Source organism: Sander lucioperca, chromosome 4 (assembly GCF_008315115.2).
Source record: "Sander lucioperca isolate FBNREF2018 chromosome 4, SLUC_FBN_1.2, whole genome shotgun sequence".
Classification (NCBI taxonomy): Eukaryota; Metazoa; Chordata; class Actinopteri; order Perciformes; family Percidae; genus Sander; species Sander lucioperca.
In genome coordinates this window covers 31,895,083-32,039,261 of record NC_050176.1, presented here as the reverse complement: position 1 = coordinate 32,039,261, position 144,179 = coordinate 31,895,083, and the positions used below count along the sequence as shown (strand labels likewise).

General features: G+C 39.9%; 7 protein-coding genes and 2 long non-coding RNA genes across 15 annotated transcripts; 7 read left to right on the top strand and 2 right to left on the bottom strand.

Moving 5' to 3' along the window:
- The first annotated feature begins 9,702 nt into the window (after positions 1-9,702).
- On the top strand, positions 9,703-20,934 carry psip1a (PC4 and SFRS1 interacting protein 1a). 4 transcript variants are annotated; one of them, XM_036000071.1, is made up of 17 exons: positions 9,703-9,908; positions 10,386-10,483; positions 10,662-10,738; positions 11,415-11,553; positions 11,905-11,994; positions 12,349-12,453; positions 13,616-13,675; positions 13,767-13,827; positions 14,525-14,621; positions 14,866-15,040; positions 15,144-15,223; positions 15,549-15,604; positions 16,863-16,933; positions 17,653-17,754; positions 17,865-18,066; positions 19,937-20,027; positions 20,255-20,934. In XM_036000071.1, the coding sequence occupies exons 1-17, from the start codon at positions 9,836-9,838 to the stop codon at positions 20,283-20,285; spliced, it is 1,608 nt and encodes a 535-aa protein (XP_035855964.1). In that variant the 5' UTR covers positions 9,703-9,835; the 3' UTR covers positions 20,286-20,934. The 4 variants fall into 4 exon arrangements, with proteins under 4 accessions (XP_035855964.1, XP_035855966.1, XP_031132741.2 ...); XM_031276881.2 differs by having other exon boundaries at positions 9,804-9,915; positions 10,394-10,483; XM_036000072.1 differs by lacking the exon at positions 9,703-9,908 and adding an exon at positions 9,923-9,992 and having other exon boundaries at positions 10,394-10,483.
- A 758-nt stretch (positions 20,935-21,692) lies between these two features.
- Positions 21,693-26,595, bottom strand: snapc3 (small nuclear RNA activating complex, polypeptide 3). Its single transcript, XM_031276882.2, has 9 exons — positions 26,329-26,595; positions 25,822-25,905; positions 25,410-25,488; positions 25,217-25,321; positions 24,970-25,119; positions 24,704-24,786; positions 23,586-23,744; positions 22,090-22,197; positions 21,693-22,006 (listed from the first exon to the last, which is right to left on the bottom strand). The coding sequence occupies exons 1-9, from the start codon at positions 26,559-26,561 to the stop codon at positions 21,859-21,861; spliced, it is 1,149 nt and encodes a 382-aa protein (XP_031132742.1). The 5' UTR covers positions 26,562-26,595; the 3' UTR covers positions 21,693-21,858.
- Positions 26,596-32,083: 5,488 nt separating this feature from the next.
- LOC116034399 (tetratricopeptide repeat protein 39B-like) lies at positions 32,084-39,055 on the top strand. The gene is made up of 18 exons (XM_031277092.2): positions 32,084-32,313; positions 32,637-32,668; positions 33,144-33,248; positions 33,749-33,880; positions 34,092-34,168; positions 35,693-35,822; positions 35,940-36,045; positions 36,203-36,268; positions 36,382-36,490; positions 36,603-36,670; positions 36,783-36,842; positions 36,962-37,123; positions 37,210-37,301; positions 37,388-37,508; positions 37,598-37,709; positions 37,802-37,919; positions 38,551-38,667; positions 38,879-39,055. The coding sequence occupies exons 1-18, from the start codon at positions 32,281-32,283 to the stop codon at positions 38,991-38,993; spliced, it is 1,755 nt and encodes a 584-aa protein (XP_031132952.1). The 5' UTR covers positions 32,084-32,280; the 3' UTR covers positions 38,994-39,055.
- A 4,592-nt stretch (positions 39,056-43,647) lies between these two features.
- On the top strand, positions 43,648-44,212 carry LOC116034400. Of its 2 annotated transcripts, XR_004101075.2 has the most exons (4): positions 43,655-43,701; positions 43,764-43,895; positions 44,025-44,057; positions 44,183-44,212. It is a non-coding gene; the product is annotated as an uncharacterized LOC116034400 (long non-coding RNA). The 2 variants fall into 2 exon arrangements; XR_004897018.1 differs by having other exon boundaries at positions 43,648-43,895.
- Positions 44,213-44,283: 71 nt separating this feature from the next.
- On the top strand, positions 44,284-44,873 carry LOC116034371. The gene is made up of 3 exons (XR_004101066.1): positions 44,284-44,371; positions 44,445-44,647; positions 44,794-44,873. It is a non-coding gene; the product is annotated as an uncharacterized LOC116034371 (long non-coding RNA).
- A 1,465-nt stretch (positions 44,874-46,338) lies between these two features.
- dnajb14 (DnaJ heat shock protein family (Hsp40) member B14) lies at positions 46,339-53,983 on the top strand. The gene is made up of 8 exons (XM_031276742.2): positions 46,339-46,604; positions 48,547-48,712; positions 50,419-50,564; positions 51,505-51,705; positions 52,048-52,133; positions 52,311-52,420; positions 52,811-52,983; positions 53,078-53,983. Exons 1-8 carry the CDS (start codon positions 46,463-46,465, stop codon positions 53,200-53,202), a joined length of 1,149 nt encoding a protein of 382 aa, XP_031132602.1. The 5' UTR covers positions 46,339-46,462; the 3' UTR covers positions 53,203-53,983.
- A 213-nt stretch (positions 53,984-54,196) lies between these two features.
- Positions 54,197-59,779, top strand: pla2g12a (phospholipase A2, group XIIA). The gene is made up of 4 exons (XM_031276748.2): positions 54,197-54,574; positions 55,131-55,207; positions 56,418-56,583; positions 58,669-59,779. The coding sequence occupies exons 1-4, from the start codon at positions 54,361-54,363 to the stop codon at positions 58,785-58,787; spliced, it is 576 nt and encodes a 191-aa protein (XP_031132608.1). The 5' UTR covers positions 54,197-54,360; the 3' UTR covers positions 58,788-59,779.
- Positions 59,780-69,696: 9,917 nt separating this feature from the next.
- LOC116034197 (caspase-6) lies at positions 69,697-75,227 on the top strand. Of its 3 annotated transcripts, XM_031276745.2 has the most exons (8): positions 69,697-69,815; positions 70,124-70,165; positions 71,079-71,121; positions 71,228-71,377; positions 71,493-71,569; positions 71,765-71,940; positions 72,062-72,212; positions 73,422-75,227. In XM_031276745.2, exons 1-8 carry the CDS (start codon positions 69,785-69,787, stop codon positions 73,655-73,657), a joined length of 906 nt encoding a protein of 301 aa, XP_031132605.1. In that variant the 5' UTR covers positions 69,697-69,784; the 3' UTR covers positions 73,658-75,227. The 3 variants fall into 3 exon arrangements, with proteins under 3 accessions (XP_031132605.1, XP_031132606.1, XP_031132607.1); XM_031276746.2 differs by lacking the exon at positions 69,697-69,815 and having other exon boundaries at positions 70,131-70,165; positions 71,079-71,113; positions 71,220-71,377; XM_031276747.2 differs by lacking the exons at positions 69,697-69,815; positions 70,124-70,165 and having other exon boundaries at positions 71,075-71,113; positions 71,217-71,377.
- Positions 75,228-75,372: 145 nt separating this feature from the next.
- On the bottom strand, positions 75,373-98,634 carry LOC116034196 (mitochondrial calcium uniporter dominant negative subunit beta). The gene is made up of 9 exons (XM_031276743.2): positions 98,129-98,634; positions 83,250-83,319; positions 82,900-83,067; positions 80,043-80,147; positions 79,743-79,900; positions 79,363-79,566; positions 78,529-78,645; positions 75,944-76,055; positions 75,373-75,569 (listed from the first exon to the last, which is right to left on the bottom strand). Exons 1-8 carry the CDS (start codon positions 98,234-98,236, stop codon positions 75,978-75,980), a joined length of 1,008 nt encoding a protein of 335 aa, XP_031132603.1. The 5' UTR covers positions 98,237-98,634; the 3' UTR covers positions 75,373-75,569; positions 75,944-75,977.
- Positions 98,635-144,179: the final 45,545 nt, after the last annotated feature.

The window sequence follows — 144,179 nt, the reverse complement described above, 5'->3', positions numbered from 1 at the left end:
ATGCAGCCTCACAGTTTTTTAAAATGTCCTTTATCAACACACTTAGAATACAGTAGATAAAGACATCGTGAAATAAGTTAATAAGCTGAGTAATGGCAGAAGAAACACTCTATCACAAACTTAGAGTAACATAGTTAAGTGATATTGGGTGATGTGACAGCAAGCAGTTTCTTAATTTGTAACAGAGCAACAGCATCCCACTGGAGTCCTCTTTCTCATCACTTGTCGAATATCAGCCCAATATTCATTCACTTTGTAGCTCCTGAGAAAAATATATCTGGGTCACTCTGGCTTTTGGATGTTCGACTTTCTTCACCAGATTTATTTGGCTCTCTGCCATTTCATGCAGGGCAGGTATCATACATTTGGCTTGTGTGAGCTTGTTTGCTGGAACAGGTTCCCACAATTTATATGGAGGGTTTGTTGAAAGCCATTGGAATTGAAACACACAGACTAGTAAACTAAAACAAAAAGGTGTAGTGAGTAAAACTAGGGGCAACGTAACAAGCTGTGAATGCAATATTGACATATTTTCACCTCAGAAAGTAGTTCTGTGATCGTGTTAGTTAACTGCCTATTTACACATCCGGCAGATATGGAACAACATTATGATTTATTTGAAGTTTTTGGTCTCTTGCAAACATTTGGCTTTTTAGCAGCTAAATGCTTCACAATGTTCACTAGCTAGAGTCGCTAACTTCATCTGGTCTCATTTGGGGCAAGGCAGGTAGCATGCAGTGGGTTTATCAAAAATAAATATTGGCCATCAGGGGGTACTGTAACTCCACTGGCATCAAAAAGAAGTCTGAATTCTATGAGAAAAATTACCCTACTTCTCAGTTGATTTTTCTTTTTAAGTCTTGTTTTAAGTCTTCTTCATTATAGCATGACGTTGATTTTGTAAATTATTGTCCCGTGTACAGTAGAATAGGCAATAAAGCAGGGTATGCTTTAAGGCTTACTACCTTGGGATTGACAAGTCGCTGCCACGATGCCTTGCATAGTGTCCTTGGCTTGTCTGACAGATCACCCCCCCCCCACCCCCCACCCCATTTAAATTAAGAATACTATTGTGCTCAGCATCCATCTTTCTCCTTATCACGCTTTTACTGACATGGCTCTTTTATAGTAACTCTCTAATGTATTAGAGATGTAGCTGTCATTATTTAGCTGTCTGATTTGATGCTCTGCATGCTCTTCTTCCCTTTCTGGTCTAGAGCCTTGTGGTAGGGCGTCATTTTAAATAGAATGATTAGAATCAGTATACTGTATTTTACACTGGTAAAACGCACAAAGACAGCTGAACACTAGTGCAGCCAGTTTGTCACCTTACTTCCTGGTTTGCTCCCGTCATAACTACTGCTGCCACAAAGGGCAGCGCCACTTTAAATGTAAATATAGGTCGTAACTGCACAAACAACCTATGGGGGCGTTTCTCGGGGAAGGACAGTCTCTTTAATATTAATCATCTCTCTTTTTGTATTTAACGTCACATGACACAAAGTGTAGTTATACAGTATGTGATGTTATTCTGTATATGTTAAGGGGTTTAACACTTTCAATTACTTTAATATTTTTTCGTTGTTGGAAATTCACACGTTGAAATCGATGTTGAAAATTCCCAAGTTGAAATTGAAAATCAATGTTGAAATTTATGTTGAAATTTCGCAAGTTGAAATTGTTGAGGAACCCAAATTCATCCATCACAATCACTCCTGTGTGGCATACCTTAGGCAGGGTTTGAAGACGCATCTCCTGGGTGTAAGTCTGCGTCATTCCACACTGGACCGTCTCCAGGGATGAGAAAGAAGAAACATCACCTTCATCAACCTGCAAAGAACCAAAGTTTGTTTTTTCCTTCTGTTGTTAAAACCTCTTAAACATGCAGATAATCCAATAAAAACATCTTAAATGTGCAGATAATCCTTAAAAAAAAAAAAACATTGACACTTACTAAAACATAAGTGATAACCATTCAAAACCCTTTAATATAGTGTAATACATTTATCTAAATATATATGGCTTACGTGCAGTTTAGTGTCCCAAATTATTTTCCAAAAACTGAGTGTCCCAAATGATGAGGGTCTAATTTGAGACAGGTTAAATTTAGGGTTAGTTAGGGTAGCACAGGTGGTTTAGCAGGTTCATAATTAATTAAGGACATTGTCTGGGGAATTTGGGACACTAAACTGCACATATACCAATATATATATATATATATATATATATATATATATATATACATATATTTATTTATTTGACCTGAAACCTCTTTCACAGATGTTAACTGACTCTGTGAAGTTTAACCTTAATTGAAATATTGAGATGACCTTTTAGAGTCCTAAGAGCTTAGTTGAACGTGAAAGTGCTCCACAGTCTGAAGGTTCTGAATTCAAATCCCAATTTTGTCATTTGATTTTCTATTTCATAAAGGATTCTCTTATTGTGAAAAGCCTGTGCCTGAACTCATTAAAATGTCTCAGAAGAGGAATTCACTCCCAACATGTTTCTGTCTTCTTTTAGGACGAAGAGTTAAACACATTTAATCAACTCACCAAACAGGATGTGACTCATAACTCAGCTAAAACATCTCAGAGGAGTTTGAACTTGCTGATGGAGGCCACACTGATGTTTTTAACTCGGTCTCATGCGATATACGTACCTCTGGCCACGTTTTTGCAGCGCCACAAACACGTACTGTCAGCTAGCCTATATTCCGCCAGAGTTTTGAGAAACAAATGTCCACTGGAGGTGCTCAAGAGAAGAACTGTAATGTGTCTGAAATGGGTTATACTTATGCCATACTGTAGCCCCAATAGAGCAGAACTTTGCACTGCTTTTACCCAGTAGCAATTTTGAAGTCCATCCCTCTACTTTTTGCAAAAACAGCAAAACTTCTTAAACCATCTCCTCACAGTTTTTTTTGTTTCAATTGACACCAAACGTAGGGAACTTAATCTCCAAACAGTTCTCCACAAATTTAGTATTCAGATTTTTGATATGTCAATAATTGAGCCCACAGTACATTAAAACATTATACTGCATACAGTAGTTTTCAAATTCTAGAATTTCTTCCAAACAAAAAAAATCAACAACATTCGAAGATCACTGTAGATTTAGTGTGCAAAAAGTGAATTTAAAAAAGTGTTTGAATTGTGTCCTCATCTACGCCATTGCAGTCAATAGCATCTTTAAACGTCAGTTTGTCATTTATTGATTTTTATGAAAATAAATTACAGGCATCTCTATGTTGTCTTGACCAAATACCCACATTTTTTGAAATTTCTAGTGAGAAATGAATTTTTGACAGTAGTTTAAAATTCTGCATTGTCATTCAATCCTGTCTATTAGATGTTGTGAGGCCACTTGTATCATCCCCCAGATTATAGCTCACTGAGATCATATCCTGTTTAAGGTCTCAAAGGTTCTGAGTTTGAGTTCCTGGTGTTTTGTTATTTAATGAGTCAACCCGGGTTGACTCAAAAAAATTAATTACAGGCATCTTTATGTTGTCCGGAAAAAGAACAAATTCTAAGAATTTACTAGTGATTCTTTCATTTTTTACAGTATTTTAATATCCTGCATTTGCATTGCAATTCCATTGACTCGGATCGGCTTGATCAATTAAATTACAGACCTTACTAGAGAAAGTACACAAATTTTCAGATTGTTGCTTATGAGTAATACAATTCTGACCATCTTTTTTTTTCTTTTTTTTTTCGGGGGGGGGCTTTTCCCTTTATTAGTTAGCGACAGTGGATAGACAGGAAAGGTGGGAGAGAGATGGGGGATGGCACACAGCAAAGGGCTGCAGGTCGGACTCAAACCCGGGCCGCTGCAAAGGACTCAGCCTACATGGGGCGCACGCTCTTACTGGATGAGCTAGAGGTCGCCCCAATTCTGACCATCTTAGCTGTCGAAGCTACAGGTGTGTCATCACCTGGTCAATAGCTACCTGAGATCAGCATTTGCTTTGAGATCCAAAAGTTGTGAGTTTGAGCCCCCAGTGTTACAAGTTAACCATCTTATACCTAATCAGCCATTGTGCTTTGGACACCTTGCCCGCATGTTTTAGATGTGTCTCTGCATCAACACACCTGATTCAAATTAACAATCAGTTCACCTGTCTGAAATGATCAGCTCCTTAGTTTGTGTACTCTGTACTGTGGCTTTATTCTGTGGGGATTGGAGACACAGGTTTCTTAGAGGAGCTGTAGCTTAACAAGGTTGAAACTAGTTTTCAGAGTGAGAGGTTCGTAGTTCAAATCTCCTATGCACCAGTCACCATTTCTCACTTAAACAATAGGCCTGTTTAGGTGCCCGGATAGCTCAGTTGGTAGAGCAGGAGCCCATACGTAGAGGTTTACTCCTTGATGCAGTGGGCCCAGGTTCAACTCTGAGCTGCAGCCCTTTGCTGCGTGTCATTCCCCCTTTCATGTCTTCAGCTGTCCTGTTAAATAAAGGCCTAAAAATGCCCAAAAAATTATCTTTAAAAAAATAGGCCTGTTTCTTGGGCATAATCAACGTGAGGAGCAGGAATGTTTGGTACTACTGTTGACACAACACTTGTATATTTGCTATGTTTCTCCTATTCTCCATCCACCTCTTTTTCCTTTTCCTCCTCATAATGCTCGGCTTCGACAACTGCTGTGGAGCAACTATCATTTTAAGGTTGTTTTTTTCGTGATGCTCAGCACAAATATCAAACTAATGTATTTTATTTAAAAGTAGCCTATATTTCATGCCTGCAGCACATTTTGTTTCTGTCAGAAAACATACTCAACTTTACTAATGATGGATTGCCACAACAGCAACAAAAGTTTATTTAGGTTTTTTCTCCAGAGGGTATAGCTCAGCCAATCAGCAACATTAGCTTGTACCTGTGCATGCCCCTGATGTCCACTTCTTTTATACAGTCTGTAATAGAGCTGAGGTGAAATGTAGTCGGGTGATACAACTAGTAACCTCATTCACATTATACATTGTCATTTGATCCATTATTGCAATGAAAATATTGATTAGAGCAGTTTTAATGGACTTTAAACACTAACTTTTAGTTTTTTAATGCAAGTAAACGGTTACTAGTTTTTTAATGCAAGTAAACGGTTACTCCTGGATATCACCTCAGATGTTGTGATTAAAGCAATCCAAACTGCTGCCTCTGCATCAGTGAGGTCTGGTTGAATAGGAGGGCTAGTGCTGGGACAGCAGTAAATCTGCCAGCCAGCCTTGGCTAATGTCAGCCTGATGGAGGCTCCAAACCAGTGGGGTGGGATGTTCCGCTACAACCCTCTGCCCTATGGTCTACCGTCATAATTAATATGTTGTTGTATCAAAGTTGAAGCATTTGCCTCCAAAATGTCCCGCGCTCAGCCCCCTTATTAAAGACCTGACCTCCAAGCAGCTGAAGGTTGCTCTGCAAACTTGGCACACCCCCGAGTGAAAACATCTGCTTTCCTCACAGGCAGGACCGCCACGGCCCCCATGTCTCAGCAGGTTCCCACTGCTCAGAGAGAGAGCCCTTCCCCTGTCCTCGTGCACTGACCCCCACATTTATAACCCCGCCCCCACCGCCGCTGAGACCTCCTCGAGCCTTGGGCCCAGGCCTGGACCTCTCCATCACCTCATCCTCTCCCTCGTCCACATGTCGCACCGTGCCAGTGTGGTCACTTTACTGCTGAGAGGACTGCTCCTATCTTGTTATCCCCACATCAGAGCCTGTCGAGAGGGAGGGATGAGAGGGAGGGAAGGCATGGAGGGAGCGGGGGGAGGAGGCATCTGCGCTGCTCCCACAAAGTGGCGACTGTTGGAACGCTGACAGAAGCATCTGTCATCCCCTGCCTTCACACACTCACCTGCTGTCCAAGGGCCTGACTCTTTCTATCTTCCTCCTTTGCTTCCTCCCGCTCTATCTGAGCTCCTGCCTCTCTTTGATTGTTTGAAGCTCTTGGACGCCTCCTTTAGAAATCCCACAAACTGTACCTTCTCCCATCCTCACTCTTAATGAATCAGAGCCCTCAGTGCCAGTCTATATTAACAAACATGCAGACTTCTATTAAATATGTGCTGGTATTATTCTAAAGTTGTTAAATAATACAATTTTGTTTTTCAACCATCATACTAATGCAAAAGGAAATCCTCCAACGTGTACTTTTAGAGGATGTTCTCTGAACAACTATGCAGAAGTACATTAGATTCTACTTTGCCAAAGTCCTTGCCAAATTAAGCAGCATTTATTAACAAATATTGCAATGGTGCTATGGAAAGTACTGACCTGTCTTGCGACTACTTTATCATTCTCCAGTGGCACCCCCGTCCATTCCCCTAACATGCTGAAGGGTTGCCAGCAGTAAGGGGAAAGATGCCAATCCATGTGTATGACACACACATTAAAAACGCACACAAGCTCAAGGACACCATCGCTCATTCAAGTCCAGGGAAGGTGCCCTTCAGATGATGCCACACGAGAAAGTGTAAAAACCCCAAATCAATGATTTTGCACAAAGGTTGAAGCAGAAAAACCTTTATACATTTTCATCAGTATTGACAATTAGACTGAATAATGGCAGAGGGGTTATTTAGGATGAGGTCTCTTGTTTTTTTCTGTTAAAGAGTTTTTGGGGAAGTTTTTCCTTATTCAAAAACGTTTTAAGGAAAGAATATGTAGTAAGCCCTTTGAGGCAAATTTGTAGCCTATATAGATCAAATTAATCTTGACTTATAGGTTGTTTCTTAGCAGCATATCTGGATATTGCCATTTTAAATCTTGCCCAAAACTGAACTTGTATTATTATTATTATGTATTATTTTAGTTTTTAAAGTGATATTTCACACTTATTTTATTAATGTAAATCTGATTGTTACATTAATAGAATTGAGTGGCTGGGTTTGCTCAGTTGGTAGAGCAGGCGCACATATATAGTGGTGTATTCCTCGACGCAGAACTTCCAGGGTTCGGGTCCGACCTGTGACAATTTCCTGTATGTCTTCCCCCTCTCTCTTCTCCTTTCATGTCTAGCTGTCCTATCCATTAAAGGCGGAAATGCCCCAAAAAATAATCTTAAAAAAAAAAAATCAACAGAATTGACAAATGATAGTTTTCATTGTTTTTATTCAACAGTTCATGAACCACTAGGTGTCACTATGACATCAGAGCTCACCTCCCTGTGCTGGTCAAGCTGCTGCTACAGCAACTGTCCATGCAGCAGTTCTATAGATCTATGCTAAATGTTGTAGAACGTGTAAGGCCAATTATTACCCTTTCTGGGTTGTCTCATTGCCATGATTTGCCAGAGGGCAGCACTAAAGTATGGGGAGGGGATTTTGAATGGCACTGGTCATATATAAAGTAGCTTCTCTCAGCATGTGAGAGAGGACGCTGCAAAGAAGAGAGGCAGGTTAACAAATGAGTGAGAAAGGATAACAGGACTGTGTGGCCCTCGGAGACAGAGTGGGTTGGGATGTTCTGCCAAGACCTCGTCTGCCAGGGTGAAGGATACACACTCACATTCATATCCACACACACACATACACTGTCATCTCTCTATAGCTCCATCCCTGGCCTCTGTTACAGCCGTGTGTCTGAGCAGGAACCCCACTAAGCTGGCTGGGGTCCAACACTAAGGTCTCTCACCTCGCAGGCTGGGCAGGGGGCCTGGTAGCTCCTGTGAGTTATTCCTGGGCACGGACCTGGGTTCCTCCTCTCTCGTCTCCTTTTGTCTCATCCACTCGCCTCTGCCCCATCCTGGCCTCCTCTTCTCCCTTATCCCCCTCTCTGGGTCCCTGTGGCTGATGAGCCTGTCCTTCAATTATAAGCATCTTTTATTGTCTAGCACACACACACACACACACACACACACACACACACACACACACACACACACACACACACACACACACACACACACACACACACACACACACACACAGTAGACTTGGATTTACTGTATTTAGCTTGCTTGTGTATCTGTGTGGCCACAAATGTCGAGGTCACCTTCATATACTTTCACCATCTGCAGTCTTTTATTAATATAAAGCACTCCAGAGCCCTGTGGCTGACTTACATGTAAAGATTTTTTTTCTTAAACTCTTGGTTATCCCTTATATTTCCCTTAAAGTTTTTTCAACCTAAATAGCAAACTTTAGATAAACAAAAAAAAAGTATTAAATGAAAGTTTTGGATTGTGATTAGAACTGAAAAATAGTTTACAAAAAATGAATCATCAATGAAAAAAACTAAGAATTTAAGCAAAAATGTCAACATTGTCAAGTTCCAGCTCCTCATATGTGAGAAATTGCATCTTTTTGTGTTTATGTCACTGTAAATTGAATATTGTTGGGTTTTTAAACTGTTGATTGTACAAAACGAGAGATTTAAAGATATCAATTTGGTATCCATGAAATTTTGATGACCATTTTTCAATATACATGTCAGACATTTTATTAGACTAAATGATCAAGGAAACAATTGTCAGATTACATGGGTTGTTTCCTTGATCATTTAGTCTAATAAAATGTCTGACATGTATATTAGAGAGCATAACAGGCTAGCCAGAAAGCACTGTGTGAATTTAGTGGAATATGTAAATAAGATTAGGAAGTAATTTGGTCTTTATAGGGCTAACTAGAGTTTAAAATTATTTTGTTAGAACAATAATAGGGTATATGTTGTAACATGAGTTTGTGAAGATGAACACAGTGTTTAGACAAAATTAGCTGTGGAAAGACATTACGGACACATTACAGGATATACTGGTAGTTGCTGGTAGTTTGCCAGATGCACTGGAGTAAAATCACAGTTAATTAAGTTAAAATGAGTTTTAATTGGCATTCATACTAAATTCCATATCAATGGCTTTTCAAATTAAACGACATCCAGGCAAAGCATAACATGGGCCTGCTATTTTAATGCGCATGCTCCTTACTTTATGGTGCAAATACCAAACACCAAAAGCTGAACACCAAAATCCATCACTTTTGCTTTGCTACACTTCATGTGTTAGGCCACTAGAGGTCACTTAATACCAACCAAATGGAGTCCAAATGTGCCTCTATTTTGTCCATAAATGTGTCCATCCATTTTACAGAAAGTGTATGTTAATTATTAACACACTCATACATAGATTACATAATTCATTTAGTTTTGAGATTAAGGATTTTAGATTAAAGTGAAACAAAAGTGATCAAAGAAAATCAATTTCTTCGACAGGGATGTGAGCCATGTTCTTTGTGTTGCTGAACATTAATCCAGACAGCCCTAGATTAGCTGTGGGCCAGGGAGAAACCTACATGTTGTTATTTAGGCTGGACCCTGCAGCCTCAGCATCAGTACCAAGCAGCAGAGAGGAGCAGCTGCAGAGCTCCCACTCTGATCCTATTTTCAGGTACCAAGAACATTCGATATTGTACATATCACTAAAAGAGAATGAAAGTGATTGTAGGTTTGCCTCAAGTAGTTTCTATGACAACGACGTTTAGGGTGGCTGGCTGTATCTATTTTATTTTATTTTTTAACTTTTAATACGTGTTTTATGGCTGTATCTATTTGTAAATGTTGGTGTGAAGCGCATGCTTGGATGTTGACGCCCACTTTTTTCTAAGACGTCCGTCAACCCATGTAGACGATCTTGGCAGTGTCGAGATGCTCATCACGGTTACTTTCACAAATACTCGCACACGTAAAATCCCATTTGGCGTAATTGTGACTCACAATATAACTTCACAAACATTACGCATTTTACTAAAGTACCTTACGGTGTTTGGTTCTCCTCCTTAAAAATAAATAACACAGGTGACGACGAGTAAATAAAATAGATTCCCCCCGTCCTGCCATATAATGGTACAGTCTGTCGACGTCCTGCGCGGGAGCGGAAAACGTGCATCCGACTGTGAGGAAAAGGAGCGTTGTGGTTTCTGGTAAGAATTTGTGCTGCCGCAAGTCTTTACTGAAATATTAAACATATATTTCTTATAGACGTCTGCTCAAACTAGAGGTCAGTGATGGGAATTTTGCAGTTTCAGTAGCATTGACAGCTACAAGCTAGCTAGCATGCTAGTTTGTTGACAAGGCATTCTGCTCTTTGCTTAACGTTACATTTTGTTCACGCTTGTTAACTTAGTTTTAAGGGCTCGCCAAGTGTCAGTGATATTAGCTTGAGTATATTCAGTGTATGTGTGTGATACAGAACTATTTCTGTGAGATTTAACATGACTGTCATGTTTGAACTAGCTACGGACTCCAGAGGATGTTGGTGGTGGTTAGAGGGAGGGACACTGAATAGATGTGTACACGTTTTACATGCCTGAGTAGATGCACCTCAATGTCAGATTAAGTGAGTTGCATAGCAAATATATTAAGGTGTGTATTCATTTAATGTTGTCCTCCTTTTTCCAGCTTGGTAATACGTGCAGCATGACTCGAGATTGGAAACCTGGTGATCTGATCTTTGCCAAGATGAAGGGCTATCCACACTGGCCTGCAAGAGTAAGTATGGCAAATTATAGAATGTTTTATTACAATTAAAACTCAATGTGCTTTACATTAAAATGCATGTGCAAACAGCCATCCACCAAACCCACATCCACCCACAGACATAAAGCACAAACTAACTAACTAAGCACACATCGTAGTAAATATAATGTTTTCCTAATTTTCTGACCAGATTGATGAAGTCCCAGACGGAGCTGTGAAGCCATCCAATATCAAGTTACCCATCTTCTTTTTTGGCACCCATGAAACGTTAGTAACCAACCGCTTATGATCTTCGTTATTTCCTTTAGTTTGATTGGCTTACACTTTTACTTAGATGAAGTAGCATTTCATGTTTCGCTTAGTATGAGTGGCCAGAACAATAGAAAGCATTGCAGGAAATGAAGGCATACTTCAATGTATTGTTAGGCCTATATGGTCAGGTAAAACTGATATAGAAAAATGTATTGCCATTGAAAAAAAGTTGGGGGAAAAAGTAGGAAGGTAAATGATGTACTACATTTGAGTTGCCCGAGAGAAATTTTGCACAAGATACCGGCCTTACATGTGAACATTTCAGTGTTCTTATAAATCATCATGGGAATGACAGTGAGTGGACTACAGTGGTTATTGAAAATATTTATTTTATTAATTAAAAGTGTAACTTTTAATATTTGAGTTTTTAGATTGTATGCACTCACATAACATTTTAAATGGTAAATGGCTGCATTTATGTATCGCTTTTATCCAATTTTGATGATTGAACTGTCACTCTTTTGAAGGTGTTTCTTTAAATACATAAATATTTGATGAGTGGCTGAATAGAGTTACCTGGAGGCTTTGTCTGTGTGCTACTGTTCCATCTCACAGTAAACACGCACTACATTTTTAATGGTTCAGAAAGTATTAAATACACAGACATTCTGGATTATCTTCTTTCAAACAGCGCATTTCTTGGCCCAAAAGATATCTTTCCGTACCAGCCCAACAAAGAGAAATATGCCAAACCCAACAAGAGGAAAGGCTTCAACGAAGGATTGTGGGAAATTGAGAACAACCCAAAAGTTGAGCTCACTGCACCCAAGGTACATCTTGCTCCTCTCTGTCTCCGCCAAAGACATTTTTCCATGTTAATCCTCCAGACGTTGGCCTTTGGCTTGAATTGACTGTACCTCAGATCCTGATTGACAGTTTTATTGTGAGTGCACTTGTTTGTGTTTTAATTGTATCCTCATTTTGTAACCCAGAGGTTTCCCCTGGTTATCTGAACCTACAATATGTTGGCCACCAAAGTGTTATATTAGTGTTATATTTTTCTTAGTTTTTAGCTGTCTGAGAGAAGTTCGGATGAACAAAAATAGCTGGTTCGGAGCTTCCTAGTTGTTGTGTTTTAGCTCATTTGTTTTATTTAATACATTTGTTTTGTTTGTTTAAAGCCGGTTGCCCCTGAATCTTTTACCGAAAAGGATTCGGACAGCAGCCCAGAGGGAGAAGAGGAAGCAGATGACAAGGGGATACAAGCAAAAGTAAGTTTTTGCTCTTCAAATTTGTCATACAGCAGTAAATGTATACACAGTCGCTTCACTGCATTGACATGCTACTGGACTGGTTTGTTCCTGTGTTGTCAGCTTCTTTCTTCTTTTGGTGTTTTTCCTCTGATCGTTCTCTAATGTGTGTCTGCTTCATACTGAATTGCATATCAGTGAATGTCATAGCTTACTGAATTAATAGTATCATTTTGTATTAATAGATTAAAAGGTTGTTAGCTTGTACGCTAAGAGTAGTGTGTGGAACAGAAGGACGGTCGCTAACTTTTCTCCCTTTCAAGACTCGTTTACCCCACCACACTGCATCCTATGCTGTGTCTTGGGTGCATTCAGGTTCCAGGAAGTGAGGCTGAGCAGGAGAATGTGAATGAGGAGTTGGAGGAGTTGGAGGAGGAGGAAGGGTCTCTGATCTCTGGGCAGGGTCCTCAGAACCAGGATGTACGTACTTTGCATGCTGGCTTCCTATAAAACGGCGCAGGTCGCCTCACCCCCTCCCCACGGGAAAGCATGTGACACTTGGTGGTTTTTCAACTGGTGGTTTGTTTCTGTTTGACTCAGAGTTCTTGTCAGCGGCCACAAACTTGCATTGGTGTTTGGTGTTTTGATTAGGTCTGGGTCTTCTGTGTTAACGCCAGTGAGGTGATAACTGATTATTTGAGAAAACAGTCCCTGTGTTGCCACTTAAAGTTTTTTATATATATATATATATATATATATATATATATATATATATATATATATATATATATATATATATATATATATATATATATAAATAAAGATAAGGTTTGGGACATAAACTCTGTGTGTGACAATGACAAAAATAATTGTTACGTGTGTTTTCTTTTCTGTTTTACCTCTCTGAGACCACCCTGACAGCTTGTGTTATTTCTTTCCATTTCCTTTCCTGCCTTTCCCTGTCCACATATTCACAAAACTACTCTTTGCATTTTGTTGATTATATTTTATTTTCGCATGGCTTTCTGTGTGGTTCGGAGAAAGGTGAGTTGTTAATCTCTTTTGCTCAGGATGAGATGGACTCTTTTTTTATTTTTATTTTGACATTTCTCCTGCTGTCACGGCAACGTTTTTCCAAGTCATAATCTGTGTCCCAATTCCTTACTATGTACAATGATCTTGGAAAACACAAAAAAGTATACTTTAATTTTAATAACATTCCAGGTTTTCTTTTCGTGTTAGTATAAAACAGTTAAGTATGCTGATTTCTTGTATACTAATACTCAAACACTGTATACTTAGACTTTACCTAAATATTAGTAAATACTATGTACAATTAGTATGTTTGGAATTTGGACAGAGCTACTGTTAATAAAACACTGGCACATTTCATACTTCAGTGTGTTTTTATCACAGCTACACACTAGATGGTGATATTGATCCATACATTTAAATTGTTCTTGTAAGGGGAGGGTAAAAGGAAATGGATCAAATCATCCAAGAAGGACTGCCTGTATGCTAAGCTGTCCACTTGATGTGTATACCTGGCTTTTATTTTAGCAAATGTTGCAGTTATACTAAAGAAAACTGCAAAGACAGGAATGTACAGTCAAATAAAAAATTAACAGGTGACTCGTTTTAGGGCTTGACACAGAGAGACTCCGTTGATGTTCCGAAACCCAAGAGAGGAAGAAAGAAAAAGGTGAGTGAGTATACAATCTATATATAAATAAATGCTTGGTAGCAAGTATTTTATAAGATGGTATGTTATCTTTTTCTTTTCTTTTTTCCAGAGTGATGCTGAGCAAGGGACTGACAAACACGATGCCCCTGCTAGTCCCGTTAGTCCCTCGGGTGAGCGGTGTTCCCTGTGATGTTGGTACTCGTGATGCGGTTTAATTGCTTTATGCTCTTAAGAAGATACATCATCTTAGAAGGTTTCAGCTAATTCAAAACACATGTTATATAGAATGACAGGTACAGATAAACCGGAGATGGATATACAGTACCAGTCAAAAGTTTGGACACGCTTTCTCATGGTGAATGGTATGGGGGTGGGGGGGGAATACAGCATAGTATTGCGATATTTTCTGTGGCAATACCGTATCGATACACAGACGCCAAGTATCGATCTTTTTATTATATATGTGTTGGTCAGTTTGTCAGCTTGACAATCCCATTTTACAGCAATAAAATTGAAGTGAGATGAACAAACAGAGAAATGTATCTTTTTAGATAAAACAGATGTTGACAAAGTTTCCTTTTGGGGACATCATTTGAAATTGGGAAAAATTTGAAGTTGGAAAAAAAGGTAATAAATTGCAATATATTGCAGAATATTGCAATATGTTTAAAATTGCAATAATTTCGTATCGTGATATCGTGAGGCCAGTTACAAATGATTTACATTTATCGCAGTGACAAGCATATTGCACTGTGGAATTGTAGGATATTGGCACTGTATCAATATTTATTTTGAAGTACACATTCTTAGCATTCAGCTCTCTTTTTGCATAAACTGGATTTATGATGTGTGTGTCTGTGTGACCAGGTGCAGAGGGGCCTAAACGAAGAGGCAGGAAGCCCAAAAGTGAAAAATTACTTTTGCTCCAGCAACAGCAGGACCAGAAAGGCTCAGGAAGTGAAATGTAACCACATGGAAATGAACAAACAACATACACACACACACACACAATGCAAAATTCTCCCACAAGTCTGTGTTTCATGTACACCACATGCACCTGTGTGACATACTCTGAATGATCTGTACCTGCAATGAAGAAATAATGCTAATATTCTTTAATTATGATCACAGGTTAGAGTCAAACTGGAACTATAGAGAGCTGACCCCCAACCCTTAGCCTCTTAACAGACCATTTACCTCAAATTTAGGGACACTGCCGAGTCGGACAGAAAGAGAAAGAGGGCACAAGAGGACAAGTCCAAGAGTGGAGAGGAGGAGAAGAGAAAGAAGGAGGACAGCAAAGGAAAGGAAGCCGAGGGGAAGGAGCCTGAAGCCAAAAAGAAGAAGAAGGACGACAGCTCCTCAGGCTCCGACGATGAAGAGGCAGGTGTCCATGCCAACGTGATACCTCCTTATTAGAAATTTCTGTGAACAGTCCACGTGATGCTTTCATGCACATGATTTTGATTTTTCTTTTTATTCCCAGAAAAACAAAGGCAGAAAGAAACACCAAAACTCAGAAATGGAAAAAGATGTGCGGCGACGGAAAGCAGATGAATTGAGAGAGTATGCATACATATTTAGCCCATCAGAAGTTACCAGGCCCTAAAATCTTTGTCCTTTTATTCTGGTCTAACCAACAGCCAACGATCCAAAAGTATTTAAATTACAATTATATGAAGAGAAACGCTAATATTTTGAGAATGAATAACCAGAGAATGTTACATTGAAGGTATTTTAACTCCAGGAATACCTTGAATATTAAATGGAATAACACTAAATGTTAATTCATATATCAGCTACTCACGTTGACACTTTTTAAGATGTAAACAGTATCATTAGGAGAGGAATGGATATATTTCTTACATGGTGTTGTCATTCTGTCTTGCAGGCCGAACAAAGACGATGGGAAGAAGAACGAGGAGAGGACAGGAGTCAAGAAAAAGGGTGAGCAGTACTATAGTTCAAATATTAGAATGCAATTAGTGTTGAGTTCAAGTACCATTATTTTCAAGTCTAGGGCTGTCCCAAACGATTATTTTTTTAAACGATTAATCTAAAGATACATTTTTCAATTAGTGATTATTTTCCCATTGCTCAATTAACAATTTACACAAAACAAATTTCAATAAGGTTCAAATCTCAAGTCTGTTCAAGTAAAATGAATTAGGAGTGCAACCTGAAGCCAGATGTAGGCTATCAATCCAACAACAAAATAAAGTCCCTTTCAGGAGGAATACAAAAATAAAAACTTAAAGTAAACAGAGCAAGTGCAAAAAGAGTAGCCTGTATTTGCTTTTTTTAACAGTAGGTAAAATAATTAAAAAGCTCTTGTTTAACATCCAAGCTCTTCTCCTTTTATTTTAACTTTAATTATTTGTATCTAAAGGCTGGTTAAGCACTGTAGGGAGGAGAAGTTGGACAGCTTTTTTTGTCTCATTCCAGTGATTGGCACATCTGCGTGATGGCGTCGGATATGCGTTCGCAAGTTAGGTGTATTTCCACTCACTTACCCAACAACTGCTGAACAACGGCGACACACAGTCCTCCTCGTCTTATCCACCACTATCTCGCCTGTAGCCTACTACTGGAAGTGACCCGAAGACGCACCAGGCGGGAGGGCATGAGACGGGAGGCTCCAGGCTGCAGCCATACAGTCTCGAAGTTTTCTCAAACTTGCGATCTTAAAGAGGCCGGCGGGGAACTCTTGTGGGTTGCCACCACTCGCCATACTCGTCCTTTCGTGCTGCTAGACGATAACAGTAACAGTAGTTCCGCATTACATTAGTTCCGCATTACATTAATTAATTTGCACGCAAGTTTTATTTATTTATTTTATTTAGTGATGCGTTGACGCATTTACGTAATCGATGACGTCGACGAATCGTCCCAGCCCTACAAGACTCCTATATACTATGTTTAGGGAATGAGGCAATCCTAAAACCTTCCTATTTGAAGCCAATGAAATTAAAGATATCGTTAAGATGATAGTCGTCAGTGCAGCTAAAACCATGAAAACAGTTGAAAAGTTTAAAGCTTTCTTGTTATTATGCAATACAGGATTGCACAATGTAGCAGTTGTGGCCTTTTAAAGAAACTGTTGCATATCTCAAAAAGTGTTTTTGAACAGAAATCCTTTTTTTAAATTCACACTTGAATAGAGTTCTGTTAAAAACTCATTTCCATCAGGTTTTCTATTCCACAGAAATGTCAACTGACTTGAAGCTCCAGAGACTGCACAGTGAAATCAAGATTGCACTAAAGATTGACAACCCTGTAAGTTCTACTGCCGACTGTCAGATGATAAATGCAACACATCTCATACAACTCCATCTTTCTCCACAGGCACATTTGCAAATGAATGTTTGTTTAGTGCATGAAGGGTAAAATGAACAAAGACAAAGCATTCATACTCTGCACAGTGTTTATCTGAAAGCAGTATAAGAAGGATTCCTTTTTATGTAAATATTATTTATCTTTAAAGGTATGTTTTTTTTTTTTTTTTGTGACTTTATTTTATTGCAATATTTCATGTATCCCATAATCCCCATGTTGTGAATCTTTTATGACCAACATTTTGTGATCGTATCCTAAGATGAATGACCCTGTGACTCCCATCCTTATAAACCGCTGAATTTGTGTGTGCAGAATTTAGATTATTTGGGGCTCAGGTCTGAGCATGACCTTTAAAAGCATAAACAAAACAACGTTGTGTTCTATTTTTTTCTTTGTTCTTTGAGAAAGCTGTTTTGCACCTCAATATTGTTGCTCAACAGGTGCATCCTTTAATGTCCACCTTGCTTGAAATGGCACTTTAAGCAAGGATAATACACCATCTTTCCAACATGATTCAAGGGAATTGACAGACATCAGTTTATCTTAAATGGAGGACAGATATGCAAAGAGCTGTTTAAATACACCATGGTTAAGTCTTTCCTACTAAATGCCTACACATGTATTTGTTTTTCTTTTATCCACGACTCCCTCTTCACCAGGATGTGAAAAAGTGCTTGGAGGCATTAGACGACATTGGTGCCCTTCAAGTGACGACCCAGCACTTGCAGAAACACAGTGAACTCATTGCCACGCTCAAAAAGGTACACTCACTCATCCAAAATCCATTTAAAGCTTCAAATCGAGCAATCGAACTACGTCAGCGTGTGTTTCTAAGCACAACGTGTGTTTGTTTGTTTTATCCGTCTTCTAGATCCGCAGATTCAAAGCCAGCCAGGACATCATGGACAAAGCCACCATGTTGTATAACAAGTTCAAGAGTATGTTTCTGGTTGGAGAAGGTGACTGTGTGCTCAGTCAGGTGCTCAACAAGTCTTTAGCTGAACAACGGCAGCACGAGGAGGCCAAGAAAGGAGCACTCAAGAGAGTGGAACAATCCAAGGAAAACAACTCAGGTAAAATGTATTCTAGATTCAATCGTTTTTCTTGTGATGTTGTTTTTTTTTTTTACTCACTCACTGTCATACTGTAGACAGGAGGTTAGTTATTTCAGTTGGCTGGAACACATACAAACAGGCAAGTATTCTTGGTGTACACAGGATTTGTTGAGTGATTTTTAGGTTTATCAACAGAGCAGAAATTGCAGCTGTATGTGACCTTTTGTATGCAAACATAATTAGTTTTCTCCATGAATAAATAGCATATCAATTACAGTAGGCACATGCAATAAACTTGGATAGACTTATAATACCTCTGTTCATATAAAAATAATGACATCTGAAGCTCACAATTGAAATGCTGTCAGATGTTCTGGACATTTCTTGTATGCCAGTGCAACAAGCGATTAGTAATTCTGCTTAAACTCAGAGATGACTATGTACAGAGTTTGATCACCAAAGTATCTCTGTGTGTGTGTGTGTTTTCAATGGCGTTACCTATGAGTCTCCATACAGTTGGGATAACTGCACCGTGTGTTCCATGATCAGACCACATGATGTGGGCATATAGGGACAGGTCACACAGCTGAAGTTCAAGGTTTGGCTTTCCTTGATTAGCACTGGAGGTATAGAGTGACTGAAATGAGCTCCTGTTGCTCTTCATCTCACCAGCTCACTGTTGCTGCTTATTATTATTCTTATTTGTTTTACCACCACTCTCTTGCTGTAGTATCCTTTTGTTAAAATGAAAATGTATCAATACCGACTTTGTGTCTTTGGAATCTTCTAAAACGGCTACATTATTTTTCTTGAGTTTTTCAGTACATTTTTACCCTGTTGCTGATGTTTTCATTTAGTTTAACTATTAAGCACAGTTCAGTGGATATCACTAGGGCTTGGTATAGTTAAAAATGTCTATACCTGTGCCAACGCAATAGTTTGAGTTTCATCACGATTGGTTACCAATGCTAAAACGTACGTAAACCTTTTTTTCATTTAACAAAAAATGCCAAACTGTGTAATGCACCGTTGTTTTAGGAAAGGAAGTGGCCGGGTTAGCTCAGTTGGTAAAGCAGGCGCACATATGTAGAGGTGTATGCCTCGACGCAGAAGGACCAGGGTTCAAGTCCGACCTGTGACAATTTCCTGCATGTCTTTCCCCTCTCTCTTCCCCTTTCATGTCTAGCTGTCCTATCCATTAAAGGTGTGAATGCCCAAAAGAAAATACAAAATAAAATTTGAAAAGGAAATATTTAATCAGAGTAAACAACTTACCTGAGAACTAAGAAACTGATACATTTAGGTCATTCTCAGAAAGTAGTAATGTCATTCCCGTGTGTGTACAGAAGAGTAAAAGTAGAAATCTTTAGGTTTTTTTTTTTGTTAGTACAGTGAGAGATGACTCAGTCAGAGGATATAGATTTGTCATAAGGCATGTCTGCTGGTTATTGTTAACTCAAGTATGACCAGCTGAGTCAAATATGAAAACCAACCAGATAACAGAGACATTGAAGCTTTCAGTAAGTTTCTTCTATCATCATCATAGGATCTCCGTGGTTAACATTCTCAGTAGAAACGCCGAGTGTAATCGGAGGTTCTGCAGCCACAACCTCGCTCTATTGACTCACTAGTTATGTACTATCCACTAAAATGAGTGTCTCTGTGAGAGGTCTCTTTCTACAGCAAGGCATGCCAAATGGATGGAAAATCATGTTTATTTCAGTAAGGTCTGGAACTCAGTGTGTGCCATCACATGCTTGTGTGAGTTCTCTCTGTGCCTTTTTAGGTTGTGTAGTGATGTTCTTTTTGACTGTCTCTGTCTGTCTGTCTGTCTGTCTGTACGTACGTACTGTCTGTCTGTCTGTCTGTACGTACGTACCGCCTAAAGACAAGATGACAAATGGTGATATCAGCCCCGAAGAGAAAAGGCAGGAGACAGAGAAGCTTCTTGAAGATACATCAGTGGGAGAAAATCACAGGTACAACATTTTACACATTTGGTGCTCTAGTGAGCATCAGAACACAGTGTATGTGGGATTGACTTGGCAACCATGCTCATTGCACTGAAAGGAACATGTCACCCAGTGCAACCATGTGGCTCATTAATGTATTTTAATAGTTTTTGAATCTGGATTGTTTAGATGAAGCAGCTACACCAGACTGCCCATACTGTCTTAACCTATTTCTTTATTCTCTTTGACTGTAGTGTCCCTAAAGCTCAGGAAGAGTCAGCTTGAGCGTCCTACATGCCTGAAGGAAAGACAAAACATTTGCTGCTGTACTCCTACAACCTTTGTCTAAACTGGGCTGACCAACTGGGATCTCCTGTCCAGTTCCTTTTTGATGACTGATAATGATCACCGGTTTCCAATTTACTGACCGTTTCTGTCAGTGTTGCTGCTTAAAGGTTTCAGCACATCAAACCCCTCCACTCCCGGGATAGACTGACTGCATATTTTATTTTTTTTACGTTGTGAAATCTTTACCTTTTCCGACACCTTGTGCCACACCTGTTGAATTTGAGTAATGACTGAGAACTTATAGATCTTTCAAGATGCTCACAGAGGCGAGGTTAGTACCATAGATGGTTTTGATAATCATTTTATATGCATTTAAGTTGTGTTTGACATTCACAGAATCAACCGTTTGATCTCAACTTCACTTACATATTATTTGAAGTGTAGAGGTTTAGTTGTAGTTGAAAGCGCCATTATCATGTCTAATAATATTGGCTGCATTGACATTTTAAAGATTGACTTCAGATGCACAAAGAAAATTCCCGAGTTCAAGTGTACGTTTTTTGTTTTTAACGTAGATGTAAATAAGAGTATTTTTGTGCCTGTCTGACCTGTTAAAGCATCCAATAATAAAGTAGTACATAGTATTTTTTTTTTTTTTTTTTTTTTTTTTACTTTAATTGTATATTCACATTGATTGCACAGAAATCATCTCAAACATGGCTATCGTGGTTGTAAAAAGCACCTCACAAAGATCTGGGCTCCAGTCTTCTTTAGATTCTCTATTGATGAAGTTCTTCAAAATGTTACTAGACTTGTCCGTTTTATTGCTGTGTCATGTTACAATTACTACAGAGTTCCGTTTGTTCCAATAGCTAATTGAGATCAATATTCTCAATAAGCTTCTTTCTATGAATGATGGGGTTATTTCACAAGATGTCTGTGTTTTGTCTGTGCTGTTCTCACCAGTTTGAAGTGTGTGGGACTCAATTGGAAAAAGGCAATGGCATATTTAAATGTGCGCTAATCAAGGTCTGGCAAATTTTGATTCAAAATCTTATGACCGTTGCTTTTTGTTGCCAGGCTGCTGTCAATTAAATCTGATCAAACCAAAACATGGAGACATGTCAAAAACATGTATTGATGAAGCAGATTAGCTGAATTTTTGACTCTTAAACTCTTAATATGACAAACTTTTTACAGTAGTAATGAATTTTCAATGTTAAGGCAAATTGAAACCCAAGTGTTTAGGGTGAGACGGATTAAAGATTTACAACTTAGTAATGAGTACTTTTCTAAACACTGAAGTGATGAGTTTGCTATCACATTTTTCATTTTTAATGAATGGTTTACAAATTAAAATGTGCAAATACAATTTAATCTGAAGAAAGTCATAGCTCAGTAAAACACATTTTCCAGTAAATGTTACTGTTTATTTCAAACAACATCTGTAAAATCAAATAATTATTGTCCAAAACAGTTTCTTTTTAAACAAATTATACATTTCCCAAATATCAAAACATTGAACTGTATTATGCAGCATTGAATCAGTGATCTGATCTAAAGAAAAGATTTAGTTAAATGCACCAGGGTCCACAAAGGGGTAGGCCAGGAAGTCTCCCAGCTTGTTGCCTTGCGCGTCGTAGTGCAGCATCCGGAAGCACTTGTCACAGAAGAGACACGGGTCACTCGGAGCAAACTGGTCGTTGGTAGTAAACCATCTGGAAAGATTCGGGGATGTTAAAGTTCACAGTATGAGAATAACTAAGCTGTTTATGCATTGATGATTTTTTGTTTTACACACCTTCCAATAAAGACATGGCAGACGGCACACTTCTGGGTGATGACCCTGTGCTTGTGTGTGAGAAGTGGATACAGCTTCTTGTCCAGGCAGTCCACCTTATGGGACAGTCTGTACGGAGTCGAAAGAGGAAAAAAAAAAAAAAAAAGGACCAGGCCCATTTCTTAAGAGCGACTGATGAGAACACAGATTTGTCTCACATTCGTGATATTAAGAACTGCTTTCAGGCAAATAAATCATGCAGAGATTCAGAGAGCATCATGTTGCAGGCTATGTGCCGCTAAATCAAACCACCACATCTAATTGTTGTAGTGTAGTTCGCTTCGGTAGTGGGTATGATCAGGGGTTTGATCACGACATTTTCCATACCAGCATGTGCTTCTAACTCAAAACAAATACCTTATTCATGATTAGTTCCAACAAGATAAAATGCCCCTGGATAGCTGCTTCGGTAGTTTAATGTGGCAAGTTTGTACTTGGTATATGAACCTGACAACATGTACTTGTTGTACTTGTACGTGTCTAGGGGGGGGGGTTTGGACTAGGACTAGGAACATCTTGGCCTCGTGAGACCGTCCTGATCTCGCGAGCTCCAGTTTTCCACTCGCAGATCAGTCTGGCATCTTGAGACAGAAAAGATTTGGAGCCGTTCGCCAAACGACTGACCAATCAGCGTTGGTTTTGAGGCGGGTTTAGGTGTGACGCAACGAGAAGCGACTGTTCAGTCTAAACAGCATGGCGGCTTCCACGGATGAAATGAGCGTAGCTATCGCGCAAGTTTTATCCGAATTAGAAAGTATTCCTTCATTGAGAGAAGAGCAAAAAACGGCACTGGAGGCTTTTCTCAGAGGAAAAGATGTTTTTGCTCTTCTCCCAACTGGTTTCGGCAAGAGTTTGATATATCGTTGATCTGATTGGTTGATTTGGCCCGTCTATCACCAACATAGGTGCTGATAGACAGATGGTTTATCCAATCAGCTAACCAGTATTTTTGCCCCTTCCCAAAAGTTCTCCAACATAAAGTTCCCAGATGGATATGCCGAGCAAATGCGAAGCAATCCATCTGACGGAGTCAGGTTAAGAACATCTGCCTTTTGTTTGATAACATTAAAAGTAAAGTTAGGCTTTGCTGTTGGCTTTCCGACTCATACGAGAAAAAGAGAGATAAAGCGGTAGAGATCGCCCTTGCGAGCTGAGAGCACGGCATGGGCGATCGAGCTGAGAGAGAAAGACATTTCAGTCCAGACCACAAGTGGTGGACCAACTGACTACAGCCATGCTGCTAGTGTGGCTACATATAAAATAATACAAGAACCTGAAAATTGAATCTAAAAACAAAAAAATAAAAGTAAGAAAGAAAAAAAAATAATGAGGGTAGTAAAGCAATCCTTAAAATAGCCACAGATGACATATGATAGTTATTTTTTTGCTAGGGGACACTAACAAAAAAGCCGGATCACAGAATTAACACAGAAAAAAAAACACCCAGCAGCACTGACCTGACGTCTGTGATAATGACGAGATGTTCACAGTCTCCCTGATGACAGTAGAGGTACGGGAATCCCACTTTCACTTTCAGATCCATGAATCGTGTGTCCTCCATCTTGGCCTGGCTGTAGGGGGGGAACTTGTGCGCCTTTGCCCATTCAATGGTAGTCCTGTATCGTAAACACGTAAAGAGGACATCAGAAGATCATCAAAGACACAGTATCTGTTCATTTTAAAGTTATACATTAAACTTCCAGCTTCTGGAATGAGGGGTGGAAATGACAAAAACATGAATTATTAATAACAAAGCAGTAAAAATGCATGTGACTTGAAAAATAGAGTAATCATATCAAGTGATTTGATTCATTTAAAGCAACACTAGAGAGCTTTTCCTGCTTCGGTCTCCCTACAGGTTGGAATTGTCCATTACATTACACTGTTCAGTTCATTCGAACTACAGATCCGCTACCCGATCTGGCAAATTTGCATAATGTAATGTAATGGACAATTCCACTTCCAACCGGTAGGGGGACCGAAGCGGGAAAAGTTCTCTAGTGTAGCTTTTAAGCTAATTTGATTGAAAAACATTCATGATATTATGAAAACAGAGCCATGTTTCATTATTTTCCCTGTCTTACATTCATATATACATTTACCCACAACACAAAATTGCATGTATCATTTAAATAAAGTGGCCTTAAGGGTGCAGGTAACAAAAAGTAATTGAAAAAAAAACTGAAGTGATAGAAATGAATGTGAATTGAAAAATGGAGCGTGGTTTATATATAGCAGGTAATTTGATAAACTTTTGACATTTTATTTTAAACAGTGTTGCTCTGATAATGAACTGGGCTGGATTGCTGCATACGGTCTACTTTTCATCATTCACAATACACCCTCCCCCACCCCCCCAAAAAAACACCTGGTAAGACAATTTGGTGAGGGTTCATAGGTTCGAGACTCACTATATTGAAAAGCCACGTTCTTCTTACACATAGGGTTACCCCAAAAACCATCAAATAGGAATACATTCAAAAACAATGTTTCAATGAGATTATAAATATGATTATGCTACTACAAATTGTGGTTATAATGTAGACAATAAAAAAATGTTCCATGTAAAACTTACATGCTGATGTCCTGACACTCGGGGTATCGCATGTCGTTATAGAAAACTCCTTCGAAGAAAAAGAAAGCTGACTTGTAATGATCCTGAAACAGAAAACGTGAAAATATCGCCTCCAAGTCTTATGAGTTTGTCTGGTGCGCAAATATTGACCGAATCAATATCATACAATAGATAACTTTTAATATAACATCGTTTAAATTAAGAGAGACATAATAATTATGTTCAGATCTTGTTTGTAATTTCTTATGAACTGTACGTGTGCTCACTTTGCTGATGAAGTCTGGAGCAATGTCTGGCGTGTTGCTGAACTCTCCGCACACTTGCAAGTCGCTGACACAGCAGATGGCATCCCTGAGCTCTGCCAAGCTGTGGGAGCCCGTCATCAGCAGAGTTATGTGGGGTCTGCTGTAGATAAACTGGGGCAGGAATGTAAGGAAAATGTCAGTACAATGGAGAAGAATATATTGTCATATTTTGAGGGATTCTGGCAACCTGAAAAAGGTGAAAGCTTACTTTCTCATAAATAGCGGGGTAGTAGACGTTGATGGTTAGAATGACTTCTCCTTCAGGGACCATGTCAGTCACTGCTTCTGGTTTCCTACCGACAGTTAAGCGCTCCTGGAAATCACACGGAGAGTATATTATAGTAAGACACGAGAACGGTTGTCTGGAACCTCCTCTGTCTATTGTACTCCAATGGACTCACCAGTTCATCCGCGTACAGGTCGTGTCTATTCTTGCTGATTTTTAGAGAAGCTCTGTGATCTTGTTTCTTTTTTCTTTGTCTGTTAAAGGCAAGGCAGCTTTATTTGTAGAGCACATTTCAGCAACAGGGCAATTCAAAGTGCTTTACATGAAAACAGATTAAAAAATTTAAAACAGATAAAATACAAGAATAAAAGTTACAGTGCAGTATAAGAAATTAAACATTGAAGAGCAGTTAAAACAGTTAAATATATAAAAGCAGATAAAATAGGAATTTCTCTTTATATGCTTATATAGATTGTCATACAGTGTCAAATCAAATCCCAGAGAAATGCATTGGTTTACATGCCGAGAATTTGATTTGTGTACATGCCGACACACAATATAAATTGTAACAATTGAGGAATAATTACACTAGTGTTCTCAGCGTTGAGTCTGGAGGAACAACTTCTGTATCAGGCTGCTCGTCCTCAGGATGGCAACGGAGGGAATCAAGACTTGAAAGGAAAACATGAAAAGTAATGTAACTACTTTGCAAACATGGTAAATACTGGCAAAAGGAAACCTTTAACAAACTAAAAAATATACTATTTCCTTTGTTACAATATGCTATAGCACAGTAAGCAATATGCAATGTCGTTCATACTATAAATCATAGATACATAGAAGGCATAGAGGGTTTTGGAATTTGCATTGGCATTTTTTGCGTAGCGCAGAACTGAAATTTAGCATTGTAGTGCAATTTCGTGATGTTTCATAAACCTGGTTACATGTAGAGAGACAGACAATGGAAAGAGTCGCTGGTAGAAACATTATCATGAGATACAATTCGTGTTTGCTGTTTGAAAACGGTGACAAGTGTTGCTAAAAGTTAGCTTTACTTTGCTACGCTGGAGTGACTAACGTTTCGTCAACGTTACCTGCAGATGGACTTGAGGTCGGTCATCGTCTCCGCACTGATCCCCATCTCTTTAGCAAAGTTAGCATCAAACGTGTCCTCGTCCTCCTGCTGATAGGAGTAGTTACTAGGCTTCAGTCTGTTCAGCCACTCGTTTCTGAAAGAGCCGATATGAAATATGTGAGTGTTAACATCAGTGTATTCATAATCTGGGATGTTTGTGTTCGGGTCTGTTGAGCATTTCGACGCCGCCATGTTTTCCTGAATGACTACATCTCGGCGTTGAGGATCATGGGTAATGTAGTTTTTACGACAAGCGGCAAAAGGGCATTGTAGAGGTTTTAAAACAACAACCTCAAAATACCAGAGGACACGTTATGCATAAATATCTCCAGATTTGTTCATTTTTAAAGAATTTATAATACATTTATTTGTGCCTTTTTCCTCCTAATTTTACAAAATGCACTTCTGTATTGCCTTAAGAAAGAGCAGCAAACAATTACAATTAAAATATATTTGATATAGGCCTCCAGAAAGTTCAAGTAGCCTACTTTCCCCATTTTCTAGTTTAGACATCCAACCTGGCAAACCGTTTATATGACATTTTTTCAAACGCCACCACCCTAGCCATCTCATAAACCCACTCCTGGATTGACAGGACCCCTTCATTCTTCCATCTCCTTAAAGTATTCTGTCTATCATTCAACTATTCTGGACCCAGCTTCTTATGTGCTTATCTATCTCGTTTAGGGGTGACTCATCTCCTGGAACAATTAATATTGGGCTGAATGTAACCTGGATCCCTTTGTCTGAGACTGTATTAAAACATATGAGTCAAATTACAAAATTACTTATTTCACAGTGATGGAGGCTGACTGGAATGTCTGTATTTGCTTTCATATTTGACTAATCAATGTCTGCGACATTTTTATGTGCAAAACCTTTTTAAGCTGATGTTTAATCCCCTTCAGGTCCTTTTTATGACGTGCGTTAACAGTAAAAACGTCAAATGCAAAGGGAGGAACTTCAGTTTTTTCTCCAGTGTTCACAATAGTTACTCTAGGATTGATTACTTTTGTCTCTCTCAACAGCATATGTATAAGGTAATAGATTGCCATATTGAACCAATAACCCTATAAGTGACCATGCGCCTGTCATGTTAAAAATAGATCTAGGTAAAGAAAACTTCTTCCGATACTGGAGATTAAACACCTCATTACTGACCGATACAGCAACAGTGCAAGAATTAAAACAGAATTTAAAAGAATACTTTGAGACAAATGATAATGGTGAGGTAACACCATCCATCTTGTGGGGTGGGGCTAAAGCAGTTATAAGGGGGGAAATAATCCAGATTGCATCAAAATTAAAGAAAAAAAGATTGGAAGAGCAAATAAAATTGGAAAATAAAATAAAATATCTGGAAATAGATCACAAAACTAGAGAATATTAAGTGCTGCTAGAATTAAAAGAAACCAGGAATGCCTTAGATAGACTTCTTACTTATAAAGCAGAAGGAGCTTTAAGATTCTCCAAACAGAGATATTATGAGATGGGGAACAGAGCCAGTCGACTATTAGCTTTTCAACTCCGTAAAGCCCATGGGCTAGCCGGGTGTTTCCTAAGGTTGTACATCCCATGCTTCAAAAAACAGTATCTCATCCGAAGGAAATAACGGACGCTTTTGCATCGTTTTATAGAAACCTGTACAAACAGCCTAAATTGAAAACAACAAATGATAACTATGAGACCGTTCTGGCAAGCCTACATTTACCCTCACTTTCAGAGGATGAGGCATTGCTAATGATATCGGATTTTACAGAGACAGAAATACGGGAGGCCATAAAACAACTAAAAAACAACAAATCTCCAGGGATAGATGGACTCCCTGGAGAATTTTATAAATGCTTTATAGATGACTTAGTACCAATATTAACTAAAGTTTTTAACTACGCCCTATCCAAAAACGACCCACCAACTATGTGGTCAGAGGCCATCATATCGGTGATCCACAAGGAAGGTAAAGATCTGACATTCTGTGAAGGATATAGACCAGCCTGCTATGTAACGATCAAAAGTTATTGATCAATATCCTGGCAAAGAGGATGCAAAAAATGATATCTAAACTGATTAACCCAGATCAGACAGGCTTTATCCCAGGCAGACAAGGAGCTAATAATATAAGGAGAACTCTAAATGTCATAACATGTGCCAAGAAAACTCTATGTTAATCAGTTTTGATGCACAGAAAGCATTTGACACAGTGAATTGGCAATTTCTGTATAAAACACTGGCTTCTATGGGATTCCATCCGAGGTTTGTGGATTGGGTAAGGGTTATATACACAAACCCAAAGTCATGCGTTCGAGTGAACGGGTGCTGTTCGGACTTTTTCCACCTTGAGACCTCCTGTCTCAGTCCCTTGCTCTTTGCTATTAATATTGAACCGCTAGCAGCTCTAATCAGGCAAAATGATAATATTAAGGGTATAAAAGATGGTGGGCGGACTGTGCACAAGATTTCGCTCTATGCAGACGACATATTGACGTATATCAGCGACCCAGTCTCTTCTGTCCCTGCTCTGATAAAGACTCTAAAAGAATATGGAGAACTCTCAGGCTATCAAATTAATCAATCAAAATCTGAGGCATTGATGTTGGTGGGGCAATGGCCGACCCAACTAACGGGAAGATTTAAATTTCACTGGTCTAACCAAGGGTTTAGATACCTAGGAATTGTCATAACTTCTGACATGCTACATTTGTTCAAGGCCAAATATGGAAAATGAAAAAACGAGATGGGAAGCCCTCCCTTTATCCCTAATAGGGCGAGTGGAAACAATACGAATGAAAATTCTGCCAAGGCTCCTCTTTTTGTTCCAATCTCTACCCTACCCTAGAGGTCCCTATCTCTACATTTAAAACACTTAACAAATGGCTATCTACATTCATTTGGCAAAACAAAAGACCCAGAATTAAACTTAAAAGATTGCTATGTTCAAAAGGAAACAGAGGCCTAGATTTGCCTAACCTGAAAAATTACTACTTGGCAGCTCAGCTTAGATCAATGGTTGCGTGGATATCTCAAGATAAAGATACCATATGGGTTGAGATGGAACAGACAGACTGCCCAGAAGTGCACTTGGACACAATTCCATTTATGAATCAGGCTACTTGGAGAACAAATAAAAGTAGCAATCAATGGGTAAGAACCACCTTAAAAATATGGTCTATGATTAGAAAAAAGCTAAGATTACCCATGTCAATATCTAGAGCAATGAAAATTGCACATAACACAGACTTTACTCCATCCAAATTAGGTGTGAGGTTCAAAAATTGGGGAGAGAAAGGTTTAATCATGCTGGGTCAGTTGTTTGAAGGAGGAGACATGATGTCTTTCGAACAGCTTCAACATAAATATAACCTTCCAGTCCACGATCTTTTTAAATACCTACAGCTTAGACATTTTCTGCGGAGGCACGAGGAATGGGATAAATTATGCACACCACCATCCAATATAGAACATTTCTTTATGTTGACAATTAAAGGAACTATCAAAAAAAAGATTGTATCACATATATACAAGATATTACAGGAGGAGTCAAATAATAATAGTTTGGATATTAAAGAAAAATGGGAATTAGAGATGAACACCATTATCCCAGATACAAACTGGGAATCATCATGCAGAGAGGGACATAAAATAACAAATAGTCCTGTCTGGAAGGAATTTGAATGGAAAATCAAAATGAGATTCTTCAAGACCCCACTTGTCGTATCAAAATTTGGTGGTGCCTCGGAACACTGCTGGTGTGGGAGCCCACACGCACATATTTTGGGACTGTCCAAAACTATCAGGATATTGGAAAAACATACAAAGTGAAATTAAAACATGTTTGGAAATAGAACTGCCTTTAGAACCATCTTATTTTGTATTGGGATTACTACCAGAAGATGTAGAGGAGAATAGTCAGGCATCATTACTGAGAGTCCTTCTTCTAATTGCTAAAAAGATGATAACAGTCTCCCGGTTGAGGCCGCAGCCGCCCACGGCAGCGCAGTGGAGGGAAAAAGTTAAGGAGGTATACCACATGGAATATATAACCGCAAGGTTACAACTAAAAACAGAAGTATTTCTGACTAAATGATCTCCGTTTACTACGTACCTTTTCAAATGATGTAACCTAAGTGTTAGTGAAACAATTTGTATGAATGCTTACTTAAAAGGGAACACTACAATTTAATTATTGTTATTGTTATTATTATTATTATTATTATCTGTATGCGTGTGTATGTTATATATGTATATGTGTATGTATGTATATGTATATGTATATTTGTGTTTTTGTTTCAAATTGTTTACATTTGTCTCTTCCTTGTGTTGCTGGAGGATTGTTGTTCCTCCTCCAGATTGTTGGCTCGTCCCTGCGAACTGTGAGTGGATATTAAGGTGATGCTGAAATCCATGAACTGATCTCCCAAGACATTTATGCCTGTATTGTGTCTCTGAACGATTGACTGTACTGTCTGCTTGATTGCAAAAGAAATAAAAAAGTTAAAAGTTAAAAGTTAAAAAACAAACAAAAAAAAACGTCAAATGCTTCAGAGTGCGGAAATAACCAAACCACCAGAAATAAATAGTTAGGCAGGGAGATCACATGCATGCAGATAACCAGAAATAGTAACCAAAACTACGTCAAAACATCCCTTGTGCTGTTACACCACTATTGACTGGACATCTTAAGGGGACATAGAGGACATATGGTAATTTGTGATGATGACGCCTTTGCCTTCTCTGCCTCTCCTCTCCCTTGTTTCTCCCAGTTGTGTAAAGCGGCCTAAATACATTTACTCTCAAGTACCATACTTAAGTAGCTACAGTTCTGAGGAACTTGTACTTTGACTATTATCATTTAATGTTACTTTATTCTTTTACTTCTACACATCAGAGGGAAATATTGTTTTACTCCAGTACATTTACCTGACAGCTAAAATGCTAAAACTCTACAAAAACAGATAACAAAATGATAAAATAGCCTACAATGCACTTATTAAACCAGTGGTTGCAAACTTGTTTGGCTTGTAACCCCATACATAAAAGGTGTCTAGTGTGGGCCCAGTTGTTCCATTTCATGTTTATGAGTTGTGAGTAGTTCCTAAAGTGAGATTTCCAATGGGGTCCAATTATCCATTATTTCACACACAAAAAAGGAAAAAAGTCTGAAAAATGAATGCAGCAGAACTTCGTTTTTTAAAATATGTTATATGCCTACCCATTAAATCCCCAGATTTATCATGACCCTTTGGAGGGGGCCTAGCCCCTAATCAGTGGACTAAACTTCTAAATAAACCAGCTAAAAAAAGAATTCTAACCCTAATTCTACCTTCTCTTTGTTGCATCAGTATTAACAGTCTGATATATTGTGTTTAATAGGCCTACTTTTACTTTTGATACTTTAAGTGGCCTACATTTAGCTGATGATACTTCTGGACTTAAGTAGGCACTTTTACTTGTAATGGAGAATTTTCACATTGCTGTAGGCTAAAAAGATTGGAGGAACATTTAGGCTATTGATCATAATTTCATACGCCCAGTTTAATAAATTAGCTGTGTGCTCTTGACCATATACTGTACGCACCCTCGTGGACTACACATGCATCCAATTTGTAAAGGTTGCTCGTAAACTATAAACTTATAAACTTTATATATGTCAATGGTAAATTGCAGGGATGCAAGCTGCAGAGGATTAGAATTATCTTTTTTAATCAGTGCGCACAATGATGTCGTTTGACATGAACCAATAGATTTGTGGGCGGCACCGACTCCTGACCTAATAAATACCGCGAGAGACCAAATTACCAATGTGTCTTCAAGTGAAGAGATCGCTTTTCCTACATAGGAAAAGAAAGACATCAATTTTCTTAGCAACGTTAAACGTAATCTTTTTTTAATCTGACTCAAATTCCGACATCAAATGGAGACTAAAAAAGACAATTCACTACAACAGGTAGGTTATGTTTTACAGCAGCTTCTCTACAGGTGTTTGATGACCAGAGATAGCTACCAGAGAACAGACCTATTTTATTTTTTAATTAATTTTCTAAAGCTGTTTCTGTGTCTTCATTTTATTTGTTCAGTCATGTGTAAAATAATAGGGGGAGTTCCAAGATAAGAGTTGTTAATGTTGTTATTCCTTTAATTAAATTATTAATATACGCTAAATGAAGTACCCTACGTGTTTTGTCAGGCACACGCAGTTTAAACATCTCAGGAATTCAGTTGCACTATAACAACGGGCTTAAAATAAGATTTTCCTTTTTTCCGTTTCAGGTGGACCTAAACCAAATCAGTGAGGATTCAATGTAAGTGATATCATGCTTTTATTTTTATAGGGTTTTACAGGAATGCGTGCATGTATTTCAATGATTGGCACATAATGCAAATAATAAGCATATAGGAATCACAGAGAAGGAAATATCATTGGAAAAGGGACGTCAACATGTCATTTGATAAAATCTACTCATTGTAATGTACTACACACACACAAGAGGGCAGTATATATCTTACTGGTACTTTACTACTTATTCATTCTTCTAAATGTACATACATATGTACTTTAAACCCTCTTGTTTTACACACCCAACTTGCTTACATGCTGTAAATTTGACATCTCATCTCACAAAGCTTTGAAGAAGTAAAGCCTGAAGTTGTCCAGAGTGCCACTTGTTTCTGGGCTTTCATACTCCTGTGCTCCCAAATCCTTATTCATGTCTTGATGTCACTATGTCTGTTGGGATGTAGAAGCCTAAACTGAACCTGAACCGATCTGTCATTTAGATCACCTGAAATGGATTTAGAGGCTGCACTGAAGGAATGCTCGACCGCTCTCGGTTTGTTTCTAAACAACCGGTTTTCTGATGCTTTGGCTCTCTTAAAACCCTGGTAAGTCCACCACACTCTAATAATCAATATTACAATCAGAATCAGCTTTAATGTCCAAGTAAGTGTGAACACATACAGGGAATTTGACCCTGCCTTTTTGTTGCTGTCAAAGTACATAGACAGAAGACATACGGTTAAACACAAGTTAAAAAAACATTTTGATACTATGTACAGATATAAGTTTGTATATAAAAAAGGGCATACACATACGTGCATACATGCAGTACACCCATGTAAACAAACAGCTCTATGAGGACTGTAAACAGTAATACAATAGGGCAATGCAAACGTGCAAATGGTGCTGGAATAAATTAGGAAATATTAATATAACAGGTTGTTTACATCAGAGCTATAGTTGGATATGACAGTATATACACACAGTGTATATTGACAGACATTTTCATGTTTAAATTATGTGTTTAACACTATAAAAATACAATTTACTTGAAGGGTGGATGCATAGTGTTACAGGGTTATTTCACAGCATTTGTTCCCTTCAGGAAGAGTCAGAGCATGTACCACGCAATGGGCTACAGCAGCATCTTGGTGATGCAGGCAGGCATGACCTTTGAACCGAAGGACATGGATGCCGCCATGGCGTCACTGAGAGAATCACTGCAGACGTGCCAAAGGTATGGCTGAAGAGTTTCATACAAGTTTAGGATTTAAGTTCCCACTTTAATACTGGGGACAACATGTGGTACATTCCTGAGTAAAGAAAATTACAATCATATTCTGTATACAGAAGAATTAATTGGTCACCAAGTCGTCATAAATTGTTGAGACACCACCCTGCTGAGTTCGTCTTTATTAAATTGTTACCTTATACTTTGTGTTCCTTAGATTTCGGAAGAAAACTGGAATAGTGGAGACTTTAACAAGCCTATGGTTCAGACAACCAGCTGACAACCTGACAGAAGGTAAGTGATAAGGCTGAGGCGTAGCAGGTAGAGTGGTCATCTACCAATTGGAAGGTCGGTGGTTCAATCCACCAAGTGTCTCAAAGTGTCCTTGGGCAAAAGCCTCAAATTGCTCCCGATGTGCTGTGATAAACATTCCTTGTGGCCATCAGTGTGAGTGAATAGGCTGAATGTTGCCTGTAGTGTGTAAAGCGCTTTGAGTGGTCGTTAAGACTAGAACAGTCCATTTAACCTAAGATTTGAGAGTCTGTGGATCTATAAGGAGAGGAATGAAAGTGCCAATTAAGTGTTTTATTAGAAATAAACATAATACGGGGCGACCTCTAGCTCACCCAGTAAGAGCGTGCGCCCCATGTGGGCTGAGTCCTTTTGCAGCGGCCCAGGTTCGGGTCCGACCTGCGGCCCTTTGCTGTGTGTCAAGCGCTTGTGCTGGTTGAGATTGCTGTTATAGCCTTTTCACTCGGGGGAAAAATGTAAAAAGACAGTTTTCTTAACTTTTTGAAATACGCTGGCCAGTCGGATCCAAAACAAGCAAAAACCATTTCTGCCGATCAAGAATGTGGAGACCACAGTGGGGTTTTTGGTTAATTTAATAGTCCGATGGATAATTGATGCTTGTGAAAACGATTGTTGCAGTGTATTTTTTTGTTTACATTTCGCACCGATGCAGTGCATGTTCTGAAATAAAAAAAATAAATAAAAAATTGCCCTCATGTACTCATGTTTAGTTTTTTTTTTTTTTTTTTGTCAGAGAAGCTACGTAGGCAGTGCAATGTTTTTTTTGTTCCGTTACCTCCAACCCCCGTTTTGAGTCGCCGGATCCGCCCCCCCTCTGCGCTCCGGGACCTCCCACTTTACAAATTAAGCATTGGTCATCCCCATCTCTCTCCCACCTTTCCTGTCTATCCACTGTCACTGTGAAATAAAGGGAAAAGCCCCAAAAAATCTTTTTAAAAAAAAGAAATTAACATAATACAGAATTTTATACACAAGGTGAACATGGGGTGTGGAGAGTATTTGCATCGGTAGTGGGTGGGGAAAAAATGCAAAATGCGAAACCAAAGCTTGGAGGGTGTGGAGCCTAGGTGTAAGAGAGGGGCGCTGACATTAAATTAGGGTAACAATCTCTGCTTGACTGCAGGCTCCTGGAGGAGGAAACAAGTTAGGCAGGTAGGTTGTAAAAATATACTGTACATACTTGATCCTGTATGACATGATCTCTTATGTTGACAAACAGAAAACTCAAAGAAATGTGCATATCAAATTAAGCAATGACCCATTTAACCAGAAATGACCAGAATCAATCAACATCTGAGTCGCAACACAAAAAGCAAGTGTGGTTACTGTTATGCTGGCGTTTCAACTTGTTCAAGTTCACAGTGACAATATGGGTAAATGCATGTTTGGTGCAGCCTGTATTATAAAATCCCAATGTGGATATTTTTTTTATTTTTTTTAACAATATATTTGCAGTTCTGAAAAGTTTTTTTTCACCCAGCATGTCACGTTTAATATCTGTCACAGAGGAAATGCATGCAGAGCTATGCTATGCTGAAGTTCTGCTGCAGAAAGCAATGCTGACATTCCTGGATGAGAGTATAATCGGCTTCATCAAGGGAGGGATGAGAATCCGAAACAGTTATCAGATTTACAAGTAAGAAGCTTAAATAGGGGTTTTTGTAGGGGATGTACTGTAAACCGAGAAAAGGAATAAAGGAAACCTTATGATATTTAAGTATATTTTTAAATGAAATGTTGTCTCCCCAATCAGGGATTGCCAGGCATTGGCCAGTGTCACAAATGAAATGGAAAAACAGAAGAGCACACACATTCATTTTAGGGGCGGTGTCAACATGGGCATTGGATCATTTAATCTGGTGAGCAATAGAAAACATTGTCATACTATAGAACATTGTGTTTTTGCACTCATGTTGCTGTAGACTGAAAAATAAAGGCTCCTGAAATGTCTGAATGAACAAAGTGTTGCTGTTGTGTCATAATTACCTTACCCTAACCTACTTTGTTTGTTATCAGATGCTGTCTCTGCTCCCATCCAAAGTCCTCCGACTGATGGAGTTTTTGGGCTTCTCAGGAGACCGGGTAGGTGCCATCAGTCACTTTTTTTTCTGGTAAAACTCATGATATACTATTAGTGTTTCTATAGCAAAGATGTTTACGTCAAAACAAAGAATAATTTGCTAATTATCTTACAGGAAATGGGTTTGTCAGAGTTGAGAAAAGGAGCAGCCAGCAACAGCCTGCGCTCCATCCTCAGCACCCTGACTCTGCTGATGTTTCATCTCTACATTACAGTGATTCTGGGTAACTTTCTTCCATAAATTTAAATCCCTCATTTATTTGTAGATAAACAGCATTTTATCATTATATTAGGATTTGAAATGGTCAGAGAATTCTGCTCATGTTCTTCCCTCAGGTACTGGTGAAGGAAACCTTACTGAGGCTGAAGCTCTGCTTGAGCCCTACATTGAAAAGTTCCCGAATGTGAGCATTTTTGTTGTTGTTGCTGATTCTAACTAATGGCAGATCTCACTATTTTCTTGTCCCCCTCCTCAGGGAATTATTTTTAATTAATGTGTTTGTATCTTGTTTACAGGGAGCGCTCATTCTTTTCTACATTGCAAGAATTGCTTTGCTCAAAGGAAACTTCTCATTTGTGAGTACTGGTAATAGCTGGTCTAACAGGATTTGTCTAAAGTAGCTAAATGTTTTTAAAATGCAGCTGATGTAATTGTAGAAAGAAAACTGAAAGCATAAGTCTGGGTTTCTCCACAGGCCCAGGAGAAGTTCCTGGCATGTATCGCCACACAGCAGGAGTGGCGTCAGATTCACCACCTGTGTTACTGGGAGCTGATGTGGGCCTACTCCTTTGAACAAAATTGGAGGGAGGCGTATCGATACGCTGACCTGCTCTGCAAAGAGAGCAAGTGGTCGCAGGTAACGAATATAACCTTTTCGCCCTGTTGTAAAACTGCTCATGTATTTACATTCCTTATGACGAGCGGATTGCTCTTCTCTTGTAGGCCACCTATACATTCCAGAAAGCTGCCATCTTGAGCATGCTGCCAGAGGAAGAAGTGACCAAACTGGGAGAAAATGTGGTGGAGTTATTCAGGTTTGCTAAGAGAACCATTATTTGTTACAACTCTGTAAGTTCTCTAATCATAATACAGTAACTGTGAAATGTGGTTTTGTCTGTAGACAGGTGGATGGTCTCAGACTGAGGATTGCTGGGAAGTCGATTCCAACAGAGAAGTTTGCCGCAAACAAGGCAAAGCGATACTCTTCTTCTAACCCTGTGAAACTAGTTGTGCCTGCTTTGGTGAGGACGTGTGTGTGCACTCTTACTTTTAATGGCTCAACATTGAAAAATCAGTACTGGCTTTATAACAACCATCTTTTTCCCCACAGGAGATGATGTATGTATGGAATGGTTTCACAGTAGTTGGCAAAAGACCCGAATTGACTAAAAGCATCTTGACCACCTTGGAGGAAGCAGAGGAGCTGCTCAGAGATGATCCAAGTTAGAGCAGAACTTTAAAGAGCATTGACCAATGTGTTTTTGTTTTTCCCTCACACCCATTTGAAACTAACTGCATTTTATCTAATGTGTAGACCCATCAGAGTATCATCTGGATGACCAGTGTGTGGTCCAGCTGCTAAAGGGCCTGTGTTTAAGACAGCTGGGGCATCTGGTCCAGGCTGAACTCTGCTTCAATCATGTCATTTCCAGGTGAGGCAATGTTAATGCCATTGCAACACACTTTCTCAGAAAACTCTGTTTGCAAATAAACTGAAACAAAGTGAGAAATTGTACACAACACATTTACCTGTAATATTATTTCTGATCTTCAACTCTGTTTTTTTTTATCTATGACACTGGCTGAATTTAATTTGTTTCACATTCGATAATCTCTACACAAATGTCTTAGTTCCACTTTAAAGACTCTGTCCAGTTTATTTTGTCAAAATAGTTTGTATTAATGCTCCATCCTCTCCTCTCTACAGTTTTCATCTGAACAGACTCCATAATCTTTATAGTTGTGCTCTTTAAATTCATAAAATGATGAGTGCGCAATACACTGTTGCCTGATGGATGAAACCAAAACTACAAATGTGATAACTAGTCACTTTGTTAACACATTGCTACATGTGATGTGAATTGCATTAGCTGTCTTTGATATTTTTCCATACATACCTAGTCTTGAAGAAAATGGTGCATAATAGACATAGATCCTACCTCTGTGTGATGTAGAGACTTGCAGTTACTGCACAACTGGAATTAAATTTGGCCACTGTCAATATTTTTTGAACAGTACTAAATAGACCCACTGAAGTGACTTTGATTTAATATTTTTTTGCAGTGAAAAAGATATCAAGCATGACAACTACCTGGTGCCATTCACCATGTATGAGCTGGGCCTGTTGCACAAGCAGAAAGGTGACATCAACACAGCCATCACAGTGATTGAAAATGTCAAGTAAGTATTTTTAGCCCATCCTCAGTCCTGGGTTACCTTTAGTTCCACATTTTTATTTATCTAAAAGAAAAAAGCCTGCTCCTGGATGTTTTCCTTCATAGTCAAGGCGGCATTTCCCAAAATGCCTTCATGAAATATGGCTGCCCAACAAAGTGAAATTCTATACTGCCATCATGTTACACAAAGTGCTGATAAGTGATCTTATGTGTAGGATGAACTACAAGGACTACCAAATGGAGTCGAGGCTACATTTCCGCATCCACGCAGCACTCAACACCATGGGCTCTTTTTCAGCCAAACTTCCCCCTTCACGTACGCCAGCTTAAGAGACCGTTTGTAAGGATGCTCACAAAGTACAAACAACCTGAAATGAAGGCTCTCAACTCTGTTTGCTGCCTTCAACTCTGTGACTGTACTTGAAATCCGCTAGATGTGCATCATGCTGCCAGCCCCTTGATAATTGTACTGCATATATCCAAACTAACAGTTGCAACCTTGTGTAGTTTTTTTTTTTATTTGTACTTTGTATTGAATCTAGAGCAGGAACAGTGAAGTAGACTCTGTTGGTGACTTTAGGAATAGCTTGAAGATGACTTGGTTATTTCCATAATTACGCTACAGCTGGTCAGAACCAGGGCAGCGTAAACCCCAGGAGAATGAGGGTCAAGAAGGAAAACTCATAGCTTTCATTGGTATTAACATTTCTTGTTTTTTGAAGTCTCCAAAAATGTTATCCAGTCTGAGACTGTTTAACTTGTCTTGCTTATTTTTATTCATTGTATTAAACGTGTCAATATTTTAAGGATGTTGATGACCTACAGTTCAGCCCTGTTCTACAGCTTAAGATTATCTTGTAAATAAGTGTTTGTCTTTTTTTCTGTGCAGTATAAATCCGTCTGATAAATGATATTATCCTAAATACAGCCTATGAATCAAATTATGTCCTATAGTTAATGGTGGCACAAAATGTAAGGCGTTATGCAAGGTGTTTGAGTACGTTTGGTCACTGAACTCTTTGAGTGAAAGTGGTATTTTCATCTTGCTCAATGTCCCATCACTGTATCTGCTTGCTAGTGAGAATATGAAAGTACATCAGACATATGCAATGGTACTATGCCAGTTTTACTGATTAGATAGTTCTTCCCTCTCTGAAGGTGTACGCTATGTAAAAATTGCATAGTAGTATTTGCTTGGAAAAAGCACCTGAGGGCTGTTTGAAGGTGCACGTTTTTTTTTTCCACATCAGTTCATGTTCCAGATTTTAGAGGGATCCAAGTTGTACTCAGCACAGCTATCCAGATAATAAACCTAACCGTACTAATCAGAGCTCATAATATAATCAGGCAGTCTAATTGAGATTAAGATCTCTTTTCCAAGAGAGACCTGAGAACAAGAAATATTCACAAGAACACAATCATCAGAACAGAAACACAACTATACAATAACAAGGACTTAAGAACAAGAATCATAAGAAAACATCAGATAATTAAGCTTTCCCCACTAAAACAGAACGTTTAGGGAACGTTGGGGAACGTTAGTTTCTGGTTCCCTAAAGGTTAGTTCGAACCAAACCAAAAACTAAAGTTTAGGGAACGGTTTGTAGTCACTTGATTTAGATTCACTCAAAAATGATTGGTCTTATAAAATCTAAGTAAGATAAACAACATAGCAAGAGAATATATTTATTTTTAGGCTGATAACAATTTTGTTAAAAACAATACTTTTGTGCTTGATTTCGTTTTTTTAACTGTATTATGTGAAAATACTTAAAACTACTATCAATAGAACGATTTTCACAACTAAGAAAATTCACTACTTTCATTTCACATTTCACTTCTAAAGTGGCTCAGTTCAGTGTACAAATCCAACCGTTACACCCCCACGCCAGTAGGGGGAAGACAGTGCCTCTGCTTTCAGGTGACCGATTCAAGTCCTGTCCTGACTTCCGTATACGACACCAGTATACACCTGGCGAACAGGGCACACAAAAGGTTTTAAGATCCGTTCGTTTGGTTCCAAATTCGAACTGAAATACTGCTATTGACTAAAACATATGCTGACTACACTTCACCGATGGTGTTATAACGCAAGGTAGGACGAAGGTACCAAGAAAGACGTTGTCGGCTGTCAACAGTAAAGACTTTCCTCCGCTCAAGACTGCTAGCCCGAATGCTAACGCGGGAAACAAGTTGGCTTTCCACAGCTAGCTATGCCGTGAGCGCTGCTAGCCCCATGGATACATCAAAGTTGGCGACAGAGACTGAGCCTTCCCTCTGTGATGTTTTAGCCGCCATAAGGAACCTGGACAACAATTTGAGAGATTTTGGTAAACAACTTAAATAAAGCTCCGACATGATTGCCAGCATTATACAGCGAGTCGAGCTGAACTCAGTCGGACTCACTGAATGCACGTCCAAATTGGAGGCTGTAATTCACCATGTGTTCTATTAATACATCCATGCTATAGGGCTTGGGCGTCACTACTTGGCGTGGCCGCCATGTTGATTGCCTCCTTTACCGCTACTCGGACTACTGCGCACTGTTTATAGACGTAACGTCCCTCTCAGTCATGTGTCTTAAGTGAACATTGAAAATAAGGGAAATTTCCCAGGTTACTCACCCAAAATACGGGAAAATTTCAACATTCATTTTTCTGTTGCTATCCCTCTGCTGACAGCAAAAATTCGTACTACAAAACTGCTGCAATAACTAAGCGAGTTGTGTGAAGCTAGATCTAACGTGACTTTGCTTACAGATTGGCGTGAAATCGTGCTCTCACAACAACCACGCTGTTATCTTAAAAAGGCCAACATCACGCTAAGGTTGCTTTCAAGTAAGCAAAACGATGCTTTGAAAACATCTGTTTCGCTGGAAGGGCAAGGGGTAGCAACAGGACAACAGTACAGAGACTGACAGGTCCGATGGAAGGGCCTTCCGTTAATGAGAGTATTCAAATACGGGATATTTTACAAGAAAATACTAAAACGGGAAGACAGCGGGAAAATAGCTCAAATACGTGAGAAACCCAGAAAAAAACGGGAGGGTTGACAGCTACTAACTACACTTTTGAATGGTTGTTAGCACTAACGGTTACTAAACTAGCAGCTAGGTGGAGCGCAGCCGATTTTGTCCACATACCGGTCCCTGGCTTCCCTATTAAAGTATCCCAGTAAATTCCACATCCTTTTCTGGATTTTAACAATTTTTTTTTTTCTTTTCTTTCTCCCAACTCTGCTTCTTCTCCTCATTCGAATTGCTGTATGTTTACAAGGGGGTAAGCCTCCTATGGCGCCATTTTAATGCTACAAAGCGATCACCCCCCGTTAGTATTCCATTGACTGACATTCATTTTGGCGCCACTTTGACAGCGAATAACTTTACATCTTAAGCGTTTAAATACTTTATTTGTCCATTGTTTATTTCTAAAGAAACACGACAATGTATAAAAAGGCTCCATTACCTTGTACCTCACGTTATGGCTCCGTAGAAGACATTTTTATAAAAATAGGCTAACAATTGTGTCATAACCACGCGACTTACTGTCGCATAGTAGAGGAATTACCGTATAGTACAGGAGAAGCGCGCAGGCAGTTTCGTCTCACATTAGCTGTTTAAGTGTAATTATTAATGTTAACTAGCATTTTAGTTAGCAATAATTAGCCTGTGTCCATGTTATCTCCTTACATATACCTACACTCTCCGTCTCTGCAAGATTGGGAATGATTGAGATTTCTCTTGGCACAGCTACCAGAAGACTTACAACTTTCAGACACGTTGCTCACGGCACATTTACGTCGTCTCTCTCAGTTGGAGGCTGCACAGTAATGCTCAGCGCTCACCGGAAAAGTGCTTCTAAAGGCCTTCACTGGTCTCCGTCCAGAGCAACGGGATCTGTTGGTCCATTCTTATATACAGTCTATGTATGTTTACAATCGCGAGGCCATCAACATGGCCGCCACGTCCCAGAATGCAACGCAGCGCCCAAGCCCTATTATCTTCAAGGGGGTAAGCGTCTCCTCACAACCCGAACCTATGGAACCTCCTATGGCACCATTTTGATGCTAATAAGCACTCACCCCCCGTTAGCATTCCATTGACTGCCATTCATTTTGACGCCACTTTGACAGCGAATAACTTTACATCTGAACCGTTTAAAGACTTTATTTGTCCATTGTTTATTTCTAAAGAAACACGACAATGTACAAAGGGCTCCATTACCTTGTACCTCACGTTATGGCTCCGTAGCAGACGTTTTTGTAAAAATAGGTTAACGATTGTGTCATAACCACGGGACTTACTGTCGCATAGTAGAGGAATTACCGTATAGTACAGGAAAAGCTCGCAGGCAGTTTCGACTTACATTAGCTGTTTAAGTTTAATTACTAATGTTAACTAGCATTTTAGTTAGCAATAATTAGCCTGTGCCTATGTTATCTCCTTACATATACCTACGCTCTCCGTCACTGCAAGATTGGGAATGATTGAGTTTTCTCTTGGCACAGCTACCAGAAGACTTACAACTTTCAGACACGTTGCTCACATCACATTTACGTCGTCTCTCTAAGTTGTAGGCTGCGCAGTAACGCTCGGCGCTCGGCGCTCACCGGAAAAGTGCTTCTAATGGCCTTCACTGGTCTCCGTCCAGAGCAACGGGATCTGTTGGTCCACTCTTATATACAGTCTATGATTATCTTATGATACATCCGAGGGATGTATGCATGTATGCTGTAAAGCCTGTTACATTGATGTAACGTCATTAGCGTTTCCCAAAACTGCTGGGGCTATCGGCTCAAGCTAAATAATGGAGCTAGTTAGCTAGGTAGCTAGCTAACGTTAATGTAATATATTATGTGTCTCTAAGAGCCGATGTGGTTTAGGGTTTAGGGTTTAACACTTATCTTACGATACATCCGAGGGCTGTATGCTGTAAAGCCTGTGACGTGGATGAGTGATAAAGCCATGGATGTATTAAGAGAAGCTCTGTTCTCAAAACTGCAGGCTAACCTAGCACGACATAATGATTACACCTCCTTGGTTGTCTAAATACATCCATCGCTTATTTAGATAATGGTAATGGTAAGACCTCTTAAGTACAGACTACATTATTTACACAATTCAAATATTCTTTTTGCAATCAGTACAAATTGTATGGTCTTTTATTTCACATGAATCCGTTCCACAAGCAAGAAAGCATTCCAGGACGGAGCGTGTGTCTGGAAGCCCTGTCCGTAAGTTAACATTTATGCATGCATTTAAGAAACCAGAGTCATATTTCCTACGATGGAACTACTGAAATTCAACCTGGTGCATATCATGTGACTGTTCTGATGCATTTGTCTCTTCCTGCCTTTTTTCAGGTCAGCAGGTGTCACTGCTTCCACCACCTGCATGTAAGTTTTTATTTTTATTTTAGCGATTGTCTAATGTAACAGCATAGGTTCATCTTTTGCAATGGCAAGTGCAAGAAACCTACCATAAATGAACCGTCAACTATTCATATCTACTTTCTTTTTAGATGAGTCAACACCACACAGGAAACCAGCCACTTCATCTTGGGACCCGGTTGAAGGTACAGTGGCTTTGATATTTCCATTTCCAATTAAATACAATTTCGTGACAAGAAACTTGAGAGTAACTTAACTTTTTTGTTGTTGTAAACAGCAGAACTCATCACACGGAGGGAGGAAACTCATCACACAGAGAGGTAAGAAGACTCACTTAAGTTGTTCACATATGCAAGTAATGTATAACAACTAAAACCATTAATTATTCCATAGCCATGAGGACATCCATTACCCACATGGCACAGCGGATGGACACATTTGAGGAAAAGATGGATGAGCTGCTCATGCTCTTAAGGAGCTCCCAGTCACCTCCCTCTGCTCCAGTCAATGACATGTTGCTGTCGCCCTGCTCGACAGTCACTGAGCTGCAGGAGTTAGACAGGAGTCTCGGTCAACAGGAGAGGAGGAACAAAATGGTAATTAAGTGCCCTAAGATTAACACTATATAATTGCATAAATTCAAATATCATCATAACAGAACTGACTTCTCTTACAAAATGAGATTGTACAAGCTCTCCACTTTGTTCTACATGTATAATTTGTATTTCTATATGTTTTACAGCAACTTTTCCTGACAACGCTTGGAGGTCCGACCACAGGTACTGCAGTCCAACGCATGCTATGGCGAGTGGCAACTAATAACAGATGGTAAATTGAAATGCTTCTATATGATGTGAAAAAACTGAGTTGTTAGTAAGGCAATTAGTCCTGCTTTTGTCAACGTGTTGATTCGTAGTATGACATATCAAACTTTTGTTTCTTTCTTTTTAGGCCAGCTGAGAAGGACTAAGCCAAACCATGGAGCTCTATTTTTTATTTATTTTTTTTGTATTTTTTCCATCCATCTTGCAGCTTGTATTTTTTTGTTAAAGCAATTGTATTTGTTAATATGCTAATATATAATAATTCATTACATTATCATTCCAATATGCATCTTTGCACACTACATTTGCACTCTACATCCCACTCCATTGTTTTTTTCTTATTTGTATAGTTTCTGATTGTTATATAATTTTTTAGGCCTTTTTATATTTTTTTGTATTTTGTTAATTTTATATTAAAGTTTTAAATCCCATCAAGTTTGCCTGTTGCCTGTTCATTCATTCCTGCCAATATATAATAATTCATTCCTGCTCATGCACAGACAGTTTAAACTAATAAAATTGGTACCACAGTCGTTAGTTATTTATTAGGGGAATGTAAAAAATAACGTTAGGGGAACTAAAGGTTACAACGGTAGGGGAACGTTAGGGGAACGTTCTCTAAAGGTTACAACGTTAGGGGAACGTTCTCTAAAGGTTACAACGTTAGGGGAACGTTCTCTAAAGGTTACAACGTTAGGGGAACGTTCTCTAAAGGTTACAACGTTAGGGGAACGTTCCCTAAAGGTTACAACGTTAGGGGAACGTTCTCTAAAGGTTACAACGTTAGGGGAACGTTCTCTAAAGGTTACAACGTTAGGGGAACGTTCTCTAAAGGTTACAACGTTAGGGGAACGTTCCCTAAAGGTTACAACGTTAGGGGAACGTTCTCTAAAGGTTACAACGTTAGGGGAACGTTCTCTAAAGGTTACAACGTTAGGGGAACGTTCTCTAAAGGTTACAACGTTAGGGGAACGTTCTCTAAAGGTTACAACGTTAGGGGAACGTTCCCTAAAGGTTACAACGTTAGGGGAATGTTCTCTAAAGGTTGCAACGTTAGGGAAACATTCTGGGAACGTTCTGAGAACGGTCGATGTAACCAAAAACTAACGTTCCCTAAACGCCAGGAAAACTTTCCATGGGAACCAAAAACTAACCTTCAGGGAACGTTCCCGCAGCCAAAAACGAACGTTCCCAGAACGTTCTGGGAACCAAAAATTGTTACCTGGGTTAAAATCTCCAAGGGGGGTGCAAGACTGTAGTTTGAGGGAAGGTTTGCGGGTCATTCCATTTAAAAGAAGTATCTGAAATCACTTCCGGCAACATGTGCGTAAGGATTTTGTTGTAATGGAGCATTTTTACATTGTTGTACTGTACCTTAAGTAAAAGATCTGAGAATTCATCCACCAATTCCCAAATATCCCTATTTTTCCATTCATAAATGAACACAAAATATAGTAACTACGTTTCCTCTTGTTATATATTTATATAACAAGAGGAAACGTAGTAGGTTGGATTTTGCTGCCAGTGCTGGTGAGCAAGTGGTGAGTGAGATGATCAGCTGACTCTGGGGGAGGAGGAGGAAGAGGGATGAAGAAGATGGAAGGAAACAGAGACGAAGCAGAAAAATGTATAAATATAGCGACGAAATCCCTCGAAGCCGGAGATAAAGAGAAAGCATTGAAGTTTCTCAACAAAGCCGAGAAGCTGTATCCAACCGACAGAGCCAAAGGTAACGTTAACGTTAGGTCCGCCTGTTTGTGATTGACCCCGGCCGGAGCTGTACATTACGAAGTGCTTAGCTAGTAGCGTTAGCTGACGTTTGTTAACATCACTAGCTAGCGGTTTACGCCGCAGCAGATTACCTGTTGACTCTTGCAAAACACATTTGTATAATTAGCTAGTTGGTGTTAGTCACGCTTAAGGTGTGTTTGTAAGACACGAAATTAGGCAACACACATCCGAGTTAGCGTTAGCTACGTTAAGTTGTGGGCCTAGCATTATGTTCGCTAACTAACCTAGCCAGCGCTTTGCTGTTGTCGACTTGTCAGTCATTTTGGGTGCATGTACTTTGCCGCTATCAGTGAAACATTGTAATGCTTCAGAATACCAACAACTGACACAAGTTAGCTAGCTAACCGTGAAACGTCAATCCATGATCAAGCCTTCATTGATTCAGAGGGCAATGCTAGCTGTCACTCATTGTAATGTCTTAAAAGCTAGCTGGACTCTAAAGCATTTTTTCTAGCTGTCATTTTACTTTCACTTCAAGTAATACACTTTGGCCTAGCTACGTTATTGATGCTGTAACTTAGTGTAAAGGCCGTGGATTTATAGGGATTTCGGGGAGGGCAGAATAGGCAGGTGGAGCCTGGAGAAGGATGTAGTTACGGCTCGGACTAACTGCCAATCCTTTAATTGAATAATTGACCCAGTGTATAGGATAATCCGGGACATACAACTGTGTCTCTGTAAAATGACTGTAAACAGGTGTGTGTGTGTGTGTGTGTGTGTGTGTGTGTGTGTGCGCGCTAATATATGGCCACCAATTTGCTGTTGAGAAAAGCAAGTTCCACTTATCAGTTTTAGCAAATCATCAAGGATAATATGTCCAATATAAAAAGCCATTTTTCAAAAGAGAAGTTGTAAAGAAAATGTTTTAAACAATGTGCCAAAGAGGATGGGTTATACTGGGGGAGGAATTGAAATAAATACTGTAAACAGGAAAAATATAAAGTGTGTTAAGGGTAAGGGGACCGTGTGTTCCTTGTCCTGGCAAGATTAGAGGGGTTGTAACTTTGTTGGTAGGAGTAATCATGGGGGTTTTCCTACTGACATAAGAGGACAACAATTTGCTTTTTATATTAAATGGTATATATATACACGTATATGGAAAAAAGACAACACACACTCAACAATGTTGAACTATTGCTTTAAACGATTGTAGTTAAAAGGTTAGCATAGCTGACCTTCCAAGTTGAGCAAATAAATAAACAGTGAAAACAGGGAAACAATATCTGAACATTCACCAGTTTCTTCAGTAGTTTGTACTACTTAGTTTGGAGCCACTGCTGCGCAACACCTCTGGCACTAAAAGTGCAAGTCTGTGCTATGGAAAAGAGGGATTATGGTTCTGCAAAAGGGCAGTAGTTGTGTGCTTATTTTACATGTGACTGCATAATGAGGAACAATGCATTAATAAAACATTTAAAAGCATTTGAGAGAGAGAGAGATGATTAGGCTACTCTACTGATGCTGTACTGTTGCTGTCTGACTTTGAGTATGTGTTTTTGCATCACTGACTATATTTCCTACATGGATGGCAAACTTGAAAGTAAGACTACTGGATGGACACTGCTATTAAAATGTGTCAATAAATGCGTAAATATTGAGTAAATACTTGAAAATCTTTCAACTGGAAGTAATCGTAGTGTGTTGTGTCTGAGCAAAGATGTGCAATATAGATTTGGTCAAACAAATTTAAGCAGTGTAACAAAGTTCTATTGAATGATGAATGACTGATATTAAAATCCAAACTCATATTGAATCTGAAAAATTATATATTATATATATAATCTTTAGTGACTCTTTAAAGAAGTTGTTAACAGCTGGGACACTTACATTATTCATTTAACTCATTTAATTCATCTTTAGCCTCTTCCTCTCTTCTTCAGCTTTGTTGGACGCGTTAACGAAGAATGGGAGCTCAGCGGGTAATGGTGCATATCGTAGGAGAGCAGCCGAAAGCACCGGTGCCCAGCCAGAAAAGGAAAGCCGAGAGTCTGGAGGAGGCGAGTCTTCTAAAGGCTTCACCAAAGAGCAGGTTGAAGGAGTGCAAAGGTGAGAATTTTAGGTTCACTAGGTCTTCCCTTTCATGCTGTATTTCTTTTCCCACTAAGAGGTACTGTAATCTGCCCCATTTCAGTTGCCTATTTTGGTGCATTCATACGATTGGCCCTTAGCAGTACTGTTTCTATCATACTTGATTAGCTGTTTCATCTGTGGCTACAGGAGGACACTGTAGTCTCTGCAGTGTTGTGCACACATAGCTAATTGTCATGGGATCCTCTTCAGCTTGGTGCTTTGCCCATGAGGGGATAAAGTGAGAGACATTTAGCATGTGTGAACTAGATACCAGGTAACAACTACATGCTCTAATTTTAGATCGCGAGATAGGACTACAGAGAGAGAGGTAGGAAGTCGGTGCATTTGATCCACAGATGTCCTCCAATCAGATCCTAGAAAGTTGCAGATGGCAACTATAAACATGCTGCTCGTCATTACGCAATCCTACCAGTGTATTGTACCTCAAACATCTCTACTCCATTGTGTTTTTATACTAAATCCTTTGGGTAAGCTTTAGTGGGTTAAAATTGCATCATGTCTTCTAAGAAAAATAAGACCAGTTGTGTGCTATGTTTACATAAAAACTGTCTCATTTAAAGTGCTCATATTATGCTTTTTGGCTTTTTCCCGTTCCTTTATTGTGTTATATATCTTTTTGTGCATGTTATAAGTTTACAAAGTGAAAAAGCCCAAAGTCCACCCCAAAGGGATTTACCATCTCCAACAGAAAACACTGTTCACAAACTGCTCCAAACAGCTCTATTGTAGTCCAGCCTTAACTTCGGTGACGAACGTGCGTCACTTTGTAACACGTTATAATGCTCGCCTAGCTGCTAGCATGCCACTCCCTCATACTCTGCAACTGACAAGCTAGCAGTACTTGCTGCGCATGTGCAACTCCCAACAAAGATGGGATAGAAGTGGGATGTCTCACTCTGTAGCTAAAACAGAGAGCTCAACACACAGGGTGAAAAGAGGAGCTGCAGCAATGTGCACTACAACAAATATATGGTGTTTTCTGAAAATTAAACCACATTAACCTATTCTGGTACAACCTCTAAATGCAATTATGAACCTGAAAATGAGCATAATATGAGCACTTTAACTTATGACCTCATTAGTAGTCCTACTCAAGTCATGATTCAGTGACGGGTACACTGGGCGATAACTTTATATTATCGACTTTTAGTATATCATGATGATGTTAGCATATCATTAACGTTGTCTAAATCAATCAGTCAGTCAATCAATTTTTATTTGTCGCATGAAATTGTACGAATTAGAATTCCATTGTAATGTTATTCCATCAGCTCCTTTATATGCATAATTCATCACAAAGCAGAATGTGGCCAAATTAATTATTCCCAGCAAATTGTAATCAAAAACTAACAAAATGGCTTATTGGATTTTTTTTTTTTACAATTATTATTTGAAAAATATGGATATTCATTTTGTAACATTGATTTCAGCCATATAGCCCAGCCCTAATGCCAGACTGGAATATGCATCATAGGCCAGTGTATGTGCCGATCTTCCCGTCCGTAATAAATAAAGTATACATGCGTGCTGTTCATAATGTGACAGGTAAAGAGAATTTAATACTAAAGGAAATATTTTCTCACCTGCCTTTCTGTTGGTGCGGTCAAAAATGATCCGCTGGATTGTGTTCAGCTACTTCAGTCTCTGTCCCTGTCTTTCAGAATAAAGCGGTGTAAGGACTACTATGAAGTGCTGGGTGTCAGTAAAGAAGTCAATGAGGATGAGCTAAAGAAAGCCTACAGGAAACTAGCGCTCAAGTTCCATCCAGACAAAAATCATGCGCCTGGAGCCACAGAGGCCTTTAAAAGTAAATGGTTGTTCTTTTCTGATCTATTCTAAGCTATTTGAAATATTGCTATATGAAAATACTATATGTAATGCAAACTTTGAATATATAAGCATTAGGGCTGCACGATTAATCGCGATGTCACTCTGTGCGATTACATAACCGCAAAAAATGTGCAATTTACACTGAGTCTCTGTGTGCACTGCAGTCTCCACGTTGCTACACCCTTCACTGTATCCACAATATGAACAACAGATGAAGCCACCGTGTTAAGAAGCTTGTTGTTTTATTGTTCACTTTTAACTCCCTTCACATCGTCTTTGCTATCTCTTTTTCCTCTTGCTTTTCCCTCACACAGCCTCTCTGACTACGCTCCCTCTCCCTCCTTGCTTGACCAATCACTCACTGACGTTGCTCACTTAACGCACGTGCCATTCTCGCTCCCACACGCGCAGGTGTCGTGTATGGTCACGTGAGCATCACAAGTGTAGAGGCTTTCAGAGCATGCAGACTTTAAGAAGAGGTTGTACAAAGTAGGGCTGGACGATTATCGAAAATGTATGGACATCTAGCGCGTGTGCAGGGTCCGAAATTAACCCTCCAGTCGCCAAATGTCGGAGTGGGCCGACACACACAGACAAACACTGGCGCACACACCAGCCACTAGGGCTGGGCCATATGGAGAAAATCAAATATCACGATATTTTTGACCAAATACCTCGATAACGATATTGTTTCTAAATGTTAGTATTTTGTGCATTATCCTTGATAATCAAGCAAGTAGACTCATGATACCATTATATCGCAATCACAGTATGGTCAATCGCAACATGACTTTTTCTCCAAATCGTGCAGCCCTTCTAAGCATTGTACTTATACACCTACAACGAAAAACAGCATGAAATGATTTATGTCCATAACTCGTTCCCCTCTTTGATCCATCAACTGTGTCCTCCTTCAGAGATTGGTAATGCATATGCAGTGCTGAGCAACCCAGACAAAAGACGGCAGTATGACCTGACAGGAGGAGAGGAGCCGAGCAGCACGGGTCACTCCCACGGAGGAGGCGGAGGAGGAGGCTTTGACTTCCACAGGGGCTTTGAGGCCGACATCACTCCTGAGGACCTCTTCAACATGTTCTTTGGAGGTGGCTTCCCCTCCTGTAAGTGAGCACATAAAGTTCATCATTTCCCACTTAAATGTGATTTGTGTTTTATCCAAATATATTGATTTTATTTATTTAGTCTTGTAATGTCACGTTATCGCTTTAGTAGTCAACTAATGATCTTGTCTTTTTAATTTAGATGGGAGTGTTTAAGTGAGAATTGTAACCATGTTATCTTGGTGTTTTGGTAAATTGTGTCCGGTGCATCCTTTTCTTTTCCCCGGCCCTAAAAATTGCCCAGCAGGACTACATTTTCGACATAATGTATGACAGCATGAACACATAGTTCTGAATACTGATCTTTGTATCTGACCTCAGTCACAATATTTTTGTCTCCAGCAAGTACACACACCTTCACCAACAGCAGAACGAGCTATAGCAATCAGACGGATTCCCGACAAGAGAGAACAGAAGAAAGGGGAGATGTACGTACATGGCTTCACATTTTGTATCTTATATTTAAAAGATGTATAAAATTTAATTTGCACATGTACATTATAATTTAAATTGCTGTGCAGCTTTAGAAACTACATGTTTTGACTGTACATTATCATAGTGTGTTGTTGAAAATGAAGTACTGATTGTGCTGTGTTTGCCTCTAGGGTGGTTTCTCAATGTTTATCCAGCTGATGCCCATCGTGGTCCTGATTTTAGTGTCAATACTGAGCCAGATGATGGTGTCCCCTCCACCCTACAGCCTCTACTCTAGACCGTACGTTCCTTGACGATTTGCTTAAATAACTGAAAACTGATAAGTGGAATTTATATTCTTAACAGCAAATTGGTGGCCATATGTTTGCTATTGAGGGCCATTTAGTTTTCTTTCGAGGTCTAGTTTTGGAAAGCCAGTTTTCTATTACCTTCCTGCGGGGAGCTTTGGAACTGTTATTGCCATTGCCATTACTTGTTAAATGAGGCTGTTTGACAACTAGAAAGTATCCAGGTTTATACCTTTTCTAATAAGTACAACATTGGTTTATACCTTTTCTAATAAGTACTATAAAATGTTGGCACAAACAACTGATTCTATAAAACAATTTCAGGATTTAAGATATGAGGGGGGATTACTGAAGTTGACAGCAACTCCCTTTATCTCTTCCAGGTCCACGGGTCAGACCATAAAACGGCAGACAGATAACCTGAAAGTCGACTACTACGTCTCTAGAGATTTCAAGTCGGAGTTTAGGGGCTCGGCGATGCAGCAGATTGAGAAAAATGTGGAGGACGACTACGTATCTAATGTCAGAAATAACTGTTGGAAGGAGAAGCAGACAAGTGAGTAACCATGGTTATGATACACCCTCCAAACTAGTTTCTGCTTTTTTCCTGTTTTATAATTTGCATTGTTTTTCTGTTTTTTCTCATCCAGAAACAGACCTGATGTATGCTGCTAAGGTATACAGGGATGACCGAATGCGCAAGAAGGCAGAACTTATGACCATGGATAACTGCAGGGAGCTGGACAGACTAAATAGCCTATTCAGAGGAGGATGAGTTGGGCTCTTTAGATCATGTAAATGTATATGAATAGATGTGTATGTTCATGTTTTTTTTAAGGAAGAGTCTTTACACTAGAAGCAAAAACTTACTGAAATAAATTAGCTCTATTGTAGATGTTTTAAAATGTCCCTCTCCTTATATCGCCCCGTCAACCTCGTCACTCCAACCTGACCCCAGGAACCGCCTTGCTACATCTTAATGAACCAATCTACATACGCTGTAGAAAGCCACAGACCTTTTCTTTTTTTTTACTCTGCTTTTCTTGTATTTTCCTGAAAACAAGATGGACAAGGACACTTGATTGTAAAGGCATGTGCTTTGAGTAGTGAAAACCCAAACAAATCACTGTCTTAAGATCAACAAACAGCTTTTGGCATCATCTGCTTGACACAAATATAAGATGAGAGACTTTGCAGGTTCGTTTGGAGGGGCAATCCTCCAGCCAAGTCTATTTTGTGAAGAACACCGGAAGAAAAGAAAACACAAGGCTTCTTCTAGCTTCCTACTTACCTCTGAGTGTGGTTGAAGATCAACGGATGATGAAGCGATGCCTGTGATTTTGCTACTAGAGAACATTTTATGTCGTCATCTTCAAAAATGTGAAGTTGGTTTGGACTTAACATGGAAGGCCAATGAAGCTGTTCTTCTTAAATGGTTGTACATTTTCATTTTTGAATGTTTGAAGTTTATGCAGTTATTTAAGAAACTATAGAAGAAACTAAGTTTTTCTTCGATGCTCGCCTAATCATTTAAATAAAGTTAAATTATTACCACAGACTGGATGTAGTTTTGTCTGTGATTCAGATATGAAAAGGTCAATTTGCCAATACATAGTGAATACACTATGCACCATTGGTAGAAGAATTACTCAGATTCTCTACTGATGTACCGACTGAATATCACAACTTGTTTTATTTGACTGACGTGACGTTTTAACTAGTGACATCATCCTCATTGGTTTATCAGCAGCCACGTGACAGCGTCAAACCCGGAAACGATATCCGCACAGCTGCGACAGGTAGCTAGTGAAATGAAAACAACCAGAAGTGAAACTTGAGATGCCATCAAGACAATATTATCAGGAATAAATCAGCCTTAATTAAACTAATTATCCGGGAAACGCTGGTTTCTGGCTCCGACGTTAAGTGGACGATGCACTACCACAGCTGTGTTGTTCTGTTGGCTTTGTATTCTTTTGGATGTCTCCAATGTGTGTCTGCATGTAATCAGGAGCCAAAGACTCCAGACTGGAGGACGACTCTGAAAACTATCCGTAACGGAATACATAAGATTGACACGTACCTGAATGTAGCACTGGACTTGTTTGGTGGCGATGACGGGCTGTGTCATTATAAGTGTAGTGATGGTAAGATACTTCTTTCTTTCTTCTTTCTTAAAGGTGCAATATGTAATATATTTACTGTATTAAATCCAAAAATGACCACACTATGTCATCAGATATTAAGGTAACATGCTAAGCTGAAATACTTAATACTTGTTTTCTGACAATACAAAAACCAGTATTTTCTCCTTTGAAATTTCCGTTCCGTGACGGTTGTCTGTTTGATTCGTCAAAAACTTATAACATTAATAGTGGCTGTGTTTCATTTATGAGGACTCTTGTGTTGTACATGCTGGCTTACTGGTTGCCCATAGGTTACACCTAAACATCAGGGATATTATTCATACGTGCCTTTCCTTGCTATGTCAAGTTAAAATAAAATAACTATTAACAAATAGTGGGAGACAAACTTAATGAATGTTGAGTTTATGCAATACTTGGGAGCCACAATATACATTATCGCCCCTTGGGCTGCACAGTAAGCCATTCAATATTGTGTACTTATGTGGCTATCTCTAACAGCAAGATAACTGACTGTGGCAGAACAAAAAACATCTTCACCTTTGCTCCTCTTTCACAGATTACAAGCCGGCACAACGTCCTGGATACAAGCACCCACCACCCAACGGATGTGGCTCCCCACTGTTTGGATTTCAGGTACTCTGTCTGACAGTGTTTGGAGGGTGGAGATTTCTTACATATATTATAGTTGTTTGTTTTTTCCCTGGTCATGCCGATATATAAGCAGTATCGACATATATGTTAGCTGATAAGTAACAAGAAATTGCAGTACAGACACAATTTACTAACAGTGTCAATATTCCATTGACCTAAGAGGATTGTAATAGGATGGGGTCCTTTCTCATACTCTTAAAGTGTGTGCAGATCAGAAATGCAAGGTGCTTCTCTATATATTGTCTTTGTCTCTGTCTTAGTCCAAGATTCCAGTTAAGTGGAAAAAATCAAGTATTGTGCCTGTGCCCAAAAAGCCAAATACTAGGGCACTTAAGGACCTCATGCCTGTTGCTCTCACTTCTTCACATATTATGAAATGACCTGCTCCAATTTTCATGAAGGACGATGCCCTCCTTTACCTGTAACATATGATCTACAGCCATGTGGAGTTATGCGGTACATATGTCAGAATAATGTTCTGTGACATATCTAGTGCTTTTAACACAATACAGCCACGTATTTTAGCTATGCTCCTCTATGCTCCTTAACTGTAACCTGAATAGTTTCACATTCGCATCATCGCATGCATCTTGGATTACCTCACATAAGACACCACCAACACAGGGGTGCCACAGGGTATGGTTTTATCTCTGTTGTTATTCACATTGTACACCTTTCAATTTCAATTCAGTTTATTTATAGTATCAATTCATAACAAGAGTTATCTCAAGACACTTTACAGATAGAGTAGGTCTAGACCACACTCTACAAACTTTACAAAGACCCAACAATTCCAGTAATTCCTTCCTTTGTATTTCAGTAGCACCTTTGACTGCAGGTGTAGCAACAAATTATGGCACTTGCAAAACTTCTGTGAAAACCCTGCCCTAGTTTCTACATTTCAAATGACGACATTTCAGCTTACCAAGAGGAAGTGCACAGATTTGTCAGATGGAAGCCCACCTGATTCTTAATGTAGATAACATTTAGGAGCTTATTCTGGATTTAGAAAGAAAACAGCAACTTGGAACAGTGAATTGTGCCTTGTGTCATTGCTAAAACCTTTTTTCTTCAGATTTTACTAACCAATCACTGAACCATTATCACATCTTTTGAATTAAAGGGAAATGCGTGTCTCCCACAGGCGGTTTCTAAAAACATTATAAAGAGTGACAGACCTTTTTTTTTCCAGTTTGACATAGGCATCCCGTCCATGACCAAATGTTGTAACCAGCATGACCGCTGCTATGACACCTGCGGCCGTGAAAAGCATGAGTGCGATGATCAGTTCCAGGACTGTCTCGAGACCATCTGCAGGAATGTGCAAAGGACTCTGGGATTGGCCAAGAGTGTCCAAGGTAAGAGGCTGAGTCAATAGCTGCTTCTCAATTCGCTCAAAGCGAAGACTGCTCTCGTGAGTCCTCGCCTATACCTCCTCAATGATCCCTCCTCGGGGCAGAAATATAGAGCTTTGAGACGGCCTTCACTGAGGAGGGACAGAACAACTTCCGGTTCAGCCGAGGACCGAGGAGCTATCGCATAAGAGACATGAGATGCAGCTAATGTGTTCAAATTAGATGCAGAATGAGATGGGATTGAATTAAAAAGTAATATAATCTAGGGATTTATCTCCATGTATTTGGAATGCTAAAATATTACCAAAAATTTGATTTAAAAAAAACAACAACTGTCAATTAGTAATCAGTTATCCTGCCAGAAAAAGTCCTTGTGCAAATCAAATTATAAACAAAAAAACTTGTTTTACTTTGTGGGTCTAATCAAGTATAATCATCACTAACAGGTGACCAAAAACGGGAAGATAAGAAACATTTTTAGGAAAAGCACAGGTAAATATAATAATAATATTGGCTGAATTCCAATTAGCTGGTTCTGGTTCTGGGTGCATGCCAGGTACATCCCATGTCCCTTATTTGATAGTTCCTTGACTCCTCGGTCCTCGGCTGACCCGGAAGTTGTTCTGTCCCTCCTGAAGGCCGTCTCAAAGCTCTTATTTCTGACCCGAGGAGCGAGCATCGAGACGGGATCATCGAGGAGTTATTGACGAGGGTACACGAGAGCAGCCTTCCTGGAAGCCGTGCAGCTGAAGGAGTTGCTAACTGCCCAATTAAAAGACAATTCCGTTCGGTATACAGGCAGGCGCCATCTTGGGAAAACAGTCATGACCAGTCGAACGACGAACGCCGTGCTTGAGCTATGTTACTGGTTACTGGTTACACGGCGTTTGTCGTTCTACTGGTCATTTATACCAAACTGTATTGTCTTTATAAACTATGTTTTAATAAACTGTCTGTACACTTACAAAGTTCTCAATGCTTTGGTTTACATGTAGGGACCCTCATTATGCTACGGTGGAAGTGTGGTGCTATTTTGAGCCTTGTTAGTGGTATAAAATAGTGATTTCTTTTTACTTTAGCATACCCCGACGACTAGCGTTATAAGCTAATTACCGTTTTGCGCTAAAACTGGTCACATTCGATTAGCATGAAAACATATCCCAGAGAACGGTCGACTCGGTACCAATGTGTTATTAACCCCTAGGTTCATTTTGCGCTGGAATTGTCCTTTTAATGTGACGCTTCAGAGGAAAGGACGTCTCATCCCTCTAAAACACATTTGCTCGTTGCCTCTCCTCCCGTGATTTCCTCACGTCTCTCCCACGCCTCCTCGTGGAAGGGACTAAGACGCGAGGAACGGGAGGCAAGCGGAGGAGTCAAGGAGGCAATTTAAGTGACGTGTGAAGCACCTCCTGTCACACTCACTGCCATTGCTTACTGGGACACTTGAATAGAACACAGCCATTGTTAATGAGAGACACCTGGTTTAGCTGCATGCTGCTGAATGATGCACAGACAACCCTGTTCCATTGTTAATGTTATTATAAACACCTGTGTTTTTCCTACCATGTCATGTCAAAATGCCTAACGTGAAAGAAGCCTATATTTTGTACTGTAGCCCCCCTTTTGACGTCTGCACTTCAGTGTTGTCACTCTGTCAGCACAGCCAGTTTGTGAACACAAATCTGTATATATAAATGCTCTATATTTACAATTAGTGTTCCACAATAGTATACAATATGATCTAATGTAGGACAGGTACGCCTGAGAATGCAATCTTTTCGCACAAATGTAAGGAAAGAAGCTATGCTTCGATATTTAAGAGTCAAATCAAACCTGTCTTGCCACCTGGCTCTCTATGCTAATGTGATTTTTAATTTTATTCTTAAAACAAAAGTAAATTCTGAATGTTACGTTATTCTACAGTAAAATCTGCATTTATCAAAACATGTCTACTGTATTTAAATGCACACAAAAATGTTTTTGACTCACAGTAACGTGTTAGCAAGCAACCGTTTTCAAACCAGCTGACCTTTCCCCTGTTGTGCTCATGTTCAACCTCTTGTTCTTTTCTTTCTCTCCTGGCAGCTTGTGAGTCAGCAGTGACTCTGCTGTTTGACGCTGTTATGCACTTGGGATGTAAGCCATACCTAGATAGCCAGAGGGAGTCTTGTATGTGTCAGTATGAAGTGAAGAGGGAACTGTAACACCGCCACAGGAGCAAGACTGTAGACTGATTCAGAAGCACAACACTGACGGACAACACGAAGGATGCCAGCAATAAACTTTTCTCTCCGACTTGTAGATTTTCTCAAGGACAGAGCTGCACTGACTTGTGTCCATCACCTCCCTTTATTGGAGTTTGGAAATGTAGACATATATTAGACAAAGTGAATGTGAAAATACCTAGTGGACAGTTAATATCTTTCCTATGCAGTTAATTATTTATATTTTGTTAATACTGTGTGATGTGTTTGTCCTGTGATGGACTGGAAACAGGGTGCTCAGGGTTTCCCTGGCTGTTTGATGCTTGGGTAGCACTTTATTTTACGGGTTCGTAAATTCCTAATAATTCCCTAAGAAGTTTTGTGGTAATGATTATGGGTAAAACAAAGACAATGTAAATGGAACTGTTCTCTCTGGAACCCAGCCACAGCTTTTAAACTCGGCACAACAAACTAAACTGACTTAAGTCAATTTTTTTTATTTTTCCTGTAATTACAACCACATTTATATAGTTCTTTCCAGGAAACCTTCAATAAATTATAAGGAAAAAATGGACCGTAAAATAAAACATTACCCCCCCCCCCCCATAACCCTATTAGGAACATGTGATAGATAAGTAAGACAATGACAATTGTGGTTTTACCCTTTTTTAAAATTTGTAAAATAATTGTTAAATATCACATGACAGGGAATGCACTGTTGCACTCCGCTGATGCCAATGTGATAACACGGTGGCGAAAACCTGTCATAAAAATAAAGAAACATGCTTTTATTGATCATTTTGTTTATCAGTTATCCTATACACTTTTATAGAAACAGTAAAAGTTTATAGTTTCTTGTAAGCAGCATCCAGAGTGGAGTCTAGGGACCACTGTGGGTCTGTGACTCAGCTCCCATTGATCCCTCTTCTAAAAGATTACAGCTTTTCTATCATTTATTTGAAGTTGATGAATAAAAAGTTCACTGAAAAAAGTCTGGATGTTTAGCTATCCTAATATTTGGCTGTACCAACCCTAGTCTCACTGTTATTGTTCATGATTGATCATATCCCTGTACTTGAATGTTTTATGAGTCACTGTTTTTATGAGCTATTCACAGACCCCATGAATCGGCCAAGAAGGAGCTGCAGCACCTTGCTTGGAACAGACCTGGGAGCGAAGTCGCTGATGAGCGACTCGTGGCCAGGCCTTGACCCATGGGGCCCACCTCCCACAGGAATAGGCATTTGGGTCAGGTGCATTTTTTCTAGGTCCCTGCCTCTGCCTCTAGCCTTTATCCTCTTTCCCTATTTATTTCATTGAGAAGCAACATCCTTGAGAGGGGCTGTTGGACAGGTGTGGGGATACTCGCCCCCGACTGAGCGCCTCTGTTTTGGAGATCTCTTAAGATCAAGAGGGTCAACACTATACGCGTTGCTAAGAGGAAGGCTGACTTTGCCAATGCACTAAACAGCAGATCAGAGTATCCACTCGTTGTGGAGTAGTGGGGTGCTCCAAAGGATAGCCTACCCCCTAGGTACAAGTAGCCTACTGTGTGGGGACTTCAACACTCACAAGTGCAAGGATGGAGAAACCTGGAGGGGTGTGATTAGGATGAAATGGCCTGCCTGATCTAAAACTGAATGGTGCTTTGTTATTGGACTTTTGTGTTCGTCATGGTTTGGCCATAACAAACACCATTTTCAAGCAGCTAGGGGTAGGGGGTGATTTAAAAATATAGGCTACTTGGTACCAGAACACTTTAGACCAATTTTTAGGCCTAGTAGTTTATTGCAGATATAGCTTATCAACATATATGTTGGCTGATAAGTAATAAGAAATTGCACTGCAGACATATCAAATATATGTTTGAAATAGTTTTCCAACAGTGTCACCATTCCATAGACCCAAGAGTATTGTAAGTTTATTTTTCAAGATGTACCACTGAGTGCATATGTTGGGCACAACTTCTGACCGAATTTGAAGGGATCCCAATCAAAAAATGTTCATTAATGTTATGCGTTAACATAAAAAAATAATATTGGCCAATACCTTCTCTTTTCATTTTAAAAATATATTTAATTTACATATTATTCATATTTTGTATTGTAAAATGTTGTATTTTCTGTTTGTGATTAATCTTGTAGTACTTTTTTATTCTTACTGTCTATCGTTACGCACCAAGATACCAAGGCAAATTCCTTGTATGTAAAAACCTATATAGCAACAAATCTGATTCTGATATATTGTTACCAGATGTTCCAATATTAATATCAGCATTGGGCTAAAAAAATCAGTTCATCAGTCGGGCTTCTGTAAAAAAAAATATTAAACAATACTAAATGCTACACAAATAACATCCTTAATTTTGTAATTCGTTTCTCACACATTTGAACAGCAATGGTTCTCTTTTGAGATTGAGTTATATTATTCAAAATGAATGTACATGGACCAGTGTATTGTGTGCTTTGTCATTGCTGAAACTTTATATTTCAGATTTTACTAACTACTTAATGAATGAGTTAGTTAGTGAATGTCACTCCAAAATACATTATAAAGAGTGACAACCCTGTTTTTTCCGCCCCCAGTTTGACATAGGCATTCCTCTCATGACAGCATGTTGTAACCAACATGACCGCTGCTATGACACCTGTGGCCGTGTGAAGCACGCCTTCGATGAGCAGTTCCGGGACTGTCTCAAGTCCATCTGCACGAATGAGCAAAGGACTCTGGGATTGGGACTTGGGGCACTGTTTGGCAGTGAAACTGAGAGGCTTTGCACACAGGGCAAGTCGATTTTATCTATTTTAATTTTATCAGTTTTAATTTTTTTTATTTTTTTTATGCCTTTATTATTGACAGGACAGTTTAAACTTGAAAGGGGAGAGAGAGGGTGACAGTTGACAGTTATTCTTCAATATTGACTCACATCAAGCTTGCCCGGTCAGTCATAAATGAAATTAGTATATATAGAGTACAGAGTCTAATCAAACTTGCCTTGCCACCTGGCTCTCTATGCTGGTGTGATTGTGCACTGTAAGAAAAAATATCCGTAGAAAAACGGATAATGTCATGGCAGAAAATTACCAGTACATTTTCCGTTAGGTTTACGGACGTTTCTGTTAATCCAAATACGGAAAATTCTGTATATTTGCAGTATATGCTCTGTACTTTGACGGATGTTTCCGTTGATCCAAATATGGAAAATTCTGTATATTTACATATGCTCTGTACCTTTGACGGATGTTTCCTTTGGGTAGAAAAGGTGACCAGGATTTTCCTTGAAGAATTTTGTGATGCCAGAGATCAACTGTACTGGATCTTCACCTGGTTGAATCTCTATTCCTTTTGAGCAAAGGAAGTCTTTGATGCTCTTTCCTTTTTTTGACAATTCCTCTGCCAGCTTTGTTTGCACTGGAAAGCCAAGGATGCACATGTGTGATCAAACAGGTGAACAGCTTCAAAAAGGAAGGGCCACCCTTCCAAAACTGTGTTTTAAAGTGCATCCTTGGTTGATAGTTGCACGCTGGATGCAATATGTTTCAGCCATCAATTTTCGAACACATGACTCCTGAAGATGATGGGTTTTGAAGGTACTTTTCAATTCATCTCGTTTCGATTCCAGTTGTGCTGCACCCTCAATAGCTGGTTGCCACGCCACACATCCATAGGGATCCTCATTGCATCCTCTGCTGGGCTCTTTGCTGAACTGACCGTGAATGGTCTTTAAACATTTTCAACTCGGTTTACTAGCTGTATAAAGAGAGCATCATATCCTGTTCCAATGACTTTAGTTCCATTGAGCTCTATGTTTTGGAAAGAGCAGGGATATTGCTTTACAATCTTCTTGGCAACATCCCACAGCTTTGCTCTTCCAGGCCTTCCATGCTCTTTACTGAGTACATCATCAATGACTATAAGAACCAGCTCTCTTCTCTCTTTAGGCTTTGGTCTTTTCTTTTCACTTAAAGCAAGCATAAGGTTTGGGGGCATTTTGTGCCATGGTATAGCATATGCCTCCTGGGATGGGGAATACTCCATGGGACCAGGTGTAGGAGGTGGTGTTTGGGGTAGATTGAAATTTTGTGGCAGAGGTTTTGAAGCAGGGCCAAGTGCAGCCTGTGACTCTAGGAAAAACATAAATCGGTAACACTTCACTTGAAGGTATCTACGTAAGAGTGACATGACACTGTCATGACACATGAACCCTAACCCTAACTTGTCATGACAAAAACCGAATGATACTTAATGAGAGAATCGTTATGTCATAAATGTTTGACTTGTTTATAATGTTTAAGACACGTTCATGACAGTGTCATGTCACTCTTATGTAGATACCTTGTGTCACAGCTGCTGCTGCCTTGACCATTGCAGGATTTGTGACACAGTATTCAGTTTAAGTTGACCCCTCGCCAGGCCGAAGTAGATTGGATTTTTTTCTAAAATATATTTTACATACAGTATAATATAGCACTAATATAACTTTATTTTTATTTTAAAGTTTTGTAAACAGCACTGGGGATAGAAGCAAAGTGATGAAATGCTGAGGATGGAGACAACAAAAACAGTTTATCCACCTAAAAGAAGATACAAAACAAATACATCAGTTTAACTGTACGTATATTTAAAATATTTTCAGTGCTTTATCAGGTTGTAAAGCAGCCGCTTATGTGTAGGAATACAGGAGTTCTACAGTTTGTTCTAAAAGAAACCGCTGTTTTACAACCAGGTGTTGCTGAAAGCATTCCAAATATAGCGTGCAATTAAACTAGTGTATTTGTTTTGAGGTGAGACTTTAATAAGAGCTAAAATATTTTTTTTTTTGTTGTGTGTCCTGCAGTGTATTGTCCTGCTTCTGTCCCTGGACTGCGCTCTACTCAAGGAAACTGGGAGAGTGCAGCTAATACACTGACTAAGCATACAGTACATACCGCACACAACCCCACTTCAAAAAACCTGAAATATCCTTTCAATAAATAAAGAGTAGTTCACAGTGCCAGCTTCATATTTGGAGCATTTATTTATAAACATGCTTTCTCCAGTTTTCTGATTGTTTTTAGGGTAGACTGTGTCATACCTTGGAAAAATTTCCCTGAAATATAGGTGTGCAATTTGTATTTTTAATGCCTCATCAATGAACAATTTTTATATCTTTCAGACATGCGCCTAGTTTCTAAGAAAGTACTTTTAACATTTACATTCCATGTAAAACTATGAAGGATCTGATGTGATTCAGTTTGAAGATAAAGTGGGCTCAAAACCACAACATTACATTTTTTATACAATTTTCAGCAAGCTTTAATATTATAAATAAGCAACTGTGGGCAAACTATTTTAGAAATGTATGACATCTAGTAGTATAGAACAATACCAGATGTCAAGGCCATGTGATATCCACAAAGATATAAATACAGACAGTAGAAGGATTAGGGTCAGAAATCTGAACACTTACCTGCGCTGAAGACTTGAATTAGTCTTCTACACTGAATAGGAGGCAGAATTCCATCGATGTCCTCTGTCTTGACAAAGTTAAGGTCATCTACACAGTTTACTCCAATCACCTCCAGTCTAGCCATGAATGAGTCCATCAGATCACTACTAAGTGATGGCAAAGCTTTCTGGACCAGTTCTTTTACAAGATCCATAGTGGCATATGCTTAAGTGGAATGAGTAACCTTGCATCTCTGTGGTAAAAAGAAAGTAGAGCATAATCATTAAGCTTGTCTAGATTTTTGCAAATGAGCATATCTGAACTATTTTTTATCAATTTCATAGACTCCAAGCTCAGGCACACAGCTGGCAGTTCCCCCCCCCCCCAGCAGAAGTAGGACAGTGGTTAATTTTTTAATAAAAATGCTCGCTATTTGCCCCAACTGTTATTCTCCTTTGGTATATCTCAGTAAGACTAGCATACCATTTGCATATGAAGTGCCTCTCACCTGGACTTTATCTGTGATAACTGAGTAACATGAGTTAAGTCCAAAGTCTGTGACAGCTGCTCTTCATCATAGAGCTCTGGATAAAAGCTGGTGGAGTCTGAAACCTTAACCTGAGGGCTAAATAAACTGCCCTGACTCTGATAAGCCTGAAATAACTGATGTCTTTTAGCAAGTGACTTTGTCACATTTCTGAAGTTTTTACATGACCTGATGCATCTTTTAAAGTAGCTATGCTTACTTTCAAAGTGCATTGTCCAAGTATGTATGAGTGGACCAAACTGTAAACTCAAGTCGGCATAGTGAAGCAGATAGTGGTGTTTAGGTCGAAGATTTACATGCGGGCATAACTCCTGCCTCGATCAGTACCTTTATGTAAGCAATCTGAGATTCTGAAAGGCTAGGTGCACAGACAAATTCAGTTAGCTCCCTCAGAAGTAGTATCAGCTGCCATACAGCATTGCCAGCATCTTCAATTTTGTCATGCACTAAAATAGGCAAGAACCTCAATAGCCACCTGTTCTGGGCTGAATGGCCCCCAAGCTTTGCCCCATTGCTGGGAACAGCGTTTGGTTTGTTGCTGCTTTCACCAATGAAATGATCAGGGTCTGTTATTTAGTAACTCGTAACTAAACCACTTTTTTGTTTGATTAAGAACTGCAAACACATTGCTAAGTCATAGTCTATAACCCCCTCAAATGTGTCATGTGCTAGACAGGGAGGCAGTCCAGGCTGACACACATGGAAGTGAAACAGTTTGTTGAAAACACTGTTGCCTTTAATGCCCTGATGCATAGTAACTTCAGGGTGACTCTCCAAAAACTCGACAGACTCATTGTAACTGGTAGGATCTCTCTGAGTGACAACTGTGAGAGGGTTTGACTGAAATGCATGTTTTGTGACATGACAGTATCTGCAGGACTCAGCAATACTGACATTTTCTGTAAACCCTCTAATCATGTGGGAGCCCAGCCCGGGTTATCTCCCATTATGCATGCGACAGTACCTTATCCTCAAAGGATATGCCTTTTTCCTCCAGCTCACACAAGTCAGACACAAGTTCACTGAAAACTTTGTCCACTCCAAAATATTTACAGTCTTTCTCTATACAGAGCAGTGCCAACTGTATTTGATCAACAGTTGATCGTTGGTGTGGATGTAAATTTCCCAGAGTGAAGTAAACAGCTAAAACTTTGTGCTTTTGCTTGGCAGATCCAAGAGGATTAGCTACCTCAAAGCATCTTGAAAAAGCATCACTTTTAAAGAATCTGGGTCTGAAGAAAACATCTTCAACCAGAGGTGGGTTAAAACTCTGCTGAGCTGCACTTTCATCTTTTAGCATTGCTTTGAGGCTTTGGTGTATTGGGATATAATGATAGTGCCTCTTCTGCCCTCTATCATTGTACCCAAGTGAGATTTCAACAGGCTGAACATAGTTAAAGTGTGTCTTGTAATATTGCAGCCTTCGATGGTGCGTATTGTTGTCCTCCAGGAAACATGGTGTAAAGGTTCTTCCAGTGGTTGTCCAATAGGCTACAGAGAAATTATTGACCCATCCACCAAATTAAAAGGAGTCACTCAGGTCACCCCAGTCCCACGCCTTCGCAGCCAAATGTGCAACTGTACATTTATGTTATGTTATGTTCAGCAGTGCAAATGTACTGTTTGTGTGCTTATGTGCTGAGGTGTTTTTTTTTCCTGTTCCCAAACTGTTCTTATCTTTATGAGGATAGTCTGAGAGCTTTTTTTCCCTCTCCTCTCCTCATGTCATGCTGTATTGTCCCTGCGAGAGTTAAGAGAGAGTTGTTTTGGCGCCGAATATGGCGACTCGGTGTGTCTGTGCGTGTTACTTTAATGTGACATTCACCTAGAGCACCAGGACAAATTCCTTGTGTGTGTAAACGTACTTGGCAATAAAGCTTTTTCTGATTCTGATTTCTGATTCTGAGAGAATCAGGAGGAATGATAATTTGGTATGAATCTGAATATACCGATTCAATAGAATTAATCAAAAGAGGTGAATTTTATATCAGCTGACAAAAGACATATTCCTGCCCCACATACATTCCAGACTAAAGGTTGTCAAAACATTGTGTAAAGACAAAGCATGGTGGAGAACTGAATGTGACTTTGCAGCTTCTCTCACCCTCATTGGACCGAGATCAAATGCTTAGAAAAGTCACCGGACTGCTGAGTGGCAGCAGCCAGAGTCGGAAGGGCGGGAGAATAATTGTGGAATTTGTTTCAACACAATTAAACTTGATATGATTGATATGAGGAACACATCAGGTGATACTGTTGCACGACAACACTGAACCAACTGGTTCATGGGATGTAACTTTTACTTTTGTTTTCTAGGAAACTCTTTACGCTTAATACTGGACCAATGTCAACGACTGTTGTTCCCATCAGTCACTTAGACACAAAAACATGGAAAATAATAAAAACTTTTTTGCAAGTTTGAGGAATTTTTCCATTTCCATCAACATTTTCTAATGCGATATTTCAAAATGCACATAAAAATACATTGATGGAAACACAAATTTGAAAGTACATTTGAGAAGCGTGCACAAGGAGTAGAGTTTAGATTCTCGGCCGAGCCGAAAACAAGTTTAATTGTGTTGAAACAAATTCCACAATTATTCTCCCGCCCTTCCGACTCTGGCTGCTGCCACTCAGCAGTCAGGTGACTTTTCTAAGCATTTGATCTCGGTCCAATGAGGGTGAGAGAAGCTGCAAAGTAGAGAGCCTGACCCGAGCCCGACACGACCTCGGGTCGGGCTCGGGCCCAGGCCGGACCCTTGATCAAGCAATTTTTTTTTTTTTTATCCATTACCTATTTAGCCTAATTGGGTGGGGAGAAAGCTATGCCATAATCAGAAATATTATAAATATGTATATATAAGCTATATAAAAGTAACAAATGTGTACAAAATTTAGGCTGCAGTTACAAAATGCAGCACTTCATGCGCGGAGTCTCCTCCTCTCGCACGCATCACACCGGGCCTGCTGTGCTGTATCTTAAGTGCAACATGGAGCTTGAAGATGTAAAGAAAAAAAGAAAAACAGGAGAATTACCTTTGAGCAAGTGTGGAGGAAAGTCGGAGGTATGGAAACAGTTTAAACAAGTCGTGGGCAGTGACAACAATATGTTGTTCATCATTGTTTCTTTTTTTTTTTAAGTTTCTTCATTTGGATCCATTTGCGATCCGTTCCATTCTGAATAAACAAACAGCGCAGTTTACAGGCTTCGTCCTTGTTGTATTATTCTAAACAGATTTCTGCAGTTCAAACAACTCTGAAATGTAGTTGAGAACGTCATTTATAACGGCCCACGTATTAAAAAAGTGTCGGGTTTAAATCGGGCTCGGGCTCATAATTACAGTTAATGTGTCGGGCCGGCCCAGTCTCGGATGCAACGTGCTCGGGCTCGGGTAGGTTCGGGCTTGATTTTTTGGGCCGATCTAAGCTCTATGCTGAGCTGCATTTTCATCATTTAGCATTGCTTTGAGGCTTTGCAGTATTGGGATATAATGATAGTGCCTCTTCTGCCCTCTATCATTGTACCCAAGTGAGATTTCAACAGGCTGAACATAGTTAAAGTGTGTCTTGTAATATTGCAGCCTTCGATGGTGCATAGTTAAAGGACCATTTGCATACAAGGCCTCGTGCATTGGGCTTTGCTCGTATGCACTGTTTCCAAAACGTGTTAATGTCTCTGTTGGAACACCATACTGTTCAAGGTCTCAAGATAGTACATCCATTGTGTATTCATGTAGTTCTGAAGAGTTTTCATTTAATTTGCTATCTCTGTAATTGTGGAGGCTGGGACTAAATACTAAATACTACTAAGTAAAACAAAGCTAGATTATCTGTGTAGGCATCTTGCACTTTATCATTATCAACATCCTTACTTTGGTCTGCATTACTCACATCCATTACATCAGGTCCATTCTCCTCAATATGTGTTCCCTCATCTGAAAAAGACTGTTCTGCAAATTCGCACAGATGATAGGTGCTATCTGGGTGACACCCCACCCTCTGTGATTCCTGGAAATATGAGATGAAAAGGATGTCTTTACATTGAAATTCTTATGACATCCATCAAAGGGACAAGTTACATCAATGCTCATGGGTAGCCTAAATGGGTTCCATTCAGACCTTAACATTAAGTATTTTACTGTTATATGTCAACAAGATTCAACAAGACATTTTCACCTGGCTATACCCAATGTTTAGATCTGTTGTGGTATTTATGCAAATTAGCACATACATAATTAGATTATGCACCGTTTGCCCATGTTAACAAACAATTTCAAAAAACTTGTAATACATTTTTTATTTGTCTTGATGTAGGCCTAAGTAATCAACTCAGTAATTTTCATGGTGATATCGGATAAAATGTTTACCCTATTCACGTGAGAAAAAGAATGAATAGGCGTATGAATAGGCTATATTTGGGTCTTTTTCTAAACTTTCCCCTAATGGGATTCCTCTGTTTTTTTTTCCTTACTCAGGACATCTTGAGGATACAAAATCAGTTGAATTTGCTTCTGTTGCAATTTGGCCTAGGTTGATCCCCATTTTGGCTTAAAATGACTGGACTATTTGTCCTCTGTTACTAACAGACAAGTTTGCAAACTCTAATTTGAAGCAATGGATTCTTTTAAATAAATTGAGCCCCCCTAAAAAGGGTCTTAAATCGCTAATGTTTCTCTATCATTTATTTCAGTTTTGAAATTTTAAATAAGGCCACTCAAATAAAAGGCCATATTAGATGTTTAGCTCTGCTAATCTTCGGCTGCACTAACCCTAATATCACTTTTATTGTTTCGGATTTATTTAATCCCTGTATTCAAATCTGTTGCAATGTGGCAAACACGGAAGTCCTGGCTGTTGACCTTTGACTGACAGCCGTGAGAGCCAATCGTGTTCTCCAGTTGTCACTTTGAGCCAATGAGATTCAGAAGGGGAGGAGCTACGTCCTGGCTCATAGTTCTTGCCTTGCTTTGACGAAGCAAATTTATTTTTCAGCACTGTCAATCGGAGTGAAGACCTGTGAACATGTCAAACACGGCAGCAGACGGATGTGGAGGTAACGAATTTACATTTATGTTTTAATTAAAAGTAGAGATAACTTGTGAACTCGTGCGTACGCCATTTTAAAAGTTTGAAAAATAAATACAATGACTTAATGTCCGATGTAACTTAGGCTCGGTATCATCAGTGAAGCTCTGTTTACTATCGTTTACTATGTTTTCATATAAGAGTTGTCGCGGCTTTACTGCCAGTCTTCTATCTCTTCAGTCAGTCACTAAGTTAGTACAACATGTAAAGCAGGTTTTAAATCATTAAAACATTCTCAATCTCAGGACTTCATTGCTCTTTCTCTCGCCTTTCTAGGAAGTGTTGCTAAAGGCAACAAAACAAAAACAGACAGTGCGGGTGAGTGCTTTACACTACGTTACATACTATTTGTTAAAGCTTGTGTATTATTTCTGGTTAAGTTTATTTGCTCTTACCGAAACAAAAGTGAAACGAACAGGATAAAGTTAAGAAATCCGGGTTTATTGCCAGTGAAGCCTAAGTACAGTCAATTTAAATAGGGTGAATCATTAACTCAGACTGCCTCGGTTATTACTGTGTATCATACAGGAGATACAGTTTTTTATATATATGTTTATTAGGTCGGCCTACACCTAGCTAAAACGAATGCAACAGACCTGCCATTAATACTCCTTTTATGAGGGTTATAAGTTTTACCAGTTTAAAAAGAAACTTAGCATTATAACCTTCATGAAAGTAGGGTTATATTGCAGGACTTTTGTATTGGACTGCAACAGTTTTATCTTGGTTTACATAAAAAACTGCCAACTGAGTGTATACAAGCAAGGATTTGTGTATATACTGACTTGCATTTGTGTAATACCTTACACGTTGTCAAATACACCCTTAGCTGCTGCCTTTAGCACACAAAGTCTAATCTACATATCTGTAGGGTGGGGTATGGAGGTGTCACTTTTGCCCTCTGTTCTTTTAGCACCCTTTGCCATCTTTCTTTACCGGTCACCCAGCTATTGAAGGCAATGAGGACTCTAAGCTGATGGGACAATGGCTGCTTGACCCCATAGAAGCAGCAGTGGAGCAATTCATGCACCGGTAGTTGTGCTGCTTAACAAAAAATCCGGAATGCTCAATCATCTGTATTTTTGGCAACTTCAATCACATATTCTGAGTATTTATGATGTTTAAAAAAAAACAAAAAACCTGTAAAGCCAAACTTTTCGGTGCATTATTGTTTAGTAATTATATTCTACATTGTTGCATGGGTTATTCATGTATATGTTGTTTTTTATAGCATGCACGGAGAACCTAACAGAGACTGATTACTTCATCAGGAGGTAAACTGTTTCTTCTCGTTTGTGTGGTTATTAGCCAGAAATTCCCATGTCCTACTGGTCCAGCACTTCAACTAATGTTTCGGTGCTCTTTTTCATTATAAAACAGCTCTTTAGCTTTGAATCCTGCCGAGGAGTACAAGATGGACAACAAACAACGAGGCCTTGCACTCATCTTTAACCAGGAGCGCTTCTTCTGGCGCTTGGGGTTAAGTGACAGGCATGGAACCAACGCTGACCGTTACAATCTGGAGAAAAGGTATCACTTCCCAGCCAGCTGCTGGAGAGAGAACATTGTAGTTTGCAACTGTGTGCTTAAGAACTTGTCTGTACTTGTTCAGTGACTGTAGGAATTTCCTTCACCTCTCTTTTAGACTGAAGGAGCTAAACTTCGAAGTGAAGGCTTACGATAACTACAAACAGGAGGAAGTCTTAGATAAAATCAGTGAAGGTAATCACTTGTGACACTCAAATTACTAAATAATTATTTGGGAAGCAGCACCATGTCATTGCTGTAGTTCAAATTCTTACCCGTTTCCTTGTTGTCCTGCATAATAAAAGATTACTGTCAGATCCAGCATGTGATGTGTTGATATGTACAGGCTTGTTCAGTAGCAAGTTTAACAAATACCTGATGTCCCACTAGCCGCAGAAGCCAACCATTCAGATGCAGACTGCTTTTTGCTCGTCTTCCTGAGCCACGGCGAGAACGATCACGTTTACACCTACGATGGCAAGATCAGCATTCAGGACATCACCTCCCTGTTCAAAGGAGACAAGTGCAAGAGCCTCGTAGGAAAGCCAAAGATCTTTATATTACAGGTAAATACAAACAAAACGCCATTAAATCCATCAGAATATGGCAACAAACAGGAAAGTATACTTGGAAATCTGTAGTTTAAAAAAATGCAGTCACAGTGAATGACACTGTGTCCATCACTAGGCATGCCGCGGAGACAAGCACGACAATCCAGTGACTGCCTGTGATGTCGTGGACAGTGAGCTGAAGACGAATGAGGTGGTGGTGGACGCTAGTGCCGTACACACCCTGCCTGCTGGGGCTGATTTCATCATGTGCTACTCTGTGGCTGAAGGTGAGCCGGCGGGGATGCTTGAAACTCTGAATCAGCTCTTGTTGCAACACGGTGGCAAGATTCACACTTCATTTGATACTTTGAAGCTGTTGAACAGTAATCCTACTTAGAATCTAGAGTGAATTATTTAAAACATCTATACGGTGGCCCTGAGAGCTCAGTGGAATGCAAATTAAGAAAACACATGCAAATAGACATAACATCTTCATCAAAATAGACATGTGCAGCATTTGGAAAAAAACATTGCAAATAGAGAAAGCACAACCAAATACATAAACGTGCTGCAAGTAGCACAGACGACAACGGAGACAGTTTTGAGGGGACACTAAAAAAAAAAGTGATGCACACAGCTGAGACACGCTTGTTGTTTGTGACTCAGTAAGTTATTGAAGTCGGCTAGTCCGTCAGTGTTGTTGGAAAATTAGCTAAAATGTAGTTTTGTTGGTTTATTTTAACATTGTGATTGTGTGATTTTGATATTATTTCAGATATCTGCTGTTTACTGACTTGGCTAGACTGCCAATTCAAATAATTTGATGAAATACACACAATTAGTAGTGAAACAAGCTGTTGTTATGGTAGCTGGTTATAGTTATTTTTTTAGAATTGTCACCAAGTAATGTTTAAGGATAAAAAAACAAATAGCAAATGTTGTAAGTCATAATAGGTCCCAGTTTTGACAGCATGAATAATGTTTTTTAAATGTATACCAACCCTTTCTGTAATGAGCAGCAGTTACCGTAAGTGTTTACCGGTAATTTAACTTGCTTGTCCGCTGTTACGGGTTCTGAAAGTATCTATTAATGTTATAGCCTGTGAGTTAACGTAAAGTTAGCCTGTTTCACATTTAATTGTGTATATTTCAGCTCAATAAATTCATAAGCCACAAACCATGGCAACAAGTGAGACACAGCCGTGTGCATCAATTTTTTGTGTCCCCTGGAAACAGTTTCCGTTGTCGTCTGTGCTACTTGCAGTGTTTCTGTTTTTGATTGTGTTTCCTCTATTTGCAGTGTTTTTTCTAAATGCTGTGCATACATTTGCAAATTGGTGAAGATGTTTTTTTATTTATTTTTTATTTGCTTATGTTTTTCATAATTTGCCGTTTGTTGAGCTCTCAGGGCCACCGTACATTAAAGGCACTTTAAATGTCCTTCTTGCTGTTCAGTCAATAACAATCCTGTCCTGTCACCTGTGTTGTTTGTTAAGGGTACTATTCCCACCGGGAGACCATCAACGGCTCCTGGTACGTCCAGGATCTGTGTCAGCTGCTTCAAACGTATGGGGACTCCCTTGAATTCACAGAATTACTGACGCTGGTCAACAGGAAAGTGTCGATGAGGAGTGTTGGGAACTGTAGCGACTTGAACGCCATTGGGAAGAAGCAAGTACCTTGCTTTGCTTCGATGCTCACCAAGAAACTCTACCTCCGACCAAAAAAGTAACAGTTTAAAATGAGCTGGTTTTATACCTGGGAAACAGGGGCTGGAAGATTTTCAAGAATTTAGCTGTTTTTCTTTAGTCCTCCACTCTATTTTTGCTCAAACACTCTTTATTCACATATGCATTGAATCATCAGTCAAATGGCAGCCATAGTAGTTTCAGTGAAATCAGTGGTTATAAAATAACAGGAACAAATTGTATTCACATGCTGACTATTTCTGGCCTCAGGCCATCACTACACTTCCTAATGCCATTCAAAATTGTGGTTTCATTTATCATGTAAAGTTTCTTCTGGAGAAACCAGATTTCCTGGCTGGGTTAAACCCTGACCTGGTTTATAAAGGGCTTTCAGTGTTTTGTATTTGCATTTCAAAGAATCAAAAGAGGGAAAGTATCTGTAGAGGGTGAAGGAGAAATCTGATATTTGATTGTCTGTAAAAATCAATTAATTCATCGATCAACTGTAAAATATCCTGCCTCTATTTCTCACAACTCATTACCAAACGTGAGGGATCCCTGCAAAAAAATGCCAGGGTTTCACCACAGCAGAGGTTCGCCAAAAACAAATAAAACCACCTCCTTAACATAATACAAGTTGATATACTTTTACAAAATAAAACGTCAACCTTTAAGGAAAAGAGTAGAGGTATTTTCCAATATCTACCAATTTGTTTTTAATTCCAATACTAATTTGCCCCCCAAAGTCCAATGTAAGGGTGATTTTATATTCCATACTAATTTATAAAACTATAATGTGATTTCTTTGCTTATATATATGACAGAAATATGTTGACTCAAATCAAGGGTAGTTTCTAAGACCATGATGTATGGTCTTGTTGTATTCAATTGCATTATGTTTTAAGGTGTTCCTATTAATTTGTCCAACCACTGTAGATCAGTAGACATTTTGCACTTTCACGAAATTGCTTTTAAACTTCAGGAAAATTATGGGCCACGTTGTGGCGTTCCTGTCTTAGCCTTTTGTCACATATTGCTTGCTTCTTTAATCCAGTTTAAACTACTGTAGCACCACGCAATTGTTGCCTTATCCTGCAGCCAACTTTTTTTTTTCTTAACAAGAAGACAGTTAAGTTGACATCCACATGAAAGCTTTCCTCAGACTCTGAGGATGCTGGAAATGTAAAATGAGACACGTGACGTAACAGCATGACAGCCAGGTCATTAATGATTTTGGTCACATCAGGGTTTTTATACATTATTATCTCTCTATATGCACCTAGTGATATCTCTCATCTCCAGGTACCAGATAAACATGCTGTTTGTATTCAAACTCACTCCATCAAAAAGGGAATTCATGTTTGTGCAGTTCTTTGTGTTGTAGCAGTTTACAATACTACATTTAATAATGCTTATTTGCACCCAACATGGCAACAAACACCTGTGTGGAAAAAACCTCAGGGAGGAGGCTGTACTGTGGACCTGTAACACATGATCTGTGACTCAGGAAAAACAAAGTTACCAGCATACATTGATCCTGTATTTTTGTGGTCTTACTGTTGTGACTGTATAATAAAATCTGTGGGACATTTTAGTTGCTCCAGTTACAGTGATTATGTTGTGTAAGACTTTCATTCTTTTTGTGGCAAAAAGTGTATTATGTGTTTTTATTTCACCTATGCCCTGGAATCTCTATCCTCTAAAGAACCTTTCCACAATAATGATTTAATTACTAATTAATTAAGACATCAGGCAGACAGGAGATTGTCCCAATGTTCGGGAAATACTTTTTATTTCAATAGTCCTCAGTGTTTGTACTTTTCTCAAAGACATAATTGGCATCAGAATTACCAAGTATGTAAACAAAACGCAAAATGATATGGATTCCTGGTAAAAAAAAAAAGGCACCATTCTCAAAATAAAGCAGGACATTTGTTTTTGCTCTGGAGTATTTAAAGGTGCTCTAAGCGATGTTGGGTGACGTCACTTCTTGACGTTCGAAGTATTGTCAAACAAAACGGAGGCTAGCTCGCCCCTCCCTCCTCCTCATCCCGTCCCCTCCCTTCTGCGCACTAACCCCCCAACCCCCACCCCCAAATCCTTCTTGTCGGTTATTGGCTGGTAAACTGTTTATGTTTCGTGGTGCAGGTTGCCGCAGTTTGTTTTTGTGGCCGTTTGTGGAGCCTGGGCTGTCTACAGAGACCGTTTTTTTTTTTTTTACAGTGTGTTCAGGGGACAGGCAGCTGTCAGATAGTGAGGAGATGTTTGCTCTATGTGACAAAAAATGTTGTAGCCTAAAAAATGCGTGACATTGCTTAGAGCACCTTTAAGTGTGAGAGACCATTATTCATGACTTCGCTTCGTTCACGGCTTTGGCTGGATCTGTTCAAGTGGTAGCTGAAATTCAGTCGAATATCTCAGACGTCTCAGGTCCTCCTCCACCTGAGGCACAGAAAAAAGTCACACAGACCACTTATTATTGGTTAGGGCCCTAAAGTATAATCTGTTAAGTTCTCATACTTTTATTTTGACATGTCAATGTTACTTCTGGTCCAGGGCGCATTGGTTTTAGTCACCTTTGATCTTTAACACGTAAGACCAAAATAACATTATAAACGAGACCTGTGTTCCATCGGATTTTCAATTATTATGCACGTTATAAATATGAGCCTGTATTCTCGCTGTTGGTTTAAAATGGAAACATGAATAACAAAAAAAACAACAGTTGGAAAAACAAGCAGTTTTCCAGTTATTTTTTAATTTGTATGGGCATTGGAAAAACGGAGCTCATAGTTTCGTTTTTGGTTTAAAATGAAAAACGAATTATACTTTAGGGCCCTGACCATTATTATTGGTACTAACAATTAATTCAGTAGGATTTACACATAGCAGTGGATTATAATTGGTATAGGGTCTTGAAACAATGAATGCATGAGAGTGCAATTTTCTTAAACAATTATATAGCCTCAGCAAACGTTAGAATGCTACTACGCTAACTTACGGTGACTAACATGGTTACCATTATACCTGCGAAACATCAGCATGTTAGTGTTGTGAGCAAGTTAGCATGCTGACATTAGCATTTAGCTCGAAGCATTAGCATCAAGGAGCTGCTAGCATGGCTGTAGATTCTCAGTCTTGTTTGCTAATATACATCATAGATGTTATCTTAACAAAAGTGTGTTTTACTTTTTGCTCTTACATTTTAAGTAATGAAATAGTTCAAGTGTAGCACATGTACAGTTTGAATGTAGAGGTCGACCGATAGTGGATTTTACCGATACCGATAGCTAGGTTGGGCCGTATTTGCCGATAACCGATTAATCGACCGATAGTATTTAGAATTGATACTGGATAAAAACAAACATGACACTCCAAGTAAAACAGTGCTGAACTTTATTATAAAAATAAAAAAACTGTATATAACCATGAAAACATGCTAAATGAAATAAATATATAAATATAAATAAATAAATATTGAAGTCAATAAAAGACATTCATTCAAACTGAAACAAAAAGTAATAAATAACAAATAAAAACCGTTAAACTCAACATGTAACTGTTTAACTGTACAGCAATGCTACACAAGCATGTGTGTTGTCTAAAACAGTTCTCCTACATATTTGGAGTCATCCAGTGCAAAAATAAACATAATGAGCATTATAATTCATATAAAGAACAAACTATTTACATTTCTTCAAAAAAATGTATGGCCCAAATGTATGCCAAATCTCAAAACAGTGACGCCATTCTTCTCTGTAGAACGGTTTAGAACGGTAACAGACGATCTCTGACCTGGAGGGATCTATCTTTCCCACTTTATTCTCTTTGTTCTCGCTTGGATGCCCATATAAGGCGTAATATGTGACAGACCTGCCTTCCCATTGGTTGAAAACATAAACAAAGTCATCATGGGAGTTCCTTGTAGGTAGCACCTACTGTCTATGGGTAGCACGGAGTTAGCGGCAGAAATGACAGAAAATGTGATGAATTATGGACATCAAGTGGATAATTCTTGGATGTAACAGTTTGGATTTAATGCTCAACAACCCCGAAAAAAGGCACAAGTTCCAGGCTGGATAGAAAATCACCTGTAAAGGCTAGAAAGACACCAAAGACACCCCCGTGACGGCTAACTCGTTAGCTTTTAGCTGCAGCAATCAGTAAGTCTCTACGTTTAACTGTTATTAAATTATCTAAATATGAATCAGAGGTGCCGTTTGGGATCGTGGACGATCCTTTAGGGTTCTGATTCTGACATTTGGGTCAGACTTGCGTTTATTTTTGTCTGTGTTTTAAGCGCTAGAGGTAAGTTAGCCTACTACTAATGTTTAGCGTCATCTCCGCCTCGAAAGCAAACAAATATACTGTTGTGCTGTTCTTTCTCTACTAATGCAGCATCTATTCAACAAATTAATAACTTTATAATGATATGACAAAATGTACTGTATACATACCTTTTTGCTGTCAATGCTTTAAACGCGCATCTGATGTCAGCCTTCTCCGCACAGCATGTGCTCTCCGTGCAGCGCGCAGTAACACGTGTCGAAAATAAACAACACGAGGCATCAGTGATAGTTTTTATTTCGCCTCTAGAGGCCGCTATTGTAATGCATGATGCCAGCAGACCCTTCTCAGCTCTTGCGTACTGTGTAATGAATGACAGCGCGCGCTTCTCAGCCGCTCCAGCAACGGACGCAACCAGGAAAAACTATCGGTATGGATTTTTGCCGATAACGATAGTTCCACCAATCAACTATCGGTGCCGATTAATCGGCAAAACCGATGAATCGGTCGACCTCTATTTGAATGTACTTCCTATATTTTTATGTGTCCAAAACATGTTAGTTAGGTAGATTATGACTCCAAAGTGCATGTATGCTTGGGGTTGTAAAAAGTAAACCAATCAACCAACCTCAGCCAGCTCATCCTTAAGTTCATTGTATTTTTCCACGTTGAACCTCTTCCTGCTGGCCCCTTTATAAAAGTAATGCAGGAACTGTCTGTCTTTCATGTCTGGGTATATATAATCCTGAGGGGAAAAAATGAAATAGGATTGCTCTTAATGTGGGTAGTAAAAATGTATCTGCACACATATGCATGATTTTGTACAAACAGAGTTTCTGGTTTAAATAACTAGATGAAAAGATTGATATCACTGTCATACCTGTCTGCTAAATATGAAGTGAGGTTAGCATAAAGACTGGAAACAATTAGCCTGGCTCTGTCCGTAGATAACACAATCCACCTACCAGCACCATTACAGCTCACAAATTAACACATTATAGTTTTACTCTAGGTTTAATTCATACAATAACTAAAGTGCAAAAACTGCAATTTGTGGTTTACTGGTGTGCTGAACTTATTTTGGGCGTGGCGCAGGAAGTGCCACATCTTGTGGTCACCGTGAGGTTGCCAGGCAAGCAGCAGAGACAAGAATTCCCTATGGGCAGCCAATACATAGTCCTGCACTTACAGTAACCCTACATCAAACCACACACTGTCTTGTGCTGGTAGGTTATTTTGTTCCCTTCAGACAGAGCCAGGCCAGTTGTTTCCAGTGTTTATGCTAAGCTATCTGCTGCTGTCTGTAGTTTCCTATTTACTGAACAGACAGGAGAGTTGTATATATCCTCTCTAACTCTCTGCAAAAAAGTGAATTACCCAAAATTCTCTTTATATTAAATCAGTTAAAGTCCACAACTGGAAAAAGAACAAAACTTAGATTTTTTTTTGTCTTTTGACTTGCCTGTTTGGTAAGGACATAATAGGCAAAGGCTCCAATGCTGGTGGCGTAGGTGATGAAGTAAGTGACGGGCTCCATGACGTCCCATGAATATACCCACCATGTGAGCCAGGCCAGAGCGCCACCCTGCACGGATAACAGGGCCATGCCAGTCCAGACAACCCTGGAGCTGTGGAAATCTGCTGAACGGGACAGCTGTGCCTTCATCTGTCAGGGTCAGGCAATAATACAAGAAGGGAAAGGTTACCATCCAATAAAGCTAACAGGATGGAAATGTCACCTGTTCCTTTCAAAACAGTACTGAGACTAAAGACGGTCAAGGGGATGTAATGAGGGATAAAGTGAGGTTTAATGGCATACAGATGTTGAGACACATCTACAACCTTCTCCAGGGGTGACAGCTCCTGTTTGAGGTTGTCCAGTCTCTCCAGAAGCTGCCTCTCTTTCAGCAGGTGGTGTTCGGGCAGGTGGAGCGCTGTGTGCAGCAGATGCACGACATGTTTCACGTCCTCCAGCTCCATGGCATGCTTGCCGCTGCTCACTGCAACAGAGGGCACAACAAGGTGGATGAATCATGCCTGCAGAGATAAACCACTGATATTTATCAGCAGGCCTAAGTTGTAATTGCCAAACAGACATCATGAGGACCATTTACTGCACGACCGGAGAAAAATGTGTTTTACCCTTTTCAGGAGAGCAGACATTATAAACTGCATCATTGATGACGAGCTGGAAGTCCTTATCCAGCAGGGTGTCTATCAGCGTGGAGTTGGCTACATGCTCTCCATCTGTCAGAAGAGGACAAATATCCAACTTAGTACTTTTATTGCAATCATATTATATCATATTATTATAATACATAATATATAATAATATAATATATAATATAGGGCAGCAATAAATGTTTTTTGAAAGACTGCCCACATAAACTCGATAAAAACATAAAATAGAGACAAAAAACCCACAACTGTAATGAAATGCTAAACAGATCACCCTGCATACACTATATAAACCCCAGATAACAATTGTCTGAAATGAGAGCGAGTCAATAACTTACTGCCTAAACAAAGTTACTCATCACTGCAAGTAATACTCCAATGTTGTATCACTTAAGATCTGTCTTAGACCTGTCAACCTGCCTCAGGAACAATGCATGTGTAAATGGACAGAGCGATTACTACAGAAAAAATAACATGTTTTTCCAGTCAGGAGATTGAGTCACACCCTGCCCTTAAAACACACTGCACGAGCGCTGTATTATGGACCAACAAGGAAAATACTTTGTTACATTGTAACTGCCATTTACAGTTGCCCTATTCATCACCTATTGCAGTGAGGTCCCGAGATAGATCTGAGGGGTCCCAAGATGATTAAAGGGAAGAGAAAGAAAATGTATATATTTTTCTGTTGCAATATCTAAAACTATCTATTAGCTCTTGGTCATTTCTGCTTTTGTCTTGTAAAATACTGGATACTTTTACATCTTCGGCCTTCTAAAACTCCTTCGATTGAAACCACCTCAAACAGAAACTGCTCATGACTCACGCCCATGTTACAGTTTTTTTTCGATTGCTAAACGACAGTGGTCACAACTGAAGCCACGTGCAAAACTCTAACCACAGTCTGCATTACCAACGGTCACCTGAGCTAAACAGTTCACATCACCTGCAAAACTCATTCCAAGCAACACAACTCTTCACACACGTCTCAAAACAGGCTCAGTGCAGCCAAACACTATGAACAATCCTCAGTGAGACAACACACACTGGCCCTCATTTATGAAACGTGCGTACGACCTAAAACAGGCGTAGGACGGGCGTACGCCGATTCCTACGCAAAGCAAGGCATTTATCAATTTGAACGTGAGCGTAGGCTGCGATAAAATCTCACGTCTGGTCTGAACTCGTGTACGCAAGTTTTCCAGTGTGACTAGCTGTGGTTCACCACCCGGTTCAAAACAAAACATAATATTCAAAACAGGAAACAAGACAATGCACAGCATTTTTATTTATTCTTCAGGTTTTTGGGTCTCTTTTAAAGTGTTGTTAATGGCCACAAGTGAACAGTTTATTTCTGCCATTGACCGACATATTCCGGCTGTTTTTTCCAGCACCTCTGCCGTCAGTGTCGGGGTGGCGGAGGACACACCCCTCACAGCTCATGGTTGCCTGGCTCAGACTGATGAAAAGAAACATGAGTAAAATAAAAGACACCGCATAAAGTCCGCTACTGTGTGTTTGTTTAAATATAGGTACACCTACATGTAGGCCTAAGAGATTGCAATATAAGCCTGTATATTACTATTAGGACTATAGTATACATGTGTCAAGGATGTATAAATGAAATAAACTTCAGCTGGAGTCTGATTTACCACGGCAACACTGTTGACCGCATCAGTGATCTCTTTCCATTCCGCATTCTTTCTACAGCCTTTAGTACCAGTTTTCAGACTGCCAAATAGTACGTTAGTGCAAATGAACCTGAGATGTCAGGGTTTCAATCTCCACCTCTGAAAAGTGCCGCTTCTCAGACGGATTACGTCTCGCCATGTCGTAAATTGTTGGGGCGAGGCCTCAAAACCCAGAATATATTGTGTCGTGATATACAAATTAAATTACAATTGTTTCCAGCCGCTGCATTTATCAATGTAGGACCATTCTTACGCTCTGATTGGTGTGATACAAACATTTCATGAATCACACGTGAAGCCTGTCGTAAGATGATTTCTGCGCTCATATCTGCGCTGGTTTCTACGTTAGGTTGATAAATGAGGGTCACTGTCACTCAGAACACACAGCGAGTAAAAACACTAGCATCAAACACCAATTCAGAACATACAAACTTTTCATCTTTATAGTTCTTCCTTGTCAAAACTTACATTACCCACAATGCAACTTGATTGTTAACAGTTTGGTCAGCGTTTTGGGTGTGTTATGCTATTGGCGCCTAATGTAGCCTCGAGTTACTAGCCTCAAGCAGAAATGAGGTGCGAGCTACAAAGGTCTGGTAAGATCACTTCTTTCTAACTCCACACCCCCAGATTTTTTTTTTTTTTCATTTTCATTCAACCCCAACCAACACTGACTTAAGACTTGAGGTAATTTATCAGACTTTAAACAGCTATATATATATATATATATATATATATATATATATATATATATATATATATATATATATATTTCTCTATTATACTACAAATTAGCCCAGTTATTGGCAATGCAAGGTACATTTCCCATAACTGTTTTTAGGTTTAAAGCAAACAACAAGGAATTACTGCTCTCTTGATTATTTCAAAGCTGATTTGCTGTACCTTTTAAAACCTTTAGGGTGGATGTTACAGCAATCTAGCAACAGTGGTGAAAATGAGTTAATGGTTTGTGAAAAGATAGGGATCGTGCCAAACTACTCTGTGCTGCTCTTCAGCTTTCACTCCAAACAAAGAGCCTGCAAAACCAGATTGGAACCTGACTCACTGAAACCACAAGAATGTGATCGGTTTTGGTTTGTTCAAATCTAACACATGATGTTGAGTCCTACCCTCAGAGAAAATGGAAGTAGTGGCTCCAGGGTCCTCTCTCTGCAGATCTGCGATCAAGTCTCCTACGCTCATCAGCATGGGTCTGAGGAAGAACAGACACTTCTCCTTCCTGGAGGGCAACGGGACCTCTAGAACCAAGCGGCCATATTTGTACTTCAAAGACACGTCTGCAACACAATGAGGAGGAAATCATTTTCATGCTTTATGTCTTGTACAGATCATCATGCCAAGCTGACACATTCAATAATGTTTTCCCCCACAGCAGGCGTGATTGTAAAGTCACAAATAGGGGGCAGCCGTGTGAAATACAGCAATTAATTATCATGTGGAGGTAGTAACTGTATATTACCACTGGAGGGTGCGAGTGCACTGTAGAAAAGAGCTTGACAATTTCCAAGTAGAGGCGACCTCTGTTGAATCTGAAAAAGAAAAGAAGGAAATAAGTAAAAAAAATAAAATAAAGACCATTACCAGCTTATTCAGTTTGTTCTCTGTACTCAAAAGTACATCCCTCCCTTGGTAAACTGACATTAAGGAGTAAAAGGATCCAAAGCATCCTGTAAAGAAGGAACTGGAAACAAATCCATTCAAAAACAGCCTGCCAGCAAACCACATCGATTCAGTTTTAACTTTGCTCTGAGAGTGCTTTTACATTAATATACAGTTCTTCAATAACAATGGGTGGCTTTTTAAACTGATTAAAAAAAATGAAGCAGATTAAACTAACTAATTTTTGCTGATGCAACTTCTCATTAAATTTAAGGCTGCAGCCTTTTATGCTTAATGAAATGCCAGTGTGTCTCTCAATAAAATGTACCATCATGAACTCTGCCACACTCCAGAAAATAAATAGGGCACCCACAGGGTACTGCTCATTATTCTAGTCAGCAGGAGTACTTCTCTGTACTGTACTTGATATTTTTGGGGTGTAGTCTTTTTTAGTTTGCATTCAAACTCATATTTCTACTTAATATTTAAAGCCACTGGGACGTGCTACAACGCAACTATTTTAGCATGAAGCCACAAACACAAAGACGTTTACTGGAGAGTCAGCTTAATATCTCCATAATATCAAACTAAACCAACACAAATGTACTAAATGTCGTAAATACTAACTAAAAATCTTAATAGCAGCATTAATAACAAATATATGTTCAGATTCAGAAAAGTAGTGATCCATGATGTTATGTCCTCAGTTTCCTACTAAAAAGTTCTGAACACTAGCTTCCTGGTGTTGAAACACTTGGGTAATTTGAACCTCAAAAACAGCATTCATCACAGCATTTCCTATTGAGCTGAGAGTCAGAGGGGTCCAACTGACATGTAGGGATGTGGCAGCCACTCTCTCCCACTGCTTTGTCCTCCAGCTGGGAGTTTATTCGATCAATATCACATTAAAGAGGAACAAGGGAGCCGTCCATTTTCATGGGCTGAGAAAGCAGACAGGCCAGATGTGCAGAGGTCCCTCACACTCCACTGGTTAGGAAAAGGGGCTTTAACAGGAAAAACAACATTCACATTCAGCAATGAGTAACTGTCTTCATAACCAGAGGCTTTTGTATGTGGCAACATGAACCATGAAGACTGGACATATTGGACAAGCAGAAAGAAACCTTATAAAAGCAGCTGGAAAAGGTTTTTGTTATCTGGAGATTGAATACCACAAGTAACAACATGATAAATACTCGCTGTCCCAAAAAAGTGATCCCAATGAGACACAATTCAAGCTGTTCACACAGCTTGTGTGAGAGCTCCAGATGTTATTGTAAGCCGAAAGCTGTCACGGAGCTTTACCACCTATACATCAGCACACCCGCTCCCCAACGACAATAGGAACAAGTATTTTTAGGGAATATACGTATATATTATTTAATACCAGTGAAATATGTCAACCAAATGGATAAGGATGGTGGCATCCAAAAGTACAATACAGTGCAATATACAGTGGGTTATATGGATAAAATTCCTTTATTGCTGGGTCTACGTAGTTATAGTCATATTTTGATATAGTTAATTTCCTGGAAAATCAATTAAGAAATAGTTTATGGACAGTTTCTGGCTAATGTGCAAATTAAATACCTGACAGGCCAAGAACTTCATCACATTCCTGCAAAAATCACCCAAAACAAAAATCCATACTGCCATAAAGCATTGCCACTTACTGACTTGCAACATAGGCTACAATGGCCTTTTACAGTGGTTCCCAACCTGGGGTTTCCTTAACTTTGCCTTTCTTATGAAATACTACTTAAGGCCTCTATAATTCTTTCAAATTTAACAATGTGAGAGGGAAAACTCTTTGGTTGAACTGCTCACCCACTGTCCAAAATGGGACCATAACATGTAAAGGCCCTGACACACCAGCCAGACGGGCCGACCGTCGGCAGAAAAGGCAGTCGGACTGATCAGTCAGTCCCGAGGTCCAAAAAATGCCTCAGAACACACTGAGGCGACACCGACTTGAGCGTACGCTCTGCGCGTGCGCGAAACGTAATGCGTCTCCATAGCAGCAGGCGGAGCTGCTCTGTATTGTTTCCATTAACAGTCTGATTATTTACCAGAAAATGAAGACCGGCAGCTGATTGGACGAACGCGTCACGTGGTTCTTTTTTCTCCGGAAATTCACAGCCAGACTGTCATGGCGGCTTGTTCAGAATACGATCTCATATTGTACTAAAATAGTTCACCGAAATGTGTTTCTGAAAACATTTTAAGCGAGAAATAGGCCATGCAGTTGCTGAATCTGTCTTCATTTCAGATTGACAAAGGTCAGTTTAAAAGATTTTCCGGGTGACTCCCGACTGCCCTGTCCCTGACTGAACATGTTGGGTCGGCCCAAATGAATGCTGACGGCTCCTCGAATGGCCGACGGCACGGGACACACAGAACAGACTCGAGTCACGGACCTCGCCAGACGGCCCGACGCCCGATTATCGGGCTGGTGTGTCTTCTCTCTAACGAGTAGTTGCATATAGACACTGCTTTGTTTTAAGCCCAAAATGTTGGAAACCAGTGGCCTTAATACAACCAGAGGAAATAAAGGGATAGCTGCCACAGTAGAAATGGTATCGATAAATCTCTTACAGTTGACAAATTTGTAATATCTCACTGTTGTCGTATCACCCATCTGTAGTACAGCTGTGCATAACCACGCTGTCCCTGAAAGCTGAAAGAGTCTAGTTATTACGTGACTCCTCATAGTTAACCATAGAGAGCAAACACATTACGTTAAACAGTCTCGAACAGCGTCACCGCTCCTACCACTGCTGCCATAGTGCCTCATTAAACTGAGTGGCGCAGGCACTGACTGCTAATACACAGTGAGTGCATAAGAATAAAATGCCTGTCACTCGTTAGCAAACACTTCACGTCAAAGTAGTTTAACAGGGGAGTGAGTTGAGCGCCATTTGTGCTCATTGCTAATGTGAAAACAGAAGATCTGGAGCTAAGTGAAGCTGGACTATTTGTCTCTTTACTGAATGTGTGTGTGTGTGTGTGTGTGTGTTTGTGTGAGATTGTTGACCAGAGTCAATTCAATGGCTGACTGAGTCCAGGCAGTTTATTTGCTACGTGCAGACAAACCAATCCCATTGGAAATCAACAGAACGTGGTCATTGTGGCAGATAATGCAACTTGTGAGCTGTGTGATGAATAATAGTCCATTTCCAAAGCCATGCTGCTGGCCCTGTGTTATTACTGTCTGGCACACTGCATTACAAATACTGACCCCTTTTTACTTCTCTTGCCTACATGTGGAAGTTACAAATGACCTAACACAGCACTACATTAAAGAACAATTTAGTAATATGGTATATATTTATAGCAAACTCAGTCCATATACATATAAAGGGGGAATGTCACGTGACATTCAACACTGAAAATCTAAATTCAAATCAAATTTTATTTAAAGTGTAAAATCACCATTAGACATTGTCTCAGTGCACTTTACAATAATAATAATAAACAATAAACAATAAACAATACAAAACCAGCAACATAAGACAATAAGTGAAAAGGTGTGTTTGTGAAAAATGCAGAAAGGATGGTGTGTTATGTTTGGCTATAGTATAACGAGTAGAGGTGGGTTTTCAATCTAGATTTAAATATGCCGAATGAGTGAGCTTCTTTAACATGTAGTGGGAGGCCATTCCACAGATGAGGGGCACGGTATAGGAGAATGCTCTATAACCAACTGATATTTTGTTTACAAGGGGAATGACCAGGAGACCAGCATCACGGGAGCAGAGAGAGCTTGCAGGTGTATACTGTATGGTGTAATAAGCTCAGATAAATAAGGTGGCGCGAGTCCATGCAGGGCCTTATATGTTAAAAGAAGAACCTTAAAACCATCTCTAGCTTGCACTGGGAGCCAGTGAAGAGAGGCCAGAATGGCAGCAGACAACCCCCCTGGCCTCATTACACTTGATGACACAGAGCAAGTGCAATAATGCTTTTTATGTGCCTTGTGGGGACAATCTGACTGCTGCTGTAAATGCCTCGAACTCACTAGCAAACAATACAGAGAATCTTTGGGTATTCTGGTATTTTATATAAAAAGTGTCCAACCTCAGTGCTATATATAATCTAGGGCTACAACCATAGACTGTAAAAAAGATTCATATTATTAACAGTCTATGGCTGCAACTAACGCTTATTTTCTTAGAGGAGTGAAGAAACTAGAAAATATTCACATTTAAGAAGCTGGAATCAGAGAATTTTGAACTTTTTATATAACAAATGACTCAAACTGATTAATCGATTATCAAAATAGTTGCCGATTAATTTAATAGTTGACGATTAATCGATCCATCTTTGCAGCTCTAATATAATCTATAGTTTCATTGAGGCTACTCCCATGCAAAGAGGCGGACACCCATTGATCATTAAACCCATGAGGGTTGTAACAGACTGCAGGTTAAAGTCTGTACTGCCTGAACAAGCACATACACAGCAAGTAACAGGCGATCACACCCATGCCATGTCACAAGACACAAATACAGCCTGCAGAAGGGAGGGCAGAGGACTGCTAATCCACGTGACGACTAACGTCACCACTGGCTTCTCAATTGAACATTTGTTTGCTTATCAAAACAAAACACACTTCCCCATTACATGGCTAATCATTATTCAGAATGCAGGACGGTCGCCGTTTATCCATTATCCAGAGTCATTTTAAAGCTGCAGGGAACAATGCTGCACACCTGCTCCTCATCTGCAAATGATATCCTCTGACTGTTCTTTCTCAAAACAATCAGAAGGTATATTTACCCCTTGAGCTATATGTTTCTTATTTATGCCATGCCAACAGGGGGAGAGGAGCGGGAGAAGACTGAGCAATATGGCGACGAACTGCCATCTCCCTCCTCTGCAGTGAAGCGGGCTGGGGCTACACGCTCGAGCAACAATCAGGGTTATAACGGTGACAAGCAGCCTCATTTTCCCAGCAGTCACCCAGCGGGTCGCTCCATTATGAATCCTGTCACAACTGAGCTATGGCCTGTTGCATCACGACTTTCTAAACAGATCTCCTCCCACTCTCATCAAGAGTTTGACACCACGCACACACACACATGCGCGCACACACACACACACACACACACACACACACACACACACACACACACACACACACACACACACACACACACACACACAATGTGTGAGAGTGATAAACGGCCTAAAAGACTGGGGTAAAAAAACAAAGACTGCCAAGAAGAGAAATTGAACTACACCCTGTTGCCATCATAAGAACAGCCAGCACTGTACCATGAAAATGATTTGCATTGAAGCATTCGTCTTCTGCTATCCAGTTAATAATGCAGTCAGGTTAGGAGGACAAAGAGCATGAAGATGACTGCGGTACGATGGCATGAAGGTAGTGGAAAGACAAGTTTTGTATAGTGCTTTTCATGCAAATACGACAAATAAGATGTTTGTTTTTTACCGTAAAACATACTCTCAAAATATGTCAAAATGAAATCAAAAATGAAAATCAGTAGGAGATAAGAAGCCAAAGGGCAAAAACATGGAAACCATGGCTACACGGTATTACTACAAATCAAATGCCAGATTTAATTTATTCAACGCATGCTGGGAATGTGAAGGCATTTAATCAAGCAAATTACAGCTTTCCAAATAGTTATTCTGCCATGAGAAGAGGGTAATTGTCTTAGAAAGTGGCGTGTATGTTTATGCGAAGTCATGATGTCACGTTGCCTCATCTGTGTCTTCACTGCAATCCAAATGGGTGGTGCAGGATAAAAAGCAGAGGCAAGACTTTTAGTTATCTATATCATACTTATGAGATTAGGACTTTTGCTCTTACAGGTATTACTCAGCGTAAATACTCCAAGCTTAAATCCACAGACAGTTCTTTACCCTGCAGCTTAGCTAGAATACTGAAAAGAGGGCGACAAAAAGGGGGACACTGACTTAGGAAACTGCAAAGCAAAATAACTTCCAGTCCTAAATTAAAATGCAAAAATGCCACAAAAAAAACTTGCCTCTGCAAACTTAGGTGAATACTATTTCCCCTTTGGTCACACATAGCTGAGCAATGCATTGCCACAGGGTCACGCAAGGACAAGAAGTGCATTCAGTGGAGAACTAATATAGTTTGTTGGATTAAAAACAACCTTGAACTCAGTAAGCAAGGTCTCATTTAAAGGTCTGCAAAGGTAGTGCAATAAACCTTAACAGGTTTAATAGGAGATTGTTTGTATTAAGACCTGTTTCAGTGGATCATCATAACACCAAAGGCTTCAGTTGGTGTGTAAATAATATGGTTTGTCCATATGGTTGTAACTGATGAGGTTTAATTTATTTATTTTTTTGGGCATTTTAGGCCTTTATTTTTATTTTTATAGGACAGCTGAAGACATGAACGGGGAGAGAGGGGGAATGACACGCAGCAAAGGGCCGCAGGTCGGAGTCAAACCTGTGGCCGCTGCGTCGAGGAGTGAACCTCTATATATGGTTGCGCACTCTACCAGGTGAGCTACCCAGGCAGGCGCCCTGATGAGGTTAAATTTGAAGGATTCAATCCTATGGATCTCACATGTCCAGCATGTGTTGTTAACAAGACAGACCACAACATTAAGTGACATATTGTGTACATGAATCTATGTATCTGCCCAGGATGATACACTGAATTGTATTGTCTATGCGCATTTCTACAAGAAATCAATAATGACTTGGCTCAAGCAGATGGCAAGTCTAAGGTTTAAAGCCTGTGCCAGACAAAATATATTCAAATATCTCAAGGTGACTGGTGATGCACATTAAACTTTTATAATGTAATCCTTGCGCTGCATAACGACTTCTTACTGTCACTTTGAAGTTTTGAGAAAGACTGAAAACTAAGACCTCATCCACACCTAGTTAGTTAGTTATGTTTTATTTCTGTCATGCCAAACATTTTGGCCCATCCCACATGGGATTACAAGACACCACACATTTACTTATTTAACAAACATCTTCTTGTCGCATATACAAATCATTCGGAGAAATACATGAATACAAATATATACATATACACATACATATATGTATATACACGTACACACATACACACACACACACACACAAACAACAAATTCTTATCTACAATTCATCTCGATAAAGAGCTTTTTTCCTCTTCTCCCAAGCTGTATCTAGATAATTGGCTAATTTATACATTTCATATGTGAACAGCCATCTCAGTCTTTGAGCATCATCCATATTTACCAAGTCAATCTCTGCTTTTATCCTACGAAACAAAAAATCATGCTGTTCACAATAAAAAGGACAATAGAAAATAAAATGGAACTCATTTTCTATATCATTCAAACAACCTAGTATTATGAAATTTGATGAGTTACTCCAAAAAGAACAGAGGCATATTTGCCATTGCATTTACATCTGGTACGAATACGTGGTCTTGTTATCTCAATACGCAATTTGCAGATCTAAATGTGTGTAGTGTTTCAGCCAGGTAAAGGTAAAGGAAAGCAATGCTGCTGTATTGAGCCCACTTATTTTTTATTTGCAGAGGAGAGTGGCTTGTCTGTAGCTTTTTGCCAGTACTGCATGAGACAGGAGGAAGAAGCAGAGTTAGAGGACCTTTCAACTGTTAGGCAGATCTTTTTATTAATTAAAGAATGTGTTTAAACTCTATTGATTGCCTTTATACCTGGCTCAGATCTGATTAGACTGTGAGCCAGACCACGGCACAGATGTGTTATCTGATAGCATTCCAATTTTAAAAGGTTCTGCATGCGCATACACTTTTCCCCATATCCAGATAGCATTTTTTTTCCCTGGCGTTTTCATCTTTACTGGATAGTTCATAGTAGAGAAGTAGACAGGAAACAAGGGGGGGGTGGGGGGGTGGAAACAGGGTATGACATGCAACAAAATGCAAGTAGGGCTGCACAATTAATTGCATTTGTATCGAAATCGCAATTTGGAATAGTGCAATATCCAAATCGCAGGGGGGGCAATATTTGTTAAAGGCAAAATATGTGTCAAACCATTCTGAATTAAGTATTGTGGTGCTGCAGAGACGTCCTGGGCCTACAAATCGGTTTGCTACAGATCCTTGCAAAAATCACACTATAAATCATTTTTAATTTCAATGAAAATGAGAATAATGATACACAAATGATCATTCCCTTCAATATTGTGAATCATATTGCAATCGTAATATGTGTCAAAATAAAATGCAATTAGACATTTTCCGCAAGTCTGAAAGACTCCCTACGGGTGTTTATTCCTATTCTATTTCTGTGGATGCTGCCCGAACATAGAACAGCCTCTATGCCTGGCATGGCCAGCCTTCACACTGAGAACCTGGCAGTCAGGCTTGCTGAAATGAAACTTCCTCCATCTTACATTATAATGCCAGTCCAGGGGATGAAACAGCAGAAGAGGCCAGCTGTCAGACAAAAACGTCAGTGACAAAATTATGCTTGTTTCAGCTGACCTGACGCTTTGGGGTTTACGGGTTCTGTGGAACAGACATTTGTCTCTTCAGGCATATGTTATTATTTCAGCACACTCAATGTACAAACTTATAAACGTATATGTGAAGGAGTGACCATAACAACAATACTGTTTCCTCCTGATTTCTTTCTGTATGCTTTTGAAACCTTACTTCTGCATGTTTTGTTTTCACAATGTGCAGTGTCACTCCATGCTTAAAAGGAACTTTAGGAGTTATATTTTGGGACATCTGTCAGACAGAGCTGTCTGTTTCACCTGTTGTGTCTAACATGTAACAGTCACTAGCCAGGTAGTCACTAACACATCCAGGAGTCACAGAGCAGAGTTACAACAGTGCACAAACCTGGCAACCCCACAGCAGGACTTTTCAATAGTGTGCAGTTACATAAAGAGCTCTTCTTACTTCTTCTAAAACCACCATATCTCATTTTCAATAGATCTATTAAATATGTCTAATACATATGACATAATGTGTGAATAAGAAAGCTTTGGACATGCTGAAAGGCATATTTTATATGCTATGCTTGTAGTTTCCCCTTCTTCATCCTGTTTAGCCTCCTGAACCTTTCAAAACTGGATGCACAGCGATGAAATTGATATTGATCCTCTCATCTGACTTAGAAAAAAATGCAAACAAGTGTTTTCCAAAATGTCATACTGTTCCTTGTATGTGTTATTTTAGATACAGGCGGTGAACAATGACCAGTTGCTGCAGAACAAAGTCAGTATCACTTATTGTGTACCGCAGGTCTGTTAAATTTCTCTCAGCACTCCTGGCCTGCTTAGTAGTATTTCAATCTCCATCATATTATACCTGTAGCATAGTTACAATGGTGAAAGTAGAAAAGAAGAAAATGATCTAACAATCTAGCAATCTTTTGCTGAGGGCAGTACAAAATGACAATAGATGTTGCAATAGATTTAATCTCTTGGAGATTCTCAGTGGATGATGTCTCATTTTACTTTTTTCAAGAGCAGCTGTGTGAGCAGCCGACAGCACACGCTCAATACTCAGCTCATCTCTACTCCCACTGACAGGGGCGGACTGGGACAAAAATTCAGCCCTGGCACTGTAGCCACGTACACCAGCCCAAATCACCACGCCCATGCAACCCCACCCACGGACATGTGCATTCACTAATTACATTTGTGTACAGATGGTGAAATAATATAGGCAGTACCTTATGTAACAGATTTTTAAACACCTAATGTAAGTAACTGGCAAACAATGCTTTTTACGTTTTAAAGAGCACACGTTTATAACAAATTTACACATACTGCCTATTTATGCCGTTTTGTATGCTTTTACTGTCATTCTCGATATGTTTTTTTGTTGTTGTCACCGTCTGTCCGATTTGTCCATGTTTCTCTCTGTTGACACTGCACACATTGTCTGGTTCTGTCATCTTTTTTAACTCTCTAACTCTGCAATTTAAATACGTTTACGTTACTTTGTTTAGAATTGGCCTTTGGGGAACACATAAAGCAGGGGGGGTCAGGGGGTCCTCCCCCAGAAAATTTTGAGGGTAAAAGACTTTAATTCCTGCATTCTGATACATTTTTAGGCACCAATTTATGGTAAAAAGTTCTATATTTATGGCAAGGAAATCACAAAATTCTGGTGGAAGTTAACAATTATAATATAATGGAATATTATTATATTCAGTAGTCCAGTAAGGGGGCTTTCGCAACTGGGACATGGGCTGGATACGACAACACTTGACCCCAAAGTCCAGTTGTTTAATTAGCATGAACAGGGCTTTATGGTCACTTCTTTTCCCCAAGGAGCATGTTTTGCTCCCAAGTTGAAAAATGTAGGATTGACTTACATAGGCTACTGCTTTTACTGCCAAATTGTAGAATAACACAATTATGTTATGGATACAAAACGTTGAAGTGTAATGTTTTCTACATTCTATTGATCAAAAATTATCAGTGACGTTGAATATAGCCAACAGTGTAATGGACCACAACCGTTCATGCATATATGTGAACTCTGCATGTGATTAATTGCAGAGTTTAACCTACATAATGTTAGCAGAAAGACTGAGCAGAGCGACGCTGCTTGTTCAGGGTTCATGTGTACTCCTATAGGCCTACACTTCGCATCAGGGGTTAAAACCAACTGTACCAAAACACCAAATTGGACTACTATTTAACGTGACAAGAAGTTTTTAACCGGTAATGAAACTGTCTCAATTTAATGCCGTCAGACGGCCACGCGGATAGACAGCAGTCGGAGCTACGACGAAAATCTGTGCCTGTCAGGAGCGGCTTCTCGCTGCGCAGCCGGTCCCCCAGAGCAGCATGATCACCGGGTGGGTCCAGTACAGCCTGAACCCTGCAAATGGAGATCCCGTTTGAAGGTGATGTGCTTGATTTTGACTTTGACTTGAATTTGAGTAACCTCTGGATGGGCCGGTCGGCCCATCTCGGGACCGGGCCGGCCGTTGCCGAGTGGCCAAATGCTTAATGTTTATTATTATTATTAATATAATAATAATAATAATAATAATAATAATAATAATAATAATAATAATAATAATAATTATTATTATTATTATTATTATTATTATTATTATTATAACCATAGTGAAATTGTGCAAGAGATAAAAACCCACCCTATGCGCTGTCAGCCTGTAAAGACAATAGCCGTTTCTCAATCTGTGTTCTTTTATTGACTTGTGTTCTTGTGTCCCTGTGAAACGTCATCTCGTGTTGCCCAAGTACTGTCCCAATACACAAGTTCGCATTTCACCAAGAACAGTTAAGATTCCCGGAAATGTTCTTGACACGCCCATTTTACCGAGGATGCATTGGTTGGTAACTTGTATGAACTTCGCTGCAACCGTATCCCAACATTCATTTCGGCATTCAATGATGGTCGGGTTTCCGGTACATAGACAGCCCAAAAATGGGACAATTTTAACAATTTTCGCCATCTTATTCATCACCAAATTAACTTCTGACCACATTTTAGGCGAGAAATGAACGGTTTAGATTTCGAATATAGGCAGTCTTGCGAAAATCTTTGCCGAATTGACAATTTGCTCCAAGGTTTTCGGAGTTTTCGGAGCTCCGTGAAGTGAGGCGGCCGCCAGCTTGCGCCTGCCCCGGCCGCTAGCTCGTCGCTCGGATAGTCACGCTCAGAGACCCCGCTGGAAGCCGGAGGTCTTTTAGACCGGTCCCGTAAATAAGAGGCTTTTATTTCGCCGTTGACGGATCGTTTGTTTAAATATCACAACACATGGCCATCATAAGATTAATGGGAACCTGTGGTTAACTGTCTTTTCAGAGTTAAACTCCACAAGCACACACACACACACACACACACACACACACACACACACACACACGGGGGAGAGAGATATACACGTTTCTTTTCGGGAGACTTGTTTAAATTATGCCATAGGCTATACATTTACGTATATATAGATTTAGTTTTTTTTTGGTGTATTTGTTTTCTGATTTATTAGAAGTTGAGTTTCAGTCTGTATGATAAATTAAGAGTTGTACATAAAGTGGTAACATGCTGACATGTTATGTAGACTAAAGGGGAGACACCAACCTTTATAATTTGAATTGCTAATGTCCATCTCCCTGGGCATATACAGGGCACTACAATAATATAGAAATGATCACGATCATGAACACATAGGACACACCAGTGCATATGCCTACTTATTTTTTAATTTAAACTGACTTAAACTTATACACTAATAATAGTAGGGATCACGTTCCACTCTTTTGAATAAGTAAGGAGTGTTTGAGCTAAACCATAAACAATAAAATTAAAGCTCAATAAGATTTATTTTTCAATATTATTGCAATAGTTGTAACATTGTGAGGTTTTCTTGTCCGGAGATTGTTTTAATATAAAGTGGTTATATTGTTGTGGTTTTTATTTCTAGCTGTTATTTTGGAGCCCTGCAGGTAGCCTCTGTGCTGGGGGGGTTGAGCAATAACAGGAAGTATGCATCGTCTCAAACTCTTAACAGTGTTTTCTGTGCTTGTGAACTTGCAAGTTCATTCTTCCAGGTACAACTAGCAAGAACGTTCTCCCCAAGAACACAAGTCTGTTCTTTGCATTCTTGGTATTGGGAAACGGCCAATTTATTTGTATATTTAAAAAAAATCTGCCCGGCCCACATTTAAAAAAATGGTCCGGCCCCTCTGGCATTTGCCAGAAGTGTCAGATGGCCAATCCGCCCCTGCCCACTGACTATTGTTGTTTATTTTGAGTAGGGGTATAGAAACAGTGAATAAGCAAGTCAGAATTCGAAGAATTCCATTTTCAGTTGCTAATCCACAACCTCTGTTATTTCTCTGTTATTTTATTGGCTAATGCTGCTTCCTATTATGTCATATAAACCGGCAACTTTCTCTCTGGATTCTTGAAACTGGTTCTGTATGCAGCTGTATTTATATATAGTTATATATGTCTTGTTAATGGCTCTCTTATCACAGGTGTTGTACCAGCCTATTCAAAACGAGCTGAGGTGCAGCCACTCCTTTAAAAAACACACTCTTGACTTGAGAGTTTTACATTTTGTCCAATATCTAAATCTCACAAGTCTTTTTGATCAACATGGGCCAGGCTCAATCAGCCTATTTGATATTCCACCTGTCTTTTGAGTATCAAACACTCACCCAGTCTGTAGTTATGGGGGGCTTAGGGGTTAAAGACACAGAGCCTGTAATTACAAGGACCCTTGTTGCATGTATTAAACAAGGCTAAATACATTGCTTCTGCTGTGTCGTAGAGGTTCAAATAGGGGAAAAGCACAACATGGAAGTAGTGACCATAACCATATTTTGGTGAAAAATATGACTTATGTGGAACATACCGAGGATACAGATGAGTAAGAGGAGTTCTGTTTTTGAAAAAATGGCTGCGTTCAGTGTGTCTTTACCCTTAGAGGTCAAAATGGGGTTTGCTGCTCTGTGAGAAGCTGCATGCAGCAACACTTTGCTTACAGTATGTCATTTGAAAAGAGGAAAACTGCAGCTCTGTGATTTTATATATGATTCAGTCTAAAAATAGAAATCATCTTAGTCATCATTCTTGCATGCAGGAGTGACTCATGGCAGCTTGTCCATCTAACAGAAATAATGTTTTCCTCATTCCCTCAAACTGTATGTTCACTCAGTATAGAGACTATCATGGCGTTTAGCAATACAGTATGCCCTGTTCTTCCTGCACTGGCCAAGATTTTGGGCGTCCGCTTGGGATAAGCCTGCTCACAAATAAGCTGACCTATCCAATTTCTTCCAATGTATGTTAAAATTGGTAATAAAATAAAGATTAAACTGGCCAATTTAACAGTGCATTATTAAAATGACTGAGTAAAACCCCACCACAAAAACCTCTTAGTGATGCTCTGGTGCCATGTGGGGTTTCACTTTATGCAGCACTACGCTCACAACTATGAATTGTGCAGACAGACATTTACCTTGCATCTTTGACTATGGCTGTGGCATGATAATCAGTGTTGAAACTATATACACAAAGCCTGATGGTGCACAATTCTGGCATATGATACAATAAGATACTGACCTTTATGCTGTAGCAAAGAGCTGTTAGTGGTGTTGTGGTGTCTTAAATAGTAATGCTGTGATGCTCTTGGGATTGTAAAGGGCAAGGCAAGTCTCTACTTAAAGTTTGGAAGTATATTTAGCAGCTTAACCATGGTATTTTTCTCCACGAACAGCTTCATACACACTTTTCAAGGCTGACTGGTTTGATCAGTCATGTTTCTAAGAGCTAGGTTATGCACTTAAATAATGCATTCGTTAAATCCTGAATGCAAATTACACAATGCATGACACAGGAGAGCAGATAGTGACAGACAGAGAGAAGCAGAGAGAGAGTTGCCTTTCTCCACAGTAGAATACCTCCATTAGGAGGATGGTGAAAAATGGATCATATTCAAGCACAAGAAAAAACAACCAACCTCTTTTTGATAAAGTTTACATCTGATGTTAGACAGGTCAAGAAACCTGATGTTACAGAAATAAGAAGTTGAAAAAAGAAATCCTTCTTTGAACAGTGCCCTGAAATGACTGAAGTAACGTTGGCTATCCAAATCGATCACAGATACCGAAGTCAACTGTGTTGTGTTCAGAAAGCAGGAAAAACCAGTTAATCAACCTTTAACGTTGGACTTAGTTAATTAGTTGCACGGTAGTGTAGCAAACCTACGACGAATTAAAGTAATTACAGTAATTAAAAAAGGGCTAATTTACCTGGTGAAGAAATGTAACAGGACGAGTAGTTTTGAAACCGCAATGAAGAGGCTGAATACTTCCCAAAAGTCTCGCCGTAACTTTGCCGACCATCCGCACCGAAGCCATCGTCAGCCGTTAACCGTGTTAGCTGTGCTGTTGGGGCATACTGGGTAGAGATACTTCCAAAATATGAGCCTCGGAGCCCGGTGTTCCGGTTGGTAACGGATTGTTGTCTCTGTAAAAATATGACACGATAGCTAACGTTACGGGACAGAGGGAGGAACAGCCCCGCCTACGCTGCATACCATTTCCTCCAAACAACATGCACGGTCCGTGCCAGACTCCACTTCCTTTTCCCCCTTTTTTCCGTTGGGCTGTTTTGCGTGAATCTACCAGCAGGGAAAAAACTGAACGTTAAGTGTCAATATAATACATCCAGGGTGCCGTCCCAAACCAACCTACGTAGTCTGGTTAAGGCTTACCGGATGTACATTGCTGGGATAAAGCTGCAAACGTACAGTCGCAGCATCCGGGATGTTGCGCCGCCCAGGACGGTTGTGGTTGGTTGGAAAGAAAATACAAACAAGCCAGAGCATTTTTTTCCCTCCCATCTTGTTAACTCATGCAGCCCGTTCTCTTAATACGTCCGTCGTGCAGCCAGACCTCACTGAGCCAGACCAGAACCCACTGGCCCGCTCCCATTCAGCGCTGATAGGTCTGGCAATGCGAGGCTACAACCCAAGTGTACGTGAGTTGACCTTGCATCCAATACACCCCACCCACCCCAACTATAAACTGCTAATACGCATTAACTAAAAAGGTAGGCTAGTTATCAAAACGAGACTGGAGGACCCTCAGGTGTCTTCCTGGACTCAAACGCCCCGGACCTGTTGGGAATAAGACCCACCAATCTACCGTTGGTTTCTCTTCATCTCAAATTAGCCTTCACGATAGGTAGGTTTGCTGTCTTGTGTGTGAAACCTGAAAAAAAAGATAAATGTCCGAGCAGCACTCCAATGAGAGTGCAGGAAATTATACCCGCCATCTTGGATTTCACATAGATGTGTTGAATGGTAAATTGCACTTTTGTGAATTATTTAACATAGTCTTCATAAACTTGAATTTTTATATTTTTTTTGCTGAGAAGTAAACCTGCCTTTCGACGTGTTTGCACTTCAATATTTGCTCAAAAACCAAATTGGAAAGTAATGTCCATAACTGGTGCTTCACATGCGTTGTTGGGCAAATTAATTGACAAAATGTAAGCAATAACCATTACCCATTGAATAATAATTACATTGCTTTAATGATACTGTTATTATGCTGTAGCAGACGTATTTAGTGACTACTCATTACTGCACCTCCAGCCCGAGCATATAAATTAGCTTCCTTGACCCACATGTACAACTGGTACAGCGAAAAAGAAAACAGTGTGGCCATGTTTGTACCGTAGTTATTTTTCAAAAAAGCTGGGCACAGTTTGTTTGTTGGTTTCAACCCCTTTACGCAATAATGCGTTACTGCCCATTGCCCAACGCTGTTGTCTATCATACAAAAATAAATAGGGCAAGTCCAACTCTGCTGATTTCAGTTCACTTCCAATACTTTCACTTGCATTGGCAGTTCCCCAGCTTCAGACTAAACCCTGTCAGGCAAGTAACTTCTTGATATAAGCTCGGGCCCCTTGAATTGATAAGCTTTGGAGCCATCACACTAGAGAATGACTGCAAATATTAGAGAATTACGTAAAACCTATCCTCCCCTCAAAGACCCCTTCATATCCCTGGACTTTGGCCATGGACTTTGTAAAGAACTAGACTGCCCTTACCTAACACCCTAATTAACATAATCACTGATGAGTTCATTTGGTAAATGTGTGTTCTCAGTTCCCAGTTTTTTATGATGTCAAATACCAAAGCACAAGGAACACACATGCATCTATACTGTATTTGACTGAGAAATATCTACAACGGCCATATATCTGTGTGTGTGTGTGTGTGTGTGTGTGTGTGTGTGTGTGTGTGTGTGTGTGTGTGTGTGTGTAATTTATGTGTCCCTGTGACAGACGGAGAAAAAAAGGAAGCAGCTTCTCACTTTGATTATCACATAGTGCACAATTACTTTTTATTAAAATACATATACTTGTTTGTGTTTATTGGCATAGAGTGTCTGTACATGCACTATTCATTTAATCAGTCTGATTAATTACGAATTTTTACCCAAACCAAACCTTTCTCTGATTTATAGGTATAAACGTATTAGTTATTTACCTCCAAACTAATCAATGAACCCTCAGAGATGTGTGGTCAATAGTAGCCATCAGTTATTTTTGCTCATGGCTCTCATTTCCCAAAATGACCAGCCGTCATATGGTGGATGAAATGCCAGTCTGGAAACATTTAAAATACCATTGATTCTGGGGGCTCCAGTTTTCTTATTAATATTTAAGCATTTTACAGATAAGCTGTGCAGTTGGCAAGCTGAGCCTGATTAATAAAATCTGTATAACCAAACTCAACAGACAACATACTATATCTACTGACCTACAAGCCCAACAAAACTAGACAACCACTTTCATGACACTCTTGAAAAAAGATTTCTCACTTTCTACACACAATTGTATCTACATAAGGAGAACTATTGTGTAGTTTTTCATCATACATGCAATATACTATAATACGATTAGTTGTTTGTAAGGTATGTTGCGATGGGAAGTAACTGTTTGTGGACCTGTGTTTATTTTAATCCCCATTAGGGCCCTAAAAGAGCATATATCCTCAAAATGAGCTGATGCAAATTGAGACATTACGTCTCTCTCTGAATCACCCAGACAAAAAATACCTCAACTAAAAAACAGATATAAAAGAGAGGAAGGTTCATTCATAAATCAGTTGTTCATTTGTCAGATTCCCTTTCTTTATGCCATATCCTACAGAGACCAGTGCACTGAATCCTGTAGATCAGTAAAAGTCATCAATATTCCCAGAGAGAAGATGGATGACCGAAAGGCTGCATACAATCAATATGCTTTTGGCAAAGAGGTTTTTTCCCCCTTTTGAATCTAACCTTTTTTTTTTTTTTTTTTTTTTTTTAATTATTATTTTTTTCAACATTTTTACGGAGAAACTGTCAAAAGACAATGTTACCTCATCGGTGTACACAATAAAGTTGACTAAACAACAGTGTATTTAGAGTATTAATGAGTGTCCGTCATCATGTGCAAGCTTCCCTTGACAGAGACACTCCAATGAAATTGCAGAGAAACTCTTCTGCCCAGTTACTGTTCTTTTTTTATGGTCAGCTATTATCCATCACCCACTGCTAGATTTATCCATATTGGCCACAACCTGACTAAGACCCCATTCAGCTCCTCCTAATGAAGTAATTTATTGGATGTGTACCAAGTTTCTTTTTGAAATGAGTTGGCTAGTGTACTTAAGGCCATTGAGAGAAGCTGCACTTTAATAACAAAATCTGCTTGCGTAGAGATTTGTCTGCAAGTTAGTTAATTATCGAATATCATTACGATGCGAATGAATGAATGTTTCTAAAAAAAAAAAAAATTCACCACATGGGTTTACTGTTACTTAATCTATCTCATTCAAGTTTTAATCCTTAATGGGTTGTATTAATTAAGAATCAAAAACAAACAATTAAATATGTTCTTTCATATACCTTTTGATGAGGTTTTTACAGTGTATTATTTGTTCCACTGGTCTACATTGCAGGTTAGATGGCTCTTGGAGAACCTGCTCAGCTACATGGTTGCTGGGATTGACAGACAAAACAGCAGACTCACACAAACAGCTTGATGGGTGAGTTTGTAGTTTTTTACTTTATCTTTTGGAGGGTCTATCTTATTCAGCAAAGGCTGTCCTCTTGTGCACCTGGAGTAGCAATACAAAACCATATTGCACAATGAATACCATCACAGAAATAAACACTGTACAGCTGCTAAGGTACTGAACTCATACAAATTAAAAACAGGATTAACTTCTATATTGCAAAAATCTACATATAACCTTATTGAGGTCTGTTTAAATTAATAAGGATTAAAAGAGCAGCATTACAGTACTCTATAAGGCTTACACTTTGTGGATATTTAGCGCCATCTTGTGGTATGAAAAAGTCAGATGCTCTGGGGCGGCCTCTAGCTCACCCAGTAAGAGCGTTCGCCCCATGTTGGCTGAGTCCTGCAGTGGCGCAGGGTTCGAATCCGACCTGCTGCATGTCATCCCCCATCTCTCTCCCCCTTTCATGTCTATCCACTTACAAATAAAGGGAAAAGCCCCAAAAAAAATAATCTTTAAAAAAACAGTCATATGCTCTGAATATGTTCTGAAATAACTTGTAAGCTAAGGGAATGTCTGTGTAAAACAGTATGGTTGTACTAACATTACACACACACACACAGCTCAGTGTCAAAATATATTGCATCTTTAGGAGCATGGACAGTTTCAAAGGATGATATATTTTCAAACCAATATAATATACAGTTTATTGATAATATAACTTTTTACAAACGTTTCCTGCAGTTGTTCTGTCTGCACAACACATCAAATCCAAAGCCCTGTGTTGAGAGGCTGTTCCACACACACACACACACACACACACACACACACACACACACACACACACACACACACACACACACACACACACACACACACACACACACACACACACACACAGGCACCCAGGCTTGGAGACAAGTTAACCCTGAATGTTTAATGTCTGCAGACTAAATATCAAAGGCTTGTGGAAAATTATTGATGAACCATGACAAGTTAAGTTCATTTGAGTTAATTAGACGGAAAGACACACTGAGAAAGACATCCAGAAAACTGTGTAATCTTCATATGTACCAATACTTTCCCTCAGAGTATACTGTACCTACAGTACATTCTGTCACTCAGTGGGTCACGTTCCCAAAGTTACCCTGTCATTACATTACATGTCATTTAGGTGACGCTTTTATCCAAAGCGACTTACATACTTAATATTATATTATTAAAATTAATATTATATTGACTTACATATAATGTGTAACCAAAGGCCTCTGTAACATAATTTCTTCTGTGCTATTTGTATAGTCGCTATTTTACAGATTGTTTGTAGTCAGTGTAACTCCTAGTTAGGTATTTAATGGTGTAACACAGGCTTGTTGCTATAGTTAACTGTTGTTTCATGTATATTATTCATCTCACTTTAAAGCTTTAATGTTTGATTATCTTGCAACATTAAATCAAAGTAGCTTTTTTGTCACTGATCAACAGAAAAAAAATAGTTTGATATATCGCAATCCAGTGAAACCCTCAACTACACACGACACAGATGATCTTAATTTATGGCTGCACCACTGATTATCTAGGTGTGTCCTATTAAAGGGAGTTAATACTTATGCAAACACTTACTTTATATTTGTATTTAATTTAGAGCTTTGGAGAGATCTGTTTTCACTTTGATATTAAGGTTTTGTTCTGTTGACCGGTGTCAGAAAACCACATTAAATTCCATTTTATTGAATGTTGTTGATCAATAAAACATGAAAACTTCCAAGGCGGTGAATCCGTTTATGGGCATTTCTCACTCTTCCATGATAGCAGTTGAACTACTGACCTTAGCTGCTGCATGTTTGAGGTGTCGTGATATCTTATTCTAGCTGAAACCTGCCATCAAAAATCGTGTGGCCATGTTACAAAGTATTATTAATATCCAAGATAGTTGGAGAATGTGTATTGTGTGTGTCTTAGCCGAGCAGAGGGGGTAGAAAGTGGAGGGCTGTCAGAGGGACGGGCTGTTGTTTGAAGTGCCGGGGAGTGCGGAGCAGAGGTAATTGTGTCTGACGGGCGGCGATAATGATGAGGCGCAGATAAGATCAGCTGCAGATCCCCTGCGTCCAACCCCCTGCTGCTCGCCTTCACTTTTCCCTTCTCTCTTAATTGACCGGGCCGCTTCTCCCCCGAGCCCCTTTGTTATTATTTATTAATAATTCATCGCTAAATAATTCACACCCTTGGACCTGCAGTGTTAATTGAGCCGGGTGGGGTGGCAGCGCTGGTGAATGTGTGATGGGGTGGAAGCGGGGAGGTACAAAGTAGGGAGGAAATGGGAAGTGGGTCTTCCTCAACTTATAGGGCAACAAAAAAGGGAAAAGGTTTGTTTTATTGTCCATAGGGTTGGGGCTTTGGGGCTACTGGACATTACAGTTGTACATGTGATTTGTGTGTGGGTAAGGGTGCGAGAGGGGAATGAATCAATAAAGTTTATTATACATGGAAGTAGGGGTGGTACGGTTCATGAAAAAACATCCGAACCGCTCGGTTCGCTTGTCTCGGTTCGCTTGTCTCGGTTCGGAGCGTGTGTGTGTCGCACGGTTCGTCAGTACACTGTTAATGTGCACTAACCACTTACTGCCGTAGTACCCACTTTTGACACCTATGTTAAAACACTTTGTTCTTGCTGCTCCCGAATTTCAAAACAGACTCTAATGGCGTCTCGTTCTGAATACGATCTCGTATTTTACGAAAATAGTTCACCGAAAAGTGTTTCTGAAAACATTTTAAGCGAGAAATAGGCCATACAGTTGCTGAATCTGTCTGCTTTTTTGATCGACAAAGGTCAGTTTAAAAGATTTTTAAAACAATAGATAGAACTGCCACTGTGTGCATGTATTGTGCAACATGCATTCAATATGCTAATTTTAGCTATATATCATATGCTGAAGTAGATTTCTGGAGTGTTAAAGATTAAAAGAAAAAATAACAAGAACTGTACAGAACCGAAAACCGTGACCCTAAAACCGTGATACGAACCGAACCGTGGATTTTGTGAACCGTACCACCTCTACATGGAAGTAGGGGCTGAAAAGCTCTTGCGTCTTAATCCTGTCATAGCTCACTGATAACATTAAGGTTCTCACTCTTTGCCTCTTTTGCATATGGTAGGAATGGAGTTAAATAAATACATTTCTAATATTTAACTGACATTGCATTTTTAAGTGAGAAAGGTCTTTGGCTGCTGAGTGTTTATCAACTTATACATAAATACTATTTACTGGAAAGTAGCGCTTAAAAAATTGGTCGATTTAATCAATCTTTTCAATCGACAGAAAAGTAATCTGCAATTATATTTGATAATTATTTAACCATTTTAGTAATTTTTCAAGATAATACGACATGCTAATTACAGCTTCTTTATTTTTATTTTGGGCTCTGGGAAATTGTGATGGGCATTTTTCATTATTTTCTAACTTTTATAGACAAAATTATCAATTGCTTAACCGGGAAAATAATCTGTAGTCCAAGATCAAAAATTAAAATAATTGTTAGTTGCAGCCCCACTGAAAAGTACACATAGGGTGAAACCTATTATGACCCCTGTAGAGACTGATAAGTAAATGAAAATGTGAATATAAAGCACAGCTGTACGCCAATATTAACTCATTGCAGATGTATCGTATAGGCATGTATGTAAACCAATAAATAACAAGAAACCGCAGTACAGAAATGCCAAATGAGGTAATGTAGAAACAGTAACGGTAACTAAAAAGTTAATTTTTTAACTTTAAATTGTCACTCTCAGTACATACCTTAGTCACTTATCAAATCATGTTTGTTTGTGTTAAGCTTTTGTGGAAAACTATGAATGTTGACCACTATATCATTATGTAATCATTTTCACTCTCAAAATCGGTGGCGGCCTCGAAAGTCCAGTGTTAGTGGGTCTAGAATATAAAAATGATGGTGGTTAAAGTATCATTTACTATTATAAGATCAATACACAATACAATGGAAAATAAATAAACTTAAACTGACATTATAATGAATTTATAGTTATAGGTCGAGCATGTGGTGGTGCCTGAGAATAATGTTGAGTTCAGCAGCAGAGCCGTCCAGTAGAGGTCAGTATCAGATCACCAGAATATCTACCTCATACGCTGGAGCTGCTTCATGTGTTTGTAGGGCTGCAGTTAAATTGGAATTACATGCTTTGTTTGTGTTAAATTATTCATGCAACCTTTTCATTAACACCCTAAACAACATTACAAATTGCACAGCATACAGGGAATCGTGGCAGTCACACTGTGCCAAGGAATGTTTTCTTAAGAAAATGCCTGCTTACTGTATATTATTACTGAGAATCACACATCCTTGCCAAAACCCACTGGCCGGCTCTTTCGCTTTCTGCTTACTAACTAGTTTGCAAGTGATTGGAATACATGAAATAGGAAGAAGTTAGATTTGACACTTTTTGTTGCCTCTGGCTGCTCTATCACTCTCATCATCTCATCTCATCACACTGGATAAGATAATATAAGATAAGATGAATTTAAAATTGAAAATGTTGACTGTTTCATAAGAAGTTACAAAACTCACTCAAGACTTCCTCAGACGCATTGCCTAGTTGCTAAATCTCTTTTAAGCAAAACAAATCAAAGCAACTCTGAACCCAGTCTTTTAAAAGTTTTGATTTTTTTGTTGGGGGAAATTTCTGGTTTGGGGGAAAAAAACAAGTTTGTGAAAAAAAACCTCTCCCCAGTTTGTGTTACTTTGGGGAATGGTTCATCTGAAGCTGTTGACAAGGTCCATACAAGTCTCCTGCTACCATGGAGCATACAGACTGTCTTTCATGCTGTGGTGGTTTGGGACCAGAGAGGAAGGGCCAGCAGAGAGGAATCTGTCTAGCCGAGCTCAGTGTATACACTGCATGTATTTTTGTAGACATCGCCGTAGACTTCACTTAATCTAAGAGTACATCAAAGCATCCTCTGCTCCTCTTCTTCAGCTAAATCCTTCTCTGGTCCTTATTACCAAAGTGCTCATAAATGCCTTTGGGGAGTTGAGAAGAGGGGAAAAAACACAAACAAAAAACAAACATGTTTGCTTTTATCTTTCAAATAACTATTTATGCTGGTACAAATGAGCATTCTGAGAGGGGATCATATTGTATCATAGTGGGTGAAGATGTAAAGCTTCACGCTGAGTGAAAAGAACAAAAGGGAGACAGTGTACAGCAGAGTAAATTGTTTCTGTGACGTTTGCCAGAACGTCATCATTGCTGGTTTATTTAACTAGGCTGCCAATCTCGAAAATGACGCAAAAGTGCCAGCGAACATGAGATTAACAAATGGCTTGCACCAGTCTGTTTTTGATTTATTTTTGATGCCTCTGATGTGAGCATGGAAGTGAAGGGACTGGTTGTATACTCCAGTGGACCGCTGGGCCGGGGAGTAAACAGGCTCTCAGTGGCACAGGAGTCTTTCCATCAGGATAGAGAGTGTAACCCCATGGAGATCCTAGAGAGTTCTGAAGCCAGAGATGGTAAATAATAGAACAAAGTGAGGATGAGTCTTCTGAGGTTCCACTGCTCTTCAACATCCCTCCATCGCAGGGAGACGGGGTGTGTGAGAGAAAGATGGAGAGAGCACTGATAGTTGCAACTTCTCCATCCAGTTTCACTAAACTATGAAGAAGTTAGACATGTTTTTCCTCTTACCAAGTAAAACACACCACTACATCATCTAAACTTGGTTCGGAAAACAACTCTTATTGTAAGCGGACACGATGACAGCTACACATAATGTCTGCATTCAAATGAAAGCATCCACACCTAATCCCATTGGTCTGTGGAGCCCTTATCCTTTTTTTTTCTCTTTTCGCTTATGAAAAATTCACCACAGCCACCCCCTTACTTCTCTCTTCTGTGCGCATCCAACACCGAGAACTGACATGCGGTAAACGGAGAAATATTCAAAGGCAGGCCGGGTGCTGCCTGTCTCCCACAGGGGTCTCCTTTTTACCCCCTCACCACTGCTGAGAAATCAAAACTCTTTGGACGTCACACAGGCCGATTGAAGTTCAGTGCCTGCTCTGGAGCGGTCCCTTGCCCGACGATGGCAGGCGTCATTAGAGCTGTCAGTCAGGCCTTGGCAACGGGGCAGCGCCGCAGGGCACCCTCAGGGCACCCTCAGGGCCCAATCAATGTTGGGGTCCCCAGGAAAGGGCCATCAAAAGACCCTGTAAGACGATGCTGTAACCCCGCATCGGCGAGCTTCACGCTCATCCCCCATTGATCACATGATTAATAGCACAGCTCCATACTTTTAGCCCTGTGTTTTTGAACTCTGATGCAAAGCTGTGGTCTTGTATTTTTAATCATTGACTTCCCATTGGTTCGGGTATGGAAATGTGCACCCTGGAAGTCTACATAGGAACCGTCTTCCAGAAACCCTAATAATGAAGGTGAAATTAAACTTCTCTCACAAACAGCTCCCCAGTAGTGGCAGTGGGAAACAGGAGCCAGTTGTTATTTTTTGCATCATTTCAGCCTGCATTTCCCAGTGTGTTGCAATTACAATGACTCACATGATGCAATGAAAATAAATGAGCCAGTGGGTGCTTCTCTGTCCAACAATCTCAAATCCCTGAACAATGAGATATCCACGAATTCACGGTACACAATTCAAATACAGGAGCAAACAAAACCCAAACAAAACAAAGCTACCATCTTTGAAGAGCGAAAAACTCAGACTGCCGAAGTTCCTTTTAACAATATACAGAGTGCAATATTCTCAATACCAGTATGTTATTCAGAGCGTTCCTCCAAATATTTGGAGAGAAGGAGGGGAGATGAAACGGGGAAAGAACAATGGGACTGTGGCTGTGTTATGGCGTTCGTGCACCTCGCCCCGCCAGCCCTTTGTAGTGTGTGCTGTGTAGCGTCCGTGTCCCCAGTCGGTCCCCCCGCTTGTTCTGTGTCCAGGTGGGGTCTCAGTACCCCACCCCCACACCCCCACCCCCCTTTCATTCACCCTCCCCCTCTATCTACTTATCTTGCGCACACCTGCTCCATCACTCTCACACATGCACACACCTTTTTTGTTTCCAGGCATTCAAACACAGATTATAGGGTAGTTTAATATTTTTTATTTTAAGCATTTTCAAAATGATTTTGTTAAATATCAGTATTGAATCAGGACTAGTGCCTTTTATCCAAATCTCGTCCACCATATAATAAGTTAGCCCTCCATAATGTTAATAACACTGATAAATGTTCTGTTTGATCGTTTGGTTTGGTTTATTTCGGTGACATATAAGAAGATATTTTGAGTCTCTTGATTACATAAAAATGGAGCTGTACTTAATATATACATATTATATATACATATCAATTCAATCAATCATAATCATATATTATTGATTACAAACAAGATCACTGCTGTCAGCTACTGTGCATGGACGAAGAAGGATAAATGATTTTGCTAATTTATTCAGGCTCTCTTCTCATGGACATGGGTAAAATATTCTCTCTGGTCTATAACAGTGAACAACTCCAGAAAGTTGGGCAGGAAGTTTCCCTCATTTTAAATGCATTTCGTATGTAAAAAGTTGCCCTTAAAATGCCCCAAAGCAACACATTTTAAAGTAATAAGATATCAGTATGATTTTATCTCACTCTCACATCAAATCCACGAGATAAACCCTTCACTGCATGTTTCCCCTCCCATTGTGCAGTACCCCAACAGACCGCTGGGGGATGCTGAGAGGTGCGCCGCATGAAAATGAAGTTGTTGAGTCTTGAACAAAGAAAATAAAGTAACGATTTCTCTGTCAGATATTTGGCTTTGGGTACAGAGCATTGCGCATGTTCTTAGTGAAGGGTGATCATTAGCAAGTAACAGGGACTGCAGACACCTTTTATCCAGCAATCAAAGGCAAATGACAACAAAAACGAGGTCTGACCTAAATTCACTCTGCAGCTGCATCCCAAAGGAACGACAGGTACCCGGGCATCATGCACCCTCCTACCAATACATTAACTTCTTACAGGATGTGAAGAGTGCGAAACAAATATGAGCGTAACCTTTCTACTTTTGTAAATATGGATTGATAAAAATAAACACTTTCCAAAACCTGATCAATAAATGTAATAATTTAATAATAAATTTAAATCTGGCTCCCTCCCTCCCTCTCCCTATAGGGGATTTAAGGCAGTGTCTATGGTCAGCGTGTAGAGGCTGTGTCTGGTGGAGGTAATCCTTGGTGATCTGCCCTAATCTGTCACAGATACGCAGCTGAAGCGCAGAGAAGCTGTTAGAGGGGAGCAGAGAGGGGTGGGGGGGGGGGGTTGGATGACTGGATTATGGCAGTGCGTCTGCATTAACTCACTGGCCTTATCTCTTAAATGCTCTGCGAAAAACAGCTTTGGCTTGTACACAGGGAATGGTGCAGTGAACAAGCTCAGATGCACGCGTGTGTGTACGCAGGCGTACATGTGTGTGTGTCATGTGAGCTCAGCTAATTTCATGCCAGCCATACAGGCCTGAGAAACCAGTGGCCCTATTATAGAGAGGAGCTCGCCCAGTGCCACCCTGTGCTCGTTCACATCCCAGCCAGCCTAGCTCCCTGAAAGCCTGACAGCCATTCTCAGGTGATTCATTTCTCCCTCTTTGGTTGGGCGCGGCGGCCGATCTGCTTCTTGGAATACAGTTACTCGATTGCCAGACATAGATATCAAATCCCTCTTTGTCCCCATATCCGAGAGTTATGTGCTTTTGACATTTTTTCCTGTTGAAACCACTTGCAATTATGGTTTACATGGTTATTGTGGAAAAATAACTAATTGTCAGTTGTTGCGGATGAAACTGTCTGACATGTTGAGTCGTGCCCTGGTTTGGAGCCTGATTTACCCAGCAGCACAGTGCAACAGGGGCACACACATCCTTCGCAGTCATAAACACTTACACACGCACACCCACAGAAAAATCTCAAAACGTGTTCACAAACAACTGTTATAAAACTGATATGTTGATTGATACAGTCGGTGCAACTCTCCCTAACACAAACAACCAGAAGCACGCACAGTCCTGCGCTCATGCAGTCCCTCATCTCCAGTCATCGGAGGGTCACTCCTCGGCCCTGAGAGAGAGAGAGACTGTGTGGATGCTCTCATGTTTATGTTTGGGAGATTAGCAATGATGAAAGAATGCCTTTTCAAGTCTGGGCTAGAGGGGCCTCTGTTCAATGCCCCACCCTTTAACTATACACACACACACACATACACACACACACACACACGCACAAGTGTGTGTGTGTGTGTGTGTGTAGAAACATAGCTATACACACTCACACAGACAAGTTTCGTCATCAATTCCCGCACATTGTACTCTATAGCCACCATATGTTCACCACATCCAAAGATTTGCAAGATTGCAGAAACATTGCCTCCAAATCCATGCCTGACATTGATTCAGTCGTCTCTCGGGGTCTAGGATCTAAGGCAGATCTTAGACAGAAACGACCTGAAGAGAAAACGCAAAAGTGGCTTTGCGTTTTCACTTTTTATTCCGCATTTAGACGAGCTTTTGGGGGGGGGAAATCTACGTGCATATGGTGACGCAAGTGTGTGAAATTCGATATAGTATGCACATCAGGTGGCTAGGTGGTAGTGTGAAGCACTGCCACACAACACCACCAAGTCTGCGCGCCTGCGTAGAACCTTCCTTCTACTTCTCTCCCTAGTAGCGCAAAGCGAACAACAAAAGCTGACAATTTTGTCTGGACAGAGGAGGAGGTGCTCCAAACAATGCACACACAGACACAGACACACACACACACACACACACACACACACACACACACACACTTGCACAGAGCGTTTTTAAGATTTCCACTCTGGAGGGTGGTTTCACTTTTTTGTGTTTTTAAGCCCCAAAAACGCCGCCGCCGTCTAAACAAAAGGCACATCTGATAAAATATTTTGTCGTTAGCGTATTCGTGTAAACAGGGCCTTAGTCGCACTGTACGTGGAGGCTGCACTGACACTTCACCCTCATCTATCCTCTTCCCTCTCATCTTCCCTTCATCATCCAACCCCAATGAAAGAGCCTCATTGTTCTACTCTGTCTGAATGTGGTTGGTCTCTCAGTCTTTCCTCTCTCATTTTCCTCCTCTCTCTCAGTCTCTCTTGCAGCCATATGCTTGGCCATCTTTAGTGTTTCTTCATCTCATCTCCTTGTGGTGTCATGGATTATAATGTGACTGAATCATTTTTGGGGGTTCCCGTGCCAGGAGACGAGCCCAGTACTCTCGATCATCCTTGTCATTATCTCTCCCTACCAAACCAAACAGAAGAAGTTATGAGGTTTAAAGCTGTCTCGCTCTCTCCCTATTGGTTGTGGATTTGGATTAGGGAATCCCTCCGTTTGAGGGGACAACATGCTCGGGCAATTTGTTTCCCATTAGCTATAATATAAAACAGAGTTTTCCAAACAAAACATGATTACCAATGGGTGAAGCACTCACCGCATCTGGGCCTCTCCCAGAAAAATGAAGACTAAAGACTATTTGGTCACAGTCCCATGATCCTATTCACTCTTGAACTATTCTATTGTCTGAAATGCATCAATCACAGGTTTGTTTGACCAGATATTACAGGCTCTATTGTGTAACTTTTCTCCTTTTTATGCAAAGCTGATTCTGTTTTCTTTGGCTCCTTGACAAGGCCCCACATGACAGTTTCACTCACTGCAGAGATTCATGCTTGGGGAACAGCTCATACTATACACCAGAAGTCATGCTTGTCTGTAAAACTGACTAAACGCTTTGATATTCCTCGGTTTTATTACCCGGCGTGATGACTGTATCCAGCTACCTCCTTTGTTGTCTCGGCAAGCAAACCATTCATTCATCAAATTGTTGGAACCACAGATGTAATTGAAGTTTTTGGTATGATCACTGATTCTGGGCGGGCCCTGGCTGTTGAGAGGCAAACTCCCTCAGGTCTTACCTACCAAACAGTGGAAAGCACCTTTCCAGGTGAAGTCATGAGAAAGCAGTTTTGCAGTGGAAGATTCAGGATAGGGGAAACAGAGGTGTGCTATTAGAATGTACTGGAAACTACTTAATTAAGCATAGCTCCAGATAATAGTCATTATCTCCTGATTGGCTTGTTAATTTGTTAGCACGAGGAGCCAACGTCCTGTTCATGGCACAGAAGAGCAAGAGGAGAATAAAAGCCAAAGACGATATAGACAGACGTATCAAGGAGGTATAAAAGGAAGAAAAAGATGAAAAGCTGTTGTAAAAACCAGCTTAACCTGGAGGCGCTGGGCTGGCTGCCTGTGTGCAACATGATATGTCCTCAGACAGCTGCTGACACTGCTTGATGTGTAGACTTCGAGCTTGTGGAACCAGTAAAGAACTATGGGTGTGTGGATAGTTGTGTGTGTGTGTGTGTGTGTGTGTGTGTGTGTGTGTGTCGGGTCGGGTCGGGGTTGGCATGCTTGTTCAAAAAATGCCACAAGGCAAATGATACACCACCCTCCAATTTTAGAATTGTTACTTGCAGATTAAATTGCATTCCAACATGCCACTCGCTCCAAGAATGAGACGTCTTGTGTGTTGTGCCTCGCAGTTAGTGACACACAGGAATGTGATGTCACGGCGAGCTGACCTATATCAGCATGCCCTTAATACAGATCGTTAACACTGTAACTGCAACGGCCTGCCTGCTCTGATGCACAAGAATAGTGCTTCATTATTAGTCTTAGGCACAAAATAAGGAAACAAACATATTGACTCAATCAACATTGTCCTCATGAAACTTGTATGAGTTGTTAGATAAACATCCTGGATGTATCACACAGTATATGCCCCAATATAAAGCAAATAGAGTGATCAAAGCTACGGTCTGAGGAGCCGGTCCAAATGTAGAACAGGATATGTGTTTGGACAGTTTGTTGATGTAGATGTACAGTATTTGTTGTACATGTGGGGCAGATGGCACTGCCATTGACCCCTCCGTGTGTCTTCCTGTCCCCTAGCTGAACCACAGAGTGAGGGGGCCCTTATCTGGTCAAACAGGGCGGTGGGGAGGGGAAGGCTTTGAAGGCACGCTTGTGTGGCGATGCAATCAGGCAGACTGCTGAAGGGCCGCAAACCCCCTCCAACCCCTCCTGTCCCATAACCCTCTTTGCCCTTCTTCTGCCATTCGAAGCCGTAGAGAGATGCTTATGGAGCGCTCGGAGGCTCCCTGGGTGTTGTTTGCGCAGCAGAGGCTCCTGGACAGGCCTTGGGAATTATGTGGGCAGTATCACGTAGAGTCCGTCCCATTCCCCAATAACAAGTAACATCTCGTGGAGAATCTCTAAGTGATAAAACACTTAAAAAAAACCCAGGGGATTCGTTGCAAATTTTCCACCCTGGACAGAAAAACAAATAGAGATTATCTATAGAGACAATATGATCCCAGTGGTCCACCCTTACTCGACCCTCTGCATGGAGGACACAGATAAAGCCTCTAAGATATCGACTGAAAAAAAGGAAGGCTTCTGAGATGGATCACATGAACAGTAAATGCAATTGGATGTACTGTAATAGGTCCTGGACAAAGCTAATACCATTGTATATACAGTATGTTTCAGCCTGCTGTCAAAAACTGTGTGGAAATGTGAGTGTCTTCAGTCAAGTAATTTTATTTTGTTGTTATTGCACGTCTGTTTGTTTTGGCTGCTAAAGTGGGAGAAAAGTGTACTCTGCGCTGTCAGTCCGGTAACATTGAAACTTTGGTTATAGAGCAAAAGAAAGCTACCGTTTTCAGTTCACATGTGGTCGATCGAATAGTAAGGACATTTGCATGTTAGCAAAAATGTATGCCAGCTCTCCCAGATTTTTCCAATTATTTCTCGTGATATAAAAGACATAATTTCATCTAGCTAACCACTTTGATGCTTTCATCTTCCACTAATATGTTCCACACTAGCATTGTAACAACACTCTACCACTCACAGATATTGATTTGGATTAGGCTCTGGCACGTTCGGGGATTGCGTAAATGAGGCTTCTTTTTTTCCTTCTTTATTCTCCCCTCACTCATTTTCGTTCCCCCTTTCACTGTCACATCTCCATGATGCCTCCACACAGGCCCTTTGATGTGCCTGCTTTAATTTGGAGCTTAATGGAATCTGTGGCACTGCTGTGCCTATCGGTGGCAGGATCACAGATCCCAGGGTTCATTGCGGTATGCCTCCATTCTGGTGAGTGGGTGTCAAGATAGCCGTGAAACAACGGAGGAGGGCCTGTAGCCCTAGGAGACGAACTGCATTTCCAATGCAGATCCCTGAGTATCGGCCCCAGTCGGGTTATTGCCAGTGTGTTTCACTGAAGGAAATCCTATCTGTAGCTCAGTGTTATAAACAACTGTTGACTTAACAAAGCATAAAGCCATGCTATTGATATTACATGATGTATTGGAGTATTATGTATTAAAAAACAGGGGGCAAAAAGGAGCAATAAAAAAATAGAATAAGTAGATAATACATAAAAAATAATAATAATAATAAAGTAAACTGGAAATAAATGCACATACATAAGTACAGTACCGTGTGCATATATGCACATACAGTATACATGTCTACAAATATACTGATGTGCAGTACAACATTTCTCACAGATTTCTCTCTCTTCACTAAAGATAAAGAGATTTACTATTGGACCATAAATGACCATACATACATACATACTATGTTGACAATTACAAGTTCAGACAAAATTCACAGCAAATTTTAGAAGTCTCAACTTACCACTTGTCTCTTTTTCTAAATGTTGGTTTTCTTCAGGAGTCTGGACAGTCACTTCCAGTCTGCCTGCATCTGTTTGAACAAAACAGCAGGACTTCCAAGGGATATGCTTTGACTGTTATTTCTGAAACGTATGTTTTATAGCCAAACCTTCTGGCTCATACAGCTACACGTGTGCCCTCAGATGGCTAACCGATCATGTTGATTTATTCCTGTGTGACGCACTTCATATTCTCCCTCCCTTTAGTATACTGGTTGTGGGTTTTTTTAATCGCTCCTAATGTTCACAACCATTTGCCACCTTGCTGTGCATCACACATTGTCTTTTATTCTTACCAGTTGTCTCCTTTGTAGATTTTTTTTTTCTCACATTATCTGTCCATATTCAACTCATAATTTAGACCATCATGCTCAAGGTCTGGACTGCCCAGAGCCCAGCAGTGCGACTGAACTGAGAAGAGATGTCAGGGATTTCACACACTGCAGTCCAGACTACAACTTTCAATCCATGAGGGTTATAAATCAAAGAAGGTGGTTTCCTCCCCAAAAAACCTCTCCACAGGATAGAGTGCTTGGGGGCAGCAGGTTATGAGCGAGCAATGATAAAAGTATGGCCATAAATCAATTCTTCATCCTTATCAAAGGCATATTTCAATCACTGTATGTACCGTTTAACTAGGATGCTAGTTAAAAAAAAAAAAAAAAAAAAAAAAAGAAGGAACTTCCATCTATGTGTGGAAAGAAGACAGGATCTGGATCTGAGGCCTGACGAGAATACGCCCTCAGCCATGCATTTGTATAGTATTCAAAGACACTGGCAGTCATGTTCAGACAGTACGCTAATAGGGGGAAATCCCCCAATACAGGGGCCTTCATCTCTCCTCACATACTCAGCTTAATGAACTCTGTTGCATGTTATGGCACATACAGGAGCCGTGTTGGAGGTGCTTTGCCTCTGTCTTTCATCCATGTTTGTATTTGATGTGTGCCTACCAAATCATTATATTGCAGGGAGTGTTGTTTATGGCTTTGAGGTCCTGCCTTTTGGTTGTGGATGTGTTGCGATCCTTTTTTATATAGTAGAATCTGCATCACACAGAGGTCAGGTTTTAAAGTAAAGCCCACTGAAGAAGATTTAAAATGTGTTGTGGTGACTGTAGTCAATAGATTCATATGAGGCATGCGGCCAGTAATAATACACATTTGTTTTGTATCGGCTACAAGAGAACTTTGTCCATTCTAGCCCAAAGGAAAGACCGTGTGGAAAAACTGCTTTGAACACTGACACATTTAAATGTCATACCACAGCTGACTTAAAAGAAAAGACATGTAAGCACACAAATCTCTAAAATGTTAATGCAATCTAATTTGGGGTGCATTAACAAATGGAAATTATGAATGAATGCATCAATATGAAATGCAGTAAGTTTAACTGGCAGTGTGTAATTGAGTTTTCTTGTGCACAGAAATTAGATATTGCCAAACATTTCAGAGATTTCCGTGCATGCACATTTCATATTTTCATAGAGCTTTGGTCAAGAAATTAATATTTTTTTTTTAACAGTCAAAGCAATTATTTTTCTGAAACAGCCTCCATTCCTGTGGGGTACAGATTAAATCATTCTACTGAAGCTGATTCGGGAAAAAATATGTATTATTACCAGCTCCTGCATTTATTTGATGTCTGACAACTCATACAAAGACATATATTACACTTGACTTCAATGCAGTTCAAAGTAAAATATGTATTTTTTCTTGCTTACAGTGGTTTGAATACTCCTTATGCAGATCAAAGCAGAAAAGTTAAATCCTAACTTTGGTCAAACTCACATTCCAATATACCCGCAGGCGTGTAAACAAGATTTGCTTTGTTTGTGTAATGTACCTTATGCTACATCAAGTTAGAAATCAGCCACTCTGGACCAACCACTGTTGCTATAGTGAGCTCTGACTTCCTGGCATCCCTCTCATGCCTTTATGAATGAAGTGATGATTTTAAGAGCCATGAAGATAAAGGCACATGGGCAAATTGCTAATACCATGAAGCAGTTTACTGGCTGTTGGAGCATGCTCTCTTGGGGCTTTGATGTACAGACATACAGACCTTTATGGCTGCTAGTGGAGACACCATAGTCAACCCACGCATCAGGACCCCAAGCTGAACTGTTTACGCGTTTGCTCGTAAAAATCAATGTGTGTAGTGAACGTAACAATGAAGCTGCTTTAGCCGAGCTATCCGAGCTGTCTGTTCCATTCAAATATGACAGATGAGGAGGTTGTGGAGCTGCAGCACCGGCTCTCTTGGCCCTACCTGTGTAGGAGAAGCCTCTCCCTCTGATGTCTGTCTGTAAATTGACTTGCCTTTTCAGGCTTTGACCCTGATGTCTGATGTAAGACCCAGACACCCACACATCAAAGGGAGCTGGGGGTGGGAGAATGGATTTCTATTTTGGAAGAAATATTGACTTTAGGCACTAAAGTGATCAGGCATCCAGCTTTTCGTATCCTATGTGATATTACAGAATACTGTAGGAGGATTTTTTCTTTAAATCAAACTATCATAAACTGTGATGGGGTAGGTGCAGTGCTTTTGGTTTCCAAAACATGAAATGGGAATCCGTTTTGCATTATTTGACAATTTCTACTGGATGGATATAAGATGGAGCCTAATAATGGGTTTATTTTGTCGTGAAATGCTCTGAGCATATAACTCACTAGAACCAGATGTGAACGATGTTTACAAATGTATTTGTTTTTTTTCAGGGTTGCAATTAATTGTTATTTTTATTATGGTAGAAAAGGTAATGCTTGCACACTTTACTCCTTAATTTATTAAGTATTAGCACCCTGCACTTAAAATTAGCAATAACAACACTTCATTACAAGATAAAGTCTTTCATTAAAAAGCAAAAAAAAAAAAAAGTATTAACAGCTAAATCTACTTAAAGTATCGAAAGCAAAAGTACTCATTATGCAGAATTGCTCCTGTATTATATTATTATATTTTAGTACTGGATTATTACACATGCACATTGTTATGACACATTAATATGTAAACAGAATTGTAATGCAGCTGGCCAAACTGATTTTAACTACTTTACTTACTGTTGGCCAATTTAAACTATAACAATGCATCATGAACAGCATTATGAGATGATCATTTGATTTTTATGTAAAATCTTAATCTGCAAAGCATCTTGTGACTATAGCTGTCAGATAAATTAAGTGGGGTAAAAAGTATTATTTCAATCTGAAATGCAGTGGAGTAAAAAAAATCAAGTAGCATGAAAGGAAAATACTTAAGTTAAGTGCCTTAAAATGTTACTTCTTTTTTCTTCAAATTTTACTTGTACTTTACGTGGAAAAACAAAACCAACCTCCTGCAGAGCTGAATATATAAATTAATTCAGACACACTTCAAACTCGTCCTTAAATGTAGGGATTTGGAGTTTGAGAGGCTGGATCCTGTAGCCCAGTATCAACAAACGGGACCCAGCTGTAGTCACTAGAGACAGGGGCCACCTGCTGCTTATCCTGCAGGCCCATTCTGCTGCAGCATAAACATACCTGCACTGCTTTTGGGACTGGGCCATCAGGGAGAGGTTGAACACACATATAGAGACACACAGAACCAGTTCTTAAGGCCTACAGGTGCTGATTTTACTGATAGCTTATATCAGAACAAGGATTGACTTCGCTGGATTACAGTAAAGACTCTGGTAGGAGTTGTGGTGAGTCACGCACACTGCCAGGAAACGGTGAACTGCCATCCCAGTAGTTTACTCTTTTTTGAATATGCAGTTAGCCAGCACTTCATTTTTAAAGTGCAAGTCACGGTCATGACATATTATATGCAAACAATTTGAGGATAATTAACGTGCTGTGACTTTACCAAAAATAACTATTTTGTTTGTCTGAATGTCTGATGACTCACCTGAACCGGTTTATAGAGTCTATATCCACGACGTTCCACTTCCGGGATTGCTCGTTGCCACCGGAAATTCCGCCGGATTTCACTCTTTTCGGCCAGATGTCCGTTACCTTACGTTTTCTTTGTGTGGAATTTTATACTCTGGTGGATTTATGAGGACTATGGTTAACTGCTCCACAGATCTCTGCAGGGTAAATCCAGACAGGTACATGTTCCACCAAAACAAGTTCCTTCCCGAGGCTATTTTGCAGCGGCACCGTGGCTCTGCCCGGTGCTTAGCGCCGCCCATGACGATTGTGATTATTTTAAAGAAATGCCAATAAACCAGAGCATGTTTTTCTCCCATCCTGGAATGCTGTGTGGACTAGCCAGACATGCGTGACTACAGAGAAATAAAAGAAGTTGTAAGAATGCAGCCACTGTGTGCACACACACACACACACACACACACACACACACACACACACCTACACACCTACACACCTACCAAAGGCACTACCAAAGCTCCCGATGATCTTTGTTGTGAAAAGTTAGCTGAGACTCTAGAGTCATCTTCAAGGTTCAGTCAGCCGCTGCGCTCAGAGAGGAGTTTGTGGGATGGAAAAGCATTTAAGCTGGATTCACAGTGGGGATCTCCACAAAGCACGCTCAGAACACAGCAAAACCAAGTATTATACAGCTTTCTTTGAAGAGTGGGAAATACCAGTTTTGTTTCCCCAAAATAAGCAGCGCAGCACACTGTGGGTTTGTACCTTCAATTTTTCTCCTTGTACAAATAAAACTAAACATGGGGGAAACGCAAACACACACAGCCATGCATGAGCAAAGAGGAAAGCTCTTTTAAATTCAGGGGCAAGCTGTATACATGAAAAGCCTCAGTGATTTACTGTACTTGTACACGCGTACACACACTACACACACATGGCAAACCACTTCCTAACCCTTTACCGCTAACTAGAGTGTAGCAGTCTGAGAGTTATGTCCCTCCTCTGACTGCTCTTCTCGTAATCGTCGGCTGGCTGCAGCTTCAGCTACAGCGCTGCCTTGCTCAGGAGCCTCTGGGAAAACAGAGCCAGCCACCTGTGAGGTAGGCTGGCTGGCCTGTTGCCAGACCAGAAAACAGATATGAAAGCTAGTACCTGTGACGGCGTCGCACTCTAGTGCAAACCATACACACCAGCACACACACACACACACACACACACACACACACACAAGGAAGGATAATTCCCTTGGCCACATGAAAGCAGCAGGCGTTGGGCAGAACGCCAAGCAGTGCTACCTGGAGACAAAGGAGCAGCACCTCGGGGGGGGGGGGGGGGTTGATGTTCATCTGGGATTCAACATGCTGATGGATCCTGCCTGTGAGGGGGAGAGGCAGATTGCGTGTGTGTGTGTGTTTGTGTGTGTGTGTGTGTGTGTGTGTGTGTGTGTGTGTGTGTACGCAGATGAATATATTTGAGCCTGCAAGCGATGTGTGCTCTCAGCATGCTGCAGCTCCGTAGTCTGCAATTAATCTCTCCGACATCAGGCCTTCCCCCAGAGGGGCAGATATCTCACTGGTGCTACTGATCTCCGCCGCACAGCGAGCCTGGGGGCCTGTGGGCGGTCTGGGAGCTCACCCAGTCTACTCAGGCACAAGGGGATCCACCTGAGATATGAGCGATGGCACAGCTTACCTGTGATGTAAGATTAGTTGTGATCGTTAGCTAATTAAGCGTAAGAAAGCATTTTAAGTAATGTCATGACATGTTTATTTTCCTCATTATCTTCCTCTCATAAAGCTATTTGTCATCATAACTATCTGGCTTTTAACTGACCTCCTTGGTTAAATACGTTTTATTTTTGAGCTACAAATACATTGTTGTAATATGAAGACTTTTTCTCTCCAAAGCATAAATTCTTTTTTTAGGATCTAAGTCGAGCATTGTGGATTTTGCTTTGATGACGATGCATTTTGACATTATCCGATGGGTTTTAAGAAGGCTTTTATGAGCCCCTCTAGAGTTTGATGGTGTCTCAATTCTTAGCTTTTTCTTCAAAAGATCTGACAACATGAGAATCACCAGGATTGGAGGCACACAGTTTCCAAACAACTGCAATGAAAGACAAATGAGTACAAATATGAATATAGTTATAGGTATTTGTACTGTATATGTTATCTATATTTTGAACATTAGACACACACATTCATCTTTGACAAATTAAATCATATTTGATAAAAGTAGATGGTTGAAATGAGGTTGGTTGGCATCACTCCATCCCAGAGCCTAAATTGGTGATAGGAGCTGACACAATAAGTAAATTAATCAATTTGTTGATTGCCAGAAAATTTATGTGCAACTATTTTGATAATCAACTAATTGGTTAAGTATTTTTTTCAAGCAAAAACGCTATAGTAATTTGAATATTATTGGGTCTTGGACTGTTGATCGGACTTGGGGATATTGTGTGCATTTTTCAATGCTTTCAAATGTTCTACAGACCAAACAGATGACAATTGGCAGATGCATTAATAATGAAAGAAATCGTTTGTTGAAGCCTTTGGTTTCGTCTAACCAACTGTTCAAAACCCAAAGATATTAAGTTAACTGTCATAGAAGATGATGAAAACCAGCAAATGTCCACATTTAAAAAGCTGGAACAAGAGAGTTTCAGGGATTTTTGATTAAAAAAAAATGCCTTAAATGCTAAATGGATTATGAAAATTGTCATAAATCATTTTTCTTTAAATGTATGAATCTGTTAATCTGTCCAGCTCTACTCTTTGTTTTGATGGAATGATACAGCTGGTAGTTAAACACTGACAAGGGCATGGTCACTAAAATCTTAACATATCAACTTTTCACCCCTCTTTGGTTAGCATGATGGATGAGCAGTGATCTTTGCAGCGTTACATAATCTGAATAAGAATTAAAAAAAAATAAATAAGGATGATGCTTTGGAAAACAATTCACCTTTTCTGCCTTCCCAGCCCCTTGGTTCTGTTCCACCTACAGAACAATGACAACACCGGTGGCAACGGTGGTGCTTCTGCTCGTGCCAGATAATCCTGTGTTTATGTTTGCATGTGTATACTGAAACATGCACAGTGTCACTCCACATCAGTACATAGGACCTGTGATGTGAGGATTACCACGTAGAAGCCACGCTGCGCTTTTGCTTACATGCAGTGGGACGACGGTTGGCTGCTGCGCACCACCAGTCTGTACTGTCCTAATGATGCTGTCTGAGCACTGAGGGGTGGGGATGTGGGGCTGGGGGGGGTGGAGGAGCGGGGTGAAAATGAGGGAGATGTTACTTATCTTCACTGCTCCGCAGCATTTCTCTTAATTAAAACGCCTATCTGTGTCTTTGAAGATTCATAATGAGTCAGTTTGGTTACGCGGAGGAACAGGGAGAAAATAAGGCCAGGGCTGATATTTTTGCTGTTATTTCGACACCATACTGAATGTATGTTATTGCGTGTTATGCCAGGGAACGAGTATGTAACGCGTTGTTGTAGAGTCTCTTCTTTAGTCATTTACATGAAAACAACCTAGAGGAGTGACAATGTCGGAAATTAGGCCGATAAAAAGGAGCTGGTGCTGCTCATTTTTCATTATAGAATGTGAATGGGTTTAATCTTATCACTGGCTGCTCCTCACAGCTTGTGCTGTTCGCTCTCTCTCTCTCACTGCACACTCCTGCTTTCACAGGCCTTTCAGATTACAGTCAAATAGTACAGCCCGTGACCAATCTCCAATTAACCAAATGTTGTAGGGGTATAGTATCACCCTTGGCTCCTTTCATGCTCCTTTAACGCCTTTTCAAGGGGCTTGAATATTTTTCACTTCTGTACTATGAAATATCATTCTGTTAAAGCCTCCTTACTCTTCTGCACGGCACCAGTGAAGCTTAACCTAAATAAATCAGTCTTCCTGCAATGTATTCCTAAATCAGCTTGGAATTAATTGAACCTCAAAATTGTATTCAAATCAAGTAAATTACCACAACATCCTAGTTTTTATATGGCTGACCAAGGATTTTTTTGTCTCTAATTTTTGTCACAAACAACCAGGCATTATAGACATTAAATGGGCTGATCTTTTGACAACACTCATTTCGCTGGTTTACATGTACGTATCTCCTTTGTGTGCGTTTTGCGTGCTTTGGCATTGGTGTCACAGTGAGTTTTTTTTAATCTACCCTTTCTCTTGTGTTTATGCTTCACCATCTTGTCCATATTCTGTCAGTGTTTTTAATATAGACTGTAAAAATAGTGGACGTAGCATCAGTCACCCAGTGGACTGCCGTTTTAAAGCCTTGAGTTTGACAATTTGGCTGTCGCCATCATGGTTTTTTGGAACCGGACGTGACAATTTTTGGACGAGAGGGTTCAGCTGGGGAGGATGACGCAGCTAAGCCAGTGTCGTCTATGGTTTCAATGACGCTGCGCTTAGCTAAAAGCTAAAGAGGGAAAGTTGAGGTCTGCAGTTAAATGGGGACCTCTGGGTACTGGCGCCATTCGTCTGCATGTATGGCAGTACAAAAAATCGGCAAACCTACCCTTAAGTCTCCAGTTAACGCTAGTGCTAGCTAGCTTGGTTGGCAAGGTGCTACTGAACGCTGAACAAGACATTTTTATGCGACCAAAACGTTTCAATTATCTTGGATGAAGTGAAAACACAGTGAGAGGGTCAAAGTTTAAGACAAAAATATGGACAGCACCCCAAATCAAGTTCACATCTATTTTAATGTACACAGGGCCATGGTTAGCATTGTCCTGATTGACAGGTCGGTGTGTAGCCACACCCTAAATCATCCACTGCTTTGTCATCAATTTTAAAATAAATGGGACGATAATTTACAAAATGAACATCATGCTGTATTGAAGAAGACTTGAAACTAGTTTGAACTAGATTGAGACCATAAACTCATTATGAAAATGTTTACTGAGGTAATAAATCAAGTGAGAAGTAGGGTAATTTTCCCATAGACTTCTTTAAAGCAAACTTATTTTTGCAACCAGTGGAGTTGCCCCATGGTGTAAATTGAGATAGCAGGTTTAAGGCACTTCCGCATTGGCTTCACTTCTCAGACCTGGAAGCTGTGTCCATTATTTTTTTTACAGTCTATGGTTTTAAAGCAGATAGGAAATTAATTAGAAGCTAAAGCTTATGGGTGGAATAAATCACAGAGAAGCAGGCTGGTCCAATAATGACAACGAAGATGCAAACTGCTTTGCCAACATTGGCATTGATGAACAAATTGAAGTCTCTCTGGCTGGGACACTATAAATGTTTTTGCAGTGTGTGCTGTGATTTGTTGACCTGCACGAGTCTTCATTTGCAAGCAAACACAAGTTTCTCGCAGTCAGATTTTTCCTCCAGTGCTTTTCTTTTCAACTTTTTTTTTGCTTTACCTAAGCGATAACCTGAAGACTTTCTTTATTCCTTTGCTTCTCTCTTAGGCTATGTTTAGACGGAAATGATCTGAAGAGAAAACACAAAAGTGGCATTGCATTCTCACTTTTTATTCCGTGTTTAGACGAGCGTTATGGGGGGGGATCTGCGTGCATATGGTGATGCAAAAGTGTGTGAAATGCGATCCACCAAGTCTGCGCGCCTGCGTAGAACCTTCCTTCTACTTGTCTCCCTCTCCTCCTCTCTCCCTCTCCTCTCCCTAGTAGCGCAACAAAAAACAAAAGACAGTTTTGTCTGGACAGACGAGGAGTTGGAGTTATTGCTCCAAACAATGCACACACAGACACACACGCGTAGGGTTGGGTATTGTTTGGGTTTTTTTTGTTACCAGTGCTAAATCGATACTTTTAAAACCGTACCGGTGCCTGAACCAAAATATATATCATATATTTATAATGTATATAATATAAAATATAAAAAAGGAGCACAAAACGACAGTTGGCGACATTAAAGAACGGCTTGTTTATTGCTAAGGCCATATGGTCAAAATTAAATGATTGATTTAATAATGTAATAACTAACTTATAACATTGACTTATTTCACCAGTAAATTGCTGGTAAATGACAAAAACAAGCACCTAATGGGAAAAGGGTATTTTACAATAACTTAAAATGCACCACAAGGCTGGCGAGTTTCATGTGAATGCACCGTCTGTGTTGTTTTTCCGACAACGGCAGCTGCAGTCAGACTGTTACGTCCCGGTGTTGGAAGCCTCTACAGGGGAATACAGTCATACTTTACACCGCTTAATGTAAGCTGTCAGCATTGTAACCATTGTGTTTAATCCAGCTACTAGCTAACGGTAACATAGCGTCCCGTGCAGCGATGCTTCTGAAAAAAAAAAAAAAAAGTCAGGCACCGAAATGAGGAACCAAAATGTTCGTTCTTATTCGGTCTCATCGCTACCATTTACGTCTGAACCGTTTTGGTACCATGCGGCACACACACACACGCGGCACACACACACTCGCACAGTGCGTTTTTACCCTTTAGACGGGAACGCGACGGTGGAGCGTTTTTAAGATTACCACTCTGGAAGGTGGTTTCACTGTTTTGCGTTTTTAAGCCCCAAAAATGCCGTCGCTGTCTAAACGAAAGACACATCTGATAAAATATTTTGTCGTTTTCACCCTTGAGCGTATTCGTGTAAACAGGGCCTTAAGCTCCAGTTGCTCAAAGCTGGCATCTTCTCTGTTTTCTTCCGAGCACAAGAAATCAGCAACTTCATTTCCAGATACACTGAAACCCCAGATAGCATGGTATTCATTCCTCCTTCTCTTCCTTGAGTCGAGAGAACATCAAACGAACACCCAGATAGTGTGAAGCATGTTTGATGTCACCAGGGACAAACATTGCAAAGAGAAGAAATAAGACTAATGTAAAGTTTGGAGACGGTGCAGTGAAGAACTCAATATGAGAGAGACAGAAAAAGACATATCGACAAAATTGTGTCTTTGTGTTTTGAAATGAGTTTAGATTTGTTTCATAAATATTTGAATTGACCTTTTGAAAGAAGCTTTTGTCTGTTTTTTGAGTCACTATGTCAACAGTGACAAACAGTCACTGTTGTGAGAAATGAGACTGACATGGATGTGTACAGTCTTGCTCTATAAAGACTGTGGGAATGGAGACTGTGCGAGTGTTTTGGCTTTCTGGCAATAGGTTTCCTGTTTGTACTACCATAAAATAAAGTCCTGTGGCTGTTGGTTGCTAATTACATTTTTTTTCCATGACTTTTTCTCTCCTTCAAAGGCATGTGATCATTAACAACCGCTGGAGTTTCATATTTCTATTCCTGAACTGATACTTCTTTGTCATGGTGCTGTAAATCTACAGCAGGCTATAAACACCATGTGTAGACTGTTGAAATTACTACTAATCACATTCTGACTCAAGAAATTAAACACACACTTTACAAAGCTTGTAAAAGATGATATTTGTATGCAGGGTTACTTTAAAAATGTATTCAGATACAATTACTAATTACCGGTTAAAAAATGTTGTCAATAACCTACTCCAAGTATTACAAAATTAAATTAACGCAACTGGAACACTTACTTTTGGATTACCTCAGTACCAAATATGCAAATAAAGAAGAAAAGAAATATCAATAAGATTACTTTTATTTAATACACACTTGTGTATTCTGTAAGACAGCAGAAAAATGTACATAACCGTTTGCCTGGCCCACACTAAAAAAAATTTCAAATCTTAACAGATGTTGAAAATGTGTTAAAAATGTGAGAAACCCCACACGAAACAACATGTAATGATAGATTTAACAGTTTTGTTCCTATAGTGTGTGGGCCCAAAATTGGCTTGATTCTCGTGTGGTGTGTACCCCGCATTAGAAAAGACAATGGAGAAACTAAGATTATTAGCATCAAAAATGTGTCATCTGGGGGCGCCTGGGTAGATCACCTGGTTGAGCGTGCGCCCCATGTACAGAGGCTGAGTCCTTGACACAGTGTTGCATGGCTATTTTGTTGATTTTCCTCTTAGCGAAGAGCTTTTATTGTGGGAGATAAAAAACGGAATGGGTGAAGCTGTAATGCGCTGCTGTTAGCAATGTGGGAGTTTGTCGTCTTGGTTCAGACTACGAGGCCCCATATTTCTATTTTATTACCTTCATAAGTATAGATGCAACTCATAACCCTTGGCTACAGTAGTATATCGCTCTTTATTTTAAAATGTATTTTAAAATTGTCAACCTCCTAATAATGCCCATTTTACTCAATATATCGGTTATCCGATTACGTCTTTTTTTTCTGTAACTTTAACGGAAAACAGTCACATTTTTTGTATCTTAATTACGTAACTCCATTTCCGTTACTTCCCAAGCCTCTTTGTATGCAAACACTCATTAGTTCTCCTTAAAGTAGTATTAACAGATTTCTGTCCACTTGGGGGCAGCAGAACAAGCTCTAAACACAACATTGACATATTATTATCACCTTACTAAGTTGTTCTTGTGAATGTGCTAGCAAGCAATTTCCTATTTATACATTTCACAGACACAGAGCATTAACAGCATTCATGTCGAGTCATGTTTCTGGCCACATGAATATAAGTCTTAATATTCACTCTCCTGTGTCTGTATTATGACACTAATAACATGGAAAATGGTGTTCCATTGGTACACTTTCAAGTATTAATTCAAATTAATTGTAGCATAACATACTACACAATAGTATTTTTAGTCAGAAGGTCAGCTGACCTTTCTGTGTAATTGTGATTTAGGGGCACGCATACAATTCAACAAATATGGAGAATTACGTTTCCAATAATATGTTTATATATATTTGGGTTTAATTGGATTTAAATGACTTTTAGCCGTGGTTTCAATGAAATTCTTCTGGGAATATGCAAATACTTATTTACTCTTCACAACTACAACTACAAACATTTCCTTGTTCCTCCTTTAAAAGTCAAATAAGAGACCTGGTTTTTCCTATGTGTGCTGCCTCACAAGACAGTCTTTTTTTCCCTTATAATTAGGCGAACTGTCTTAGAAAATTATCAAGAAATTGCAAGACCCCTAAAAAAAAGGCTACTCAGTAAAGTTTAAGTTGAAAGACGTTAAAATGCTTTGTATAGATTTGTCACTATTACTTTTCACATTGCACATTGTCATTTAAGCCATTAGGAAGATAAAAGGATTAATTCGCAGCTGTGAAGCTTCAATATTATCAACCTTAAGATAAAAATAAAAGGAACAAATGGAGGAGCAGAAGGAAGCAAAGTTGACGTGTTTATCGCAGATATCTCAAAGGCCAGGGCTCCAGTCGATACCAGATTTATCAGCACCTCTATTACTGACACACACACAGCCCGGGGCCTGGAAATTGCCTCTCTGTGTCCAGAGGCAGAATTCACTGGAGCATCTTGAGAAAATGCATCTGCAAGAATACAGAAGTCCTCTTCAGGTCTAAACCTTTGATCCTTAAGAGACCCCCACCTTCCTTTTACCCCTTAGGTATAGGCATCAGTGTAATTGAAGATCATTACCAAGCCACAATGCAACCCTCTTAGTGACCGTCTCCATAATGGAAATGAATTGTGCGGCAGAGAGCAGCTCACAACAGCAGAACATGGAAGCCAAGAGGTAGAAGGAGCAAGGGACGTATTCCAAATTGAAATGAAGTGGAAATATCCTGTCCGTGGTGCCATTGGTTAGCTAAAGGGCCGAAACGAGCAAGATTACTGGCTTACATTTGTAGCTCCTCAGTGTTTTTGTTTTGTTTCGCTGAAGTGGGGTGGTATAGGGGGGTTGTGTGTGCACTTCAAAAGAATTTGCAACAAACCTAATTCATCTGAAGCGTAGGATGAGCTGGTAAGAAAGATGAAAGTGAGTTGGCATGGAAACAGAAAGCACATCAGTGCTCACTGGCACACAAAAGGGCTGCCTGTGTTGCATGTTGCATTTCTGCGGGAAGGGATCCAGAGAGGCTTCAAGTGCTATCATGACCTTACAAACAAAATTAGCCAATTATGACTAACTAGGGTGCTCAATTTCCACTTTTTTATGAGACCGTGCATATCATGTTTTTCTCTATTTTTACACAGGCCCATAATGTGGAGCATAGAATCAACATTTTTTGTTACACACCTTTGAGTATATTTCCTCCACACTTATTATGTTATGTTTGAGTGTTGCTGATCAACGTGAGAGCTCAAGATTTCCAAAACACATACAAAGCTCATTCCATCTCTGTTTTACACTTTCTTTCAACCCCTGGCTGTCCCCGTCTCTGTTATCACTTTTCATCTTATCGTAGACGCAGGTGAAGTATTAATTGGCGAGCAGTGAGAGTCCATATATCTTTTTTTCCTATTTGATCTCAGGTAGGGGAATTCCACAAGTTGCTACTGCACAGACCTCCAGGGCTGCTGTTGCTGACACACACACATACACACACACACACACACACACACACACACACGTGCACACACATGCTTGGTGCATAACAACACAAAAACACAAGAAAAGTCAACAGAACATAAAGAACTGTGAAGATGTCGGAGAGAAAGTTTTTCTGCCGACTACAGCAGCATTTACAGAAAAAACAGTCTGAGTAAAAAAAAAAAAAAAACATTAAAGTAGACAATCATTTCCAGAAAAGCAAACATTGTACAACACTGTTGCCCCAAAACATTTGTGGTCAGAACATTTGAAACAAAGAGGGCCTCTAAACAGGTAAACCGCCAGGACACAGTGTTTACTATTTCATGTTCTCTCTCCGCAGAGGAGTTTGATCTTTTTCTCCTGTATATCCCGCAGTGTCACAAAAACAATGCAGTGTCTCGTAGCTTCAAAGGCCCATCAGTGACAGGTTCAGGGGGAAAAGATCAAATATTCATTTCTAAGACACAGAATGGAAATTTAAATGAAATACAGTGAAAATAGGAAAATAACTGCTTGTGTCACTCGTGACAGGGACTCGCTGAAGAGGAAAAACCTTTGGGCTCTCCTTTGTGCTGTGTTTTTTTTGTGTGTGCGTGTTTTATTTTTGTGATGGTGACAATCGTTTTTTTCTTGAACTTGCTTGCACAGAGTTTGATCCTTAAAACAAGTTCTTTGTTTGACAGTCAGAGAAACAGACAGACAGACAGAGTCTGATTTTAATTATAACAAAACCTATTTCAGCTCTTTACGAAACTTTTGGGGTTTCTCACTCCTCACTGTAGCCAACTTTGTGTGTGAAACATCGCAGGCTTGTTTTGCCCTTGATTAAAACTTTTCAGTTTGTTGCTTGTTATGGCACCAAATGTTCTCATCATATCATATTAACTGGCAATCCTCTCTTGACTCACTTTTTGCTCGCTGCACACCATCAACAAAATATCCCTCTGGGCCCCCATGCCACACCCAGCAAAGAGCTAATTGAATTAAACTGCATTAATATGACTTACTGTATGTCCTTGCAACCAAAGAACATCACTCTCTAATGCCCTCATGTTTATGATTATATGGGATATTGATTCCAGCACTTAAAAGAGATGTGTGTTTTATCATATCATCCAAACAGCTCTCTCATGGTTGCTTGTTTACAGTGAAACCCATCTAAATCGTAAACACAGATAGCAAACACATGCATGCAAAATTCCCACAGCAATTTGAATACCGATCCTCTTTCTGTGCACTTGCAGAGGAAGCAACATAATCTCTCTCCTCTGAGGCGAGCCGGGTTGTCAGCTGAAATCGGGGCGGGCTGCGAACCGATTGCTTGACGAGTGTTCCATCAATATAACAACGATAACAACATGGCTGACCTTCTGTTAAGTGTGTGAAGAGGTGGACGGCTTTACTGTATTATTGGGAGCCCTGCCTGGCTGGCACACGCAAGGGAGCATCTGCGCTGAGAGTCGGGACATGAGGAGGAGCCGTCGCTGCCATCATTGTTTGCCTGATGTCACTTTTCTCGTACATTTTGAATTTAAATGTGATCATCATTGGCCGCAGGTATGCTGAAGATCTTAATGATGTTTCTTATCAAATCCTACAGCCCAAAAGCAAACATCACACCAAACACCAGAACAGCAAGAATGAAATGACCCCCTCTTTTTCTCATGCCGCCCCCCCTGTCCTCCTTCCCCATACTGCGCCATATCATTCCTTCTCCCCCCTTTACATTTTGTGTATGTGTGGATGCATCTGAAATGTGAGGGACTGCTCCAGCAGAGTATAAAGCGGAAGGCAGACCAGCCGGCACATGTTGAAAGGCATGGCTGCTCTTTAATGTGGCTCCAGCTCTGGAGTCCAGGGCCTAATGAGGTGCTGTGGAGCTCTGCTGCTCCATCTCCCATCTTCTACACACCAGCAGCCCACATACTGCCACCGCTGCACCATTCAGGATCATTAAGGAGATGCTCCCAAATTCCTCCAGGGACCCTAAAAGAAAAGAAAAAAAGATTGGCACGCAGGAGAAGTTTGGGTGAGAACTACACTTCAGTTGCCAGCAGCCACACCCTACAGTCAGCACACACGCATTCCTCATAGCAGACTTATTTTTGACCAACAAGAGGTGCTGGCATCAGCAGAGATGCGGCTGTGTGTAATTTAGATTTGATCAGTTCCGTTTCTGATTCTCTACTGCTTATCGATTGCGGTTCTTTCTGATTCTTGGCCTTTCATTTGATTAAGCCGTTTGAAAGCCACCTTCATTTTCAGCAGATTTGAGCAATCCTAAAAGTAATTTGTCATAAATGGGCACATATTTTGTGATTCTTTTGTTGAAAGGTTAACAGAAAGGAAAACTTTAATGCACAAGTTGAATGTTCATTTTTTTTCCCTTTACATGTGTTACTTAAGCATTTAGATGAACTGATTCTGGAGCATTATGAGTACTACATTATTGATGAATCTGTTTTCTCAATTAATCAATTCATCTTTTAGTCGTATGTCCGGACGACAAATTCGAAGAGTTCAAGGTGATGTCTCCAAATTGCTTGTTTTGTCCAACCAACCTTCCAAAACCAAGAGGAATTCACTTTACTTTCACGTAAGATAAAGAAATGCAGCAAATCCTAACAATTAAGAAGTTGGAACTGGAGAATGTTGAATGACTTAAACAATTAAACAATTATCAAAATAGTTGTAGATTCATTTTCTGTCAGTCAGTCAAACTAGTCGGTTTAGCTCTAATGATTATGTTACATTTTAACACCATGCTGCAGGAAATGCTTTGTCATGTTAGACAGACTTCTTATAAGCAATTGCGTTTGTAAAAGTTACACTTTTGAGCATGAGCTCCCAGGCCCGTTTCAGAAAGCAGGTTTAGCGAAAACTCTGAGTTTGTTAACCCTGAGATGATGGATTTTCTGTTTCAGAAAGAGAGGTAACTTTACCTCAGAGTCAGTTACTATGGTAACTGAGCGTGTGAACCAAACCTGGTCGGGAGCAGGTTTTCTTCAAGAAACCTCGAGTTTCTCTCAGTCTCCTCCCTCTGACACAGCGCTCTTTCATTTCCTCATTCATTCATTCATTCAGTCTGTATCGGGCGCATTTTAGCGAAGTTTGTTATCGGCATGAATTAAAAAAAACAGTGTTGGTTTATTAACCATGTTAGGCAGACTATAAAAACGTTTTATTTCTAAAAACATGGCATTTCCTTTTGTCGACGATCACGTTTTTTTTTTTTGCTTTTGCTGCTTTGCTTTACTTCGCAGGGTGTTATATGTCGGGAGATGATATTGAAACCCCGACATTTTAATTTTCAGATAACTTCCTGTTTGAGCGGTATCGTTTTTCTTCCCAGTCTGTTATGCAGCCTAGGCTACATAACCTTATCCGTCCTCATATCACTAATGTCACCCATCTTATGCTCTTACATCCCAGCAGATTATTTGTGTCACATTAAGTTTTTTTGCAAACATCAGTTTTCTTTACTAACATTGGTGATGTGGAGCGTATTAGTAAAGCCACTGTATAGCAAAGCGCCGTCAGAAGAGTGTGACTCGCTCTGAAACGTGTTTTAAACGTTTTTGTAGTATTCCCTGGATACAAACCAGTAAGAGACATTAAAAAGGAGTTCCACAGGATTGCAGGTGAATGATGTAAACCCTTTGAAATAAAAGATTATGAATTATAATTCTGTTAATGAAGGTGCTGCAGCCTCAGTGGGATTAGTAGGCGTAGTACTTTTTTGTCCGCAGTATTGCACCTAAATGAAATAGATTATAGGTTAAATACCATTTCACCAGTAATATTAGGCTATACTTATGATTAAATATGATAGACACTATATTGGAATATACGCATTTACTCTAGCAGCAATTTTCTCCCACGCCAATTCTCTCTCTTTTGCAGCAGCCGCTGTGTTGTTTTTTTAACTCGCTGTATGTACGCATGAGTATTTCCGCCGACCCGTTGGTTTGTGGTTGTTACCATGGTGAATCGTAGTATCATGGCTCCATTCATGCTGCCTTTTTATTGTGGTGTTGCACCCGTGTAAACCTACTCCAAGTTGATTGAACCAACTCAAATCAGCTGTTCTAAAACCGAAAACTCAGAGTTTCCCATTTCAGGGTAAATCAACTCAAAGATCAGGGTTAGACTCAGAGTTTGTTAAACCTCCTTCCTGAAACGGGCCCCTGATCTGCATTAATATAAACATTCAGGTGTCAACACATTCATAAGCTTTCAGCAATCAATAAGCACGCTTCATAACAGATTCCAGTTCAGAAGCGGTTCTTGATACCCGACCCAATGCAGACACTTGCCTTTGTTTTGAATATATTTCATACATTTAAACTCTCAATCATAAATGTACTCATTAGACATACATTATTATGTGAGGATCACAACACATAATGATCAGTAAGATTATCTGGCCAAATTCGGACTCTTCATTGACATAAACTGATCTATTCTCAGTCGGGTTGAAAAGAACAGACTTAGTATCACCTTTTCCTGGTCTGTAGCAATATGGATAATGTAGTCTTTTATCTGTACATTCTGTCACCATTACTTAATGTGTAAATTACTCTTAACTTTTTACTCTTCACTAAACTTCTCCCCTTGAACTATTTTTTATACTAATTTATTTTTAAACTATTAATAATTATTTTCATTCTGTATTACATTCAATTCACAACTGTCAGTAAGTGATAATATGGGCAGCAGCACAACACTCATTAATTCACTAATTTTATTAGTAACTACAAATTCTTAGTGACTGTTTTTAGTACACAAAACAATTGTGAAACCACAACTCTCTTGCAATATAATATAAGTCTAAAATAAAGTAAGTAATGATTGCACCATCATCACTGCATAACTTAACAGTATCTCGATAACAACAGTATCCAACATCAAAGTGTAGCAGTGGAAAAAGTAACAATTCCTGAGCAGGAAATATTGGTGCAGTTGTGTGTATGTCTGTATATGCGTGTGTTGCTGCTGCTGCTGTGTGGCAGTGGTATACTGCCAAACGAACAGGATGAATAATCCCCAACCCCATCAAAGGATCCTCAAGTAGGGAGCTCAGGCCATGACAGCGGCACATACAGCGAGTCTCCTAGCCTGTCTCATACCCCCTGGGGACAGCAGAGGCCGAGGAGAAAGGGGAGAGAAATAGAGAAATGGGGAAAATGACAGGAGACGAGAAGGGGAAGGAGCCGAGAAGGGAAATTGAAAAAGGAGAGAAGTAAAGGAAAGCAAAAAATAGAGTAGAGTTGGTGGTTGAGGAGGAGAAATAATGTGAGCTGCAGTAAGTTCAAGAACATTTAGGGAACTATTCCTTTGGTTGATGGAGACCGTCTAGTGTAATGGTATGTCCTAGCCAAGGGGAGCCTGGACAAAACATGCAGTGTTGACTTGTCACTCTGCTCGCTCTAAAAGATGACCAGCTTAAATCAAGTTCAAAGTAGCAGTTTAATTGTTTTATTTTTAGGAAAAGCTATGGAGTGAGCAGCGCCAAAAAAAACTAATAATTCACTAATAATCATTATATGGAGACCCGGAAGTCCCGAAACATGCTTTTATTACAAATTGTTACCTTGTGCAGAGCGGTTATTTATCTTATCCACAAAAGGTATCAGTAGATAACTTGTTTGCACAATGTGTGTACAAGATAAGAGTATTTGCGTGAAAGTTATCTTGTGTGCACAAGATTTAAAAGAAATACGTTTTCAGGACTTTGGGGTCTCCGTACAATTATCTGAACTTACCTAGTCCAAAATAAAGAAACAAAAAACAGCTTATCACTCCTACCAGTTGTTACTACTATGGGATTGTGCAGAATTACATTTCCACTGTGTCCACTGTACATTTTTTGTCGTCATGCTTGCTTGTTTTTTTCCAACTCTCCTGTTGATAATTATCACCTCTGTTCTTTATGACGTCCCCATCTCCTCTCCTCTCCTCTCCTCTCCTCTCCTCTTGGCATCGATGCGTTACTGGCCTGTCAGACAGGGAAATACAGTAGATCGCAGCTGGCTCGATGCCCACAGATAGAGCAGCTTCCCAGCGTCCTCACACCACCGCCTCAGATCCCGGGCCAATTCTCCTGCCCCGCCTCATAGATCAACCTTGGCTGCTCTCTACACCCTCACACTCCGTCCCCTGAGCCGATGCTCAACCCACCACCCGTGGCAATGACAATCCTGCCTTTCCCTGCCAGCTTTTTACACAAAGCAAAAAGGACAATGCAGTGTTTTTGTTAAGAGATGGACATGTAATTAACCTCGGACCATGGGTGTTTTTACTCCAGGTCAAGACTCATGGAGAGGTACGGAAGGCAGTTTAGCTAACCGTCAGGAATGTTAGCAGTGTGTGAGGGGGGCTAAATTAATTTTAAAAAGCCATCCATTAACCTTTGTGGCATGCTGGCTGCTCACTCTGCCTGGGCTTCTGGAAGGATCTAAGCAATGTAAACTGCAGACAGCATGATTGAAATTATACACGTTTATACTTTGTGCTGCAACAGTAACGATTGACAGAAAATTAATATGTAACTAAGTAATTGTTCAAGCCAAACATTCCCTTCTTCCAGCTTCTCAATTGGGAGATTGAATCAATATTGTAGTAAACTGAATCTCTTTGATTTTGGACTGTTGGTCAGACAAAATAATAAACTGAAGACATTGTCCTCCTAACAAAAACAAGAGCATCTTCTGGATTTGGTATAGACCAAAAACAAAGTTAAAAGAAGTTCAAGCATTCGCCATGCGGCCAGAAACACGACTCCAAATGAGTGCTAATATTGCTCTGGATCTGCTGCATGGGTAAATAAACAACTGTTTAGTGTCAGAAAAGGCTTACGTTGAAGTGACAAAGCTCTCTAATGTCCATACTGTAGGAATTATGATTTTGGTCCATCTGGAGCGAAGTGATAGTAGTTTGACATTGTTATTTAGCTACAAAGTCCACGGAGGAGGAGGTGGAGATGGATAGATAGGTCAACAAAACATTGGACGCAGTAGACCACTGTTAGTTTCCTCTTTCTAGCCAACAGTCAACGTTGATTTCTTTTACTCAAGACCAGGATTGTTCCCTGACCTTAACCGATTAGTTGGGATATTTTGTATGAGGTTCTTATCCATACTCAGTGTATTACCTACAGTAGTTGGCGGTTCGGCATGTTCCCAGTTTGGAGAAACAGACCGGAGTACTGACACGGAAGCAAAGCAATGTACTGCTGTGGACAGGGGCAGCAGCTAAATAGTATTTTAGGCTCCTAAAATAACAATTTCAGTTTAACGGTACGATATATTTAGAATATTTTTACCGCTTTACCTTTCCCGTCTTTAGGAATGTTCAGTCTCCCTCTGCAAAAGTTTTTCTTCTGTAGTCTGGCTCATGAAGGTGTCCTCTTGTCTGACCCAAACAGCTAATCTGTGGCAAAATACAGATGCGCTTCTGTGTAAGAGTACGGAAGTTATACAGTTAAGAAAATGTACTGCCAAAGGAAAGGGCTGTCTGACAGCAAGGTAAAGGGGTGAAACAAATGAACATATATCACTATATTGTGACATGTCACAGACAGAATGATTGGCCGACTAATCAATAATGAAAATAATCGCTAGATTATATACCATTTATACTCTATCTAGAAATAAAAACACATTACATCACATTACAGACTACACCCACGGTTCCCTTTACCTTTACTCACTGAGAGGCCTGTGAATCGTCTGAGAAGGTGTCACAGTTAAATTTAGATTTGCACAGTCATACAGCTCAAAAGCTGCTTCCAATATAGAGTTCTCGTCACATGACTCTAAGCTGCCCCCCCCCCAAATGTGCCAGTTCTGTGACATTGTTCATCAGCAATTACATAAAGGCCTTATAGCCACTGTCGATGTTAGGCAGCATCTATTCACATGCAGATGTTTCTAAATCCTCTTCTTGTTTTTTTTCTTCCAGGGATGGCTCATTTTGTTTTGGCCCCCCCCCCCCCCCCTCCCACAGCTCCCTCTCCTTCTGTGTCTTCTTATTTGCAAAAAAAGAGGTTAAGCCTAAATGTGGATAGTACAGAAATGTTAATTGGTTGCATGGTCTATATAATCAACCCCGGCACGCTCTGGATGACTGTATAGAAGATGACTGATAAATATTTTATTGTAGGCGTGTGGCTGTATGTACAGCATCCCCCCCATCCGCTCTATTTCGCCTCCCCTTTACAAAAGAAATCAGCCGAACAATAGGCCTGATATTTTTTCTCTGCGCTCATCCATTTCTCCCTCTTTCCCTTCTCATTCTCTGCCATCCTGTCTTTAAAAAGAGGCTCACAGCTGCCCTATCAGCAGGGGCTCTTTCATCATATGCTGACTCCATTGCTCACCATTTTTTTTCTTTCATCACCCTCACAATAAGTCAGGAATCATGGCGACATTACGCAACATGCTGTAACACTATTACCTCATTGTCACATTTTAGCATTGTTCTTGTCTTCCAACAAATTCAAATGTCCCATCACACGAGAGAAACACGCTGTGACTTCCTCCCTCTGCCAGACAACCAAGTCACACTGTGGCTGGTTGGCCATCTCTAATTATTTCATGCTCCTTAGTTCTGCGTGTACAGGACGACACGGCATAGTGTTGGAGAAGAATGAGGATGATTGACAGCCAGGCTCCATCCCACAGGAACTCATTAGGCTTCCTGACTAAAAGCTAGTGGGCATGCTCATGCTGCTCTTGCCTCCTTCTTCTTTTGGTCCTCCTTTTAGTCCTACATTCAGTTAGTTGGAAAAAGAAATGCCTGAACTCAGCTGCAAGCAGAGAGTGAACTTACTGTGCTCTTATCTCATCTGATCTGAGGATCGGCTCAGAATAAAAAACATTTTTTGAGCTCTGTGCTCTTTCATTTTGAGTTTCTTTTTCTTTGTGAGGCCTTCTTTGCTCATCTCAGCCCCTATGACTCTTTTGCATTTTGGTTTTAGAGTGTTCTCCCTCTTGCTCGCTGTCTCTTGCGTTCTCTTTCTACTTCTCTTTGGCCCTCTTTTCTCTCCCTCTCCAGGGGTGATACAAGGCAGTGGTGCGGGTTCTGAGAAGCCCTTGAAGTGTTGGCTCCTCTGAGAGCACTTTAAAAGGCCATTTCATCATGTTCATGAAGCAGCACTTGAGACCAAGCTCAAATATGACTTATGTGAAACTTGCATAAACTCCCTGGAAAGTTTTGTTGTGCCCTTATAGTTACATACCACTTTTCTGTGCTGTGGATGTCTGCTCTTGCTGCTTGTTTGTAGGTTGTTGGTTTGTTGGTTATCTTCAGATCTTTATGCATGTACATGATGTGTCTAGTTCAAGGGAAAAGGGAAAGTGAGTCACTGGGTGCTGATAGGCAATAATTATGTTGAATTGTAACCCTGATCTGAGCTTTTCGGTTTCCAGAACTATTGAATTGCAGGCCTCAAACACCACATTTCCTCACCAAAATTGCTACCGAAGAGCTTGGAGTGCAAGGACACCTACTTTTAGTCATTTAGTGTCCAGACTCCACTGGGCTTTGTGGAGTGGCAATTATGACATGCCAATTAGACAGAGATAGAAAGATGGATGTGCAGCTCTCTGGTTTCTAATCCGCTCCCAAACTGGGAAATCTACAGACCGCGTGCGTCCGATTTGGTTCACTCACTGCCCTTCATTTAACACATCTGTTACCACACACAGGCACCAATGTACGTGTACGTGCAGATGGGCACAGACACAAACACACGCACACACACACACACACACACACACACACACACACACACACACACACACACACGGATAATAAGGAAGGCAAGGGAATGAGCCTAAATAGTTCATTTGTCAAAAAATGTAGGCACAATTTGAGTTGAATTTAGGCAAGTTGATTTAATTTTTTGTGTTTACATTTGTCAGGTCTCTATTGTTTTATTCCAAATTTCCAAATTAAATTATGGTGTTTTTTTCTTCTCACAGTTTTCATCTAAAGTCCAAATTATAGTTTCTGCATCCACATAGCTGTGACGGTCCGTATTATGTAAATTTCGTCATCTGTCCATGTCTGCAAGGGTCTGGGACTGTACAGTGCTGACAAACGTGTTAACACATCTTTGCGAACTTGTTAGCAAACAGTTGTTTATTTACCCATGCAGCAGATCCAGAGCAATATTAGCACTCATTTGGAGTCGTGTTTCTGGCCACATGGCAAATGCTTGAACTTCTTTTAACTTTTTTGGTCTATACCAACTCTAGAAGGAAATATCTGACTCTTTGCTCAATGCACCACTATGTTCACCAGCTAGTTGCTAACTGCGACTGTCTGCCGTTTGGTGCTGGGCAGTCAGCACACACTGCAGCTTTTTGCTAAAACAGCAGCCTACTGCAACTGAAAACAGCGCTGATAAGAGCAGTGAGAGTGAACCAAAACAGTAAAGTTGTGGGCCGGAAAACCAAAACGATGTACTACTACTACTTTTACTAAGTGAAAAGACACTGAGATACTCTGTAGAGCTGAGGGGAGTTGCAGAGTTGAGTGATAATCAGATAGAAGCAGTTATGTGATTTTTTTTTTTTCTTTTTTTTTTTTTTTTTTTCAAAAACATGGATAATAGCTACTTTACATGTTAAATAATATTTAATATGTTTTGTTTTAGCGGTAAAAATGTCAATTTAAAGAAGCAAAATACTGTCAACATGTTTTATTGTGAGTTTTAATTAGTTATTCCTCCTGTCTGAGCAAAAATTCTGTTTGACTAGATTGTTTTATTAATGAATTTATTTAGCACTGCCATGATGCACACACACACACACACACACACACACACACACACACACACACACACACACACACACACACAGCATCTTGTCTGAATGGATGCATTCCATATTATTGAATCTGAATTTGTGTTGTTTGAATTTACATTGACCCAGCTCCCTTCACCAAAGCCGTTTGCTGTTTTCCGTCTCCCAATTAGCTTCCTAACACATCTGAGGAAGTTCCCATTTGAACTCATGCAATTCAGTGTAGACAATTACTCCTTCTACTCGCAGTGTAGTACCAAGACTTTAAGGCTCAACAGCTTGTTGTGGAAGCCGGGGTGAATACAGTGCTGTTTGAGGAAATGTTGATGATGAAATCACGCAGTTTCATCTGCGATTAACATTATTTACAACATTGTTTGGCCTGGGTTTAGCAGTAAGAAATTAATGATGGATTTGAGGGGGCCATAAACACAATCTTTTTCTGGTGCCAAGCCAGTGGTTAAATATAAATTAAGAAGAAAGCAGAAGATTAATAGAGTCTGTATCACTCTCAAATCCCCATTGCTTTATGTTCTGTTTGATGTCTCAAGTGAGGAGCTCATTCACAGTAAAATCAAAGACCTGTCATCTTGCTTGCAGTAAGAGCAAATAATATCATGGTACGGGATTTTGGGCATGGGTTAGTTTTTAAGTCTTTAGGAAACTGTTGTTCCCACTGGAAGGTTTATTTGGGCTCTGTTGCTCGCTGCCTACTGACCAACATCTTCACACCACTTATTGATTGTCATTAGAGACCAGTGACCAGTCTCATGGGATTTTGACAAAACAGACTCCGTTTGACAAGCCCGTTCAAACTGACAGGACTCTTCCGTCATCCTTTTTGGTGAAAATCAGCTAGAATGTATGCGCACAGATACCTAAACTTCTTGAATCATAACACTTTCGATTTTGTCCTTAAAAGACTAAAACTCACTTGATTAAAAGGACAGAGCAACCTGAATTCACAGACTGCTGATTCAGGGTTTCCTTTACCAGTTTTTTTGACTCCACCGACAAAGGAAGGCTTAGTGAGTCATCTCACACAGTTTGTAAAGCTGCTTTAAAACTAATTACATGTGTTATGACGCACTCCATTGAATTGACAAGCTTGTGTTTTCCCTGGTTCCAATCGTGTACCTCCATAAATGGTCAATATTACAGTACAGTAGTATTGTTTATGTTATGTTCTGCTTTTTAATCCCTTCTCCCTGTGAGGCTGATGTATAATTATACCACCACTTAATTTTGTTCCAATAAGAAAATACCTTTTGCATTGGTAACTGTTCATATCCATAAACTTTGAATTTCAGCATTATACATTTACATGGAAGGTTGGTTGCATCACATAGTGTAATTTCTCTCAACAGTATTTTTTCATATAATGCATCATATCATATCATAATGCAAGTTATTATGTGTATTTGTATGCTACAAGATAGAGACTAGTAGAATTAAAGTAACTAGTAACTACAACTGTAAAATAAATGTGTGGAGTAAAAAGTACAATATTTCCATCTGAAATGTAGTGGAGTAGAAGTATGAAGTGTTATAAAATGGAAATACTTCAGTAAAGTACCTAAAAATTGTACTGAAGTACAGTACTTGGGTAAATGTACTTAGTTATTTTGCTTCTTAACACCTTGTCAGGACATCCCCAAAACATAATTATTTTTAATTTACTAATACTGAAACATGTCTTAAAGGTGCTCTAAGCGATGTCACGCGTTTTTTAGGCTAAAATATTTTTTGTCACATACAGCAAAGATCTCCTCACTATCCGCTAGCTGCCTGTCCCCTGAACACACTGTAAAAACGCGGCGGTCTCTGTAGACAGCCCAGGCTCCACAAACGGCAACAAAAACAAACTGCGCCAACCTGCACCACGAAACATAACAAACAGTGTTCCAGCCAATAACTGACATGAAGGATTTGGGGGTGGGGGTTGCGGGGTTAGTGCGCGGAAGTGAGGGGGAGGGGAGGGGATGAGGAAGAGGGAGGGGTGAGCTAGCCTCTGTTCTGTTTGACAATACTTTGAACGTCAACAAGAAGAGATGTCACCCAACATCGCTTAGAGCACCTTTAAAGCTTTAGTGCATAACTTTATATATTAATGAACGTCCGTTACATTCAAGCCATTGCCAAATGAGTTGCTACAAAGCTAATTAAGACTATCAGTCAGTATGTTTACAATATGGTGTCACCCTGCGACTTTCGTGCGCAGAAAAGTGAAGATAATTACCTCTTCTGAAGAGTCTATCATGTCTTTTTTAATCCTCCGTGTCCTCCTTGGCTACTAGCAACTGCGTGGAGGAGGGAGGGTGGGGGGGCCCGTGCGCAATCCCCGAAGGCTTGTATCATGTGGATGCACCGAAAGTGTTGTTGTCATTACTTGGAATAACAGGTGACTTACAAAAACAATTACAGATTTTTAAACAAACCGACCCCTCTACCTATATTCTTAAAAACTGTAATTTGTTTTTCCTGAGCTCTTCTGACAGAATGATCATATTGCAAATATGACTGCTAACATTTTTGTTTGGATATCAGTAGCCTGATATCCACCTATGTAACAACTTTAGTATGGTTCAGGTCAGGCCACTGAAAACAAACATCACGCTGAGCGATATGAAATCACCCTTACTGTAGATAGATTGATTGTGTGACACAAAATGCTGTTTTGAAATGTGTCACATTTTCCTAGGTGACACATTTTCATGAGAAATTTGGTCCTATCGATGATCTCTTGTGACGTTGTGGAGCAGGATGTGGTCATGGCAGATGTGAAAAAGTGTTACAGGATCTTCATGCATCTAAAAGCCGTGGAGGAAACCCATACACCACAACATGAGAGTAATGAGATGAGACAAACACAAACCACAAGCAGCAACCGACGTCATGATGAGGCCGCTCAATGTAAATAAACTCTGTGTGTGTGTGTGTGTGTGTGTGTGTGTGTGTGTGTGTGTTGCTGTAATCGTGTGCAACCATGGATTTTAATTGTGCTGTGCCCAGACTGCTTCCACCAATCAGATTCCTTACTCAGGCACGCTTTAGGGTGACCGCAAAGGAACTAAAAACAAATGCTGGGCAAACAAACCAGCCCTGATCCGAAGCCACTGAGCCTGTCCTGTCTTAGCAGCAACAGAGCTGTCAAGAGGCTTTCAGGAACAGACCCCCATTCCTCCACGCTGTCTCCTTTAGATTTTTCCTCCCAGGATTTTCTTTTTACCCCAATTTTTGATCCTCTCCTTTCCTTTCACGTCCCTCTCCTCTTTTGACTTTCTTACTCCCTCTCCAGATCCATCTATGCTCTCTGTCTTCCACCCTCCTTCTCTCCCTCTGTGTCACTCGGCCCATCTGGACTGTCTGGTGGA

Bases quoted from the DNA above. Each gene is read 5' to 3' on its own strand.
- LOC116034197 (XM_031276745.2), top strand. From the start codon at position 69,785: ATGTCAAACACGGCAGCAGACGGATGTGGAG. The intron at 71,122-71,227 runs GTAAACTGTTTC...ATTATAAAACAG, and splicing joins ACTGATTACTTCATCAGGAG to CTCTTTAGCTTTGAATCCTG. The intron at 71,941-72,061 runs GTAAATACAAAC...GTCCATCACTAG, and splicing joins CAAAGATCTTTATATTACAG to GCATGCCGCGGAGACAAGCA.
- dnajb14 (XM_031276742.2), top strand. From the start codon at position 46,463: ATGAAGAAGATGGAAGGAAACAGAGACGAAGCAGAAAAATGTATAAAT. The intron at 51,706-52,047 runs GTAAGTGAGCAC...TTTTGTCTCCAG, and splicing joins TGGAGGTGGCTTCCCCTCCT to CAAGTACACACACCTTCACC. The intron at 52,421-52,810 runs GTACGTTCCTTG...TATCTCTTCCAG, and splicing joins TACAGCCTCTACTCTAGACC to GTCCACGGGTCAGACCATAA.
- pla2g12a (XM_031276748.2), top strand. From the start codon at position 54,361: ATGCACTACCACAGCTGTGTTGTTCTGTTGGCTTTGTATTCTTTTGGA. The intron at 55,208-56,417 runs GTACTCTGTCTG...TTTTTTTTCCAG, and splicing joins CCCCACTGTTTGGATTTCAG to TTTGACATAGGCATCCCGTC. The intron at 56,584-58,668 runs GTAAGAGGCTGA...CTCTCCTGGCAG, and splicing joins ATTGGCCAAGAGTGTCCAAG to CTTGTGAGTCAGCAGTGACT.
- LOC116034399 (XM_031277092.2), top strand. From the start codon at position 32,281: ATGGAGACTAAAAAAGACAATTCACTACAACAG. The intron at 35,823-35,939 runs GTAAGAAGCTTA...CTCCCCAATCAG, and splicing joins AACAGTTATCAGATTTACAA to GGATTGCCAGGCATTGGCCA. The intron at 37,124-37,209 runs GTAACGAATATA...CTTCTCTTGTAG, and splicing joins AAGAGAGCAAGTGGTCGCAG to GCCACCTATACATTCCAGAA.
- psip1a (XM_036000071.1), top strand. From the start codon at position 9,836: ATGGTACAGTCTGTCGACGTCCTGCGCGGGAGCGGAAAACGTGCATCC. The intron at 11,554-11,904 runs GTACATCTTGCT...GTTTGTTTAAAG, and splicing joins TTGAGCTCACTGCACCCAAG to CCGGTTGCCCCTGAATCTTT. The intron at 14,622-14,865 runs GTAACCACATGG...CCTCAAATTTAG, and splicing joins AAAGGCTCAGGAAGTGAAAT to GGACACTGCCGAGTCGGACA.
- snapc3 (XM_031276882.2), bottom strand. From the start codon at position 26,561: ATGGCGGCGTCGAAATGCTCAACAGACCCGAACACAAACATCCCAGAT. The intron at 25,489-25,821 runs GTAATTATTCCT...TGCCTTTAACAG, and splicing joins TCAACGCTGAGAACACTAGT to ACAAAGAAAAAAGAAACAAG. The intron at 22,198-23,585 runs GTCAGTGCTGCT...GACTCCGTACAG, and splicing joins GTCATTATCACAGACGTCAG to ACTGTCCCATAAGGTGGACT.
- LOC116034196 (XM_031276743.2), bottom strand. From the start codon at position 98,236: ATGGCTTCGGTGCGGATGGTCGGCAAAGTTACGGCGAGACTTTTGGGA. The intron at 79,901-80,042 runs GTAAAACACATT...CCTCTGTTGCAG, and splicing joins TGTCTGCTCTCCTGAAAAGG to TGAGCAGCGGCAAGCATGCC. The intron at 79,567-79,742 runs GTTGTAGATGTG...TGACCCTGACAG, and splicing joins AGCTGTCACCCCTGGAGAAG to ATGAAGGCACAGCTGTCCCG.